Source organism: Lactuca sativa, chromosome 8, assembly GCF_002870075.4.
Source record: "Lactuca sativa cultivar Salinas chromosome 8, Lsat_Salinas_v11, whole genome shotgun sequence".
NCBI lineage: Eukaryota > Viridiplantae > Streptophyta > Magnoliopsida > Asterales > Asteraceae > Lactuca > Lactuca sativa.
This window is the reverse complement of record NC_056630.2, coordinates 309954627-310098805: the sequence shown is the minus strand read 5'-3', so window position 1 is coordinate 310098805 and position 144179 is coordinate 309954627. Positions and strand designations below refer to the sequence as shown.

The 144179-nt window shown below is 38.1% G+C and overlaps 1 pseudogene; it reads left to right on the top strand.

The window, feature by feature from the left end:
* The first annotated feature begins 119357 nt into the window (after positions 1–119357).
* Positions 119358–123479, top strand: LOC111912519 (target of rapamycin complex subunit LST8-like; annotated as a pseudogene).
* The last annotated feature ends 20700 nt before the right edge of the window (positions 123480–144179 follow it).

The window sequence follows — 144179 nt, the reverse complement described above, 5'->3', positions numbered from 1 at the left end:
TGGCCGTAAACTCTCTTTTGATCTTGATTTTGTGTTGATTTCAAGGTGTAAAATAAGTGATTCAATCATATAACAAGTTACGGCAAGAGTACTTACTCATAAGAAGCTTGCAAGGGTGTTTAAGGTCAAAGAACACTAGTGTGTGTTCTTGGTGAAATGAAGAATAGTTGAAGATCTATCAAAATGAAAGGATTTAATGGATGAAATCATGTGAAATCACTAGATAAAGTGTTATAACAACTAGTCAAGAGAAAGGATTCTTACATTTTTGGAAGATCGGGATGAAGATCTTATGATACTTGAGAGAGAAATGGGGTTTCTAGCCTTGAAATGGAAGGAAATGATGAAAAATGATGTAAAATCATGCTTATAGCATGAGTTCACAGCCATGGATGAGTTTACGACCCAATTCATGAAGTTTGGCCGTAAACACCTCATAATGTGGTTCAAGGCTTAATTGTTGCACATAAACCCTAGAAGATACTTCCTAACATTTGATTCTTGACTGCCATATGATTAAAAACACCCATATAGACTCTAAATAGTGCTAAAAGTTAGCAGAAATAAGTCTGGCTCTGATTGAGTTGATGGAATGTACAAGATAGAAATTTTGGGTTGTCACATCATCCCCCTGTTATAGAGAATTTCGTCTCGAAATTTGAATTTAAGAAAATAAGTAGTTACAAATAACTAAGTAAAAAGATGAGGATATTCAGTTTCATTTGATCTTCGCGCTCCCAAGTGAATTCAGGTCCTCGCTTGGCATTCCAGCGAACCTTCACTATCAGGATACGAATTTGTTTGGTTTGCTTGACCTCTCGGTCCTTCATCTCTACTGGTTCTCCCACGAAGTTGAGGTTCTCGTTGATCTCAATCTCGTCGAGTGGGATTAGAAGAGTCTCGTCGGATAGACACTTTTTCAAGTTCGAGACGTGGAAAGCAGAATGTACGTTACTAAGTTCGTGGGGTACATTGAGTTTGTAAGCTACAGAACCGATTCTAGCGAGAATCTCGAAAGGCCCTACGTATCTTGGATTTAGTTTTCCAAACTTTCCGAAATGTATCAAGCCCTTCCAGGGTGAGACTTTCAAAAGAACAGGGTCTCCCACCTGGAATTCCAAAGGTTTCCTTCGTTTGCCTTGGTATCTCTAGAGGCTTTTAATCGTTCATGTATCTGAACGATATTCTTTGTCATCACCTGAATGATCTCTGGACCTTCAGAGCAATTACCACTGCCCCTATCTCCAGATCATGTATTGTATAGTTGGCTTCGAATGTCTTAAGCTGACGGGAGGTATAGGCAATGACCTTACCTCGTTGCATCAGAACACAACCGAGCCCTTGATTGGATGCATCATAATAGACCACAGAGTCTTCTATTCCTTATGGGAGGGATAGTATCGGTGCGGTGCATAAGGCTCGTTTCAGTGTTTGGAATGCTTTCTCTTGCTTCTCTTCCCAATCAAAGGTCACACCCTTCTTGGCCAAAGTTTAAGATGTTTCGTAATTCGAGAGAAGTTCTGAATGAACCTAAGATAGTAGCCAGCGAGACATAGAAATTGCCAAATTTCTATAGACGTCTTCGGTGCTGACCTGTTCTCAATGGCTTTGATTTTGGAAGGGTCCACATGAATTCCCTCTTCACTATCAACGTGACCCAGGAATTTGACTCTTCGAATCCAAAACTCGCATTTAGAATTTCACGTAGAGGTTCTATGATCGTAACATTTCCAAGATCTGACGTAGGTGCTTACTATGCTCTTCCTTACTACGAGAGTAGATAAGTATGTCACCTATGAAGACAATGACGAACTGATCCAAGTAAGGACGGCATACCCTATTCATTAAGTTCATGAATACTGCGGGTGCACTGGGCAATCCGGATGGCATCACTACAAACTCGTAGTGTCCGTAATGAGTTCGGAAGGCTATCTTTGGGACATCCTCCTCTAGCACTCGTAACTGGTGATACCCAAATTTCAGATCTATCTTTGCAAAGTAACTCGCCCCTTGAAGTTGGTCGAACAAATCGTATATGCGAGGCAGAGGGTAATGATTCTTAACGGTAAGCTTGTTGAGCTCCCTGTAGTCGATGCACATACGAAACGATCCGTCTTTCTTGTTGGCGAACAAGACCGATGCCCCTCAGGGTGAGAAACTTGGTCTAATAAAGCCCTTTCTGAGCAGTTCATTAAGTTGACCAGACAGTTCCTGCATCTCAGCAGGTGCTAGATGGTAGGGCGTTTTGGCTACTCGGTAGCCCCTGGAATTAAGTCGATTACGAACTCGACTTGACATCGTGGAGGTAATCCTGGGCGTTATTCTGGAAAGATGTCGGGTACATCTAAAAGAAAGTATGATTACTCATGAATTAAAGAAAGGATATGTACTTCTATTCTATCCGTATCTCTTGTCCCGATCGGCTGGAAAGGCATTTGTTTGGCTCCAAAGTTTATTCATATGGCAGCGCGTTCACTCATAGTCTTGGGCAGTGTCTGTCCTGAAGTTCATATTAGAAGTCATATTTGGTTCATCAATCACAGCTTCGCGTATACGAGTCGTATATAATTAAGAATGAAAAGGCAGTCGAATAAATGATTCTTCTTTGAGCTCACATCCAAACAAGGAAAAAAAGTTAAAGCGGAATCATCAATTCTTAGCATGTAGAACCTTGATTATATACCGCCCTTGAGTATACATTCCTCAGCGATAGATTAACCACATGGGTCTTCGGTTTTCCCTTGACGTACTGTACGAGTGGTATTCTAGGGAAGTTTGTTCAGGAAGGATACGAACCATAAGATACTCTATGCATGAGTATCTTGGAGTTTTGGAATGATGGCTTCGCTAGAAAGGCTGTTACGGCGAATTTTTTTTTCACACGAGACTAGCATTGAGAGGATCGAATTGACTCAAGTTACATGATAATGTCAGACTAATTAGAATAAAAGGTGTTAGGCTAATTTAGAAAGGTGTTACAAAAACATAACGAAGCAACTTTGATAGAGTTTTAGTACTTTAGTTTATCTACATGACTATTGCTGTGAACAAGGTATACTATAAAAAGCAAGTATACGCAGCACGAGAGTCCCTTGACTGCCGAGATCTTGCAAAAGATAAGAATCGAGTTGCACTAGTTTTTACCAGTTTATAAGTCTACTATAACGAAATGCCCTAGTATTTCAACGTGGGTCCTGAGTAGTCTCTCCTGCAGCAGTGATCCTTAGTATCTTCCCGTCTGCGCCAGAGTCCTTTGTTATTGGACAATCCTTCTTGAGATGTCCTATATCCCCACATAAATGACATATCTGGCTTGTACCAGCATCGGTGGTGGATGTGATGTGTCGGGTCGGAGTGATGTGGACACGAGTGCTTTCGTTGTTCTCCCCTTTTGGACAATTCCTTTTATAGTGTCCGGTTTCACCACAACCATAGCAAGACGGACTGACCCCGATGCTAGTGGCTTGGGAGATGGTTCGTGTCGGCGCTCTATAGACACGAGTAGTGTGCCCCAACCGGTTGTAATTATTGCATTGCAAATCATGACAAACTCCGTGATGATGAAAATTACACTTGTCACACTTCGGAAGTGTTCCCTCATATGGTTTGATCGGTGCTGAAGTGGTAGGGGTCGCCACTTGTTGCTGTTGCATGGCAAGTCTTTGAGATCGCTTGCGCTCCTTTTGGGCTTGATGCTTTCGTTTCTTATACTCAGATTTGTGACTTTGGGTGCTTGTAACATTTATCATTTGTTAATTTCCCAGATTGTTACAACAATTTGAACTGGCAACACCTTCTACAGCCTCGATTGCGTTACCAGCTTTGAAGTGTGCAAGGATAGTTGCCCCGGTAGCTATTACCGCATCTTGGAAGGTGGCGGCGTCTATATGAAGGATCGAGGTTTCGTCATTTGGCTAACTATTTCTGGATGACGACATGATTCTATTATACTAAAGAAAAGGAGTTCATGAGTGATTATGGTCGGCACTAGATGTATTCTACTCATTTACGTAAATGTAAATTTTCCGTTTTGTTAAACTGTTCTTGATGGTTGGACCTACATCCCTATGATGCAGTACTGGTAAAGAGTTGAAGTAAGTTCATAGAATGGTTACTAGCCGATTGATATTTCGAAGTAGGTTGTCATTGGTTGGTGGATAACATGATCCAATCTTCTACAATAATTAGAAGTGATCCCTACGCTAATTTACCACAGCTCAATAATTTGACAAAAGTGAGCTTTAGATAGAATTCTATTGATAGTAGAATGAAAGTATTTGAACAAGGATTGTCACAGGAATTAGCCGTTTGTGAATATCATTGATATTTAAGATGTAATAAGTTCGGGCAAAATTGACCTTCGAGTAGGTCTTACATCATATCCGAAGGGAAATGTTGACAGGTTAGAAGTCTAGTTAAAGTACTTGAAAGATAGAAATATTTTATAGACAAGTGCTTCATAGAGAACAGATAAGAAAGGCTATTCCTTAAACCAAGAGAAAAGATGATCTAGACATCTTCTACCGGCGGCAGGTACCTCTCGGGTGAACCCTCAAGCTTGCCAGTTGACGCTCCATGTCGAGAAGGTGTTGTTCATAAACTCTCTGGCGAACCCAAAATTCTATGACTTCATCCCGAGTCGCAGCAAGCTCTTGCTACAGGGCCTCATGGTCTGTCGCAAACCTCTCCCAATCATTTTCAAGATGAATGGTGCGAATGGTATGCATTCTCGCATTGGCACTAACTTCTGTGATTCGATGGAGAGTTGTCCTGCCCTGAATTTCGTTTTGAGCAACCCCGCGGACTAGGATTGGCAAGACTCTGTCTATTGAGCCTCCTTCACTCAGGTCGTAAAAGCTTCTGTCTCTATTGAATGGCGTGGGATGATTTTGCTCTTGGCTCCATGTATCCAAGCTTTCTACCCAAGAAGGCGTCGGACCCTGAAAAACCGGACGAGGGTTAGGATTTGGAATAGGAGCCACCGGGGGTAGGTTATTAACCTCTGGCTTAGAGTCCGAACCATCAAAAAAGCCTTCAGCCTGGTGATCATCCAAAGGGATTGGATGGTCATCTTTTGGCTCTGCTTCATGCCATCCTGCATTGCCATGGTTAGGGAAGTACTGGTCATTGTGGGGATGGAATTCAACCATGTTATCTACACGAAAATAGGGATAAAGAAATAATTAATAGACGTACTAACTAAATAATTATAAAATGATATTTATCAGTTACTTCAATACTTGTATAGTGCATACCAGTTATATGTAATCAAAACAGGATAGACCTTCGAATATGTGACTCTAACTCCAAATCCACAAGGAACAGGGAGTTAAGCAAATATTCACAGATTCTAAGTCTATGACATCCTTAGTTACATATAACCTTAGTTTATCCATTTAACAACTATTGACCTACTAACGAAGAAATTTAGTTCTCAGATAAGTAATTATTGTAATACAAAATACTCCTATAGTATTTTAGGTTTATGTTTTGTTCTTATGTTTTCATTGTAGTCGTGTTGGTAAGTTTTTAGACTTGTTGCCACATCACAATCATTCTTGGGCATATGCTAATCACTTCTCAGACCAACATAGTTGATCAGGCTATGTCACTCCCAGAACTGACCATACATACCCGAGTCTACTTGTGATGTTCAACAATCGTAATACTTTTGTTCTGTCCTAGTAACACTGATTTTAGTATGAATGCAGGTATGTATACTTGGTTAAATATTTTAGTATTTAAAAATATCAACTCTTGATCGGAGTATTTTAATCCTGCTGTGTTTATAGTTTGTATATCTTTTATGGGTTGATATACTTGACTCACTATAAACGATGCTCTGATACTAATCTGTCACACCCCAAAACCGGAATGGCGGAAACGTTCGAGGGTGGATGACGTCATGTACAGTATCACAACAAAGGATAATAGTAAACAAGATTTAAACATCATCCATTGCATTAATTAACATATTACTTAATACAAGTGTGTTTTGTGAAGTTTATAAGACACCAAAAATGTAAATCAAAATAAGAGATGAGTCATGAACGAGCTCCATCTTCTCAAAATTTGGTATTGTTACTTGTCTACTGATGACCTGAGAATACAATTTATTTTGAAAGATTTGATTAGCTTTAAAGCTGGTGAGTCCATAAGCATTTTAGTGTCATTGTTAGTATGAAAATGTTTGTAAGTGTATGATGTATAAGTTTGTAAATGTTTGTAGTAAATGCTTGATGTAGAAGTTTGTAAATGTCTGAATCTCCTAGAAAATCCTATATTTTCTATTAAATGTAGCCTTCTACCAAGGCATCAAATGTTATGTATGTTTGTTTCTTGTATGAGTGTGTATTTTCCCAAGAGTGACTATCATTAACCAACAATATAGTTTTTACATTACCCTTTATGTGAGAAGATCACAATGTTAAATGCAATGGGGAAATAATAAAGTAATGTAGTGTTATATTATAGTTGCTACTGCTATACTATCTACCTTAATCTGGCTATTAATTAAGGTGTAATGTGAAATGGTTGCACCATACTATCGACTAAGAGCATAACGATGAAAGACGTCAGAAGTAATGACATTTGGCACCCGTAGACTTGCAAGTCCCATTGTAGCGAACAAAAAGGTGTAGGATAGTCAATCCAGTATAGATCTATACAAAAATTCACACTCTCCCTCCAGGTGACACTGGATACAAATCGAGCCATGACAGCGATGCCATGCACCGAACAATGATTCACATTTATGTTATAGTATACTTGTATATGTATTGTATATACTAGAGTATTGTATGTTCTCTCTGTCTAGTATGTAGCATGTTCATTTGTATAGTGTAGTGTATGTATTGTTTCTCATTATAGTATTCTCTATCTGTCTCTCATCATAGTATGTTTGTACAGTTTCTCATAATAGTAAGTTCTCTTAGTTTCTCATCATAGTATATTTTTATAGTTTCTCATAATAGTAAGTTCTGACTCATGAATGAACAGACTCTTTTTATGCTTCACTGAACTAGAAGTAATGAGTAGTATCCTCCTAAACTATACCTATTATAGTTTACTAGTAGAATTGTTTGTATCACTGAATGTATTAAACTAAGATAAAAGCTTTTGCGTCTTATATATATATATATATATATATATATATATATATATATATATATATATATATATATATATATATATAACTAAGGATCAAACGACATTCGGACAAATAACAGGGTACTCTTAGTCTACGACCAAATGAGGAACATGAAATAAAGTGAGTTATCAGTCCTAAAACCTTGAAACCTTACATATATAACTATATATGCATTAGACATGATTTTGACAATATATAAGTTTTAAAAAGAAGTTTTGTAAAACCTTTTGAAGAGTTTAAATAAATATTGATGACTTGATGTCATTTTATAACACGATTTAAAAGCAGTTTGGCGTATAGAAACAAGTTTGACAACGAGTTTAACATGTAAAAGAACTTTGGTAAACAGTTTGAAGTAGTTTGTTTGGTAAAACAGCTAAAAGTATGGCAAATCCATTTGTTTGATAGTTATTAGTCACATGTGATTAACCTAATAACTATAATGTTTCAACTTGTATTCCCCGCCCCCCCATAAAAGCATTTAAAATCATTTAAAAGGTAGATTAAGGGGGTATGAACTCACCTGTAGTGAGTGGTTTGGATGAACGAGTGGTCTAGGATGGTAGGTGTCAAGTGAACACTTAAGCACACACATGGATCCTATTTAGCACATAATGACACATATATGCATCTAATTAGTGATTAAATAACAAATTAAGCAAGTATAGACACCCTAGAACATGGAAAACACTTTGATTCAAGTGGTATATGTATAAAGGGTTGCATCTAAGGGCTGTAGGGCTTCACCTTGGTGTTTACAGCCCAAGTATAAACTTCCCATGAGTTCACGGCCAAGGGTTTTGCGACCCTAATGAGTTTACGGCCGTAATCTCATGGTAACTTGTACCAGTTTGATGTTTAAGGTCCTTTACTCAGTTTGGAAGTGTTCTAGACCTAGTTCCAAGGCTAAGGAAGGAATTAGGGCTCATTTGCACCCATCATTAGGGTTTACGACCCAAGGAGATTTCCTTGGCCGTAAACTCTCTTTTGATCTTGATTTTGTGTTGATTTCAAGTTGTAAACTACGTGATTCAATCATATAACAAGTTAAGGAAAGAGTACTTACATATAAGAAGCTTGCAAGGGTGTTTAAGGTCCAAGAACACTAGTGTGTGTTCTTGGGGTTCTTGGTGAAATTAAGAACACTTGAAGATCTATCAAAATGAAAGGATTTAATAGATGAAATCTTGTGAAATCACTAGATAAAGTGTGTAACAACAAGTCAAGAGAAAGGATTGTTACATTTTTGGAAGATCGGGATGAATATCTTATGATACTTGAGAGAGAAATGGGGTTTCTAGCCTTGAATTGGAAGGAAATGATGAAAAATGATGTAAACTCATGCTTATAGCATGAGTTCATAGCCGTGGATGAGTTTACGGCCCAAACTCATGAAGTTTGGCCGTAAACACCTCATAATGGGGTTTAAGGCTTGATTGTTGCACATAAACCCTAGAAGATACTTCCTAACATTTGATTCTTGACTGCCAGATGATTAAAAACACTCAGACGGACTCTAAACAGTGTTAAAAGTTAGCAGAATTAAGTATGACTCTGATTGAATTGATGGAATGTATAAGATAGAAATTTCGGGTTGTCACTAAAACTAAGGATAACAACACCTCGTAATATGATACTAATCTCATTTCTTATCAAATTGGAGAATCTTTTATCTTTCTGCCTAGAAAATTCTTCTATTCATTTAGCTACTCTTTGAACTTTTCAAAAGTATTAGAACTCTATTTATTCTTATAAACAAAACCATATTTATTGAAACATCAGTAAATCATGACGAATAGAGTTATCATCCCTTGTGGTAGATCTGAAGAGTGCATATCAAGATGTTTTAGATCCATTAGTTCTTCACTTGCCTCACATAAACATGTGAACAATGATTTGATTCATAATTTTCCAATGAACAAGAATCTCATATATATATATAATACAATTCAAATTGTACGATTCCAAGTATTAGTCTAGTTGGTAATGAGATTTCCTTTCACTAGGTTAATCATAATGTTACCAAAAGTGATATCATAAGAATGAAATCCACAATTAATATTGCTATTATTAGAAACATAACCAACACTTTGATTAATGTCATTGCAAAGAAATAAGATAAAGCAACTATGTAAACCAAAACCTCATTCTATTAATAAAAAGAAAACAGGAACTTGTCTTTACAATGCATAAAATGAAATTTTTTATTTCTAGACATTTCTAAAGATTAATAGAAATCCATTAAATTATCCTAACTCCCTAGTAGTAGCTCCAAATTCTGACCATCGAACCATGTGACCAAAGTCCATTTCCCACAATTAGATTTACCTCACTTCACTTAAGCTTCCTTCTTCCTCTTAGATCCTGCAATACCATTAAAATGTGATCATCACATTATGTATTAAGAGTCTAAGAATAGGAACTTATAAAAAAATGGAGTTAAAAATTGGATGTACAAGAAGTAGAGTTAAATGAATTGACTTTACCATCCTTGAGATCCTTCTGGTACTTTGGGCAGCTTTGCAACCAGTGTCCCTTTAATTGGAAATAGAAACAAATGGAATCTTTGGGTTTAACACATGGAACAATCCTAGAACAAGCCTTTATCTTTACCATACGATCAAACGGTTTGATCTTAGATGACCCTTTTCCATTGGAAGATAAATCTTTTCTGGATCACCAATGTCACCATTGCCAATGTCCATGGAAACCTTGGAATCAGACCCTATAAGCATCTCTACTTCAAATGTGTTCTTAAGAATTTCTGCCTCAATAACCACCAACATTTGTGTTAGATCTATTAGGGTCACATCGAGATTCGTCATATGAAAGTTCTCAACAAACTTACCATATGACTTAGGAAGTGAGATAAGAACCAAATCAATGGTTTGATCCCTTGGAAATACGACACCCATCCTATCCAATTTGTCAATGTACGGCTTCATTTTCAGTACGTGCACACACACACAATTTCCATCTTCATTTTTACATGCTAAAAGGGCATGAGTTGTTTCATATATTTTAACTCGTGATGTTAGGAGAGTCATAGGAAGAGGAGGAAGTGGAAGAGTTGAAGAGAGACGATATCTAGTTCCATTATTTCCTAAGGAAGGGAATACATTTTCACATTCGCTTGAAAGTGGAAGATCATCCACAGAAGACTGAGGAAAACCATTTCCTCAAGAACGAGGAAGACCATTATTATCTTGACTTGACATATGATATTTGGGAGAATAGAGAATTAAAGTTAGTTGATTTTAATCCTTCATTATTAACCCATAATTAAATTAAGGCTAGGATCCATATTTTTGATTTGACCTTTAAAGAGGGATGCCATAATCAAATTCGAATGTATTTTAGATAGGTAGAGTCGTCTCAACAAATCCAATCACTTGAAACACCTAGATATTTTGAGATTCATTGAATCTTATCAATGACATGTTTAATCTCGATTATGCTTTTAGCAATTGTGATTGGGATGCCGAAGATCACAATTAAGATGTGAATAACAATTCAAACCCGCACAAACACCCTTAATCGATTTATGATCTCTCATTGATGTTCCGGTTAACCACACACTCTACATAAACAATCATAAACATGATTTGTTTCACTATTTCACCTTTATAGTCCCAAATTAGTGTGTTGGTTAACCACACACACTCCACTAACAACTTATAAGGAAACAAAGTGCGTTTTCATGGATTGGCATATAATTTCATATTTTTTTTTCCTAAACTAACGAGAGTGGGATCTCTAAATGGTTTACTTACTTTATAGTATCATACTTTTAAGAGTTTATGTCCTATCAAATCCGTTCAGCTAACGAGACTCCACCATACAAGGGAGCGGTAGGTGGGAGTGGACACCCATTAAACGGTCATTTTATAGGCCGCTTCCTTATACCCATTTTAGAGTATGGCTTCGTGAAAGAGGCGTACTAGCGATTTGAGTATATTAAACTTTTAATCATATATATATATATATATATATATATATATATATATATATATATATATATATATATATATATATATATATATATATATATATATCGTATAATGTGAATTTTAAACTTTTCAAAATACTAGGCTTTAAAATTAAATTTTCGAATTAAGTAATTAATAATAATTAATTTTAAACTAAATAATGATTTAACCTTTTATCTTAATTAAACAATTAATTAAAAAAATTTGAATCATATTATTTACCAATTAAACAATTAATTAATTAATTTAATTTCATGGATTAAATAAGTATTTACCGACTAAAAAATTAATTTAAATAATTTGAATTTAATCCTAATCCTTTATCCTTCTGTTGATCAATTCACTTTAGTTCACTATCAAATAGAAAACCGATGGCTGTGATACCACTGATGAGTTTTCTAGGTTATAAACAAAAAAAATACGTGTGGCAGAAAAACACTTACACCCTTAAGTTCAAATGCAACCTGGAATGGATCTATGTTTTCTCTATTGATAGCAACTACCTATGAGTATCAAGAAAACCCTAGGAGAGAGAGGCTATACAATCGATATTTATATAAAATTAGGGTTACATACCTTTTGATTATTATTGTAAATAATCAAAGTAGCATCCTTCTTCTAGATCATGGAAAGCTAGCACTAAAACAATGGATGCCTCTAATGGCTTGTACCTAAAACCCTAGTAGCAATAACACTTGAGGAGAAAGGAGACTAGAGCATAAATTCAGATCTATGAAATCAAGTAAAGGTGTGTGTAAAATAGGTACCCATGGTGTCCTATTTATACTCGCTCAAGGAAACTCCCATGGAAACCGAAGTGTCCTTTGAATGATTAATTCTAATTAATCTTAGAATTAAATCCAAATCAATTCTAATTAATAAATTAATCATAACTATTTCCAATTAATATATTAATCATATAATATATTTATAAATAATATATTTCAATTTCCATTCAGTTTGTTATTCATATAATAAACTAATTACACTACAAGAAAAAGCGGTTTCAGAGACAAACATAATCAGTCTCCAATGATCGATAATCAATCTCTGATGAGAATAAGAGATTGATTTAGCTAGTCCCCAAGACCTAGTCTTAGATAATCGATTTTTTATGTATTTGAGACTGAACATTAATCCCTAATACATCAAATTATCAAGGACAAAAAATCAGTCTTGGATAATGTCTCATTTAGTCTCTAATTTTTTTCATCAAATACCCAATTTGATGTCATATCAGTCCCTAATATTATCTTTTAGAGACTGAATATTAGCTCTTAAGAATATATTATTCAGTCTATAATGTTTCATTGACATCTCTAATTTATGTGATATTAGTCCCTGATATTTGGGGAGGATCCGTCTTTGGAATTAATTGGAAATAACTCCAACCTGGAAAATAACTGAGGGAATTTTTGTTTTACAACATGATAGTGCTACAAGTCTTGCATGTTTTATAGGGAGTATCCTATCTTCAATAAATACATTAGTATCATAATTCTTGAAAAATATCAGGGTAAATCCCAACCTGAGATTACACGTTAGTGCTATAAACTTTAGTAAATTATTGGGGAAAATCCTAATTGCATGATAACATAAAAATGTTATAAACTGTAGGTATTTCCTGGGGAAGATCCCAAATTGAGATACATGTTAATGTGATAAAATTTAGGTATTATTTGGGGAAGATCCCAACATGAGATAACATATCAATGTTATAAACCTTAGGAATCATCTGCGGAAGATCTCAACTTGAGATAACATGTCAATGTTATAAACCTTAGGAATCATCCGGGGAAGATCCCAACTTGTGATAACATGTCAATGTTCTAAACCTTAGATTTTAACTTTAGGATCTTAACTTATCTTCATAAATAAGAGGCTTGCAAGGTCGGTATAGCATGAAATAATCCCATTATTCACATCTGATAGTTAGATACCGTGCATCCAAGCGAGGTGTAGAAACCTTAACTCGTATAAAAGAGGTAATTAACTCTTTAAACCTTAGAGGGGATTAACAACCCTTATTCGTAGGAGATATGATCAATATCTACTCTTATTTACTAGGATACTTGCATATTGCAATCGTTATGAATTATACAACGTTGTAGCTATGGAACTAGAATGTTGTAGCTATGGAACTTTTAAGTGATAGGGTCCTCAAATGTGAAGATTCTTATATGTTAGGATCCCTTGATCTTTGTGTGTCAAGGTCCTTGAATGTAAGAAATCCTAGTGTTTCAGCATCCTTGAGTCCCTGCGCACAACAAACATTAGCTAGGGGTGGGCGTTAGTCTTGCTAACACCCCTCTAATGCTTAATTTAGTCATGCATTAAAGAAGAGTAAACAATAATAATAGTTAAGGTAACAACTATGTGCACCTTGAGTTTGTTGAAGAGTGACTGATCTTACTTACATATGATATGATTTAAGATGTGTAGCATTCCAGGATCTTGGTAGGATACTTCGATTGGGAGTAGCTAACCAGTATGTCCCCTTTCCTACTTCTGTGGTCCATCCCACTTGGGTGCCAGTTTACCTACGCTAGGATCCTTGGTGTTTTGGAATGTTTTCCTTAACACCAAGTCTCGTATCTGTAATCTTCTAACTTTTATATTCTTATTGTATGCCTTGGTGATTCTTTATTGATAAGCAACGATGCGGATCTTGGCAAGATCCCGGAGTTCCTCAATAGTATCAAGATCCAGGGCCATGATCTTGTCGTTGTTTTCTTGACTTTGATGTGGGTATCTTATTGTCAAGATCACTACTTTAGTAGGGATCATTACTTCCGATCTAAACACCAAGGAATATGGTTTTCAACTTGTGGCTACTTTGGAAGTGCTTTTATCTGCCCATAGGACGAAAAGAAGTTCTTCTGCCCATAGGACGAAAGGAAGTTCTTCTGCCCATTTTCCTTTCTTTTCATCTAACCTTTTCTATGATTTTGTTGCTAGATTCTGCTTGACCTTTGGCTTAAGGGTGAACGGGAGTGGACATTATCATTTTGATTCCCCAACTTGTGCAAAAGTCTCTTGTCCTTTTGCTTATGAATTGGGATCCGTTGTCGCATATGATTGTGGCAGGAGTCCGGAACCTAATCAAGATATTGCATTTAATAAAACCACTTCATGAATCTCCAAGGGGAGATGATAGGATGTAGAGGTTCCATTGGTTGATGTAGGATGTTGCTATGTCTTTGACAAGCATCACACTTTTTAGCATGTAGGAAGGAATCTTTCTTCATGGTTGGCCAGTAGTATCCTGTTCTCAACACTATGGAGCTTAAGGATCTGCCCTCAGTGTGATTTCCACAATCTCCTTCATGTATATCCTTTAGAACTTCTGCAGCTTCATAATCTTCTAAGCATCTAAGTTATGGACATGCCATGGATTTTTTATATATTTTACCTTGGATTATTACAAAACTTGAGACCCTTGTTCTGAATGCTCTGTCGCTTTTTTCTTCTTTTGGGATCGTCCTATTCTGGCGGTATTCCATAAATTGGTTGGATCCAGGATCTTGAGTTTGGGGAAGGATCCTTGATGTTACGATCTTGATAATGGATTTGAGGATCGGGGTCTTAGATTGTAGCGATGTTGGTAGTTTTCTTATGATTATCAGGATCCTTCAGTCTTTTGGCAGGATTCTCAATCACTGGTATCAACACGTGGATTATCAGGATCCTGGTTTCTGGCGGGATCCTAAGAGAAGATCCTAGATTGGCTAAAGCATTTGCTTCAGCATTGTCTTCTCTAGGAACTTGGTTTATGCTGAATGCTTCGAATTCGGAGGCTAAGTTTTTGAGGATTTGTAGATATAGTTCTATTCTTTCTCCTTTTATTGCATATGATCCATTAAAATGGATAGTCAATAATAAATAATCGAGAAATACCTAAAGATCCTTGATTTAAAGATCCTTGGCTAACTGCAATCCCATGATTAGTGCATCATATTCTGCCTCTTTGTTGGTTGCATCAAGTATTCTAACACTCGTTGAGTTCCTTGAGGAACTCGTTGACTTCATGCCCAAAATGATGAACTCTTCGAGTTTTTTTCATAAACTCATCGAGTTTTATGGTCTGGACAGTTTCAACTTTGAAAAAACAAGTTTGCATCAAGTATAAGTGAAAACAAGCCTAGGCTCTGATACCACTGATAGATTTTGAGCATTCTAACACTCATATGGTGTACATGCAACCCTAAATAGCTTGGATCTATGTTTTCTCTATTATACATGCAAATATGAATATCCCAAGGTATTACCCTAACTAGCATACAGTCTTTGATACTTGGGTAATAAAATAGATATATTACATACCTTGTTGATGTAGCTTGAATCCATAAAGCTCGAGAGCCTAGTGCCTCAAGTGTGAAACCTCAAATGGTTCACACAACATCATCAACACTTGTAATAACCATGATAAGAAGAAGCTTATGCTCAAATCGGCTACCTCATATATGTATAACTAGTGCCAATTTCTTGTGCTAAAGTGGTCCTTATATAGCGTACACATTAGGGTTACACCATGTAACCCATGACTTTACCCATTCCTTATGCTCCATGGGTTTTAACCTCCATGAAGTATCCATGGGATACCACATGGGTTAAACCCAATATAAGGAATCATGGATCATAAGCCCACATATATAAGAATGAATGATTTACACAATCAATCCCCATATATTTAATTAGTCTCTTTGATCACTAAATTAAGTCCAAATTAATTCCTGATCAATACTAATTAAATAACATGATTTCATATTAATATATTAGAACTTATAATATATTAATATGTCACAAATGTCTTCTACTCATAAAAGGTTTATCCAAATATTCCGATGCCATGCAACCCACATGGACCATGTCGTGTCAGGTCAAGTACATACTAATTATAGTTATGGACTTAGACACTAATCCAACATTGTATTCTTCCTGATGTATCTTATGCCTTGAGAATGGTGACTCAATTTCAGGATAATCCAGATAGAGCCCACCGGATAGTTGTCAAGAATATTCTAAAGTATTTACAAAGATCCACATAAATGTTCTTAGTTCTTGGTGGCAATGATACCTTGAGAGTGATAGGTTATAGTGACGTCAGCTTTCAAATAGACAAAGATAACTTTTGTTCATAGTCTAGCTAGATGTTCCTATTGAATGGTGGAGCAGTGACATAGAAGAGTTCCAAGCAAAAAATGGGGGGAAATTATACTTGTGAATCATAGTGCATAACAGCGAGTGAAATATCAAAGGAATCGTCTTGGTTAAATAATTTCATCAGGGATCTTGTAGTTGTTCCGACTATTGACGAACCAATGTAACTATTTTGTGACAGTGAATGTGCGATTGCTTTAACCAAAGAACTAAAAGATCATGGAAGGTCCAAGTATATTGACAGGAAATAACATTACATCAGACATAGAGTAGAAGGTGGGCATCTCCTAGTGAACGAGTGTCATCAGAAGATAATCTTGCAAATCCTTTCACAAAGGCTCTAAGTAGGGCCAAGCACATCCAGCATGCTAGGAGCATTGATTTGAGAGGCGACATTAGTTGTAGTAGTTAGTTGATGGGTTGAAATTTTAAACAAAATAAATTGGAATAGTTTATGGTGATTAAATAATGGAGATTTTTTATGAGTATTTGTACTACCTTATTCAATTATTTATTATTGTGTTACATTTTGCATGTTTCACTTCCTGAATAATTTTGTTACTATTTGAATTCCACAGTTGTTCATACATTTGGAAGTAAGTAGTGATTCAAGATTGTCCTGAATTGTTTGTTGATTGTCTATGGAGATTAGACATTGCATGGGTATTGCTACAATATTCATGAGTACTTAGAAAATGGAGATTTTGATTATTGGATAAACCCACACTTAGAGATTACTTCAAGGATCTTATCATGAGTAATTCTAAGACGATAATATCTACTATTCTTAAAGAATAAATATATAGTTTGTAGTTTGTGAATCAGTTGTGCGTAGGTTTAGCCAAACACATCTCATAATTGGATGTTATAAAGAGTAGTTCCATGCATGATTTGGTTAGTAAAGTGTATGACTATATAGTTAAAGTAATTCGTTCCTTTTTCCCTAGCAGGAAAAGCGATATATCTTTAGGTCCAACCGAGACTAGACTGATGTGCTCAGTTGGCAGTTTGATCACGTCATCGTAAATCAGAAATTAGGAAACAGGATCTTGGACAATAATATTGATTATAATTTATGTCCCGTGTCCATATGATATCATGAAGAATGAAGGAGTAGTTGATCACTTATCATAGGGCCAATGTCTGATTTGAATTTGAGTTCAACAGTGGTGTTATAAAACACTCTTTGTTGTTTGGTTCGAGGTTATACTATCAATTCTAGTTATAGACTTATCAAAGTGGGGGACTGTTGGATTAAGGTGTCTAATCTTATAACTAAATTGGTATAAACTTGTAATTAGAAGCAAAGTTCTTTTTGGTTTGCCCTCATAACTAGAAGCTGATTAGAATGACATTTATAGATAAAGGAAATGATTTATTAGTTTATTATATGACTCGGTTATAACCCGTGGATACCACGGGTGAGAAATTAAAAAATAGTTTTAATTAAATTATAACTTAATTATTGAGCAATCATACTAAAAAATTTAATAATTAATAAATATATATGTTTTGTTTGTAATTACATACTGATATAATGATTGGTTTAAATTATAAAAGCAAATTGGTTTGGATATCCAATCAACATTTTGTATTTGTAGATATGTTAAAAAATTATCATTTTGTATAATGCGTTATAAATTTAAATAAAAAAAAACAAAAATTGATATAAATAATAAAATTTTACAAAGTTTTATAATTTTCTATAAACTTATTTAAACACAACATTGGATGTTTTATTTTTTAGTCTACCATTATTATCTAAAATTAATAATTTTAATATTTTCTACTTTGAAATCTAGATAAAAAAACATACAATTGGTCATGCTTAAAAACAAGATCCTTGAGAAACAAACCAACATTTGATAAAGACTGTGTTTGACTCTTATTATTTATCATTGCAAAACATACATCCAATGCAAAATTAAAATATATTTGGATGACATGCTCTAATTTGGTTTTTTTAACACGAAGAAATAAAAGTATGATGATATAATATACAAATCAACAAAAGTACGTTGTCATTTCTTGTCAATTATATAATGTCCTAATGAGGAAAATAATAGTAGTAGAATGCTATAACTGGGTAATTTTTTTCAAAATAATATGCTTCAGTAATAAACTAAATGTATAATAACTTAACAGAAAGAAACAAAATCATTATGCTATAAAAACACTAAAACATGTAAAGTCCATGAAAAGCATGACCTACGATTGACATAACGTTTCACTTATTAAAAGTAAATTGCCACTATAGGTATTTCAATACATTGAAATATAAACTCACTCAAGCATTCCAACAGCATAAAATAACATACAAAGTAATCTATAAGTTTACAAAGCAAAAAAAAAAATTGACCAATGAGGAAAAATAATTTGATCATTTAAGCATAGAAAGTCAAAACCTTTAATAATCATTATATATAAACTTTTATATTATATTGAAACTATTATACTATAAAAAAAATGGGAAATACCTCTTTTTGAGTATCTTTCTCATATCTTCCCATATTTCCTTTCTTATTTGAAAGTCAGATGCTTTGAAAATATTACAATTTATTCTTGTAATTGTTTTCTTATTTTGAAATATGATGTTATAATAATCATATAAAATTATAAAATCGTATCAATAACTTATCAAATGAATATATGCATACAGAAACTTGTGCTCATTGAACCAATTTAATGTTACCAAATACAACAAGAGCTTTAACACATATTGTGATCCGTATACATATCTCTCTTCCTAATAAAACCTCTCCAAGGTGCCACATGTTCTTCTTATAAAAACCTACATTCCACGTGGCTTCTTCTTGTGATCCAATATTATGTTTTCCTGCCTTAACATGATCTGGACACAATTTTCATAAGAGTTCAATTACCCACATCACATCTCTTAAAACCATCAAATTCTTAAATCTAATAGCTTGATTTTTAGGCTATTTACAACGTGAATTTAGGGATTCAAGATTCACAATTTAAAATTTGAATACCCCATCTTCCATATATCTACATTGCTTCTTCTAATAACCTTAGCTCCGACTCCATCTCACTTGCTCTTTGTTTCCATCTTTTTCGGAGCCATCGACCAAGGTTTATTTTTTGCCGTTTTCATGGTCATTGATGGGGTCTATCTGTCTCCGGTGCTTGGGCTCCTATATACGAGTTTTGATAAATCCCAAACGATGCATCAATGTTAATCTATTTCCACAATGCTTGAATTTTAATTTCCTACGTTTAATTTTTAGGTCTATGTTCATTAAGTTGTTTTTGGTTTTCCATGTTTTTTGTATCTTAAGTTTCCAGAAAGTTAAAGCGTGACCCGATGATTCCTTCCCTTACTTAATGTTTACTTATGGTGGAACTATGCTCAATCCTTACTTTTAGTTCTACTTATGGTTGGAAGACATTGATAACACCGTAAGGACAACCCTATTATATTTATTTTTTCATCTTGATTTTTTTTGTTTGATTTTAAGGCATTGTTATATTTAGGGCCTGAAACCTACAAGTTACCACTAAGTAATCATTCCAAATTTGTTTTCTTTATGACTTTCGGTTTTGATTTTAGGGTTTTTTATATTCATGTACTGAAGATCAAAGATTCAATGTTTTTTGGGGAGATTGATAAATTGAGTACACTTCACATGACCATTTTGTGTGTCAGATAATAGGAAATTTAAATTTTTAATTATCTCATTCGACAGTCATTTCCGATAGACAAAATGAGGTTTGACATGGTCTATGAAATTTTTTGACCGGACGATAATGAAAATTATAAAGATTATTATGATATATATATATATATATATATATATATATATATATATATATATATATATATATATATATACCCTAAAATTGTGGGTTTTTATCTTTCAGGAACATTTGTGGGTCATCTAGAAAGGGGTTTATTCTTTTTAAAGTTTTGGCCTTACAATAGATGTATGTTCTTTTAACATCTTACTTTACTTTAATGAACATGATAAAATTCATATATTCTATTAGAATTTTATATAGAAGCAAAATCATTGCTTCAATACCCGGAGAAATTGGAATAACTTGAAAATGTTGAATTTAGTAATGAATTTTTATGCCATTTCCACATGTGATTAGGAATTTGGTTAGTATTGTTTAATTTAAGTATACAATGGACTGTAACATTCATCAAATTAGTTACAATATAGAGTGTTTTGTTTTCATTTTTATACAAAAAATGTGTATTTCTATTGGTTTATAAACTTGTGATCAAATAGGTTGACTTATGAATCACGTTTAGAGCTTGGGAGTTGTAATTAAGTACTTTCATGATCTTTGGTTTGATGTAAATAAGTTGCCAGGATCTAATCATGGTAGTAATGCTTTGAGTACAAACATAGAGAATGTAAGTAGATTTAGTTAGTTCTTTTTTTTTCAATTAATTGTTGTCTTTTTGGATAACTGATCAACTATTTAAGGTGTTCACATGGGTTTGTTAATTAATTTCATTCTCTGTTGATTTAGAGCATGGCATGCCATTTTAATTTATACTTTATTTTATTACAGCAATTCATTGAACAAATTTCACATATCTCGCTAACTTTAACATAATAAGTATCAATTTTGGCTTTTTTGAAGTCGCATAACGGATATCAAGATGCACTCACATAAAATATTAAAATATTGACCTTGAGTTATCGAAGAGAGGTATAAGATTCACTCATTGCTCATTGTTTAAACTTAAGTGATTCAATAAATCAAGTTGTTATTTGGTTTAGTTGGCCTTGATGTATTATGTCGTTTGTTCTAAACATGGATGTAGAGCATAAAGCTTTTGAAAAACTGCTCATCAACTACTACGATACTTTATACTTGAGATTAACGATTTTTTTCTTTAATCATAGTTCGTAGGTGCAAAATTTTAATCTACTAATTACATGTAGTTGATTTCTTAAGTAGGCATTTCCATTATGTTAAGCTTTTCCTAAGGAAATTTAATTCATTTGTTAACTTTCATTTGGGTGCAATTCAAAGTACATTACTATAACAGGGTAGTACATGAAAGTGGATTGCTTTGGACGTATTAGTCTGGAAAGTATTTTTACAGGATTGGTTTGCTCCTTATAATGAATGTTGCGAATTTTCATTTTTATAAGGTTAGTTTGGTGTTGTAAATTGTTGTAATTTTACCCTCTTTGTATGTTTATTTTGGAAAATTTATACTATTTTATTATTTTTTTAAGGACCATTTCTATAACTTTCTCTTATATTCTAAACATGTACTTTAATAGGAACTAACATTTTGATCTTTTTTTAAACTTCATTTATCAACAAAATAGTAATGGAGACCATTAATAGGAAAAACTTATTTTTTGTAGTTCTTTTTAGTTATGACAATGTTGCATTACTCTTAAATTATAGCACTTATTTTTTTGGATTTTTATATACGATAAAAATGTTGGATGTTGACCATTTTAATATGTATTATTTTTACTATTTTAAGTTCTTAACCAGTGACAAACACGTGTTTTCAAATTTATGATTAAACGCTATGTTTTTTGTAATTATATATGTTTTTTTATATTTGACAACCGTATAGTAAACGAGTTATAACATAGTGCCACATAAAGTAAATATCTTGATGGTACGTATCATCGAAAAATATGAAAATAGTGAAAATACTAATAAATATAGAGCTTATATAGTGCTAAATTTTAGGTTGATTTATGTCATCAATTACCTTCATTGGAGTTTTCGTAATTCCATGCAAAAGAAAAAATATATTAAATAGTGAGCAACAGTAAGCGGACTATTCCCGGAGCCTTAGACAGCCTGTTGATAGATATGTTCTATAATTGTGATTATGAAGTAGAACATCATGAAAAAACATCACATATGTTCTTTTATCAAACCAATTTGTAAGCAAGAAGTGAAAAGGTGTAACATCCCAAAAATCAGGTATACCTTATGAACCTTCATCTTTGAGCAAGGGGCACATTTGGCCCTTGTTAAGGAAATCCATGTTTGGCGAGTACGCGGGGCGTACTGGGGTGTACGCTCAGCATACTCATCCGCGTCTTGAACGGGAAGGGTCGCTAGGTACGTGGGGCGTACCCGGCCCAGAAGAGAAACCCTAATATGTTGAGCCTCCCTATTTAAGCAACCTTAAGGCCCTTTTGTTGGCCACCTTTTCCAGCGCTTTACCATTTCAAAACCCTAAATCTCGTTTGTGACAACCCGATATTTCAAGGCGATATGATGGAACGCAAGTAAAATTTAGGTCAAAATTTAACTTTCCTAAAATTTTATTTGGGTTAAATAAAGTAGAAGGAATAGTATCAAGGTTTCCAAGCATATAAAGAACACTAAAATCCGAGTTATAACGAAGAAGTTATGACCATTCTAAGTTTTTCCAACAGAAAAACGGCAATACAAAGTCACGTGAAAACTCGAATCGGAGATCGAGCGACTTTTGGCCGGAATGACCTAAACGGGAATTGAAGGTCTTATCAATGGTATTTCAGCGGTAAAAAGTCTGGCAAAAACCGACGTCAGATAAAGATGTTATGAATTTTTAAAGAAATTCCTTAATCACGTCATTTTAATAAATAAATAATAAAAATTATTTCATAATTTGCCATCGGAATCTAAACGAAAGTTGCAGATCTTAGTCTCACCTTCGCGTGGATATAAAGAACGTCGAAAACGGAGTTCGTATGAAGGAGATATGAATTTTTGAAGTTTATTTAAAATAATTATAAATTTAAATCAAAACTCCCGGTATTATCCGAAGGGGAGTCATCGGAGAGGACCGGAGTACGCCCTGCGTACCCTCGTACGCCCCGCGTACTCAGATCGAAGGCCTCGGATCGTCCACGTCGCCCTATGCGAAGCTACCGACCCGCCGTCTGATCCGCCCGTCCGACCCGCTCCATCCGAAATACGTAAGCAATGACGTCTCGTACGCGCTGCGTACCCTCGTACGCCCAACATACCGAGGCGGTTCAGCACCCCTATAAAAGGGATGCGAGGCTTTCCGAAAAATTTGCTTAATTCTTCTCTTTTCTCTTGCGTCTTGCCTCGTTTTCTGTGCCCGTTCAAACCCGAAGCTCTGGCCTTTTTGCTCAAGTCCCGAGGGTCGATTTTACTCCCGAGATTCCCGAGAATCCCGAGAAAAATCCGTTTCCCGAGACGAAACTCTGCCCGGTTTTCCATCTCGCTGTCCTCAAACTTTCAGGTGAGTTCATACCCCTATAATCCACACTTTTAAAGGTTTTATAAATATTTTTATATGCTTTAAGGGGGGGAATACAAGTAAAACACACGATGATGATCGTATGTTATATAAAGTTTCATTATACACTTTTTATCAATGAAATCACAGGTGATTTATAACTATTATAAATAAACTTTCGTATGCAAAATGTATCACGATAACATCATATCTTTTGAAATGAAAAGTGTTGCTATTTATATACAAATCAAACACTCTGCTTATACTGTAGGTATATGTGTCCACCTTCGATACTATAAACATACGATTATTTTGGCACGAAATAAAAACATCAATATTTTGGGATACTTGTTGTTAATAAATCAATCATATGGGATTTATAACTAGTATACAAATGGATTTACTACAAGTTTAACAGTTTTACTAAACATATTACTTCAAATGACTTTCTTAAACGTTTTACATGATTATTGCCCGTTATTAAACTGTCTTACACACTGTAAGCTTCCTTTCAAACTCGGTTACAAAGGTGTTTTCAAACAATGGTTTTCCGTGTACTTAAACTGTCTTATCAAACAAAATACTTTCAATCATTTTATAAACTGACATCAAGTCACAAATGCTTTATTAGACTTTTCAACTGATTTACAAAACTTCCTTATGCTTTTATATTATAAATTGCATGCCTCTATATGTATAGTTATATAAGAAATGTTTAAAAGGCTTAGAAAGGCTATCCACCCTATTTCCTTTTCGCGCCTTGAGATGTGGTCTGGTGGGATATTGGGTATTCGTCCGAAAGTCATTTAAATATTAGTTATATATCATGTATACATATATGGTCATAAATGTTCCATCAGTTAATTTAGTTCCGATACTCTTGGGTAGCAAGAGTGTATAAACCTACTTGGACACTCATCAATTACATTCTAGTAAACTATTATAGGAATAGTTTAGAGTAAACAAAACATTATCCCTACTACAAGAAATTACACCAGAGTCAGTTCATTCATGAGTCCAGACTACATGTTATATGAAAGAATACTCTTACATGAAGCCTTATACATGAATACTTTTACATAGACATTATATGGCAGATTACTACTACATGTTATATGACAGAATACTCTTATATGAATACTTATACATGAATACTTTTACATTAGACATTATATGGCGAATTATTATTACATGTTATATGTCTAGATACGGTTATATCATTCGCCTTTCTATCTTTACTTTGTGATCCAATCACATCATCGACGAGATAGATTGGGACTTTATCTCCTAGTACCACATGATACTTTGAGGGACTAACCATTCCGACAACCACTGTTAGCTACAGAGGTAAATGAACAATCTACGGATGTTTTAGGTTGATACCATCGTGGGTATACATAAGGGACTAACCATTCCTAAACCCGGCTGTTAGCAACAGAGGTAAATGAACAATCTACGGATGTTTCAGGTTGATACTATTTCAGGTATACTTAAGGGACAAACTAATAAGAGTTAAACAGGGAAAAACCGTCACATTTTCAAGAGATGCGTACTTTCAAAACAGTCAGGTCTAGGTAAAAGGCTACTTTCAAAACATTCGGGTCTTGGTCGAAGACTACTTTTATACTAGTAGGAAATATGGGATTTTCTAGAGTTTTCATCCTTATACTAAATGTTTCATCAATTATTCACCAGTCTTTCATATCAACTAATCAAAGCAATGACATTAAATACTTATGAACTCACCAGCTTAAATGCTGATCTACTCTTTCAAAATAACTTGTATTCTCAGGTCACAAATAGACATGTGCCGATACAAGGTTTAGAGAAGACAGAGCTGTCAAGACTCGTCTTTTATTTTGATCAATTATCATGCTGTCTTGTACTATGAAAGAAAACACTTGTAACTAAAATTATACTATTAATGCAATGGATGATGTTGTTGCTTGTTTACTACTTTACATTTTTTGTGATGCATACATGACGTCCTCCGCCCCAGAACATTTCCTCCGTTCGTGGTTTTGGGGTGTGACATCGTTCATATAGCAAGGGAGTGTCTAGGAGGGCTTAGTATTGTGTTCTTGGCCATTTGGAGCAAAGTGATAGCCTTCAAGGAGGAAAAGTTGGAGCTCAAGCTTTTGGATCTGAGTTTAGCAGTGAAAGAAGCTTCATTTTGAGGTAAAAAGCTTCAAGCTTTGCATCATTTCTGTTCATACTTTGTAGAGACAAGTTTTAGGGTTTTTGGTCCCCAAGTTCATAGCGTTTTGAGTGGTTTGAGCTCTTAGAAGCTGAGATCTGTCCCATACTAGCTCATTTAGTGTTGTTATCTGTTAAAAATCCAGTATTGGTTGTTAAAGGTTGTTCATGCATGAGATATGGACCTTTTAAGGTTGGAAATAGATTTCTTTGGGTGTTTGTGATTTCCACAGCCATGCAAAGGCTTAAAGTCACCAACTTTATGGATTAAGTCGTGTTAGAGAAGTCAGATCTGGATTTTGGACGCAAGTCTTAACCGATTAAGACCTGAATGTGACAACCCGGAATTTTCATTTGTTCAAACTTTAAAGTCAAGCACTTAAATTAAAACTCAATTACTTTTCCTAATAATTTTTAGCCAATTTAAAGTCCGTTTGAGTGTTGTTAGCATTTATTCTTCAAACGAACGGATGAAAGGAAGTACCGTCTCGAGTCTTGGAGTTGCAAAACCGCACATACCACCTTAATAAGGAGTTCACGGCCAAACTTTTAGAGTTTGCGCTGTAAACTCCCTAGTGTCCGTGAAATCATGCCTTAGGCATGATTTTACTCCCCAAACTCCTCACTTTTCACTTCAATTCTCAAGAACACCCTCTATTCTCTCTCAACTATCTTCCCGTCTTTCACCCGTTCTCCCGAAAATGTAAGTGTTTCTCGACTTGGATTGTTGTTATAACCTAATACCTAGTGTTTATACATCATTTCATCCATTCAATTTTGTGTTTTACTTAGATCTTCAAAACACCAAGAACACACCCTAGTGTTCTTGGAACTTAAACACCAAATCAAACTTCAATCTTGTAATTACACTTGCCCTAGCATCTTGGGTGCTTAATATGAACTTCATAATACTTGAAAATCATCAAATAACACAAGAACAAAGGAGTTTACAGCCAAGGATGTTCTTGGGCCGTAAACCCCTTTTTATGTTGTAAAATGGACATTAGGCCCTTCCTAAGATTTGGATGCCAACGTTGAACCTTCCTAGAAGTGTTTAAGACCTTAAACAATAATCAAAACATGTCCCTAAGAGAGTTTACAGCCGTGAACACATAAGAATATGGTCATTTGACCGTAAACTCCACAAGGTGGTCTTATTATTCCCCTAATGCTTTCCTAAGGCTTGGACTTGATCATTTGATGCACAATCATGACTTGTAAGACCTCAAAACACAATTTGGCACTTAGTACCATGAGTTTACGGCCCTAAACTCATGGGGAAATGGTCATGGGCTGTAAACTCCATAAAGGGGTGGTTCATGGGCCATAAACGCAAATGCCATGTCATACAACCCTTAGTTGCAACCCTTTGGTACCTATAGCACTTGAATCAAAGTGTTTCCATGACGTAGGGTGTCTTGACTTGATTAATTAGTTATTAATTCACTAATTAGATTACATATATGTTTATTATATGATAACTAGGACCATTGTGTGTGTTCAAGTCCTCACTTGACACCTAGCACCTTGTCCGACACTTCCAAACAAACCACTCACTGCAGGTGAGTTCATACCCCTTAATTAACCTTTTAAATGTTTTTAAATGTTTATAAATGCTTTATGGGGGGAATACAAGTTGAATCATGTTTAGTTATTATATCAATCGGATGTGATTAATAACTAGCCTGCAAATGGATTTACTATACGTTAACTGTTTTACCAAACAGATTTCTTCAAATGACTTTCTTAAACGTTTTTATATGCTTAAAACACTTTATTAAACTGTCTTACATACTGTATGTTTCCTTTTAAACTCTTTTACTCATAATTTTCAAACAAAGGTCTTCCTTATACTTGATCTGTCTTATCAAACAAAATACTTTCAAGTCGTTTTACAAACTGACATCAAGTCATCGTTTCTTAGTATTAAAATTTTCAAACGTTTTACAAAACTTCTTTTATGATTTTATATTGTCAAATGCATGCCCATATATGTATAGTCATATAAGTAATGTTTAAAGGACTTAGGAAAGCTAGTTCACTTTATTTCCTTTTTCCTTGTTGGGATGTGGCTTTAGGGTATCGGTTAGTCGTCTGAATGTCGTCTAAATATTAGTTATAAACCATGTATACATATATAGTCATAAAATTTTCTTCAGTTAGTGTAACAACCCGAAATTCATATCCCTAATTGAAACCCTTTTCATGACTCGTTCCGATCATCCAATCGCCGTTTTCGAATTTCGTTTCCGTTTCCGACCTTTTATTAAGTCGTTAATGTGGGTTTTAATTTATGACTTAATAAGTGTCTTAATACCCTTAGAACTCATTCTAACGTCTCATATTAATGATCAGAACATTTCTAGAATCAACCATATCGGGTTACGGCAAAGTGGCCCGGTGCGACCTAAAGCCCCGTCTAACGCCGGTATCGGGTAGAATTCTACCGTGTCCCGAACTTGGACACTATTTAAAGTGTTCCAAGTCTCCATTTTGAAGCTTTTTCTCCATTTTACAACTATCACTCCAACCTCTCTCCTCAAACTAGATTTTAGGGTAAAAATCTCAAGTTTAAGGCTTCAAATCACCAAGGTATCTTCCCTAATTTGTTATGCAACCTCTCTAGCCTTCAAATTCAAGTTTAAACCATGGTTTAGGACCATTACCATGAGTTTACGGCCCTAGATCAGTCGTAGGCCGAAACTCATATAAATGGGGTTTTTGGAGTAACAAAACCCTTCCAAACTACAATTAGACCTTGAATATGGCTAGATGACTTTATGAAATGGAATTAGAATGCCTCAAACCATGATTTAGAGCCTTATATATGAGTTTACGGCCCAGGATGGTGCTTAGGCCGTAAACCCATATTTAAAGGGTTTTTAAGCCATTTAACCCTTCCAAGACACAAACAAGACTTAGGTATGACTTTTAGAAAATTGGAAATGAACCTAGAACACCTTAAACATGAATTTTGAGAGGTTTATATGAGTTTACGGCCAAGGCATGTGCTTGGGCCGTAAACTCCTCAATCAAGGGTGTAAACTCATTTTCAAGGTGTTAGAAAGCCATCCAACACCACCAAAAGCCTTGGAATAAATCATAGGACCAACCAAAAATAGTTTAAGGGCTTTAAACACATCAAAACCTCACATATGAGATTTTACGGCCATAGAACATGCCCCATGGCTGTAAACTCCTAAAAGTGTGTCAAATTGTGCCCAAAATTCATTTCTAAGCTTGTAGGAATTTTTAGAATCACATGTGATTAATTTTGGGACCTTAAAAACACTTATTCAAGGGGTTATGAGATTTTACGGCCATAGACCCCATGCCAAGGCCGTAAACTGCCATAAGTGATGTATTTGGTGATTTTAATTCATTCCAAGCCTTAGGTAAAATTATTCCAAGCATTTCCAAGTGTTAATATCCATTTGTGACCCACTAAGCACCATAAATCTTACCAACATGAGTTTACGGACGTAAACTCATGTGTGAGTGGTGCTTAGGCCGTAAACCTCATTAGGAAGTTTACTCTTGGGGAGTAAACTCAAATCCCAAGTCCCTCGCTTCAATTCCCGTCCGTAGATGTCACCCGGGTCACTCCAAACACCCGTTTTGAGGTGTTTTCGTTAGTTGGAGTGTGACTTCATATCTAATTAGAGTTTATGAATTTAATTAGATATATTTGTATGCCATTTCATATTATATAGGAACCTCGCATGTTATCAGGCCTCGATTCAACGTTTAGCATCCGAAATCGACACATTTCCGCGTCCGGTGAGTTCATACCCCTACACTTTTTCCGTGTTTTTCACTATTTTCATTGTTTTTCGGGGGGGAGGGGGGGGGGGGGAATACAAGCAAAATGTACAAATATATTTTGTACTTAAACTGATTTACAATTTAATGTTTTATTTACTAAATGTCTTGATTGTGATAACTGATGTTTTGAACTGCAGGTTAAATACAGATTTCTTTTAAATATTGTAAATTATATTGTCTTTTGTAAAAGAAATCATACTAATCATAACTAAGTACGAATACGAATAACGAATATAACTAATAGGATAGAACGAATGCGTATACGAATATAACTAAGTATGAATATGAATAACGAATATAACCAATAGGATAGAACGAATGCGAATACGAATATAACTAAGTACGAATACGAATAACGAATATAACTAATAGGATAGAACGAATGCGAATACGATTATAACTAAGTACGAATACAAATAACGAATATAACTAATATGATAGAACGAATACGAATAACGAATGTAATTAACAGGATAGAACGAATAAGAATAGGCTTAGGACTACGAATGCGAAATAACGCCTTTGGATGACAACAAGACTTCGAATATACAGCTAGTGTACACCTTGAACGTCACCAGAGTTCCAAATACGAAAGTACGCCTCTGGACCTCTACTGAGCTTCGATTACATTCACCTCAGAATGTCGACAGAGATACGAAAATACAACTAATGTACTCTTTTGGAACCCACCAGAATAATCGAAAATACTGTAATGTACGTTTCTGGTGAATCCAAATATACGAAAATACAACTAAGTTTGTAGGTTATAGTTATACGAATGTAGTATATCTAGTAGTTTAGAATACTTAACTAATACTACACATATAGTAAGTACTAATACTTTGAAATCAAACTTAAGAACCAAACAACTCAACACATAGGAAAATATGGGATTTTCCTGGGATAACATAACAACTAGTAACGAACTTAAAATCAAATAGCTAATTCAACATATAGGAAAATATGGGATTTTCCTGGATAGCATAACCAAACATAAGCGAATAATGTAACAAACGAATAACTAAAACTATAAGGAAAATATGGGATTTTCCTGGAATAACACAACAAACCGTTTTTGAAATTGTAACAAAAGATAACTAAACCATTTTATAAGAAAATATGGGATTTTCTTGAACAATAACTATTTCAGAAAGTAAAGGAAACTCGTTCTTTTCAAAACTAAACCACTTATGAACTCACCAACTTTATGCTGATTTTCAAACTGCTTGTATTCTCAGGTCAGCATTAGACAGGTACACCGCAACCTTTTGGAGAAGACGGAGCGTTCCGAAGACCCGTCTTTACTTTTGTTCATATTACATATGTAAAACACTTGTACAACTTTTCTTTTAAACAGATGTAAACAATATTATGTAATGTAATATTTTGTGATTACTGCTTTACTATGTGCATTGGATTTGATACTCAACGTGGAGTCAACCCCGGAAATGTTTCCGCCTTTGGTTTTCAGGGTGTGACAGTTAGTTCAGTACCTTTGGGTAGCAAAGGCATACTTTCGGTTACACACGTACATTATTAGTAACTATTATAGGTATAGTCCGGAGATACTACTTACCATTCCAAGTACAAGGAATCACACAAGAGTCAGTTCATTCATGAGTCTATACTAGTACATTACATGTTACATGAATACGTTTACATAGATACGGTTACATAGATACACTTACATAAGTACGTTTACATAGATACACTTACATGAATACACTTACATAAATACGATTACAATACACGATAACATAACAGACATAACAAGGTGCTATAGCATGGAACAATTTCAGGATCTAACTATACCAATGAATCACAATGCATTGTGATAGTTATATTGGGTATACGTGATCATAGTAATGTGGATGTTCGCGGCTTGCAATCATTGCAGGGGTCACATTTGGTTCCCATAATCTCTTGACAGGGAGCGTTTAGCATGTGATCTAGCCATCACATTATGCCTTAACCCTTAATTTAGGCAAAATAGTACAAAAGTAGTCACTTATTAGAAATACTACAGTACTTACGACAATTACAAAAGGATATAAAACTCCAGTTAATATATTATTAATACCTTTACTATGTGGCATATTCACATGATCAATGAGGTAGATTAGAATAATAATAATAGTCGTACAGTCGAGTCTTGGTAGGAGGCTACTTTCAAAACAGTCGAGTCTTGGTAGAAGGCTACTTTCAAAACAATCAGGTTTTGGTAGAAGGCTACTTTCAAAACAGTCGGGTCTTGGTAGAAGGCTACTTTCAAAATAGTTAAGTCTTGGTAGAAGACTACTTTTTATACTAGTACAAATCATAGGGATTTTCTAGGGTTTTCAAACGTTATTTGACTACCTACAAACATTTTCACACTTATACACACTTTTCTCCAAATGTTTACAAGTATTTACTTCACAGTTTTACAAATCATAGACACATTAATATTTATGAATTCACCAACTTTTTGGCTGATACTCGCTTTCAAAATAACATGTATTCTCAGGTCACAAATAGACATGTATGATGACTAGGTTTTGTGAAGACGGAGCAGTCAAGACTCCTCTTTTATTTTGATTATTGATTATTGTTGGATTAGATGTCTAAGCCCATAACTATTATTGGTATGTACTTGACCCGAGACTAGCATGGTCCATTTGGGTTGCATATCATCAGGACAATTTGTTAGGATGGACTTTTGAGAGAAGGTTATTTATGGTTTATAAATATATTACAAGTTATAATATATTAATATGAAATCATATGTTTTAATTAGTATCGATCAAGAATTAATTGGAAATTAATTTAGTGATCAAAAGAGACTAATTAAATCTATGGGGACTAATTATGATAATTAGTTATATTTATATGTGTTGGGCTTATGATCCATGTTGGACCAAGTTTATGTATGGATACATAAAAAGTTGGGTCACATGAACCATGGATCATAAAACCCATGGGTATGGATTATGGGTTATACCCATGACCCTTGGAATCCTACATATAACTAGGTTACTCCATAGCCAAAATCACCACTTCTTTTCTTAGAGAAATGTGGAGGTGTTTTGGTGCATGGAATTCTCTCTCAAGAGCCACCTTTGTCCTAGGTGTGTCGTGATTCCATTTGAGGCATTTCATACTATTGGTGCTAAGCTCTTTAGGCCAAAGACATCAAGACTTCAAGCCACATAAAAGGTATGTCTCCCTAACTAGTATACTATATGGTTTATGTCAAACGCATGCTAGTTATAGGTTTAATGCCTTGGAAACCATTTGCATGTATTATTAGTGAAAATATAGATTGAAGGTATTTAGGGTTGTATGTGCACCATAGGATGTTGTATTATACCAAAACCCAACAGTGGTATCAGAGCCAGGTTCGTTTTCTACTATATTTGATGCAAATGTATTTTTTCAAGTTGATGGAAAAAAAAAAGAAAAAAAAACATGAAGTTTGTCAAATTTAATGATAATTACTTGATTTTATGAAAAACTAATTATTTGTAAAATTTGATTCACTTTACTACAAGAGTTGAATTAGGTCAATTTATTAAAAGATAGAATGATATGATTATTTTATTTGTTTTAAAAGTTTAATCTAAGTGGTTTTAAGGAGTTACAAATTTTGTCATAAAATTTTGGAACTCAAAAGTTTTTTTAAAGTTATGATCTTAGGAGTTTTGAAACCTCCATAAGTTATGGATGTGAAATGTCTCATTTATTAACTCTTTAGGTTATGAAGTCCAAGAGTCTTCAAAGGATAATTGTCAAAGTTTCAAGATTTGTATTAGTTTATATGATTATCTAATTTCTTGAAAATTGTTGATGTGAATTATCTTTACTTATGAGTTTAATCTAGATCATAGAAAAATTATTTGATTATTGTGTTAATTAGAATATTTGATCTTAATGGTTTTTATGAGCTCCATAACTTGTCCTCAAGTTATGGAAAGTGAAGAGTTTTTCTTTTTAAAGTGTCATTAAGTCTCATAGGTTATGGAAATAGAAGAGTCTCTATTTTTATTGTCATCATTAAATGATTTAATGTCTTCCATAACTTGTCCTCAAGTTATAGAACTTGAATTTTTTTTCCACTAAACCTTAATTAAACTCATAAGCTTTGAAAAAGCCAAGAGTTTTGAATGGTTTCAAAACTTGTCCTCAAGTTTTGGAATTTGTAAAGTTACCCCCCATGTATACTTTAATTCCAAACTAGACCTTAGAATTTTAAAAGTTAAAATTCAACCCTTAAACTTTATAATATGATAAGTTAATAATATTTATTTATATATATATATATATATATATATATATATATATATATATATATATATATATATATGTATGTATGTATGTATAAGAGTAAAGTCAGTCTTACCGTTAGTAGGCCTCATTCACGAAGCTGGTCTATAAGGGGGTATAAGGTTACTGCCTATAAAATGACAGTTTAATGGGTGTCCACTCTCATCTACCGCTTCCTTGACCGGTGGAAGGTCGTTAGCCGAACGGGTAGGACAAGGACTATAATTCTCCCTTCATTAAAAGTATTAATGATAAATACTAAGTAACTAAACCTTTTATAAATACCCAATCTTAGTTACTTAGGACAATGTGAATAAGGTGCTAATCCATGAAATTACACTTTGCACTTTTTTTAAGTCGGTTAGTGGAGCGTGTGTGGTTAACCGGCACACTAACTCGTATTTAACAAGGTACGCAAAGGGTAACTTAATGTTTATCATAGTATCGATGGAGCGTGTGTGGTTAACCGGCACATCGATTGAGGGGTAAACACTTAAGGGTGCCAAGTAATTTGCATGGTTACTTCACACCTTGTTTTGTGATCCTCGGCATGTCAGTTACAAAACCTGAAGGGCACACTCAAGATTGAAACATGCCATTGAAAAGTTCAATGAATCTCAAAAGATCTAGGAGTTTCAAATCAAATTAAAACCTAATAAATTATTTCGTTTTTCATGGTGGAAATTGGTGAATCGTCATTCACCTACTTTCAAATATTCTATAGCTTGGATTACGACATCCCTCTTCCAAGTTATAAAATAGTTTGTTGGGTCCTAGCCTTAATATTTCATATTGGGTGTTATATTAAGGACTTTAAATCAACTATCTTGAATATCTCCCAAAAGATGTCTAGTTCAGACATCTATGATCTTCCCAAATATCTTGGAACTTCACTTCCTCCACCTCCTCCAATTATTCTCCTAACCCACAAGTTCAAGGTCACTCAAGCCCTATTGGCAACGCAAGGTCTAGGTGTGATCACATTTTGGAGATGAAGTCACATACTGACAAGCCAGGAGAGTTGGGTGTCAAAGTCTTAAGAAAGTTAGTGGTTCAATCACTTTCTATGTCACATAGTGAGTTCCTTGGGACTCCTATGAAACCGAATATGACAAGACCCTTAATGATCTTATCTATTTGCTTGATGCTGCTAAATCAGAAATGATTTAGTGTACTAGTAAAGACAATTTGATTAGGAGATCAACTTCCCAAAACTTTATGGACAGGGACAATAGTGACACAGCAAATCCAGAGAAGTATTCTCTTCCCAATGGAAAGGGGTCGGTCATAGTCAACTCGGTTGACCAAATGGTAAAGAGAAAGGCTAAGTCTGAAATAGTCCCATGTACTATTACCTAAGGGTCCATATGGTCCTATTGCCAAAAGGAAAGGGCATTGGTTGCGAAGCTGTCAATTTTACCTGAAAAATCATAAGGCTAGTAAAGTTAATAAGTTTGACTCTATTTCAGGTAAGGTCCACTATCTAACTCGGTTAAGTTTCTATTCTGAGATTCTTATTACAAGATGTGACTGGGTCACATATTGATGTTTAAGAATCAAAGGAAAAGTGAAGGAAACTTAAAGAAAGAGTATGTTGAATCTGATCGCGAAGATGGATTTCTATCGCTTGATTGAAGATTGGATTCTTGAGCTACTCTTAGGAGTTATGATAGATTGCTAGGAAACAAGTAATAACACAGTTTTCTACTCTTGTACATTTGAAATTAGTAAGTTGTTATGTTTTGGATAAAACAAAGACCAACTAAGGCTAATTGTGTTAAGTGTTTGTCTTGATTAGAATCCACAATACCTCTTGAATATTTGGCAAGAAAGTCGTATAGGTCAAGGAGACAGTGGGAGTCTAAAAGATCCTAAAAAATGTTTCAAGAAGTATTCAAGAATAAAACCTGTATTTTATCTCTAGCACACAAGTAGAGGTTTATAACCTATCATTCTAACATTTATGTGCCCATTCCGGTTAAGTTGGCTATACGTTTGAGTTTTACATGTTCTCAATTGTTTGCATAACTACTAGGAAGCAATGGCAGGCCCTTGAGCTGCCAGGTGGAAAGAAGTTAAGATTGCACAAGTTCAATCCACATGAGTTTGGATTTGTCATTATCCTTGTCTTGTGACTATGGTTTTGACAATTCACATGGATAAGAACACATACACCGTTAAATCTAAGTGTCATAAGGTTTCTCTTCGATTCATGAAAATGATGGTAAGGAAACTCTTTCACTAAGTAGATTTTGAGTAGATAGCAATTGTGGGAATGACAAAAGGTCTAAACATTATGATTACGACATCCCTCTTCATAATTGTTTAGACACACATGTGACCTATCTAAGAGAGGTGTATGATATTGATAAAGTCTTATCAAGGCAATCTACTATCAGAAATCTGAACTTTGGTAAGAAAGTCAATAAAGTATTGATTTCTAGAAGTTCAGTTGATTTCTGGGTACATGTCAAAGCTAGTGGGAGCATGATAATTATGATAAGTATTGCAAGTTAGCAATGTTAAATATAGAAAACAAAAGTATCAATTCGTGATGTTGCAGGGGTTGAAAAAGTTGTTTTGCTATAATTAAGGGAGAGGAAATTATACTTCATCTCAAATCTAAAAGCTTAGATTGAGGTCTTAATCGTATTTAGTCAAGAATATATATGAATTTCATGTTGGGATGGCTCAACATAAGGAAATTATATATACGGGTTCATTATTTGCGTTCTAAAATTCGATTATGATTACGGCATCCCTTTTCATAATCTGAATTATGAGAACTTGGCAAATAGAAATGGAAATATTACAACAAAAGACCGGTTTAGTCTTTATGTGAGACATGATAAATCGTGTCCCGTATGCTTCGGATATAGGATCGATTACATGTGCTATATTCACTCTTTCTAAGTTTTTCCAAATGCCTGGCGCACGAAGAAGGGAAAAAGGTCTAGAAATTGATATGACTAAAGTGATTAAGCAATTGTTGAGGACAATCTAAGGTTTACCAAAGATTGGTTACTTAAGGACAGTCGGAAGTATAGTATTAATTCTGGAAGGACCATATTGACATAATCTGTAAGGAGGCAACTCTTGTTCCGAAGTGATAGTCAAAATGGAATATGGAAATGTTTCAAAGTTAGAAATTATTCAATCTGTGTAAGATTATGAAACTTAATGCAAGAAGGATGTTTCCAAGGAGTTGATCTCCTTTGGAATACTCTGTAATGATTGTTGCCAAGTCTTTGTGAATTTGTGCATAATCATTACAAGAGGATCAATGCATATAAGTTTAGAATCTAACAGATTTCAGTAAATGGCATAAATTTGGAATTCTTGCATTTGCAGTAAGATTTGGGACTGTGAAATGAGAATCATTGGAGTTGTGTTCAATTGATCTATTTCACAAAGTAAAGATCATAGACAAACATAGTATGCATACTTGGTGTGTGGCATGACTAGTGTTTAGAAAAACATAGTGTACATGCTTGGAGCATGGGACAACTATTGTCTTAATTCAAGAATAAAGTTGAGAGCTGAAACAGTATACAATGAATAATGTGTAATCATATGGTGATAAATAAAAGGTGTTTTATTTATATTCATAAGTTTTGAGACCATATTGGATTCAATTATTATTGTGTTTCACTTTGCATGTTTTGACTTCCAGAATAACTAGGTCATTCTTCTGATTGACTAAGTTATTCAAACCATCCACATTCGGTTATATGTTGGAAGTAGATATGAATCAAGACTGTCATGGGTTGGGTTTGTAGAGGTCTAAGATGTTGGACAAGGTGGTGCTACAACACTCATGAGTGCTCATAAGTTCTGAGTATTGGATTCAACCCGCGCTCATTGGAATCACTTCATGGATTTTATCACGAGTGATCATGAGACGATAATATCTTATATTCTTCAAACCTAGAGATATGAGTTGTTACTATGAGTTGGTTATACATTGATTGCATGAAAATGCATTGGTAACTCGATGTTATAAAATGTGCCTTTGTGTATGATTCAACAAGTAGTAGAACAAGCCATATGAGTCGAAGTTTATCCATTCCTTTTACCTTCGGGATAAAAGAGATATCTGTGGGCCCCTCGATGATTTGATGATGACAAATGGAAGTGCTCGGCCGGGCCAGGACCGATTTGATTTGTTTAATTAGTCAGTCGTCATCAATCGGAAATTGGGAAACAACAAATGGACAGAGAGAATGATTATAATCCATGTCTCAGTCCATATGATATCTAGAATGGAGGAATATGTGATCCCTTATCAAATGGAGACGTCATTGATTTGTTCAGAGTTCGACATCGGCTTTAAGAGCTACGATTGCTAGTCGAGTTATGAAGTCGTACTTGCAATAATAGTTTTAGACTTATCCAAGTGGGAGACTGTTGGATTAGATGTCTAAGCCCATAACTATTATTGGTATGTACTTGACCCGAGAGTAGCATGGTCCATTTGGGTTGCATATCATCAGGACAATTTGTTAGGATGGACTTTTGAGAGAAGGTTATTTATCATTTATTAATATATTATAAGTTATAATATATTAATATGAAATCATATGTTTTAATTAGTATCGATCAAGAATTAATTTGGAATTAATTTAGTGATCAAAAGAGACTTACTAAAAATCTATGGGGACTAATTATGATAATTAGTTATATTTATATGTGTTGGGCTTATGATCCATGTTGGACCAAGTTTATGTATGGATACATAAAGAGTTGGGCCACATGAACCATGGATCATAAAACCCATGGGTATGGATTATGGGTTATACCCATGACCCTTGGAATCCTACATATAAATAGGTTACTCCATAGCCAAAATCACCACTTCTTTTCTTAAAGAAATATGGAGCTGTTTTGGTGCATGGAATTTTCTCTCAAGAGCCACCTTTGTCCTAGGTGTGTTGTGATTCCATTTGAGGCATTTCATACTATTGGTGCTAAGCTCTTAAGGCCAAATACATCAAGACTTCAAGCCACATAAAAGGTATGTTTCCCTAACTAGTATATTATATGGTTTATGTCAAATGCATGCTAGTTATAGGTTTAATTCCTTGGAAACCATTTACATGTATAATTAGTGAAAACATAGATCCAAGGTATTTAGGGCTGTATATGCACCGTAGGATGTTGTATTATACCAAAACCCAACAATTATATTGTCTTATACTATGAAAGAACACACTTGTAATTAAAATTATACTATTAATGCAATGCATGATGTTGTTGCTTGTTTACTACTTTACATTGTTGTGATACATTACATGATGTCCTCCGCCCCATAACGTTTCCGTTGTTCTTGGTTTTGGGGTGTGACAGATTGGTATTAGAGCATTGTTTATAGTGAATTAAGTATATCAACCCATAAAAGATATACTAACTATAAATACAAAGGGATTGAAAACACTCAGACCGAGAGTTTATACTTTTAAATAATAATATATTTAACAAAGTATATGTGCCTGCATTCATACTAAAATCTGTGTCACAATGACAAGAACAAAAGTATTACGATTGTTGAATATCACAGGTAAGCTCGGGGATGTATGGTCAGTCTTGGGAGTGGCATAGCCTGATCAACTATGCTATTCCGAGGAGTGATTAGCACATGCCCAAGAATGGTTGTGATGTGTTAAAAAGTCTAAATACTTACCAACACTACTACAATGAGAACATTATAACAGAACCTAGGTCTACAATACCATAGGGGTGTTTTGGGTTACTATAATTACTTACTTGAGAACTAAAAAGGATCTTCATTACTATGTTGATAGTTGCTAAGTGGATACACTAAGGTTATATGTAACTAGGATGTTATAGACTTAGAATCTGTGAAATTTTTTCTTTACCCCGGTTCCTTGTGAATTTGGAGTTAAGGTCACTTAATCGAAGGCCTATCCTGTTTTGATTACATATGACTGGTATGCACTTTACAAATAGTGATGTAACTAATGAAGATTTTCTAATAATTATCTAGATAGTTCGTCTAATAATTATTTCCTTACGCCAATTCTCGCGTAGATAGCATGGGTGGACTCCATCCCCACGACAACCCGTACCTTCCGAATGAAGGCAATGCTGAATGGTTTGGAGAAGAACCCGAGAATGATCATCCAATCCCTTTGACGATCACCATGATAAAGACATTTCGGATGATGATAACTCCGAACCCGAGGTTGATAACCTACCCCAGGCAGCTCCCTTTCCAAATCCTAACCCTCGTCCGGCTTTTCATGGCCCGACGCCTCCTTGGGTAGAATGCTTGGAAACATGGAGCCAAGGACAGGATCAGCACATGCCATTTAATGGAGACCGAAGCTTTTATGACCTGAGCAATGGGGGCTTAGCAGACAGAATCTTGCCAATCCTGGTCCGCAGAGTGGCCCGAAATGAGATTCAAGGCAAGACAGCCCTACATCAGATCACAGAAGTTGTCACCAATGCGAGAATGCATACCCTTCGCACCATTCGCTTGGAAGATGCTTGTGAGAGATATGAAAGAGACCATGAAACCCTGCTTCAAGCACTGGCTGAATCATGAGCCGAAGTCATAGAACTCCGAGTACGCCAGAGGGTGTATGAAAGACACCTACTTGATATTGAACATCAACTGGCTGAGCTGAGAGTTCACCAGAGGGATGACCGTCGCCAATAGTAGATGCCTTACTTTGTTTTCCTTGTTAAAAGGAATTGTTTTTCCTATCTATGTCCTATGTGGCATTTTTCTATGAAACTGCCTTGTAATGTAGGTACTTTTTGTTAGGCCTTTATGCGGCCAAAACCATTCTACCCTAGATATGATGTAAGACCTTCTACAAGGTCAATTTTTCCCAAACTTTTGCATCATGAATATCAAAGATATTGTCGCACCCCAAAACCAAGAACGGCGGAAACGTTCTGGGGCGGAGGACGTCATGTAAGGTAATCACAACACAGTAAATGTAAATAAGCAAACAACATCATCCATTGCATTAAATATATATTTTTAATACAAGCGTGTTCTGTACAGTTTTAGACACCAAAATATAACGTAAATCAAAATAATAATATGATGAGTCTTGAGTGCGCTCCATCATCTCAAAAGTTGGCATCGGTACCTGTCTACTGATGACCTGAGAATACAAGTTATTTTGAAAGAGTTTATCAGCATTAAGCTGGTGAGTTCATAAGTATTTTAATGTCGGTGTTTGTTTATCAAAAACATTTGAACATGTCTCAAGTATAAGTTCATGTATGTAAGTGTTTGTAAAAGTTTGAATCTCTCAGAAAAACCTATATTTTCTAAAATAGTAGCCTTCTACCAAGGCTTTAACTGTCTTGTATGTTCGCTTTTTGTAAAAGTGTGTAATTTCCCAAGTGCAACTATCTTTTAACAAAATATAGTTTGTACATTAAAATTCAAGTGAGGTTATCACTAAAAATATGTAATGGGTAAATCATTGCAGTACTGTAGCTTAGTTTTATAGTGACTATTGCTGTACTAATTACCTTAAACCGGATTTATATTAAGGTATAATGTGATAATTGCACCATACTATCGACTGATAACAACGACATAAAGAACGGTCGTAATAGCGGAATGACGTTTGGCACCCGCAGACCTGCAGGTCCGGCTGTAGCTAGCAGCAAGGTGTAGGATAGTCAATCCAGTATAGATCTATACGCAAACTCAACGCTCTCCCTCCAAGAGAATTCTGGCTACAACTCGAGCCATGACATTTAAGGCATGCTCCGATACAGTGGATCACATTTGTTATCATATTCTTGCATATGTGATGAAATGTTTCTCGTCCTAGTATAGTTGTATATGTTCTCATAGTATAGTTGCATATATTCTCTTCCTAATATAGACTCATGAATGAACTGACTCATTGATCTAGCAGTTGTAATAGTATCATTATGTGTTACCCCAATGGTAACTTACTAATGGTGCGTCTAGTACATATGAATATGGAAGTACTTTTATGTCTATATATGTATATTTGATATATAATTAATATGGAAACGACCTTCGGATGGTCACCCGAAATCCCACCAGACCACATCCAAATCGAGAAAAAGGAAATAGGGTGGATGGCCTTCCTAATCCCTTTAAACATTATTTATACATCTATACATATATGGGCATGCAATTTATAATATAAAAGCATAAATAAGTTTTTATAAGACATTTGAAACATAAGTATTATTTTAAAGAAATATCGACTTGATGTCAATCTATAAAACAATTTGAAGGCGTAGGGTTGGTTAAAACAGTTTAAGTATAAGGAACATTTGTTTAAATCACAGTTGTAATATAATTTGAAAAGTAAATGGGTTTGTAAAACATTTTGAAGTAAAACAGTTTGATAGACAGTTTGAACAGTGATAAAATCACTGGTTTCCCTAGTTATTAATCACATGTGATTAATGCAATCACATGTGATTGAAGCAATAACTATAAGTATTTAACTTGTATCCCCCCCCTTGAAAGCATATAAAAGAATTTATAGAACATTTAAAAGGTAAATTAAGGGGTATGAACTCACTTGATTGATTGAAGAAAGCGAGATGGAAAACCGGGCATAGTTTTGTCTCGGAAAACGGATTTTTCTCGGGATTCTCGGGAATCTCGGGAGTAAAATCGACCCTCGGGACTTAAGCAAAAAGGCCAGAGCTTCGGGTTTGAACGGGCACGGAAAACGAGGCAAGATTGTGAGAGAAAGGAGAGAAATGAGCATTTTTCTCGGAAGCCCTCGCATTCTATTTATAGGATGGCTGAACCGCCTCGGTACGCGGGGCGTACGCTCGTATGCAGCGCGTACGCGTACGTCATGCATGACCGAAGCCTCGACTGCCTCGGCTTCGGATGGGACGGATCGGATGGGGAGGCGGGTCGGATGGGACGGCGGGTCGGATGGGACAGCGGGTCGGACGGCTCGGTCGGACGGGCGGGTCGGACGGGTCGTAAACCTCGGATAGGGTTTGTAAAACATTTTGAAGTAAAACAGTTTGATAACAGTTTGAACAGTGATAAAATCACTGGTTTCCCTAGTGATTAATCACATGTGATTAATGCAATCACATGTGATTGAAGCAATAACTATAAGTATTTAACTTGTATCCCCCCCCCCCTTGAAAGCATATAAAAGAATTTATAGAACATTTAAAAGGTAAATTAAGGGGTATGAACTCACTTGATTGATTGAAGAAAGCGAGATGGAAAACCGGGCATAGTTTCGTCTCGGAAAACGGATTTTTCTCAGGATTCTTGGGAATCTCGGGAGTAAAATCGACCCTCGGGACTTAAGCAAAAAGGCCAGAGCTTCGGGTTTGAACGGGCACGGAAAACGAGGCAAGATTGTGAGAGAAAGGAGAGAAATGAGCATTTTTCTCGGAAGCCCTCGCATTCTATTTATAGAATGGCTGAACCGCCTCGGTACGCGGGGCGTACGCTCGTATGCAGCGCGTACGCGTACGTCATGGATGACCGAAGCCTCGACTGCCTCGGCTTCGGATGGGACAGATCGGATGGGGAGGCGGGTCGGATGGGACGGCGGGTCGGATGGGACAGCGGGTCGGACGGCTCGGTCGGACGGGCGGGTCGGACGGGTCGGAAACCTCGGATAGGGCGACGTGGATGATCAGAGGCCAAGTCTCTCGGGTACGCAGGGCGTATAGGGGTATGCAGCACGTACCTCGGATGAGGACGCTGACTCCTCTTCGGATAAGGTCCGAATTTTGAATTAAATAAATATATAATTTATTTAATAAACTTCAAAAATTCATATCTTCTTCATACGAACTCCATTTTCGATGGTCTTTATATCCTCGCGTAGGTGAGACTACGCTCTACAACTTTCGTTTAGACTCCGTCGGCAAATTCCGAAATTATTTTTTTATTATTTATATTAAACTCATCGTGTTTAAGGAATTTCTTTGAAAATTGATAACTTCTTTATCTGATGTCGGTTTTTGCCAGACTTTTTACCGCTGAAATACCATTGTCGAGACCTTCGATTCTCGTTTAGGTCATTCCGGCCAAAAGTCGCTCGATCTCCGATTCGAGTTTTTAGCTGTCTGTTGCTAAGCTGAACTTGGAAAAATCATAACTTCGATATATGAAGTCGGATTTGGGCGTTCTTTTTACGTACAATCATGGTTTAAAGACATTTAAACATAGAAGGAATTTAAATAGAACTATTTGTACATTTTATTATGAAGTAAATTTTATTACACAAAAGTGGTTACAATAGTTGACCCATTTAGGTCATTACAAAGAGTTGAAATATCGGGTTGTCACAGATATTGACATTCGGCTAACTTCTGTGTTATTCTTTATTCAAATACGTTCATCGTGCTATCATGGGAGTCTATTTGAAGCCCACCCTGGTCGTGTTATTGAACTAGGGAAATTTAGCTTAGGGATCATTCCCAATTCTTTTTCAAGGGTTGGATCATGTTATTTACCAACCGATGGTACCCTGTTTTAAACGCCAAGCGTCTTAAGACCATTCTATGAACATACTTCCACTCTTTACTAGGACTGCATCATAGGGATGTAGTTCAAACCTTCATGAACATACTTCCAATCCGTACTAGGACTACATCGTAGGGATGTAGGTCAAACTTTCGAGAACATACTCTTACTTTTTACTTGAGCGATCGAAGTACATCTACGGTCAACCCAAAATCGCTCACAAAATCCTTATCTTTTGTGTTACAAAATCATGTCGTCGTCTAGAAACAGTCAACCGAACAACGAAACCCCTGCCTTTCCTATGGACACCACTACTTTCCAAGCCGCAGTTACAGCTGCCGTGATGGCTACCGTGACAGCTGTCCTTGCAAATCGTAACGCTATCAACGCAAGCAATGCTGAAAAAGGGGTTGAAAATCTTGATCGTAGTATCAATCCAGGAAGCCAACAAACGATAACAGTTACAGGCTCATGAAGCCACAACTTAGAGTTCAAGAAACGGAAGCGTCAAGCCCAAAAGGGACGCAAGCAATATGAGGGAACGCTCCCGAAGTGTAGCAAGTGTAGCTATCATCATAATGGAGCCTGCAGGGTATTGCAATGTACCAATTGCAACAGACTGGGACACATTGCCCGTTTATGTGGAACCACCACCACTAGAGCCATCTAGGGTTGCTATTATTACGGTGAGACTGGTCACTATAAAAGAAATTGCCCGAAAAGGGAGAACAACGAAAGCACCTACATCCACATAACTCCGACTCGACACCTCGTTTCCACCACCGATGCTAGTACTAGCCCGATATGTCACCAATGCGGTGAGATAGCTCACTTCAAGAAGGATTGTCCAATAACAAAGAACTCCGGCACAGAAGGGGAAATACTAAGGATCACTGCTGTAGGAGAGACTACCCCGGACCCTTGTTAAATTATCTAAGGCATTCGTTGTAATAGACTCATAAAACATGTTTAAAACTAGTCCAACTTTAGTCTTATTTTTTGCGAGACCCCTTCAGTAAAGGGACCCTCATGCTGCGTATACTTGCCTTTTGTAGTATACCTTGTTTGCAACAGCATTCATGTAGTTACTCTAAAGTACTATAACTCTGTTAAAAGTTGCACTGTTGTGTTTTGTCTGTAACGCCTTATGTTCAAATGTAGTGTCTTTACTTTCAAGTATGTCAGATATTATTATACCACTAGAGTCAATTCGATTCGCACAATACCAGTTTCGTACGTGCATCTCTTTCTTCGAAATCGTCTTTCTAGCGAAGCCGTCATTACAGAACACCGAAGTGCTCATTCATAGAGTACCTCATGTTTCTTATCCTTTTTGAAGAAACCTCAGCAAACCTCCCCGGAGTACCACTCCTACAGTACGTCAAGTTCAACCCAAAGACCCATACGGTGGATCTATCGCTGAAGAATGTATACATAGGGGTGGTATATAATCAAGGTTCTACAGGTTAAGAATTAATCATTCCACTTTAACTTCTTTTCCTCGTTGGGATGTGAGGTTAAAGAAGAATCATTTATTCGAGTACCTTTTCAATCTTACTTATATACGACTCGTATACACGAGACTGCGATTGATGAACCATGTATGACTTCTAATATGAACTTCAGGACGGAGACTGCCCAAGACTATGAGTGATCGCATCATCATGCGAACAAAATTAGAACCCAATACGACTTCTTTAACAAGATTGCCCTACGGTCTAACACCCATGGAGATACAAGAACCGTCCGGACAATTTAACGACTACTCAGCAACAGAATGAAAAGACCAAGCTTCTCACCTTTGAGAACTCCAGTCTTATTCTTCAAGAAGACAGACTTCAGCGGGGCGATCATACCAGATCTAATGCACCGGATCCCATCAGAACTCTGCAGTTACACGTGCTTAGGCGAGAGGAGTACTAGTATGGATAACACCTTGGGAAGTCCTCGTAGTACAGACCTCGATAGGATTTCCATTAGAAATCATTACCTTCTGCCTCGCATAGATGAATTGGTTGATCAACCGCAAGGAACGAGGTGCATTTCAGAAATTGACCCAAGATCCGAATATCACCAGTTACGAGTGTTAGTGAAGGATGTCCCGAGGACAATCTTCTGAACTTGATGTGGACGCTACGAGTCTGTAGTGATATCCTTCGGATAGGACCAATACGCCTGTAGTATTCATGAACTTAATGAATAGGGTACGCATTCTTACTTGGATCAGTTCGTGATTGTCCTTGTAAATGACTTACTTATCTACTCTCATAGTAAGAAGGAAATCATAAAGAGTATCTATAACAAACCATGGAAACATTACGATCAGAGAAACTCTTCGTGAAATTTTCTAAATACGAGTTTTGGAAATTGAAGAGTCGAACTCCTGAAGCACACTATTAGTGATGTGGGAATTCTTGAGGACCCTTCCAATAATCAAAACCGTTGAGAATTTGTCATCACCAAGGACACCGATGAGAATTCTCCGAATTCTAGGTCTCGCTGACCTACTGTCGAGAGTTCATCCAGAACTCATCGCGGATTACGGAACCTCTTATGACTTTGACTTAAAAGGGAGAGGCCCTTGACTAGGAGGAGAAGCAAGAGGAAGAAACCTTTGGGAATCCAAGTGAGAGACCAAATCATTTTGGAGACCTCACACTAGAAAGGCTTGATATGCTTTGGAAAACGTAGTAAGCTAAATCCAAGATAGTTAGGACCTCTGGGATTCTTGCGCGAATCAGCCCTGTAACTCACAAACCCAACCTACACTGTGAACTCAATAACGTACATTTTGCCCTTCACATCTCATGTTTGAAAATGTACCTTTCCGTCAGGAATCTCATAATCCCACTCGAAGAGATCGAGATCAACGAGATCCTCACCTTCGTGGAAGAACCTGTAGAGATCATGGACCGTGAGGTCAAGCAGACAAAGCAAAGCCGCGTTCCGATTGTGAAGGTTCGTTGGAACACCAAGCGAGGATCAGAATTCACTTGGGAGCGCGAGGATCAAATGAAAATGAAATATCCTCATCTATTCGCTTAGTTATCTGTAACTACTTTATTTGCTTAGACTTTAATTTCGGGATGAAATTCCCTTTAACCGGGGGGTGGTGTGACAACCCGGAATTTTCATTTGTTCAAACTTTAAAGTCAAGCACTTAAATTAAAAGTCGATTACTTTTCCTAATAATTTTTAGCCAATTTAAAGTCCGTTTGAGTGTTTTTAGTATTTATTCTTCAAACGAACGGATGAAAGGAAGTACCGTCTCGAGTCTTCGAGTTGCAAAACCGCACATACCACCTTAATAAAGAGTTCACGACCAAACTTTTAGATTTTGGGCTGTAAACTCCCTAGTTTTTGTTTAGGCATGATTTTACTCCCCAAACTCCTCACTTTTCACATCCATTCTCAAGAACACCCTCTATTTTCTCTCAACTATCTTCCCGTCTTTCACCCGATCTCCCGAAAATGTAAGTGTTTCTCGACTTGGATTGTTGTTATAACCTAATACCTAGTGTTTATACATCATTTAATCCATTCAATTTTGTGTTTTACTTAGATCTTCAAAACACCAAGAACACCAAGAACACATACTAGTGTTCTTGGACCTTAAACACCAAATCAAGCTTCTCTCTTGTAAGTACACTTGCCCTAACTTCTTGGGTGCTTAATATGAACTTGATAACACTCAAAAATCATCAAATTACACTCATCCGTGTCTTGAACGGGAAGGGTCGCTAGGTACGCGGGGCGTACCCGGCCCAAAAGAGAAACCCTAATATGTTGAGCCTCCCTATTTAAGCAACCTTAAGGCCCTTTTGTTGGCCACCTTTTCCAGTGCTTTACCATTTCAAAACCCTAAATCTCTCTCATATAGCAAGGGAGTGTCTAGGAGGGCTTAGTATTGTGTTCTTGGCCATTTGGAGCAAAGTGATAGCCTTCGAGGAGGAAGAGTTGGAGCTCAAGCTTTTGGATCTGAGTTTGGCAGTGAAAGAAGCTTCATTTTGAGGTAAAAAGCTTCAATCTTTGCGTCATTTCTGTTCATACTTTGTAGAGACAAGTTTTAGGGTTTTTGGTCCCCAAGTTCATAGCTTTTTGAGTGGTTTGAGCTGTTAGAAGCCGAGATCTGTCCCATACTAGCTCATTTAGTGTTGTTATCTGTTAAAAATCCAGTATTGGTTGTTAAAGGTTGTTCATGCATGAGATATGGACCTTTTAAGGTTGGAAATAGATTGTTTTGGGTGTTTGGGATTTCCACAGCCATGCAAAGGCTTAAAGTCACCAACATTATGGATTAAGTCGTGTTAGAGAAGTCAGATCTAGATTTTGGACGCAAGTCTTAACCGATTAAGACTTGAATGTGACAACCCGGAATTTTCATTTGTTCAAACTTTAAAGTCAAGCACTTAAATTAAAACTCAATTACTTTTCCTAATAATTGCTAGCCAATGTAAAGTCCGTTTGAGTGTTTTTAGTATTTATTCTTCAAACGAACGGATGAAAGGAAGTACCGTCTCGAGTCTTGGAGTTGCAAAACCGCACATACCACCTTAATAAGGAGTTCACGGCCAAACTTTTAGAGTTTGCGCTGTAAACTCCCTAGTGTCCATGAAATCATGCCTTAGGCATGAGTTTACTCCCTAAACTCCTCACTTTTCACTTCAATACTCAAGAACACCCTTTATTCTCTCTCAACTATCTTCCCGTCTTTCACCCGTTCTCCCGAAAATGTAAGTGTTTCTCGACTTGGATTGTTGTTATAACCTAATACCTAGTGTTTATACATCATTTCATCCATTCAATTTTTTGTTTTACTTAGATCTTCAAAATACGAAGAACACACCCTAGTGTTCTTGGAACTTCAACACCAAATCAAACTTCTATCTTGTAAGTACACTTGCCCTAGCATCTTGGGTGCTTAATATGAACTTCATAATACTTGAAAATCATCAAATAACACAAGAACAAAGGAGTTTACAGCCAAGGATGTTCTTGGGCCGTAAACCCCTTTTTAAGTTGTAAAATGGACATTAGGCCCTTCCTAAGCCTTGGATTCCAACCTTGAACCTTCCTAGAAGTGTTTAAGACCTTAAAAAATAATAAAAACTTGTCCTTAAGATATTTTATAGCCGTGAACACATAAGAATATGGTCATTTGGCCGTAAACTCCACAAGGTGGTCTTATTATGCCCCTAATGCTTTCCTAAGGCTTGGACTTGATCATTTGATGCGCAATCATGACTTGTAAGACCTGAAAACACAATTTGGAACTTAGTACCATGAGTTTACGGCCCTAAACTCATGGGGAAATGGTCATGGTCCGTATACTCCATAAAGGGGTGGTTCATGGGCCATAAACTCAAATGCCATGTCATACAATCCTTAGGTGCAACCCTTTGGTACCTATAGCACTTGAATCAAAGTGTTTCCATGACCTAGGGTGTCTTAACTTGATTAATTATTTATTAATTGACTAATTAGATTACATATATGTTTATTATATGATAACTAGGACCATTGTGTGTGTTCAAGTCCTCACTTGACACCTAGCACCTTGTACGACAATTCCTAACAAACCACTCACTGCACGTGAGTTCATACCCCTTAATTAACCTTTAAAATCTTTTTAAATGTTTTCAAATTTTTATAAATGCTTTATGGGGGAATACAAGTTGAATTGTGTTTAGTTATTATATCAATCACATGTGATTGATAACTAGCCTGCAAATGGATTTACTATACGTTAATTGTTTTACAAAACATATTTCTTCAAATGACTTTCTTAAACATTTTTATATGTTTAAAACTCTTTATTACACTGTCTTACATATTGTATGTTTCCTTTTATACTCTTTTACTCATAAGTTTCAAACAAAGGTCTTCCTTATACTTGATCTTTCTTATCAAACAAAATACTTTCAAATCGTTTTACAAACTGACATCAAGTCATCCTTTCTTAGTATTAAACTTTTCAAAGGTTTTACAAAACTTCTTTTATGCTTTTATATTGTCAAATGCATGCCCATATATGTATAGTTATATAAGTAATGTTTAAAGGACTTAGGAAGGCTAGTTCACTTTATTTCCTTTTCCTCGTTGGGATGTGGCTTTAGGGTATCGGTTAGTTGTCTGAATGTCGTCTAAATATTAGTTATAAACCATGTATACATATATAGACATAAAATTTTCCTCAGTCAGTTCAGTACCTTTGGGTAGCAAAGGCATACTTTCGGTTACACACGTACATTATTAGTAACTATTATAGGTATAGTTAGGAGATACTACTTACCATTCCAAGTACAAGGAATCACACAAGAGTCAGTTCATTCATGAGTCTATACTAGTACATTACATGTTACATGAATACGTTTACATAGATACGCTTACATAAGTACGTTTACATAGATACGCTTACATGAATACACTTACATAAATACGATTACAATACACGATAACATAACAGACATAACAAGGTGCTATAACATGGAACAATTTTAGGATCTAACTATACCAATGAATCACAATGCATTGTGATAGTTATATTGGGTATACGTGATCATAGTAATGTGGATGTTCGCGGCTTGAAATCATTGCAGGGGTCACGTTTGGTTCCCATAATCTCTTGACAGGGAGCGTTTAGCATGTGATCTAGCCATCACAATATGCCTTAACCCTTAATTTAGGCAAAATAGTACAAAAGTAGTCACTTATTAGAAATACTACAGTACTTACGACAATCACAAAAGGATATAAAACTCTATTTAATATATTATTAATACCTTTACTATGTGGCATATTCACATGATCAATAAGGTAGATTAGAATAATAATAATAGCCGTACAGTCGAGTCTTGGTACAAGGCTACTTTCAAAATAGTTGGGTCTTGGTAGAAGGCTACTTTCAAAACAGTCGGGTCTTGGTCTAAGGCTACTTTCAAAACATTTAAGTCTTGGTAGAAGACTACTTTTTATACTAGTAGAAATCATAGGGATTTTCTAGGGTTTTCAAACGTTATTCGACTACTTACAAACATTTTCACACTTATACAAACTTTTCTCCAAATGTTTACAAGTCTTTACTTCACAGTTTTACAAATCAAAGACACATTAATACTTATGAATTTACCAGCTTTTTGGCAGATACTCGCTTTAAAAATAACATGTATTCTCAAGTCACAAATAGACAGGTACGACGACCAGGTTTTGTGAAGACGGATCAGTTAAGACTCCTCTTTTATTTTGATTATTCATTATATTGTCTTATACTATGAAAGAACACAATTGTATTTAACATTATACTATTAATGCAATGGATGATGTTGTTGCTTGTTTACTACTTTACATTGTTGTGATACATTACATGACGTCCTCCGCACCATAACGTTTCTGCTATTCTTTGTTTTGGGGTGTGACACTGAATGAAGAGGAGGAGAAAGTTGGGAGTTATGATGGGCGTAATACCAGTACGCGCGACGTAAGGGGCCGCGTACCCCAATTCTGTGAAGCCACCGGGTACGCTTAGCGTACAGATCTGGTATGCGCCGCATACCCCAGAAGGTTGACTATTGTTGACTTTTAGGGTTTGGTCAACTTTAGAGTATTTGAGGCTTGAGAGGGGTAAAATGGTCTTTTACCCTCCTGAGAGTGCTAAGAGAGGGAATGGTCTAGCCTTGGGAAATGTGTTGATGCTGAGTGTTTATTTTGTATGATTAGGCGGAGGCTAGATCCTATTTTCACGGAGTCCGAGATTTTCGAGTTACCGAGTTACACGAGGTGAGTCTTCTCACTATACGTTACCTAGAGTGGTATTATGAGTTGACCGGAAGGTCTTATGTGCTATGTATGAGATTGTATGCCATGTATGAGATTATGTGCTATGTGATGTAAGTATGATATATAATTGTATAGACCGGACCAGAGGGTCTAACGATTCAGATCGGACCGGAGGGTCCAACGAGACAGACTAGGCTGGAGGGCCCAACGAGCTACGATCGGACCAGAGGGTCCAACGAGCTATGGGACCGGAGGGTCCCGCTGAGACACATCGATCGGAGGGTCGTACAGTAGCCTCGAGTGGCGTTTGTGTTGTATGTGGTATTTTGGGGAACTCACTAAGCATTTATGCTTACAGTTGTTGTGTTATGTGCTTCAGGTACTAGCAAGGATCGTGGAAAGGCGCCAGCGTGACCCGTACACATAGAGAGGAGATTTGATTTTGTGATCTTGGGATATGTTTTGATTTGATAACTATTGTGGAATAGTTTTTGAGAATATTTCGTATATAAATTTGGTTGTTGAAAAATGAAAATTTTGTTTTAAAAATTACATCGTTACAAGTTGGTATCAGAGCCTTGGTTTGAGGGACTTGGATGCACCTTCGGGCGTATCTGAACCCAAACTGAGGATTTGAGAAATTTTCAACAAATAAAAACTGATTTTTCAAAAAAGAGCAATAGGTTTTGAAACAAACAGAGCGGAGCAATATGTACGGTCAGCCAACGACCAAACAGTGAATCCCCAAAATACCCTTACATTATGTGTTATGAAATATGATACGTTATGTTATGCATGCTAGAGTAGGCTAGGTATTCATATTAGGACTAGAGTGGCCTGATTTGTGATGCCTTGAGAGTGAGTAGGTAGCAGTTAGGAGCTCATGAGAGGTCTATCGGAGGGTAGCCAATGCATAGCGAGAGTAGAGTACTTGCAATCCGGGATCCAAGGAGGAGGAATTGGGGTGAATGCAGATGCGGCATGGTCAGTAGTATAGGGCCCGTACTACTGAAGACACCGGATCAGTGAGCAGTCCAAGTAAGAATCCTTAGGGTATTGGACGACGAATAGGGTTGCGTTATCGAGTGCGAGTATGCTCGATAGAGTCTTTGATTTTTTATGTTGTATTTCAGAGATATCATGGTTGGGACATGACACACACCTAGGAAAAGTGGTGTCAGCAACGAGGAGATCCGTCGATTGATTCATGAGGAGGTGGTTGCTGCGATCCGGGCCAAGATTCCAGAGATGTTCGGGGACATCAATACCACATTGATTGAGACCTTTGACGAGCGATATGTAGCAGTGACTGAGGCTGTGGCTGCTGCAGCTACTGCTGCTGTTGTTGCTGCTAGACCTCACGGAGGTGACTCGTTGTTGTTTCGGGAGTTCAGCAACACGAAGCCACCAGAGTTCGATGGGACGCAGGACCTGATTGCTGTGATGAGGTGGAACTCTGACATCGAGGGATGTTTCTACACGTGTTCTTGTCCGGAGCACTTGAGAGTATGGTTCACTCTGAACTAGCCCCGCTTGGGAGCGAAGGATTAGTGGAAGTTCGTGACGGCGAGCTTCACTCTAGCAGAGATTTCTGAGGTCACCTGGGAAAAGTTCACCACCATGTTTCGTGATGAGTACGTTCCCACTATGGAAAGGGAACGACTGGCTCAGGAGTTTTTGACCCTCAAGCAGGGTACTAATCTAGTTACTGTGATTACGCGGAAGTTTCATGAGAGGGCGATGTTTTGCCCTGAGCAGGTGGCTACCAAGCAGGCTCGCATGAGCCGGTATCTGAGTGTTTTGAGGAGAGACATTCGGTAGTTCATGGAAAACTCGACTTACCGGACATTTGCCGAGCTCCAGGAAAATGCCCGGAAGAGGGAGATAGAGTTGGAGACTCAAGCCAGGGAGGAGGCGGAGTCTCAGGGGAAAGATCGGCGGTTGGCACAGTCTCAACCGGCAGCCAAGCGGGCTAGGCCCGTTGATTCGAGATCTGGGAGCGCAAAGGTCCACACTTTGGGAAGTGTGGCAAGAGTCATGAGGGGTCATGTAGAGCGGGAGTATGCTACAAGTGCGGGAAGGAGGGGCATATCGCGAGGGATTGCCCCAATGGATTTTCTGTTTGCTTCCATTGCAACCAGACCGGCCATCGGAAGGCCGAGTGCCCTCAACTACATAAGGGATCGGCGCAGGGATCTGCGCCTGATGCTAGAGCTACTGAGGTTCGGCCAGCAAAGGTCGAGGTGGCAAAGGGTCGCGGGAGAGCCTTCCAGTTGACAGCGGAGGAGGTATGCGCAGCGCCCGACGTTGTGGCCGGTATGTATTCTTCTCTCTATTTATTGGATTCTGAGATATTATGCTTATATTATGTTATGCGTAGGTACCTTTCTTGTGAATTTTGTACCTGCCTTAGTACTATTCGACTCGGGAGTGAGTCGATATTTTGTGTCGTTAGCTTTTAGTCATCATATCAGTATTTGTCGAGAGGCTTTGAGTCGACCTCTGCGAGTTTTTATAGCTAACGAGCGAGCAGTGTATGCCACGGAGGTGATTCGAGGATGTAGACTTGAAATCTTTGGTGTGGGGTTCTCGATCGATCTAGTCCCGATTGTGATGGGGGACATATGTGTCATAGTGGGCATGGATTGGTTGAGCCAATTTGGAGCTATTATAGACTACGAGAGGCAGTTGGTGACGATTCGAGACCCTAGTAAGGGAGTACTTACGGTGTACGGTGAGGGTACCCGTCCTGACTCAGCATTTTGTTCAGTTGCTAGGGCGAGGCAGAGTTTACAGCAGGGATGTAGGGGATTTGTGGCCTATGTGATGGACACGCAAGTGGCTTCTAGGAGGCAAAGTTCGATTGATGAGGTTCTGATTGTGTGGGAGTTCCCTGATTTTTTCCTCAAGGAGTTGTCGGGTGTGCCTCCCGAGAGGCAGGTGGAGTTCCGTATCGACTTTGTACTGGGGGCGGCACCTATTGCCAAGGCACCCTATCGCCTTGCGCCGCCCGAGATGCAGGAGTTATCCTTGCAGCTTCAGGAGTTATTGGGGAAGAGGTTTATCAGACCGATTAGCTCACCTTGTGGAGCGCCGATCCTTTTTGTCAAGAAGAAGGATGGTTCACACCGGATGTGTATTGATTACCGGGATTTGAACAAGTTGATGGTCAAGAACTGTTACCCGTTACCAAGGATCGACGATCTGTTCGATCAGTTGCAGGGAGGGTCTTGGTTCTCCAAGATAGACTTGAGATTGGGATATCACCAGATGAGGGTTCGGGATGTAGATATCCAGAAGATAGCGTTCAGGACTCGTTACAAGCATTATGAGTTCGTGGTGATGCCTTTCAGGCTCACCAATGCACCACCAGCATTCATGGATCTCATGAACAGGGTGTGCAGGCCGATATTGGATCGTTCGGTGATTGTATTCATCGATGATATCTTGGTGTATTCGAGATCCAGAGAGCAGCATGAGGAGCATTTGAGGGAGATCCTCGGAGTTCTGAGATCGGAGAGGCTTTACGCCAAATTCTTGAAGTGTGATTTTTTGTTACGGGAGGTCTAGTTCCTAGGGCACCTCGTTAATCAGAAGGGGATATTGGTCGATCTGGCAAAGATCGAGGCGGTGATGAGTTGGGAGGTGCCGAGGTCACCTACCGAGATCAGGAGTTTCCTAGGGTTGGCTGGTTATTATCGGAGATTTAGCAGGGATTTCTCTAAGATCGCCGTGCCACTCACCAAGTTGACCCCGAAGGGTGTTGCTTTTTCATGGGTTCCAGAGCAGCAGACCTCATTTGAGACACTTCGCCAGAGATTGTGCAAAGCTCTGGTGCTCGCACTCCCGGAAGTGATGGAGGATTTTATGGTGTACTGTGATGCATCGATATCAGGGTTGGGAGCGTTGCTTATGTAGAGGGGGCATGTGATAGCATATGCATCGAGGCAGCTGAAACCTCATTAGTCGAGGTATACCACCCACGATCTAGAGTTGGGGGCAGTGGTGGTCGCCCTCAAGATCTGGCGTCACTATCTGTATAGGGTTCAATGTACCATATACACGAACAACGAAAGCTTGAAGTACCTGATGGATCAACCCAACCTGAATATGCACCAGAGGAGATGGTTAGATGTGGTAAAGGGTTACAACTGCGAGATCCTGTACCACCCGGGCAAGGATAATGTTGTAGCTGATGACCTGAGCCGTAGAGCGGAGGGCGCCTCGATGCGAGATGTTTGCATGAGATTTACAGTGATGATTCCGGTGTGGGACACCATTCGAGGGGCCCAGGCGGAGGCCGTGAGATCGGAGAACCACAAAAGGGAGCGAGTGATCGGGCTGGTATCGGAGTTTGCTACCGATAGTCGAAGACTTATGACCTTTCAAGGTCGAGTTTGGGTACCATTTATGGGTGGAACGAGTACCATCTTGATGGAGGAGGTGCATAGATCGAAGTTCTCGATCCACCCCGGGGCCACTAAGATGTATTTGGACCTGAAGAAGGAGTATTGGTGGCCCTGTATGAAGAGGGATGTTGCATTGTTCGTAGAGAGGCGCTTGACCTGTCGCAAGGTTAAGGCCGAGCAACAGCGTCCGCATGGTAAGTTGCAGCTGTTAGAGATTCCCGAGTGGAAGTGGGAATAGATCACCATTGATTCTATCACCAAATTGCCAAGGACTGCTAGGGGAGTCGATGCAATTTGGGTGATTGTGGACAGGTTGACGAAGAGCGCTCATTTCCTTGCCATCAGTGAGAGCTCTTCTGCGGAGAGGCTAGCAGATTTGTACGTGAAGGAGGTGGTATCACGACATGGAGTACCGATCTCAATTGTCTCAGATCGATATGAGTGTTTCACTTCCAGATTTTGGAAGAAATTTCATGAGGAATTGGGTACGAGGTTGCATTTAGTACCACATACCACCCACAGACCGACAGGTAGAGCGAGCGGACAATTCAGACACACGAGGACATGCTTCGGGCATGTGTACTGGATTTCAGCGGGAGTTGGGACACGTATTTGCCCTTGGCTAAGTTTTCCTATAACAACAACCGTCACTCGAGCATTGGTATGCCACCCTTTGAGCTGTTGTATGGAAGGAGGTGTCGGGCCCCCATTTGCTGGGGTGAGGTAGGGCAACGTGTGATGGGTAGTACAAAGATAGTGCTTCAGTCGACATAGCAGATACATCAGGTCAGATAGAGGTTATTGACCGCTCGGAGTCACCAGAAGAGTTACGTAGATAGGCGTCGATCATAGCTCGAGTTTTAGGTCGGGGATCTTGTGCTCCTGAAGGTGTCTCCTTGGAAAGGAATGATCCGTTTAAGGAAGAGGGGCAAGCTAGGGCCCCGATATATTGGCCCGTTTAGGGTGATCACGAGGGTGTGCATAGTTGCATATCGCTTGGAGTTACTTGCGGAGTTGGACCAGATTCATGATACCTTCCACGTGTTGCTGCTGAGGATGTTTATAGCCGACGAGTCGGCAGTGCTACCATTAAAGGATATCCAGGTGGACGTGAGTCTGAATTATGCTGAGAAGCCGATCGTAATCTTGGATCAGAAGATCAAGGTTCTGAGGAGCAAGGAAGTGCCCCTGGTGCAGGTCCAGTGGCAACATCGGAAAGGGTCCGAGCTGACCTGGGAGCCGGAGTCGGAGATGCGGGAACATCATACGGAGTTGTTCGCAACATGATACTTCGATGGCAAAGTCGTTTTCTAGTGGGGGAGAATTGTAACATCCCAAAAATCAGGTATACCTAATGAACCTTCATCTTTGAGCAAGGGGCACATTTGGCCCTTCTTAAGGAAATGCATGTTTGGCGAGTACGCGGGGCGTACTGGGGTGTACGCTCTGCATACTCGTCCGTGTCTTGAGCGGGAAGGGTCGCCAGGTAAGGGGGCGTACCCGGCCCAGAAGAGAAACCCTAATATGTTTAGCCTCCCTATTTAAGCAACCTTAAGGCCCTTTTGTTGGCCACCATTTCCAGAGCTTTACCATTTCAAAACCCTAAATCTCGTTCATATAGAAAGGGAGTGTGTAGGAGGGCTTAGTATTGTGTTCTTGGCCTTTTGGAGCAAAGTGATAGCCTTGGAGGAGGATGATTTGGAGCTCAAGCTTTTGGATCCGAGTTTAGCAGTGAAAGAAGCTTCATTTTGAGGTCAAAAGCTTCAAGCTTTGCATCATTTCTGTTTATACTTTGTAGAGAGAAGTTTTAGGGTTTTTGGTCCCCATGTTCATAGCTTTTTGAGTGGTTGAGCTCTTAGAAGCCAAGATCTGTCCCATACTAGCTCATTTAGTGTTGTTATGTGATAAAAATCCAGTCTAGGTTGTTAAAGGTTGTTCATGCATGAGATATGGACCTTTTAAGGTTGGAAATAGAGTGTTTTGCGTGTTTGTGACTTCCACAACCATGCAAAGGCTTAAAGTCACCAACTTTATGGATTAAGTCATGTTAGAGAAGTCAGATATGCATTTTGGACGCAAGTCTTAACCGATTAAGACCTGAATGAAGAGGAGGAGAAAGCTGGGAGTTACGTTGGGCGTAATCCCAATACGCGCGACGTAAGGGGCCGCGTACCCCGATTCTGTGAAGCCACCGGGTATGCTTAGCGTACAGATCTGGTACGCGCCGCGTACCCCAGAAGGTTTACTTTTGTTGACTTTTAGGGTTTGGTCAACTTTAGAGTATTTGAGCCTTGAGAGGGGTAAAATGGTCTTTTACCCTCCTGAGAGTGCTAAGAGAGGGAATGGTCTAGCCTTGGGAAATGTGTTAATGCCGAGTGTTTATTTCGTGTGATTAGGCGGAGGCTAGACCCTATTTTCACGGAGTCCAAGATTTCCGAGTTACCGAGTTACATGAGGTGAGTCTTCTCACTATACGTTACCTAGAGTGGTATTATGAGTTGACCGGAAGGTCTTATGTGCTATGTATGAGATTGTCTACCATGTATGAGATTATGTGCTATGTGATGTAAGTATGATATATAATTGTATAGACCGGACCAGAGGGTCCAACGATTCAGACCGAACCGGAGGGTCCAATGAGACAGACCGGGTCGGAGGGCCCAACAAGCTATGACCGGACCAGAGGATCTAACGAGCTATGGGACCGGAGGGTCCCGTTGAGACACATTGACCGGAGGGTCGTATAGTAGCCTCGAGTGGCGTATGTGTTGTATATGGTATTTTGGGGAACTCACTAAGCATTTATGCTTACAGTTGTTTTGTTATGTGTTTTAGGTACTAGCGAGGACTGTGGAAAGGCGCTAGCGTGACCCGTACACACAAAGAAGAGATTTTATTTTGTGATCTTCGGATATGTTTTGATTTGATAACTATCGTGGAATACTTTTTGAGAATATTTTATATATAAATTTGGTTGTTAAAAAATGAAAAAAAAAATTTAAAAATTACTTCGTTACAAAAGGCATGAGAATATACAGATTGGTAAAATAACATGATATAGACATTCAAAACTCATAATACACAACTTAACATCTCTGATATGACATATGCCCATGGCCTAGAACTTAAGATGGTCTTGTGTTTTATCTGATATAATAGTGGAAGATACCATGGGACAACTCTTTTACAAATAGCAATGATATGGCACCCTCTATTATGAATAGTAACTGGCTTTCTTAATTATCTCCACAGCAAGAAGCAATAGTGGAGTGTTGAAATAAATTTTCATATAGGTGTTGCAAATCGCAAGTCAATGACTTATATCAATTTTATATAATCTTGGCTTATTCAAGATATTAAGGTAGATTCAACCAATATGAAATCATCAATCCAAATGAAAGATTAGTTCCTAATCCAAAGTAGTAGCATAATTTGCGACATAAAGGTTAATAATGTTGTTTCTTTTAATATCCTAATGTCTTTGAGAAGATTTCATAAACCTTAGAAAATTATAACTACAAGTTCATATTTAAAAAAACTTGTATAAAAAAGAGTGTCAATATTCTAAAATTTCACATGGCACCTTTGGTAAAATTTGGTTTCCTTCGTAAAAATAGAACTGCAAAGCACATTAGAAAATTAGAATTATAAATTTGTATAAAATAGTTATGCATTGATGAAAATTTTCTTTTAATGAAGTTCTTGTTGGATTAGGTGTGTAAACCTATAATAATAATTGGTATATACTTGAATTGATAGTAGCACAATCCTTTTGGAAAGAGAGGTTGATTTATTATTTCAATAATAAATTGAAATAAATAACTTGTTAATATATTATGAGAATAATATATTAATTAGAAATAGTAATATTTAATTAATATTTAATTAGAAATTAATTACATTTAATTTTTGGATTAAAGGAAATAATTAAAAGTGCATGGATTGAAATGCAATTGTTCAATAGTTAAGCAAGAGGCAATCTAGAACCCTCCATTAGGTATGGATGGTTTCTTTAAGCCTAAGGGATTCTAGAATTATCCCTAGTGGATAATTACCCGATTTAAGATGATCTTGGATTTAGGCTTCTCTAGGGTTTCCTGACTGCACTATAAATGGAACCTCAACCCTAGAATTTTCGGCTACCAATTATTGAGAAGAGCTAGCAAAAATTTTCAATCCTCGTTCCTTTATCTTAATCATCTTTCTTTGCTAGAGTTGGGTGTGAACCACTAAGGTGCGACATTTGTGGCGCTTGCTCTCAAGGCTTCAACAACACAAGGATTTTCATTGTTATTACTAAATAGCAATCAATGTAAGTTTCTCCCAACCCTATTTGTATTTTTTAAAAATATTCTAGTGTTCTAGGGTTTCTATTTTGTTCATAAAAGTTGTATGTTGAATTTGAGAAAACATAGATCAAGAATTTGCATGCACACATATGAATTATATGTTTTGCATAATACCCATCAGTGGTATCAGAGCATATGTTTAGTTTTCTATTGAATTGATATAATCATTGAAATGAACAAGGAGAAGCAAAACAGAATCGTCATTGTGTTCCGACACCACGACATGGTGACCCTCACCACGACGTGGTGACCTACAATTTTGTTCTACCACGACGTGGTGGGCTGTCAGATCCATAAAATTTGGTTTTAATGTTATCTCATGAATGGATTAGGATAATTACCTTTAACAACGTTTAAATTGTATAAAACTGAATATTTTTCCAAGTAATTTGATATCTTATCTTGAATTCATGATTGGTTTAATTTTAAATTAAAAATTAATTTCTTTATTTTCGAAATTTAAAAATATAACTTAGTATTTTTGAAAAGTTTTAAATTCACAGCCTTATACTATATGTAACATTAAAAGTCTAATATTACTATAACACAAGTCAGTCGAACCGCTAGTACGCCTTGTTCACGAAGCCCTACTATAAGGGGAGTTTAAGGAAATGGCCTATAAAATGGCCGCCATTAGGTGTCCACTCTTACCCACCGTTCCCTTGTATGGTGGCGGGTCGTTAGCCGAATGATTTTGATATGACAACCTAATCCTCATTAATAAATATAATGAATTATAAAGTAATTAAACATTCTTTTTATAAAACTCCCAATCTTAGTTACTTTAGGAAAAATGTGAACTTGTATGCTAACCCATGAAATTACACATTGCACTTTATAAGTTGTTAGTGAATCGTGTGTGGTTAACCGACACACTAATAGGAATGAATAAAGGGTGGAAATGGGTCTCTCGAAAGTTATTATTGATTAATGGTGCACATGTGGATAACTGCCACATTAAAATGAGATGATGAATGACATCGAGAGTACCAAGTTAATTTTCATGGTTATTCACATCTTGTTGTGATCCTCGGTATCCCATTCACAAATGGAAGAGCATAATCGAGATTAAACATGCCATTGAAAGTTAAATGATTCTCAAAAGATCTAAGAATTTCATTTAAAATCAAATTCGTTAGAATTTCATTTTGTTGATAGTGAAATTCGTAAATCGTCATTTAACTACCTTTATATAATTTTCAATTAGATTACAACATCCCTTTTCTATGTTCTGAATTATTTAGTTGGATCCTAGCCTTGATATTTCATTTTGGGTGTTATATTAAGGATTATTTTTATCTAACTAAAATTATCCATCTTCTCTTTCAGATGTCTACTCCAAGTGATGCTTCGGTTCCTCCTCCTCCTCCTCATCCAATAACAACTTCTCATTGTTGAACATTTGTTCGAAGGTACAATTAGATGGAACCAACTACAATGATTGGTTGCGCATCATTAAATGGCCCTTCATTTTGAGGACAAGGAATATGTCCTAGAGAAAACATTGGATAAAATCGACGAAGAGAAGGTCACTACTGATGAATTAATCGCCTACAAGAAACACTATAATGATGCCACAAAAGTTTTGTGCATCATGGTGGCGACAATGACTTTAGAATTGTAAAGGCACAATGAGGATTATTGGGCGTACGAGATAAATAAGGACCTTATGGAGAAATATCATAAGCGAGCTCGTCAGAAAAAGTATGAGGTGGTAAAGTCCCTCATTGCTAGCAATACGAAGGAGGGTGAGTCTGTTAGTAGCCACGTTTAGAGAATACAATGATATATGGACAGGCTAATCAAACTCAACGTAAATTTTGATGAAGAGTTGACAATCGACATAGTGTTGAATTCTCTGCCAAGTTGTTCTGATTAGTTCATATTGACCTATCATTTGAACAACAATGAAACTACTTTGTCACAATTACACAACCTCATGTGAACAACTAAAGCAGGAATGAAGGGAAAATGCATTGCCTCCACTCCTAATGCACCTGTTCTGGCCATAAGGCAAGGGAAAGGGAAAAAGAGGAACGGTCCTCTAAAGCAAAACTGGAAGGAAAAGTCCCAAGTTGGATACTAAGTATATGACCCAAAGGAAAATCCAATTTTGATGCTCCCATATTCTGACCCAAAAGAGGCCACTTGCTTCTATTGCAATGACAAGGGCATAAGAAATTAAGTTGGACGACATACTTGCAGTATATCAAGGATGGCAAGGTGAAGCCAACATCGCATGTATTTACAACATTTTATCTAATAACTCATCACATATTCTCATTCTTGGGTCCTTGATATAGGAAGTGGGTTTCACAATTGTTCTTATTTGCACGTGCGAAAAAGAAGTAAGGATATGGAGCATGGAACAATGAACTTGATCATGGGGAATAGGCGATCTTCACCTGTCACCAAGATTGGAGTTTATAGCTTAGTGCTTAGTAGTAGGTTAGGGTTAGATTTAATAAATTTTTGCAACTCGTTAGAGATGACACGAAATATCATTTCATTTCATGCTTTATTTAAACAAGGTTTTAGATATTCTTTCAATGATGAGAATGGTTCTATTTCTGCTTATAAAATAGTTTTTTTTTTGTTGTTTTGAAGCTTCACCTTGTGATAGTGTGTATGAAACTGTGATCATTATAGACAATTTAGGAAATAGTATTTTTCAAATTGATTCGTCTAATGGTATAGAAAAAGTGTGTTTGTGGAATTGTTGTCTTGGACACGTTAACAAGAAACGCATGGCCCAACTCCAAAAGGTTGGAGTGTTGGAATCATTTAACTTAAGGTCAGATGATACACGAGAGTCCTGTTTATTAGGAAAGATTACAAAATCACCTTTCACTGGTTCATGTGAAAGAGGTGAAGAATTATTGGATCTTATACATAGAAGTGTGTGGGCCCTTTAGATCCACCACAAGGGATGCAAATCAATTATATATGAATTTACAGATGATTATACCAGATATGGATGTATCTACTTAATCAAGCATACGTCACAAACCTTTGAAAAGTTCAAAGAGTTTAAACATGAAGTTGAGAATCAATTGGGCAGGAATATTAAGATGCTTAGTTCTGATAGAGGCGGTGAGTATCTTAGTATCGAGTTCCACTACTACCTCAAGGAATGTGGAATAGTTTCACAACTGACACCTCCTAGGACACCACAACTTAATGGTGTGGCTGAGAGGCATAATCGGACCTTGTTGTACACAGTTATTTCCATGATGAGTCGAGCTTCACGTGTAATCTATTTCTGGGGGCATGCCTTAGATACTTTCGCCCACATTCTTAATCTTGTCCCAACAAATAAAGTTGCAAAAACACCTCACGCGATGTAGACATCGAAGGTTCGCTCGTTAGCACATATCAAGGTTTGGGGCTGTGAAGCTTTCGTTAGATGAGAGACTCATGAAAAGCTTGAACCTTGAAGTGAGAGATGTATTTTCATCGGCTACCCACATAAGTCCTTTGGATATTTATTATGCAGACTAAGTGAGAACATGGTCTTCTTTGCACAAAGGGGAGTCTTTCGAGAAAGAGAGAGAGAAAGAGAGAGAGAAAGAGAGAGAGAGAGATAACTCATATGCAAAGAGGACAGTAGGAGTACCATTAATCTTGAAGAAATTCAAAAGTCAAACAATGAAGGATGTTCTAAAATTGCTAGGGCTCAACATGAGGAAGAATTTCCAGTTGTATCAATTGATGAATCATTACCTCTTAGACGTTCCAGTAGAGTTAGAATGCCACCTGAGCTTTATGGTTTCCATATTACTTCACATGGTTATACGTTTATCAGTGGTAGGACACTGGTAAATTTAGATGAGTCAGCTAACTACAAGGAAGCCATGGCAAGCCCTAAGTCAAAAAAGTGGAAAGAGGCAATGGATAGCGAGATCAAGTCCATGTATGACAATCAAATTTAGAATTTGGTTGACAATGTACCAGGTCTTAAGACATTTGGGTACAAATGGATCTTCAAGAAAAACATTGATATAGATGGAAAGGTACAAACTTTAAAGGCTTGAATGGTTGCGAAGGGCTTTACTCAAACCGCGGGGGTTGACTACATTGAGACCTTCTCACCAGTGGATTAGATAAAAACTATTAGGGTAATTCTAGCCATAGTTGCATTTCATGACTATGAAATTTGGCAGATGGATGCCAAAACCACATTCCTTAATGGGAAGTTGGCTGAAGATGTTTACATGAGTCATCCATAGGGTTTTCTGGATGCAAAGTATCCAGATAGAGTGTGTAAGCTTGAGAAATCAATCTATGGATTGAAACAAGCTTCTCGCAGATGGAATCTTTGTTTTGACGAGAAGGTCAACGAGTTTGGTTTCTCTAGAAGTGAAGATGAATCTTGTGTATATGTCAAAGCTAGTGGGAGTATAGTAACCTTCCTGGTTTTGTATGTTGATGACATATACTTATTATATGAAACGACATTCCAACTTTGCATGAGGTTAAGTATTGGCTTGGAAAGTATTTCGCTATGAAGGATCTGGGAGAAGCTGCTTATATTCTAGGGATAAGGATTTTGAGAGATAGAAGTAAAAGCTAAGTGGACTTAGTCAAAGTACATACTTGGAAAATATTCTAAAGCGTTTTAGTATGGAGAATTACAAAAAGGAGAACTGACCATACAGAGTAATACCAAACTAAGCAAGACGCAGAGCCCGAGTACTGATGCAAAGATAGTAGAAATAAATAGAGTTCCATATGCTCCCAACATTGGATCTATCATGCATGTTATGACATGTACTCACCATGATGAGGATTTTGCTTTGAGCATAGTCAGTCGTTACCAGGGAAATCCAGGTAGAGCCCATTGGATAGCAGTTAAGTATATTCTTAACTATCTACGAAGAACTAAAGACTGGGTCCTTGTGCTTGGCGGAAGTGATAACTTAAGAGTAATTGGGTATAGTGACGGGTTGCATGCACACATAGGAATTATACGTTTTGCATAATACCCATTAGTTCTCTCCTATAATCGGCACTAAAACCATAAGCCAAAATTATATCATGTACTTCTATAAAATTGAGGTTGCACAACAATTTATCAAATTTAGTGCACTTACATCCTTCCGTTTTCCAAAATCTTTAAGACAAAAAGGCTACCAAATTGAGTAGATGATAATACATAACGAAATATGGAAGTATGATGGTTATTGATTTACCTTTCCAAATTTCCACTATAAATTTGAATTACAATCAAGTTTGATTTAATCATTTCATCTTTAGTTCAAACGACTACAAGTACTCATACTTGTTATTCGTCATGCCAATTAGTAATCAATAATGACAAGAATTAAAATTGGAGAAATCAAAAAACTTGTAAAAATTGCATCTTATATCAGTATATCTCAACCAGATGATAAAAAATTCAACTGAATAGAACAAAAAAAATTTATGGAAAATTAGTAAACCAAAAACAATGTTGAAACAGCATTAGAACTATTTCATATTTCACAAAAAACCCAATTGAAAACTAAAAGCAAAAGAAATTTAAACAACTATTCAAATCGAAGGAAAACATCAACCAATTCGCAAGAATTAATAGTTCACAAACTAATGAAACTACATTTATCTTTTCTTACAAATAAATTAAAATTCTCTAACCTATTAACTATACAAGGTGACACTTAGAAATTTATGTGTATGTAGAATGTTAACATGGCCTTCTACTATAACTATATAAAGGAAAAGAACCATAATAAAATAGGACGTTGATTTTTTAACCTCTCTCAAGAAAAAAAATCCAAAAATTTAAACCAAACACCAAATCTTAAGATAAACCTGGTTGATAAAAAGAAACAAACATCTTAGGATAAGAAAAGATAGAGAGGGAGAGAGAGAGAGACGAACCTACTTCACAATCTCAAACATAATCAATCCGTAACACAATATAAATAAAACTTAAGCTTTATGTTTATTTGTAAATGAATGGCAAAAATTGGATTTCATAAACACCTACAGTGTAACTTAACACACAAAAACATTCTCATGTGCATTTTATCAGACACCTACAATGCAATATGTAGGGATAAAAGAATAAAACAACATATTTGGGACTTACTAGCTATTGAGAAATTGAAGAAAAAGAAGAACGAAATTAATGAACACGTATGGATTACCTTGAATGGCGGTTGAACAGAAATTTAGCAAGTCTACAAGAATTGAAGTGATATAATTCGTTTTTGCCTAATGACAAAAAGAAAAAGTCACCTAAGAAGAGTAGCGAATAATGAGAAGGGTTTTGCACAAAGGAATTTTGAGTGTGGTTATCATAAAAATATTTAACGTGTGAGAGATTAGATGAGATCTCATAACTTACGACATTCGATTTGGGAATAATGCAAGATGATAAATGAAAAATTGGGGAGGGTTTGAATCGGAGAACCAAAAAACTTCTCGGATTTCTAATCGTATTTATCAACTAATAAAATCAGTAAGTGTTCTATTGACGATATCTTGCTATTTAAAAGGAAGCAAACAGCTGATTATTTTGTTAGAGAAGAAGATTAATAAATTAATTGGAAGTAGACTAAATTAATTAATAATTGATCATAATTAATTTGGAATTGGATTTGGAATTAATTAGAAGTGCAAGGGCTTCTTTGTAATTGTTTAATAGTTGAGCGAAGGAGAGGTTCTAGAAACCTCCTTGCATTGACGGTTTTGAAGTGCCTTGTAATGCAATCTAGAATGCTCCATTTGATATAAGGAAAGTAGATAATCATTGGGATTTGAAATAATATTAATTTATGTTCAAATCTAGTGTTTCTAGGGTTTCCTAGCAGCTATATAAAGGGACCATTACCTTGCATTTTGTGGCCAATTGTTCCTAGAGAACCCTAGCCAAAACTCTCATCCCCTCTCCTATCTCCTCCCTTGTGTTTTATTTCTAGCTTTCGGTGTGAGCCATTAAATGCATCATACTTTTGGTGCTTGCTTTCTAAAGATTTATAACGAAGTAATCACATAATTGTTTGCAATAACAATTCAAAAGGTATGTAACCCTAAATCTAGTAATTTTGATTATATTAGGGTTTGTGTATGGTTTATAGTTCCTAGTATGTTGCTTTGAGTTTAAAGACATGGATCCTTATAGGTTACATGTACCCTTAATTGTTAAGTGTTATTTGTTCTACATGGACATGTTTTTGCGAAACCTATAAAACCCATCATTTTTAACCAACCAATAATCATTTTGCAATCAAGGAAAGATTAAATCAGCCATAAAAGTAAAGTGTTACAACCTTTTAAGAGTGTGATCCTCATAGGAGATAGAAGTTGATGAAGTGATGTATAAAGCTCCAAAGGAGAAACTTTATACAAGTTTCCACCAAGCAAAGATAAACCACTGAAATATGTTAGTCTTCATTTGTATTAAGTTGTTCTTAAGATATTAAGACTTATACCAAATAAACCTAAGGAGAAGCGACTTATGAACCTTAAAATATTACACCAAATTGCAAGACAAAGAAGAGAGGAGATGGAGGAGGAAAAACCACAAAACTAGCTGCCAAAAGAGGAGAAAAAAGATTGAAAACCTCACTAGTTTTTATCTCTAACACTTATATATATATATATATATATATATATATATATATATATATATATATATATATATATATATATATATATATATATATATATATATCAAGACATGTGAAGAGAAGGATCATACCCTCTTAAAGGTCAAGTCATGAAAAGTGTGATGGAAGAGATTTACCATCAAGCAACATACAACCCATACTCGCATGTACTCTTGATTTTGACAAGAAAGTCAAAACTAGATTGCCTTTCATCTACTTCTTCCAAATAACTAGTTACATGATATATGTAGATGGTTACTCAAAGTGGTCATTTAATTTGTACATGACTTATATTCATGCCTTATGAAGATAACTAGTTACTGTTTCTCTATTATTATTATTTCGTAGAATAATAATTCCCTGAATATTGGTAAAATATTATTTTTAGAATATAATATTTTTCCAATTAAATACAAGTTTTGATTATATTTATTAATAATCAAACTACTCTATCAAAATAATCAACTAATAGTAACTTGCTATACATAATAACCCTATAGGATCATATGTCATTAGAAAATATCATTATATAACTACTCTTGGGCATAAGGACCTTTCACCATCTATGTCCAAAGTTGCTTTCACTGATGAACCCATGATTTTTATTCTTTTTAAAAAGGATATTTATCAAATATAATCCAAAAACTGATTTTTGTAAATAACTGTCTGATTGAGGAAATTATGCATGAAACTTCTGGACATGTCTCTAACAAGTCCATAGAGTGTGTAAATAGCAAAGAGATCATTGTGGGAGTCAACTCTTAATGATCGTTATTCGTCCTCAGTCACTCCTTCAATAATATTACCTACTACTGAAGCACAAATTGTATCTTTCATTAAATTCATAGTGGTTGAACTAATTACCAAGCATCTTTCTTATGAAAAAACTTTAACTTGTTCAATAAAAGATACAATATGTGATAATAACAATTCAAATGACATGTATCTATCAAGAAAATCTCAACTTGGCCCTAATCTAATGTTAAACAATCTTGAAGTAGGTGAGTATTATTTTTCAAAAATCCATCACTCGTCTCTTAACTCCCCTAACCAAATCTGAAAACGTTACATGTATCACAAAACACCTCACCTGATGAAGAAGTCATAGCTCAATTACTTTGAAGTTATCCTACCAAATACCAAAGCAAGGGTTGTCGTAATTCATGAAATCAGTTCTAAAGTAACAGCCATAATAAAAAACAAAGAAATTGCAAATGGTATTAAGAATCAAAATCTAATAGGAACGCCTCTAGTAGTTAAGAGAAATGTAAGAACACCCATATGTAAGCAACTGATTCTGTACACATCCTCAAAATGAGCCAAGAAGTCATGTTATATGCTCTCTATGTGTATTAAAAGGACTTAAGAAAGTACTACCTTAGTCAAGAAAGTTAGACTTTATGTGTTTAGGCTGCTAAATTTTAAATTATTATACTAGCAAGTAGCTCGTAAGCTATATCTCATAACTCCTAAGAAGTAGCTCAAGAATCCAATCTTCAAACTATGCGATAGAAATCCATCTACGCCGTCAAATTCAACATATTCTTTCTTTAAGTTTCTTCATTTTTCTTTGATTCTTAAAACATCACCATGTGACCCAGTCACATCATGTATCAAGAATCTCAGAATAGAAACTTAGCAGAGTTAGATAGTGGACTTTACCTGAAGTAGAGTCAAACTTATTGACTTCAACATCCTTAGATAAATTTGGCAGATTCGTAACCAATGTCCCTTCCTTTGGCAATATAAACATATGGACCCTTTGATAATGGTACACGGGACTATCACAAACTTAGCTTTTTCTCTTTACCATTTGGTCAACCGAGTTGACTATGGCTGATCTCTTTCCATTGGGAAGAGAATGCTTTTCTGGATTTCCTGTGTCACTATTGTCAATGTCTATCAAGTTTTAAGGAAGTTGATCTTAACAAATAGATAAGATCATTAAGGGTCTTTTCATAGTCTATTTCATAGGTGTTCCAAAAGAACTCACTATGTGACTTAGAAAGTAGTTGAACTACCAACTTTCTCAAGACTTTGACACCCAACTCTCCCGGCTTGTCAATATGTGACTACATCTCCAAGATGTGATCACACCTAGACCTTGCCTTGCCAATAGGACTTGAGTGACCTTAAACTTTTCAAGAACTTGTGGGTTAGGGAGAATAATTGGAGGAGGTGAATGAAGTATGATTTCCAAGGGACATCATCTTCATTTAGGAAATCTTGTTTCAAGAGATTTGGGAAGATCATATATGTCTAAACCAGACATCTTTTGGGAGATATTCAAGATAGTTGATTTTAAAGTCCTTAATATGACACCCAATTTGAAATATTAAGGCTAGGACCCAGCGAACTATTTTATAACTTAGAAGAGGTATGCCGTAATCCAAGCTATAAAATATTTGAAGGTAGGTGAATGACGATTCACCAATTTCCACCAAGATAAATGAAATGTATTATTAGGTTTTAATTGGATTTGAAACTCCTAGATCTTTGAGATTCCTTGAACTTTTCAAAGGCATGTTTCAATCTCGAGTGTGCCCTTCAGGTTTTGTGACTGGGATGCCGAGGATCACAAAACAAGGTGTGAATAACCATACCAATTCACTTGGTACCCTTAATATTATCACCCAATCAATGTGCCGGTTAACCACACACGCTCCATTGATCTATGACAAACATTAAGTCACCGTTCGTGATCCTTACTAGTCCAAGTTAGTGTGCCGGTTAACCACACACGCTCCACCAACGACTTGGTAAGGTACAAAGTGTGAATTCCATGGGCTAGCACCATATTCACATTTTCCTAAGTAACTAAGATTGGGAATTATTAAGAGTTTAGTTACTTAGTATTTATCATTAATACTTTTAATGAAGGGAGAATTATAGTCTTGTCAAACCCGTTCGGCTAACGACCCTCCACCGGTCAAGCAAGCGGTGGGTGAGAGTGGAAACCCATTAAGTCGCCATTTTATAGGCAACAACCTTATACCCACCTTATAGACCGGCTTCGTGAATGAGGCGTACTAGCGGTAAGACTGACTTTTACTCTTATACATACATATATATATATATATATATATATATATATATATATATATATATATATATATATATATATATATATATATATATGTATATTATTAACTTATAATATTATAAAGTATAAGGGTTGAATTTTAACTTTTAAAATTCTAAGGGCTAACTTGGAATTAAAGTATTCATAAGTGAAAACTTTACAAATTCCAAAACTTGAGGGCATGTTTTGAAACTATTCAAAACTAATTAATTCCATAACTTATGTATTTAAAGTAGTTTTAATCCAAAAACTCTTCATGTTCCATAACTTAAGGACAAGTTATGGAAGACTTTAAATTATTAAAGATTGTAACTTTTTCTTTATTTTGTAACTTATGGAATTAATTAAGGTTACACTTTATTTATTTATTTATTAATGAAGTGACTCTTGAACCTCCATAACTTAAGGACAAGACACTTCATCTTTTGTAACCATTGCCAACTTTTATGAGTTTTATGAAACTTAAATGTGACTTTTCATATAACTTGAGGACAAGTTACAAAAACACATTTTAGAATCAACTCTTAGATTAATTTGGATTGAAAACACAACTCATAAGAACAAGATAATTCAAATCAAACTTTTTCATGTAATTAGCCTAATCACTAAACTAATTCAAAACATGAATCTATTGACAATTATCTTTGAAATTGGATTAGCGTGAACATTACCACATCAAAAAACAAGTTTATAAGTTCAAAAACAGCTTAGGGTAATGTTCCTAGTCCATTTCTAGCCAAAAACCACGAAAATATGCTGTCTGGGGCTCCTACTCGTCGAGTGCATGAACCTACTCGACGAGTAGGATGATTTTACTCATGGACTCGGCGAGTTCATCAGTGGAATCGGCGAGTCCAGTGCCCAGAAAGCCAGAAAATCGAGTTTTTCAGTATTTTTCAGCAATTTGCATCAAGTATAATAGAAAACAAGCCTAGGCTCTGATACCACTGTTGGGTTATGAGAATTCTAACACTCCTAAGTGTACATGCAACCCTAAATACCTTGGATCTATGTTTTCTATATTATAAATGCAAATAAGAACTTCCAAGGTATTGTCCTAATGTAGCATACAAAAACAATGAGTGTAACAAGATAGAATACATACCTCTTTGATGTAGAAAGTCTTCATGAAACTTGAGTGCCTAGCCCCAATAGTGTGGAAGCCTCAAATGGAATCACAATTCACCAAAACACTTAGAATAACTTGAGAGAATTCTACACTTCATGAAATCGGCTAGCCCTTTTTACTTCACACACTAGTGGCCGATTTTGGTCAAGAATAATATGCTTATATAGTTAGGGTTACACCATGTAAACCCTAATTGACATGGCATTTCATTTCCATGATCCATGGGTACAAATACACCATGGAGCATCCATGGACCATCCTATGGGTTTTAGCCCAACTTGATTATCCATGGAGCATTAGCCCACTATACAAGTATGGATGATTTACACAATCAACCCATATATTTAATTAGTCTTCTTTTGATCACTTAATTAATCCTAGATTAATTCTTGATCAATACTAATTAAATAATCTTATTATCCTTATCATTAATATACTAGAACTTATAATATATTAATAACCATAAGTGTCTTATTTCTCTCATTATAGTCTATCCAAGTGCATGATGCCATGCAACCCAAATGGACCATGCTGGGTCGGGTCAAGTCTTACCAATTATAGTTATGGACTTAGACATTAATCCAACAGATTCACCAATCAACTTTGCTTTTCTATTGCGCCAAACCATTGCTGATTCAGCAGCAATAAGCATATAGGTGATATCTATAAGGGTCACATCGCGGTTCATCGTATAGTACTCTCTTACGAACTCACTATACGAGTAAGGAAGTGACGGAAGAACCCAATCAACAGCCATCTCCTCACAGACAATGGATCCCAACATTCTTAACCTATCAATGTGTGTCTTCATCCCTAGGACGTGTGCACACATCGACTTTCCTTCTTTATGTTTACTTGCCAAAAGGGCTTGAGTGAGCTTGAACTTTTCAAGCCTTCGAACTTGTGGGTTAGGGAGAATAATTGGAGGAGGTGGAGGAAGTGAATCATGATTTCTTGTTCCTTGATCGAATCGTGGAATATCATCTGCATGTGGAATGCTTGTTCCACGGGATTTGAGAAGACCATAGTTGTCGAACTTTGACATCTTCAAAACGGGAGAAAACGAATTCAAGTTAGTTGATTGATTTGATTCCTTAGCAAATCACCTAAATGAGATACTAAGGCTAGGACCCAACACAATACTCTACAACTCGGGAAATGGATGTCGTAACCCAAATTGCAGAACATTTGAAGGTAAGTGCATGACGATTCACTAATTTCCACCATGAAAAACGAAAAAGAAATTTAAGTTTTAAATCTATGAAAACTCCTAGATCCTTTGAGATTCATTGAACATTCCAATGGCATGTTTAAATCTCGATATGCCCCTCTTGTTTGTGACTGGTATGCCGAGGATCACAAAGCGGGTGTGAATAACCATGCAAACTTACATGGTGCCCTCACATGTTATGGTCACCTATTCGATGTGCCGGTAAACCACACATGCTCCACCGAACTATGACATACATTGAGTCACCCTTTGCTACTTTTTCTTAGAACCATTTAGTGTGCCAGTAAACCACACACGCTCCACTAACGTCTTCGCAAGGGCACAAAGTGTAATTTCATGGAATTGCATCAATTCACTTTTGCCTAAGTAACTAATATTGGGAATTTGTAAAACATTTAGTTACTTTTGTATTTCATTATACTTATAATGGAAGGTTTCGTCCTATCCTACCCGTTCGGCTAACGACCCTCCACTAGTTAAGAGTGCGGTGGGTAAGAGTGGATACCCATTCAATCGCAATTTTATAGGCAATTTCCTTAAACACCCCTTATAGACCAGCTTCGTGAATGAGGCCTACTAACGGTAAGACTGACTTTTACTCATACATATATATAATGTTAGACTTTTAATGTTATATATAGTATAGGGTGTATTTTACACTTTTAAAATATTAGGTGGTCTAATTTAACAATTATACTTTTAATTCAATTAAATTGTAAACCTAAACTTTTATGGATTTATTAAACTTCTTTTAATTATACACCTTAATTATTTAATAAAACCATAAGGGTGTGATTTGAACTTTTCAAAACAATACTAGGGTTTGAGAATTTAACATTCCTAATTAAACTTTTAATCAACTTTTAAATTCCAAAACTTGAGGGCAAGTTTTGAAACATTTCAAAACATTAGGGTTTAGAATTTAAATATACATCAAATTAAACTATTAATCCAAAATTTTAAATTCCAGAACTTGAGGGCAAGTTTTGAAACCTTTTTCAAAACATTAGGGTTTTAACTATTTAAATTTCAAAACAACAAAACTTTTGGGTTCAAATTTAAACTATAAAACCTAAAGGGAAAAATATGGAACTTTTCAAAGCACAAGTATCAAATAACAAATAATCTAAATTAAGATTTAATCACATAATTATCCATATTTGATTTATTTAATGATTTCTGGCAAAACAATTTACCAATTTAATTAAAATAATTAATCAATTATCACATAAGGAAACAAATATTTTATTAATTGATAAATATCTTCAATTAGATCAAGAATATAGTCAAATATGTCATAAAATCGGATATATATTGATCTAATATGATAAGGCAACTATCCTTAAGCAAAAATAGCAAGAAATCCCAGTTTTCCCTCCATCTGACCAGCCGACTCGCCGAGTCAGGCATAGACTCGTCGAGTCAGCATGGACTCGGCGAGTCCAGCCTCCAAAAACACAAAAATCGAATTTTTCAATCATACAAAGCATCAATACAATAGAAACCAATCTAGGCTCTGATACCACTGACGGGTTTTGGTCATAAGAACATCCTATGTGCTCATACAAACCCTAATGCTTGGATCTAGGTTTCTCTATTGTACATGCAAGTTATCCAAGAATATAAACCCTAATACTAGCATTCAAGTAATCATATTAACGTGACAATATGTTTAAGATATTACCTTGATTGTTATGTAGCAATAACAATCCCAATTCCTCCTTGTATTGACTTTAGAAAGCTTAGAGTCACAAATGTCACTCCTCTAATGGTTCACAAACACCATAAGCAAGAGGATGAAGAGGAGAGAGGATGGAGGCTACCCAAAACGTGTTCTAACCCTAGAATAAAGCTTCACCACGTTTTTGGGTCATAAGGGTCATATATATAGTGAGGCTATTAGGGTTATCTAACAAGGAAACCCTAATTTGGATGCTTAAGCCCTATGCAACCCATGGACCCCTTTCCTTAAGGCCTTGGACGATTTCTTCTTGGGTTTCCCCATAGAATTCGTCCACTCCTTAATATAAGGCAATCCATGGCCCAAATTGCAATTATCTTATAATTACAATTCCAGTCCCTTAAGTTTAATTAATCTCTTTTAATCACAAAACTAATTACCAATTAATTATTGACTAATATTAATTAAACAATATGATTTCTCCTTTAATATATTATTCCCATAATATATTAATAAATCATATTTAATCCTTTCTCTCCATAATTCATCCTATCAAGTTGCTTTGGTGAAGGCAACCCAAAAGGACCATGCACCATCGGGTCAAGTACATACCAAAATAGTTATGGACTTAGACACTAATCCAACACGGCCTTGGTGCCTTAGACCCACTTCTACTGGATGGTAACTCACCTTACACTGTTGAAGTCCTAGAGATCCAACCCCAACTACTGGATGATAGGTTCCCGAACTATCAACATCAAAAAAACACCCAATTAATAATTAGGTTCCAATACATAACCATAAGTCCATGCTTGGGGTAAAAGACTGCTTTACCCCAATCTTAGCTTGATCCAAGCCTAAGGCCCAAAAGTCAACTATGGGTCAAAGCCCAACACATGGCCCAATTTTCCAAACTGGGCCCAAACCTTTATAAGGTCTTACCATTAGGCCCATCCATTTAGTCTAGTCCAACATTCAACATTCTAATGGCCCAATATCACAGTATCACCCGATTAGCAATTAGGTCCCAAACCATGATCCATAATCCTTTCTTGGGGTGAAATGATCGTTTCATCCCTGACCCATCGAGGTCCATACTATAATATCCCTAAAGGCCCACTAATGGCCAATGTCCAAAAACAATCAAGCCCAAAGTCTCAAAATTCATAAAGGTCCACCAATGGCCCACTAATGACCCAATTTTCCAAATTCGACCCAAACCTTTACATGGCCTCACCCAAAGCCCAAAAACTTATTTCCATCCCAAACATACATCCTTAGCTAGACTAACAATCCATAACCCCAATAATAGCCCTAACCTAAAATAGCCCACAAAGGCCAATGAATGGCTCTAACTTCCAATTAGGCTCAATCCCCTCTCATGGGCCTTAGCCAAAAGCCCAATAATGGTTCTTTATCCAAAAGTTCAATTCCAGATGGCCCACTAAGGCCCAAAGTAGTTAAGTCCAAAGAATGTCCCAAACCGAGGCCCATTAGTGTGAAACCGACTCCGACTGAGTACGCGAGGCATACTCAGCTATACGCAGGGTGTACTGGGCTTGTGACTTATACGCTGTGCATACCAGCTTGTACGCCCAACATACTCCCTTGTTAAGCCCCATTTTTCTATTAAGCACTTAATCACTTCATCCCTTGCCCCAACTCTCCATTCTAACTTCTATTAGTGAATTTTCAAGTAAAGTTGGAAGCTTTACTAACATGCATGGCTTAATGGGACTTTAGAGCTCAAAAGAGCTTAATGGATCGTCTTAACTAATGGTTGGACTAAAATACTTCACAGTGCTTGCACCTTTATGAGAGAGATGATCTTAGAATGTCCAGATCTACATGTTTGAGTCCCCAAAACGAGCCTAGCTCACAGAGACCAAGAAAAAGGCTAAGAATGGCCAAAACCAACTCAAAATAGGATCTATGAAATGGAAGGTCAAGATCAGAGCTTTTTACCTCTAATAGATTGACAAATAGGAGAACTTTCTGGCTCTACAAGATCCCTTCCAATATTAACACTTGAACACCACCTTCTCTTCTTGCACACACACACTAAAAGTCTTATTTCAAGATCTAAGCTTCATCCAAGGTCATTTAGGGTTTCATGCTCGTGAAAAGGGGTGGAGGCTGATCTGAAATGACATAGGGAAGGATATAATGAGGCTTATATAGGGCACAAGTAGAGGAATTTGGGTTTTGGGCAGTCTGGACGTGTTAGTCCCAAAACTGAGGATCCAATTCAGTAATCAATGAAGTTAATTGCAATTAAGGTGAGATGTAGAAGAAGAAGAAGTAGAATCAAGCATGCACACATCTATTGCAAGTAAATGTCAAGTACATCTTGAGAAAGTACAACTACTGCAGAGTTCTGACTCAAGTTGTACTTGACATTTACTTGCAATAGATGTGTGCATGCTTGATTCTACTTCTTCTTCTTCTTCTTCTACATCTCACCTTAATTGCAATGAACTTCATTGATTACTGAATTGGATCCTCAGTTTTGGGACTAACAAATGGTATCAGAGCTTGGTTGTATCAATCAATTTTTTCAGATCTAGAGCTTATCTGATCTGATTTTGAAAAGAGAATAGCGTTTTTGGATAGATCTCGCAAAAATAAGGGAGGTTTCTTCTTTGCATTTTTCATAAAAACGAGTTTTTGATCGAGTTTTAGAGCAAAAAAAGGCGAAAAACCTCATTTTTTTCGCGAATCTGTTGAAGGAGTGCGGCCACCCAGGATTCGAACCCGGGTCTTCCCCCTACACAAGTAGCGCCTTACCATCTCGACCAACTTGCTAGATGTTTACTTCCTTCGAAATTTAATTCATAACGACTCCATCTCGCCCCTATTTTCGCAAAATTGTCATTTTTAGCCCAAAATTAAAAATCTTATATTTTAAAATTCTATTTTCATCCAAAAATTTTAGTTTTTAAATTTTAACCTTTATTTTTGATTTTTTACTTAAAATTTTGACTTTGACTTTTAAAAGTTGACCTTTGACTTTAAATTTTGACTTTCTCGTTTGACTTTTAATTTTTCAAATTTGGCTTTTTGGTTTGACTTTTAAGTTTGACTTTTTAAATTTGACATTTAAGGTTGACTTCTCGGTTTTTAAGTCAAACGGCAATTAAAAATATAAAAAAATAATAAATAATAAATATATATTAAAAAATAATAATAATAATAATAATAAAATAAAATAATGAGTTCCTCATCCATTCCGTTAAATGAAGTTTCATGTACTCCATCATGTGAAACTACTATTAAATTTCTCCGAGATCAAATCGATTTATTAAAAAGACAAAATGAGGACCTCAAATACGAAGGCTATACTCTAAGGAAAGGTCAGAAACCTTTAAAAGCACAGTTAGAGGCCAAGACTAAGGACTTTAGGAAATTACAAGAAGATTACAACAACAAGTGTGAAAATTATGATCACATTAAATGCAAACTTGCTGCTGTAACTGAAGAACTTGACGCTTTAAAAATTAAGTATGGAAAAACAGATGTTAGTTTCAAAAATTGCACTGCGTCAAGTAAGACAGTCGAGTCCCTATTTGAAAATCAATTGAAATTCAAAGATAATCAAAACAAGGGTCTAGGGTATGATAGTGTTCCTCCTCCTTTTAATCATAAATATATATCCATACCCTTGACTCAAGAAGAGATTGACCGAGAACCATTTATGGTATACGGTAAACCAGTTGTCGAACATGCAACTGAGGATGTTGATATGAACGATACTAATGATTCTACTTCCTGTGCATGCAAAGTAGTAGAAGAAGAGAACAAGGAGAACACTATTGAACAATCCAATGACTACTTGAACTCTGAATCTATTGCTTCTAACGCAGTTACTTCTGATCAACCTGCTGTTGAGAAGTACAGGCCACCAAGTCAAGTGAAACAGCCGACTTGCTGCAAGTGTGCTTGTGGGAACAGTCATAGACAAGGCAAGGACACGCCACCAGGGGCAGGAAGAAACAACTCCATAGTGAAGAAAAAGACATGTTTTCACTGTGGAACACCTGTACACATTGCCCGAAACTTTCCAAATCATGCATACATTCCCTACTATGCACAAGGCTGGCAAAACACGCAAAGTGGGAGATTCTACAAAAGAAACCCTTCGAGGTCACGTTCAGACAATAGCGACTGGAATGCCTAGAAGGCCAAGAATCAAACCCACAAGGCCAAGAATCAAACTCCCAAGAACAAGAAGGGAAAGTCAGCCATGAAGCCAAATCCAAGAGATGCTCCCATGAAGCCAAAATCAAAGTCATCTCAACGGCTGACATCAAGTCCCAACTCAAGTGCCGAGGCACCCATCGGATCGAAAATGAAATGGGTCAAACCCGACTACAAATGGGTACCAAAGGTTGAATCTCCCAAATCTCCTAATGCTTCTAACGTTTCTTCATCTTCTGTTTGTGATAAACAGGATATGTCTTGGGAGCGAGTTCCTTGCACTGATGTCAAAGGTCAACCTAGTTTCAAAACGGACTGGGTTCCAAAGACCAACTGATCCCGCTATGTGTCAGAGCAGCTATGGAGGCATATCATCAGACCTCGGTTTGTTGATAGTGGTTGTTCCAGGTACATTATAGGAGGCATCTCTCAACTGTTCAACACTCAGAACATTGTTTGAGAGTATGTGTCCTTGCGGGAAGGGATGAAAGGAAGCGATCACTCACGGGGTTTGTGCTTAATGACATGAAGAATTTTCGGATCTGTTCTGAGATTACGCGTGTTGTTCTCAGACCTTTTGGATGCAAATTCAATCGGTGACTTACGGTTTGTGTTTTTCTTCTCTATACTCCTGAGTTTTTCTTAAGCTGATTCGCTTTAAAGACAAATTTTTGTTTTAGGATAGTTTAAATTTGTGCATTTACTTTCGTTTCTCTCCTATGCACAAATTTAGGGGGAGAAATAAAAAAAAAAACAAAAATTTTAAAATTTTAAAAAAAATCAAAAAAATCAAAAAAAAAATAATATGCTGGTTATGGAATGTGCTTGAGGGAGATGTTTTGGGAAGTGAGTGATAACGAGCAATCTGAGTCTGCGTAACATACCCAAAGTTGAAGGGTCTAGGCTCTGGTTTGATGCGTCGGTAGGCACGAAAGATTCTAAATGGACATGACTAGGTGCAGATGAACTTAAGGAATCTAGAGACTTGATAAATCTTGACCTAGATAGATCCGTTCAGCCTGACAATACGATGCTTGGATAGGTTGAGCAGGGAGATGTATATGGGAATCCACTCGTCACATTAAATGAACCCATATCTGGAACCGTGGTTTAACTTTTCCTCGATGTGCGGATTCTGTCCTAAATTCCGGTATTGATGGGGCGACTGGTAAATTCCGATGAATTAGGTCTGTAGAAAATTATTTTCTTTCTTTCTTACTGTTAGTCATATGTTACCTCCTATGCGTGATTGGAAGAGATCCGACCTGGACTACAACATATGCAAATCTATTTCTCTGCATATTATATCTATGAAATTCTTCTTATCTGTTAGCCATATGTTGTCTCCTTTGCGTGATTAACAATCCGAACTGGTACACAGCATATGCAACCTTCTACTTCTCAATCCCTCAAAAACTATAATTAATAATAATCTGAATCTATCCTCTCTATGAATAATAGTCTGCTCACCTAAAGTAAGGAGTATCTCGGAAGTTCTTGATTATTGGGGTATATCAGGAAGTGGGAAACACGTTCTAGTACATCTAAAATTGAACAATTCTAGATTGTCTGTAGAACTCGCTGCTCAATTTAGGTGGACAACAATATCCCTGGTCGTCGTCAGCTGAATGGTCCTTAAGATATAGAATCTAGAAACTTAGGATCAGATATAATATCTAAGAACTTAGGATTACATTGTCTTGTCACTTATAGTATGTCCTAATTTTGTCACAATTTTTTGTGTTTAAGTGGTCAACAATACCGGCGGTCGACCAGACAAAGACGTGAAGATAGAAGGTACCAACAAGCGGATAAAGGTTGTCTAAAAACATTGATCCCAAATCATTCTTAAAGTTAGATATCATTTTATTTTTGTTAAATTTGTTCATAGTTTTCCTCTATGCACAAATTTTAGGGGGAGAATTAAAAATAATTCAAAAAACAAACAAAAATCAGAAAATTAAAATCCAAAAATAGTGTTATTTCGTGTTCAGAAAAATCAGAAAATCCAAAAATATTTTAGTTTCTATTTTTATTTTGTGTGTTAATTTTTCTTTTAGTTTTGTTTTGTCTTGAAAAGTGATTTCAGGTATAGATAAGACTCATGAAGTTTGTGTTGAAGATTTCTGAGCCAAGGCTTCATCTGTGAGCATCGAAGAATTCGCATTCGAAGGAGCAAGAAATGAAGATTATTCTTTAAACATTTAATTTGTCAACCCCAGAAGCAAGGTGAAGCTGAAATTGAAGATTATGTCACAGATTGCATTGAACCCTCCTCAATCAATCCGTTGCTATCTATAAACCTGCGAAAGTGATCCAGAAGATTCGTTCTCGCTGTTCTCTCTAAAGATTGTGAAGCTGAAAGCGCTATCTTTCGAGAATCAGTACATCAAGCCTCCTCACCCAATATGCGTTCAGAGTCAAATCTTGAAGAAATGCCCAACTGCCCAAGATGAAGTCATTTATTGAAGATTCATAGGTTCATCTTGATGCTGTGAAGAAATTTGAAGATTAATGCTAAAGCCAAGCTCCCAATGAAGATTAACAAGAAAATCTAGCTACTTTTTAGGGGGAGTTTGTTGGGCCAGTTATAAAATAAAGCTATAAACCAAGGGGGAGATTGTTGGGTCAAAAATATGGTTTATACTTTGCTTTTCTAGGAAAATATATTTTTATGTAATTTTGTATGTGTTTGCGGTTTATGTGTACGGCCGTACACATGTGTACGGCCGCACACCCTGTGTACGGCCGTACATAGGGTGTGCGACTGTACACATGTGTATGGCTGTAGGTTCATATAAATAGAGGAGTGCATGTGGGAGTGTATGGTTAGAAGTTGAGAGCATCTTGTAGAGAGAAGAAGTGTGTGTGTGAGAGAGAGAATCTAGTGTTTGGAGCATCACTCAATTTCATTAATACATCATTAGATTCATCATCTTCTTCTTCTCCTTCTCTTCTATTTTGATCTGACATCATCCAATTGATTGGGATTCCACACCATCAATTGGATCTGATTGATACACAAGCAATTTTGGGGACTTACAGAACGTACGCTGGGCGTACGGCTCTCCACACCCGCGGCCATTTGACATAATACATTGGGCGTACCCAGCTAAACACATGCATGCATTCCATGCATGCGTGGGTTGCCTTTGTCACAAAACTCCAATAGGGAGTAGTTCTGTCAACAACTTCAAAGTATTACAACTTCTTCATACTACGTCTATTTTCGACGAACTTTATATCCACAGAAAGGTGGCGAGAAGCCCTACACTCTTAGCATCACACCCGAGCCTTAAAACCTTCCGAATAAAGCTTAAAACGCATAACAGGCCAAGATATCAATTTACAGTCGTACCCTTGTGTAACAACGTAAATTTTCAAAACAAATTTATCATTTCATAAAAGCATGTTTTCATCCAAAACAAGTCATAAAGATCCAATGTATCATATCATAATACAAATCATATGAATCCCAAGATCATAAATCCTCCATCAGTGTGTACAGATCACGCTGACACCTTCCCACGGTCCTCGCTAGTACCTGAAACACATAACACAACAACTGTAAGCATAAATGCTTAGTGAGTTCCCCAAAATACTACTTACGCATATATGCCTTTCCAGGCCATGACCTTCCGGTCCATGTGTCTCAGGGGACTTCAATCCCGACCCGGTAAACCTTCCGGTCCTACCCGCATCGACCTTCCGGTCCACATCACAATGCCTTCCGGCCCATAACATAAAATGCCTTTCGGCCCATAACATAATGCCTTCCGGCCCATATCAAGCATAGCATACATAGCACATAAAAACGGTTAACTTATCATATTCGATGCATACAACTCATAACATATCCGACCTCTCGGTCACACATAAATACCCTTCCGGGTACAGTATAGTGAGAAGACTCACCTTGCAGGAAGTCTAGAATCTCACGTGCTCGCTATCTCCAAATCTCGAAACGAAGACCCAACCCCGCCTAATCATAATGAAATATCATTCTAATTAATATAGACTTTCAGGACTAGGCTACACCCTTATCATTATCCCACAAAGGGGTAAAAGACCATTTTACCCTTCCCTGACTCATGTTGACCAAACCCTAAAAGTCAATGAAAGACAACTGACCACAGTACGCGGGGCGTACCAGCTTCTGTACGCGGGGCGTACATCGCTGAGTCACAATCGAGTGTCGCAACCCCTTACGCTGCGCGTACTGGGAGTTACGCCCAGCGTAAATCCCAGATTCAGCCATACCATATTTCTTGTCTTAAATGGTTAAGACTGGCTCTCTTTAAGCCTCCTAATCCATAAAGTTGGAACCTTTAAGCCTTGGCTTGGCTGTAAAGGCTCCTACACCCTCCAATACCTTCCTTTTCACCTCCAAAGATCTAGATCTCATGCATGGTTAAATATATACATCCAAGATCACATTTTTATGAACATACAACTCAAATGGACCTGGAATATGGTAGATCTAAGCCAATGGAGGCTACTTGCTCATAAAGTCTCCATCATTGGGACCAAAACCCTAGAAATTGGTCCATGAAGCATATCATAAGAACTACAAGGCAAGATCTGAACTTTTTACCTTAGGAAGAAGCTCCAACCTTTGCTATTCATGGATCTACACTTGCACACCAACTTCTAGCCTCCACAATGGACTCCTATTTCCTTTTGCTACCTTGAAATGACACCTTAAAGCTTAGAACACTCACAAACAAGCTATGAACGAAGGAACAACTCTCTTAGGGTTCTTTCTGAAGGATGGTGGCTGAGGAACCAAGCCATCTCATTCCTTTTATAGCCAAAAACTCAAATTAGGGTTTTAGGTCTGGACCGATTACGCCCGGCGTAACCTTGGGTACGCCCAGCGTACCCGGTTGACAACACGTTCCAGAAGGCGCGCGAGTACGCGCAGCGTACTCTTTGTACGCCCAGCGTACTCGCCCAACACAAAGGACAAAAAATGACAATTATTTAAAAGATGAAGGGCTAATTGGTTGTACCTGAATTTCGGGCTGTGACAATTCTCCTCCACTAGAACCAGACTTCGTCCCCGAAGTCTTATACCGAAAACAATTCTGGATGCTGCTCTCGCATCTCTGAATCGGACTCCCAAATAAACTCGGACCCCTTCCGATGCTGCCACTGCACTTGCACCAAGGGCACTTCCTTGTTCCTCGGAACCTTAACCTTTCGATCCCTAATTGCCATCGGTCTCTCAACATAGTTCAGGCCCGCATCCACCTGAATATCCTCAAATGGTACCACTGCCGACTCGTCGGCAATACACTTCCTCAACTACGACACATGAAAGGTGTCGTGAATCTGACCCAGCTCCACAGGTAGATCCAAACGGTAGGCTACCCTGCCTACCCTCGCAATTACCCTGAAAGGTCCAATGTATCGAGTTCCCAACTTGCCCCTCTTCCTGAATCGAATCACTCCTTTCCAAGGAGAGACTTTTAAGAGTACCAGGTCACCAACCTGAAACTCGAGCTCGGACCGACGCCTGTCCGCATAGTTCTTCTGGCAACTCTGAGCGGTCAACAATCTCTGCCTAACCTACTGTATCTGCTCTGTCGTCTGAAGCACAATCTCCGTACTACCCATTACCCGATGCCCCACTTCTCCCCAGCAGATGGGGGTCCGACACCTCCTACCATACAACAACTCAAAGGGTGGCATACCAATGCTCGAATGATGGTTGTTGTTGTACGAAGACTCTGCCAAGGGTAAATAGGTGTCCCAACTCCCTCCAAAATCCAAAACACACGCTCGGAGCATATCCTCGAGCGTTTGAATCGTCCGCTCACTCTGCCTGTCCGTCTGTGGGTGGTATGCTGTACTGAAATGTAGCCTTTTACCCAACTCCTCGTGAAACTTCTTCCAAAATCTGGAAGTAAATCGCACATCTCGATCTGAAACAATCGACATCGGAACCCCATGCCGTGATACCACCTCCCTTACATACAACTCTGCCAACCTCTCAACAGAAGAGCTGTCACTGATAGCAAGAAAATGAGCGCTCTTCATGAACCTGTCCACAATCACCCAAATTGCATTGACTCCTCTCGCATCCCTTGGCAATTTGGTGATGAAATCCATGGTAATCTGTTCCCACTTCCACTCGGGAATCTCCAGCGGTTGCAGCTTACCATGCGGACGCTGGTGCTCGGCCTTAACTTGGCGACAAGTTAGGCACCTCTCGACGAACCATGCAACATCCCTCTTCATACAGGGCCACCAATACTCCTTCTTTAGGTCCAAATACATCTTAGTAGCACCGGGATGGATCGAGAACTTTGATCGATGTGCCTCTTCCATCAAAATGGTACGCGTCCCGCCCACAAACGGTACCCAAATCCGACCCTGAAATGTCATAAGTCCCCGACTATCGGTAACAAACTCCGATACCTACACGACAACCCGCTCCCGCTTTCGGTTTTCTGGTCTCGCAGCCTCAGCCTGGGCCCCTCGGATGGTGTCCAATACCGGAGTCATCACCGTCAACCTCATACAAACGTCTCAGATCGGGGCGCTCTCCGACCTACGGCTCAAAGCATCGGCTACGACATTAGCCTTGCCCGGGTGGTACAGGATCTCGCAATCATAATCCTTCAACATATCCAACCATCTCCTCTGGCACATATTCAGGTTTGGCTGATCCATCAAGTACTTCAGACTCTTGTTGTTCGTGTATATGGTACACCGAACCCCATATAGATAGTGCCGCCAGATCTTGAGGGCAAACACCATAGCCCCCAACTCCAGATCGTGGGTGGGATATCTCGACTCATGAGGCTTCAGCTGCCTCGATGCATACGCTATAACGTGCCCCCTCTACATAAGCACTGCCCCTAACCCAGATATGGATGCATCATAATATACCACAAAATCCTCCATCCCTTCCGGGAGTGCGAGCACCGGGGCCTCGCACAACTTCTGACGAAGGGTCTCAAATGAGGACTGCTACTACGGACCCCAAGAAAATGCAACACCCTTCTGGGTCATGTTGGTAAGTGGCACGACGATCTTGGAGAAATCCCTAATAAACCTCCGATAATAGCCAGCCAATCCCAGAAAGCTTCTGATCTTAGTGGGTGATCTCGGCACCTCCCATCTCATCACTGCCTCAATCTTGGCCGGATCGACAAACATCCCTTTCTGGTTAACAAGATGTCCAAGGAGTTGGACCTCTCGTAACCAGAAATCACACTTGGAGAATTTGGCATACAACCTCTCCAATCTCAGAACTCCAAGGATCTCCCTCAAATGTTCTTCATGCTGCTCTCTAGACCTTGAATATACCAAAATATCGTCAATGAATACGATCACTGACCGATCCAGCATCGGCCTGCACACCCTGTTCATGAGATCCATGAATGCAGCTGGGGCATTGGTGAGCCCAAAAGGCATCACCACAAACTCATAATGTCCATAACGAGTTCTGAATGCAGTATTCTGGATATCTTCATCTCGAACCCTCATCTGATGATAACCCGACGTCAAGTCTATCTTGGAGAACCAAGATGCCCCTTGCAACTGATCGAACAGATCATTGATCCTAGGTAACGGATACCGGTTCTTGACCGTCAACTTGTTCAACTCCCGGTAATCAATACACATCCGATGTGAACCATCTTTCTTCTTGACAAAAAGGATCGGTGCTCCCCAAGGCGAGCTACTCGGTCGAATAAACCCCTTCCCCAACAGCTCCTGAAGCTGCGAGGATAACTCCTGCATATTTGGCGGCGCGAGGCGATAAGGCGCCTTGGGATAGGTGCTGCTCCCGGAATCAACTCAACACGGAACTCCACTTGTTTTTCCGGAGGCACGCCTGACAGTTCCTCGGGAAAAACATCCGGGAACTCGCACACTACCAGAACCTCGTCAACCGAACTTGGCCTCCCAATGGCCACTCGTGCGTCCATCACATAGGCTATGAATCCACTGCAGCCCTGCTGCAAACTCTACCTCGCCCTAGCAGCCGAACAAAACACTGACCCACACCGGGTCCCCTCGCCAGACACATTAAGCACTCCCCCACTAGGGTCTCGCATAGTCACCAGCTGTTTCTCGAAGTCAATGACTGCTCCAAACTTAATCAACCAGTCCATGCCCATGATGACACAGACATCTCCCATCGCGAAAGGAACTAGATCTATAGGGAAATTGACACCAAAAATCTCGATCACACATCCTCGAATTACGTCGGTGGCATATACCGCTTTCTCATCAGCTATGGAAACCCTCAGAGGTCGACTCATCACCTCTCGATCAATACCGAGGTGCTGACTAAAAGCCAGAGATACAAAAGACCGACTCGCACCCGAGTCAAATAATACCAAGGCAGGTACAGAATTCACAAGAAAAGTACCTACACATATCATAAAATAAGCACAACATCTCATCATAAAAAAAATACACGAAATAATACATACCAGCCACGACATCGGGCGCCACGCGGACCTCCTCCGCAGTCAAATAAAAAGCTCTCCCACAAGCCCTCGGGGCCTCGGCCTTCACCGGTCCAGTCTCAGTAGCCCTAGCAGTAGGCGCAGATCCCTGGAGAAGCTGAGGACACTCGGCCTTTCGATGGTCGGTCTGGTTGCAATGGAAGCAAACCATAAATCCCTTGGGGCAATCCCTAGCGATGTGCCCGTCCTTGCCACATTTCTAGCAAGCACCTAATCGACAGGCCCCCTCATGACCCTTGCCGCACTTTCCGCAAGTGCGGCCCTTCTGACCTCCTGTCCTCGAATCGGCGGACTTGGTCTGCTTGGATGTTGGCTGGGACTGAGTCGGTCGCTGATCCACCCGCTGAGACTTGGCCTCCTCCCTGGCCTGAGTCTCCAACTCGATCTCCCTCTTCCGGGCATTTGCCTGGAGCTCAGCAAATGTCCGGTATGTCGAGTTCGATACGAACCCCTGAATGTCCCTCCTCAGTATACCCAAATATCGGCTCATCCGTGCCTGCTCAGTGGACAGCTACTTAGGGAAGAACATTGCCCTTTCATTAAACTTCCGGGTGACCATAGCAACTGAATCATTACCCTGCTTGAGGGTCAAGAACTCTTGAACCAGTCGTTCCCTCTCCACCGGGGGAACATACTCATCTCTGAACATGGTGGTGAATTTCTCCCAAGTCACCGCTGAAATCTCCTCAAGAGTGAAGTTCGCCGTCACGAACTTCCACCAATCCTTTGCTCCCAGGCGGAGCTGGTTCAACGCGAACCGCACCCTCAGATGCTCTGGACATGCACACGTGTAGAAGCATCCCTTAATGTCAGCAATCCATCGCATCGCAGCGATCGGGTCATGCGTCCCATCAAACTCGGGTGGCTTCGTGTTGCTGAACTCCCGGAACAACAACGAGTCACCTCCCTGAGGTCTGGCAGCAGCCACAGCTGTTGTAGCTGCAGTGGCCACAACCTCAGTCACCGTGGCGTACCGCTCATCAAAAGTCTCCAACACCGTGGTCTTGATAGACCCAAACATCTCCGGAATTTCGGCCCGGATTGCTGCAGCCACCTCATCGTGGATCATCTGACGAAGCTCCTCGTCACTCACACCGCTCGTCCCAGGTCTGTGGCATGTCCCAACCACAATGCCTCTGAAATACAACAAAAAACTATCAAAGACCCAATCGATCATACTTGCACTCGATAACGCAACCCTACTCGACCTCCGATACCCAAAGGATTCTTACTTAGACTACCCACTGATCCGGTGTCTTTAGTAGTACGGGCCCTATACTGCTGACTACACCGCACCATCATTCACCCCAAGTCTTCCTCCTTGGACCCCGGATCACGAGTACTCTATTCTTGCTATGCACTGGCTAACTACTCGCTCTCAAAGCATCTCATAGCAGCAGGTTTCCCCTAGACTAAGACATCACAAATCAGGCCACTCTAGTCTTAATATGAATACCTAGTCTACTCTAGCATACATAACATATCATAACATATCTCAGAACACATATTGTAAGGGTATTTTGGGGATTTTACCGTTCGGGAGCTGGCTGACCATACACACTGCTTCATCCTTGGTTATCACAAAATCCCTAATAAAATTTTATGCTTTATTTTTGAAAATTTTTCTCAAATCCTCGGTTTGAGTTCAGTTATGCCCGAAGGTGCACCCGAATCCCTCAAACCAAGGCTCTGATACTAACTTGTAACAACATAAATTTTCAAAACAAAATTTTCATTTCTTAAAAACATGTTTTCATCCAAAACAAGTCATAAAGATCCAATGTATCATATCATAATATAAATCATATGAATCCCAAGATCATAAATCCTCCATCAGTGTGTACAGATCACGCCGGCGCCTTCCTACGGTCCTCGCTAGTACCTGAAACACATAACACAACAACTGTAAGCATAAATGCTTAGTGAGTTCCCCAAAATACTACTTACGCATATACGCCTTTCCAGGCCATGACCTTCCGGTCCATGTGTCTCAGGGGACTTCCGTCCCGACCCGGTAAACCTTCCGGTCCTACCCGCGTCAACCTTCCGGTCCATGTGTCTCGGGGGTCGCAACCCCTTACGTTGCGCGTACTGGGAGTTACGCCCAACGTAAATCGCAAATTCAACCATACCATATTTCTTGTCTTAAATGGTTAAGACACTCCTTCAACTTCCAGATCTGGCTCTCTTTAACCCTCCTTATCCATAAAGTCGGAACCTTTAAGCCTTGGCATGGCTGTAAAGGCTCCTACACCCTCTAATAACTTCCTTTTCACCTCCAAAGAGCTAGATCTCATGCATGGCTAAATATATACGTCTAAGATCACATTTTTATGAACATACAACTCAAATGGACCTGGAATATGGTAGATCTAAGCCAATGGAGGCTACTTGCTCATAAAGTCTCCATCTCTGGGACCAAAACCCTAGAAATTGGTCCATGGAGCATATCATAAGAACTACAAGGCAAGATCTGAACTTTTTACCTTAGGAAGAAGCTCCAACCTTTGCTATTCACGGATCTACACTTGCACACCAACTTCTAGCCTCCACAATGGACTCCTCTTTCCTTTTGCTACCTTGAAATGACACCTCACAGCTTAGAACACTCACAAACAAGCTATGAACGAAGGAACAACTCTCTTAGGGTTCTTTCTGAAGGATGGTAGCTGAGGAACCAAGCCATCTCATTCCTTTTATAGCCAACAACTCAAATTAGGGTTTTGGGTCTGGACCGATTACGCCCGGCGTAACCTTGGGTACGTCCAGCATACCCGGTTGACAACACGTTCCAGAAGGAGCGCGAGTACGCGCAGCGTACTCTTTGTACGCCCAACGTACTCGCCCAACACAAAGGCCAAAAAATGACAATTATTTAAAAGATGAAGGGCTAATTGGTTGTACCTGAATTTCGGGCTGTTACTAATGGAATAGTGTCTAAGGGTACAACTATATTAGGCAAGTATTTGACCCGGTTGAGCATGGTCCTTTTGGGTTGCCTTCACCATAGCAACTTGACAGGATGATTTATAATGAGAGAAGGAATATTATTAATATACTATAAGAATAATATAAGTAATAATAATATTGTTACTTGATTAATATAAGTCATAAATTAATTTGGAATTAATTTGGTGACTTAAAGAGATTAATTAAATAAAGGGGTATAAACTGTCAATTGTTTGATAGTTTGACTTTGGGCTATAAATCCTTTAAGGATAAGGGGGGACAGATTCTAGGGTTTTGGATAGGCTTAGATTTCATCCAAGGCTTATCATGGAAAGGATTTGGATTGCTTAGGGCTTAAGTTATCCAATTAGGGTTTAAGGGTGAAACCCTAGGAGCCTTACTAGTATAAATAGACCCTATGGGTTGAGGGAATTCAATACTCTTGTCTCTAAAGAAACCCTGGCTGAATTCTTCCTCCCCTCTCCTCTCTCCTAAATCATCTTCTTGCTAGTTGGTGTTTGTAAGCCATTAGAGGAGTGACAATTGTGACTCTAAAGCCTGAAGGACAACAAGATCAAGCAAGTGATTCAAGGTAAACTTCTAATCTTTGATTTCTTATTGTTCTTATTGTATATTAGCCATTAGAAGTCTTGGATTCAATGTATGATCACTTAGAGAAACCTAGATCCAAGCATTAGGGTTGCATGTGCACATAGGGATGTTCATATGGCTAAAACCCATCAGTGGTATCAGAGCCTAGATTGGTTTCTATTGAATTCATACTTTGATTGCTTGTTTGTTGCTGAAAAAATCGTTTTTTTGTCCTCTGGCTGATGAACTCGGCGAGTCCCATGGTGGAACTCGGCGAGTCCATATGGGTACTCAGCGAGTTCGAGCGTCAGAAGGAGGAAACTTTGGGATTTCTTGTTGTTTATCTTTGAGATACTTGGCTTAATCATATTAGATCAATAGAAATCCGATTTTATGATATATATATATATATATATATATATATATATATATATATATATATATATATATATATATATATATATATATATATATATATATATATATATATATATATATATATATATATATATATATATGAGTATATTCTTGACCTAATTGAAGATATTTATCAATTAATTAAATATTTGTTTCCTTATGTGATAATTGATTAATTAATTTAATTAAATTGGTAAATTGTTTTGCAAGAAATCTTTAAATAAATCAAATATGGATAATTATGGAATTAATTGTTAATTAAGATTATTTGTTATTTGATCCTTTATGTTTTAAAAGTTTAAAACTTGCCCTGAAGTTTTGAAATTTATGTTTTGTGATTAAAAGTTTAATTTAGACAATTTAAATTTCAAACCTTAGAATTTTACAAGTTTAAAATCCAACCCTATACTAATATAATATTACAAGATTAATATATATATATATATATATATATATACATATATATATATATATATATATATATATATATATATATATATATATATATGTATAATTAAAATGCTAGTCTTACCGTTAGTAGGCCTCATTCACGAAGCCGGTGTATAAGGTGGGTATAAGGTTGCTGCCTATAAAATAGCGCTTAATGGGTGTACACTCACACCCACCGCTTGCTTGATCGGTGGAGGGTCGTTAGCCGAACGGGTAGGATAGGGCAACCTCATCTCTTCATTAAAAGTATAATATGAAATACAAAGTAACTACGTGTTTTTAAAAATTTCCTAATCTTAGTTACTTTAGGAAAAGTGAATTGATGCAATCCCATGAAATTACACTTTGCACCCTTGCTAAGAAGTTAGTGGAGCGTGTGTGGTTTACCGGCACACTAATTGGTTCTAAGCAAAGGTGGCAAAGTGTGATTCATTGTTTATCATAGTTCGATGGAGCATGTGTGGTTTACTGGCACATCGAATAGGTGATCGTTACAATGAAGGCACCATGTAAATTTGCATGGTAATTCACACCCACTTTGTGATCCTCGGTGTCCCAGTCACAAATGAGAGGGGCATATCGAGATTTAAACATGCCATTGAAAAGTTTTAATGAATCTCATCTAAAAATAGGAATTCTCAATCCATTTAGAACTTATAGTTATGTTTTGTGGTGGAGAATTAGTGAATCGTCAAAAGGTTAGTTTCTATTTGTAGATGTCGAACGCAAACAACACTGCTGCTAGTTCATTCATATTGATGAGCCTTTGTCAAAAGGTTACTTTCGATGGGACGAACTTTAGCGAATGGATAAGGTACATCCGCACAATTGCTCGCCGAAGGTACATTGCATCATGATAGCCACCATGAATGCCGAATTCCAAAAGTCCTATGAGGACATGTATCCATATGAAATGCACCAAGACTTATTGGAGAGATACCACCAGAACGCGAGGCAAGAGCATTACGAGATTTTCACTAACATGATTTCTGCTAAAATGGGTCATGGAGAATCTCTTACCGTGCGCTTGCAAAAGATGCAAAGGTATGTCGATCGTCTTCGCAAGTTGAATGTTGACTTTGGGGAAGACTTGGCGATCGACATGGTGCTTCACTCTTTGCCTCCGTGTTACAATCAATTTAGGATGACCTACCACATGAACAAAGAAGAGGTCACCCCAAGCAAGCTCCAAGGTCCCCTTAGGGTTGCTGAAAGCAGCCTAAAGGACAAGTCTGTTGCACCCACTCCCAATCCACCTGCTGCTCCTGTTTTGGCCATTGGGCAAGGAAGAGGCAAGAAGAGGAAGGCTCCATCTAATTGTAGGGTTTTGAGAATTCTAACACTCCTAAGTGTACATGCAACGCTAAATACCTTGGATCTATGTTTTCTCTATTATACATGCAAATAAGAACTTCCAAGGTATTATCCTAATCTAGCATACAAAACAATGAGTGTAACAAGATAGAATACATACCTCTTTGATGTAGAAAGTCTTCATGAAGCTTGAGTGCCTAGTGCCCCAAGTGTGACACCTCAAATGGTTCACACAACACCAAATACACTTAGAATAACTTGAGAGAATTCTACACTTCATGAAAATCGGCTAGCCCTCTCTAGATGATACTAGTCGCCGATTTTGTCAAGAATAAGATCTTTATATAGTGTTACAATTTGGGTAAACCCTAATTATCATGAATTTCCATTTCCTTGGATCCATGGGTTCAAATACACCATGGAGCATCCATGGACCATCCTATGGGTTTTAGCCCAACTTGATTATCCATGGATCATTAGCCCACTATACAAGTATGGATGATTTACATAATCAACCCATATATTTAATTAGTCTTCTTTTGATCACTTAATTAATCCTAGATTAATTCTTGATCAATACTAATTAAATAATCTTATTATTCGTATTATTAATATACTAGAACTTATAATATATTAATAACCATAAGTGTCTTATTTCTCTCATTATAGTCTATCCAAGTGCATGATGCCATGCAACCCAAATGGACCATGCCGGGTCGGGTCAAGTCTTACCCATTATAGTTATGGAATTAGACATTAATCCAACAGTCTCCCACTTTGATAAGTCTAAAACTAATATTGCATATGACTTCAGGAACCGACTGGCAATCATAGCTCTCAAAAGCTTCTGTCGAACTCTAACCTTGTAGATGAAATTTGACCTTTGTCAGTGACTTGTCCATTAGATAAGAGATCATATATTCCTCCATTCTAGATATCATATGGACTGAGACATGGATTATAATCATTCTCTCTATCCATTTGTTGTTTCCCGATTTCCGATTTATGACGACTGACTAATTGAACAAATCAAATTAGTCCTGGCCCGGCCGAGCACATCCATTTGTCATCATCAATTCATCGAGGGGCCCACATATATCACTTTTATCCCGAAGGTAAAAGGAATGGATAAACTTCAACTCATATGGCTTTTTCTACTACTTGTTGAATCATACACAAAGACACATTTTATAGCACCGAGTTACCAAATGCGTTTTCGTGCAATCAATGTACTATCAACTCATAGTAACAACTCATATCTCTAGGTTTGAAGAATATAAGATATTATCGTCTCATGATCACTAGTGATAAAATCCATGAAGTGATTCCAATGAGCGCGGGTTGAATCCAATACTCAGAACTTATGAGCACTCATGAGTGCTATAGCCCTTTGTCCAACACCTTAGACCTTTACAAGCCAACCCATGACAGTCTTAATTCATATCTACTTCCAACATATGACCGACTGTGGATGGTTTGAATAACTTAGTCATTCCAGAAGAATAACCCAGTTTATTCGGGAAGTCAAAACATGCAAAGTGAAACACAATAATAATTGAATCCAATATGGTATCAAAACCTATGAACATAAATAAAACACCTTTTATTTATCACCATATGATTACACATTATTCATTGTATACTGTTTCAGCTATCAACTTTATTCTTGAATTTAAAAGAATAGTTGTCCCATGCTCCAAGCATGTACACTATGTTTTCTAAACACTAGTCATGCCAAACACCAAGTATGCATACTATGTTTGTCTATGATCTTTACTTTGTGAACTAGATCCATTGAACATATCTTCAATGATTCTCTTTTCACACTCCCAAATCCTTACTGCAAATACAAGAATTCCAAATCCGTGTCATTTACTGAAATCTGTTAAATTCTAAACTTATAGGCATTGATCCTCTTGTAATGATTATGCACAAAGTCAGAAAGACTTGAAAACAATCATTACAGAGTATTCCAAAGGAGATCAGCTCCTTGGAAACATCCTTCTTGCATTAAGTTTCCTAATCTTAAACAGATTGAAAAATTCTAACTTTGAAACATTTCTAGATTCCATTTTGACTATCACTTCTGAAGAAGAGTTGCCTCCTTACAGATTATGTCAATATGGTACTTCCAAAATTATCACTATACTTCCAACAGTCCTTGAGCAACCAATCTTTGGTAAACCTTAGATTGTCCTCGACAATTTTTTAATCCTTTTAGTCATATCCAGTTCTAAACCTTTTCACTTCTTAATTCCCCAGGCATTTGGAAAATTTTAGAATGGATGAATATAGCACATGTAATCGATCCTATATCCGAAGCATATGGGACACGATTCATGATGTCTCACATAAAGACTAAACCAGTCTTTTGCTATAATATTTCCATTTCAATTTGCCAAGTTCTCATAATTCAGATTATGAAAAGGGATGTCGTAATCATAATCAAATTTTAGAACGCAAATAATGGACCCATATACAGAATTTCCTTATGTTGAGCCATTCCAACATGAAATTCATATATATATCCTTGACTAAATGATTAAAACCTCAAGATCTAAGCTTATAGATTTGAGATGAAGTATAATTTCCGCTCCCTTAATTATAGCAAAACAACTCTTTCCCAATTGAAACTTTTGTTTTCTATAATTAACATTGCTAGCTTGCAATACTTATCATAATTATCATGCTCCTACTAACATGATGATTATTAGAATAACACTTATGCTCCTACTAGCTTTGACATGTACTCATAAATCAGCTGGACTTCTAGAACTCAATACTTCATTGACTTTCTTACCAAAGTTCAGATTTCTGATACTAGATTGTTTTGATAAAACTTTATCAAAATCATACACCTTCCCTTAGATAGCACACTTGTGTGTTTAAACAATTATGAAGAGGGATGTCGTAATCATAATGGTTAGACCTTTTTGCCACTTCTCACAAGTCCAAGTTAATGTGCCGGTAAACCACACACGCTCCACTAACGACTTTGAGAATGCAAATATCACAATTGCTATCTAGCTAAAATCTACTTAGTGAAAGTGTTTCCTCACCATCATTTTCATGAATCGGAGAGAAACCTTACGACACTTAGATTTTTATGGTGTATGTGTTCTTATCCATGTGAATTATCAAAACCATGGTCACAAGACAAGGATAATGACAAATCCAAACTCATATGGATTGAACTCAATCTTAACTTCTTGCCACCTGGCAGCTCAAGGGCCTGTCATTTCTTCCAAGTTGTTGTGCAACACATTGAGAACTCTAAGAACTCATATGCAAAGCCAACTTTAACTGGAATGGGCATAGAATATGTCAACGCGATAGGTTATAAACCTCAAGTCATGTGCTAGTGAAGAACTTCAGGTTCTATTCTTGATTAGTTCTTGAGACTTTCAAGACCTTTAAGACTCCCACTGTCCTCTTGACCTATCAGACTCCCTTGTCAAACATCCAAGAGATAGTGCAGATTCTAATCAAGACAAACACTTCACACAATTGGCCTAAGTTGGTCTTTGTTTTATCCAAAACATCACAACTTACCAATTTCAAATGTACAAGAGTAGAAAATTTTGCTCTTACATTTGACAAGTGTTTTAAACCTTCTTTAAGACATGTCACTCAAATTACAATCTTGGAGTATGACTCTAAGACTTGTATTGAAACGAAGTATGACTCATCTTCTTGATTTAACCATTTCAACAATTCAAGATCCTTCTTCTGTGACAACCCGAAATTTCCATTCCGTACAAACTATATCACTTCAATAGAAGTTATAGCAGTCACAGTTAATTTTCAGACTTTTCGTGTAAGTTTGAGTAATTCAGGGTTTACACTTCAGGAAATATCAGGAGTGTGGGTGCACTAGGGTTTTGTGCAAACACTGTTATTCCAACACTCTATTATATTAGAGATCACTTCGGGAATAATAATATTTTCTGCCAAAATATCTCAGGACTATAAATAGATTTCTGAACCAAATTCATTCATTATTCACATTTCCAACTAGAGAAAAGCCATTTTCTCTCTCACGGATCTTCGGGTTTTTATACCAAAACGTGAGTAACTCTTTCTAGTAGTGTTAGAAAGCTTATAATGTGCTTATAACATGATTTAGATAGCTAAATCATTAGATCTAGGAGTTTACTCCCCAAGGTGTACTTAGGCGGTAAACTCCCGAAACCGAGCCTAGATATTTCCTTGTGTTATGCTACTACCCTAGACTCATTTGTATATGTATTTAGGACAAGAAAACAACCAAGAAACACAAACACATGGGAGTTCACGGCCCAAGAGAAATCTTAGGCCGTAAACTCCATTGTAATGGACACAAGGGTGTTTTTAAGACACCTAAAGCCCTAGAAATTTACATGGAATTGTTTCCCACTTAATTGAAGGACCAAACCACATCAAAATCACTTACCAAAGTGAGTTTACATCCAAGACATGGTTCTTGGGCCGTAAACATGAAAGAAGGGCACCAAAGTGTGCCTAATGTCTTCATATGCTTGGAATAAAAGCCTAGAACATTTACCACATATGTAAGAGACCTGAAAGCATCCAAATCACCTCTTGAAGTGAGTTTACGGCCTTGGTAATGCTCCTAGGTTGTAAACACCCAACAAGGGCACCAAAGTGTGCCTAGGGTCCTCATTAGCTTTAAACAAATGTCTAGAACCTATGCTTCAAATGCATGAGGCTTGAAAACAACAAAAACAACACCCCAAGGGAGTTTACAACCGTAAACTCCAAGGGAAATGGCCTTAGGGCCGTAAACTCCTAAATGGAGTGTTTCTATGCCTTAAACCCTTTCAAGACCTGAACCACCAAGTTGGAATAATTCTAGAAATCATTTGGGACTTCAAACCACACAAATACCCCATGGTTGGGAATTTACGGCCGTAAACTCAAGAGTTTACAACCGTAAACTCCATGTGTGATGGTATATGGGGAGTAAACTCACATATAGGGTCCTTTGGAACCCTAAACACAAGTGCCTTGTCCCACATTAGCTTAGATGCAATCCTTAGGGCCTAAAACACTTGTATAAAGTGTTTATTATGTCTAGGATGTCTTAAAATTATCAGTTAGTGATTTAAGACTAATTGAATGCATATATGTGTGATTATATGTTCATTAGGATCATAGTGTGTGTACAAGTCCTCGCTTGACACCTAGCAATCCTATAGCGTTCAGTTCATTCCAATCACCAACTACAGGTGAGTTCATACCCCTAATCAATGTTTTAAATGATTTTAAATGCTTTAATGGGGGGGGGGGGGAATACAAGTAGAAACAAACATGTTGTTAAATCATTGATATGTATTTTATAACTGTGTTTGTCATTTAACAGATTTCACATACTACAAAATGTGATGCATGAAATGGTTTTAAATCTTAAAAATACATTGTTATCAAATGTTTTACTTTTGAAATGTTTAATTAAAATGACATCAAGTCATTGTTAATTATTGTTCAAAACCCATAAGATGTCTTACAAAACCATTTTTACATTCTTGAACTAAACTATGCATGTACACTTATATTCTTATATATGTATTGATGTTATAGTTTACATCTTTCCTTTAGTTCCCACACCCTTGAGTATTAAGAGTGTATAAACATACATGATCAACCAATTATAGTTTAGTAAATTATCATAGGGATAATTTGAAGATATCAAACATTACTCCTATTACAAGGAATCACACAAGAGTCAGTTCATTCATGAGTCTATACTAGTCATTACCTGAAACATGAGTAAATATACATATACTTACCTGTTACATGAACACACTTACATGAATATCATATAGGAACACCGTTACATAGGTGCATTATCCTATATTCACTTACCTGGATACTTGTACTTAGAACTACGAGGATAATTTATTAGTACTTTCTGTGTAAATTATCTTTCCTATCCCGGTTCCATGGGATATCTAGGCGGGACTTACCATTCCAAACCCCACTGATTAGCACCAGGGGTCGATGACCATCTACGGAGGTCTAAGGTTACTACTTATACTAGGAAGATCGATAACCGGGGCTAACCCCTCCACCCACCTGCTGCTGCTACAGAGGACAAGAGGACAATCTTCGATTGTTCATAAGGTTATACCATTCGCTTATTGCGATGATGTGTTACTCCTAGTACCCAGCGATGACACTTACATTAATACTTTCCTGGACAATCTTCAGATGTTCATTAGGTTACATATTTCGCTTAATGCGACGTTGTGTTAGTCCTAGTACCCAATGACAACACTTACAGTAGTACATTTGCCTGTTTACTTTATTTTGTGATACTTTCACATAAACAATGAGTTAGACTAAGTACTTTAGTACTAAACAATTAAAGGAAAAACTATTATTTTACTTACAAAACAGTCGGGTCTTGGTAGAAGACTACATTGTCATAAACAAAACATTCGGGTCTTGGTAGAAGACTATATCTCAAACTGATAGAAAATAAGGGATTTTCTAGGGTTTTTCATACTTACATCAACATTTTCATTCAAAGGTTTACATGACTTTTAAAACAGCTTTTAGCAAGCAAGACAATGACACTTATATACTTATGAATTCACCAGCTTTAAAGCTGATACTCTCTTTCAAAATAACTTGTATTCTCAGGTCATCAGTAGACAGGTACGGAGGCCAGGTTTTGAGAAGACGGAGCAGACAAGTCTCGACTTTTATTTTGAATGTATATTTTTGGTGTCTTACTACAATGAAAGAACACACATGTATTAAAACTTTACTTATAATGCAATGGATGATGTTGTTGTTGCTTGTTTATTATATTACACTGTTGTGATACTATACATGACGTCCTCCACCCCTGAACGTTTCTGTCGTTCGTGGTTTTGGGGTGTGACAGATTGGTATCAGAGCATTGTTTATAGTGAATTAAGTATATCAACCCATAAAAGATATACTAACTATAAATACATGGGATTAAAACACTCTGTCTAAGAGTTATACTTTTAAATAATAAAATATTTAACAAAGTATACGTGCCTGCATTCATACTAAAATCAACGTCACAATGACAAGAACAAAAGAATTACGACTGTTGAATATCACAAGTAAGCCTGGGGATATATGGCCAGTCTTGGGAATGGCATAGCCTGATCAACTATGCTGGTCCGAGGGGTGATTAGCATATGCCCAAGAATGGTTGTGATGTGGCAACAAGTCTAAAAACTTACCAACACAACCATAAAGAAATACCATAGGGGTATTTAGTCTTACTGTAATTATCTTAGTCAGTTCGTCTATTTGGCTATTTCTTATAATCCCTTTTCTCGCCTAGATTAAAATGGCTGGATTTCACCACGGCGATCCGTACTTCCCGAACCAAGGCAATGCTGGTTGGCTAGAAGCAGAACCAGAAGATGATCACCCAATCCCTTTGGATGATCACCATGCTGAGGGTTTCTCCGATAGTTCTGACTCGGAGCCAGAAGTCAACAACCTACCCCCAGCTGCTCAAAACCCAAACCTGAACCCCCGTCCTGTGTTTCAAGGGCCCACACCCTTGTGGGCCATTAACTTGACTGAATGGAGTCAGGAACAAGGTCAGCCCATTCCCTACAATGGAGACCGAAGTTTCTACAACCTCACTGAAGGAGGTTCTGCTGATAGAGTCCTACCAATCATGGTGCGTAGGATTTCACGGAACACGATAATGGCTTAGGCGACTATCAATCAAGTTTTGGAAGTTGACGCCAACTCTGGTGTTAACACTGTCCACATTCGCCAACTAGAGTCTGCTCATGAAAGGACTCTGGTCCGCAATGTTAATCTGCAGAGAGAACTTGCTGAAACCCGAGCTAAAGTTAGAGAACTTCGAGCTCAACAAGCAAGGTCGGACATGCGTATAAGGGACATTGAACGTCTACTGTCGGGATCGAGGACTCATGCAAGCAGTTCTCGTCGCCGATAGAAGCTCGTCGACTCATCTTTTGGATATAACCTAGTTTATGTAAAACTTTGGTCTAATTTCCTGTCTTTATAAATCTTAGACCTTTTAGGTCTTGATCTAGTCTTAATTCTGTCAAAATTTTCCATCTTGGTTGATGTAAGGCCTACTTCTAGGCCATTTTTCCCGAACCTGATACATCTGTAATTCCAGTATTATTGACAGATATCTAATCTTATGGAAATTATTATCCAAATGCTGTGATTTTAAGTTAGTCATTCTATTCATTCTGTTGTTGGACTATAGGGAGTTAGTCCATGAGACACATTCATTAATCATTTATTCTTATCCATGTCGTCATCTTTTAAACGTATAGTTAAAGATGCCGCCACGCAAGAATCCCAGACGTAATCCGAACAACGAAACACCGATACCACCACCTGCACCACCACCTGAACCTCTTCAACCACCAAATCCTTTCGAAGCAAACATGTTCCAGGCAGCTTTCACAGCAGCAGTTGCAGCTGCTGTGTCAGCAATCAACGCTCCTTCCCCTAGTGGATCAAGAACAGGTGCACCACCCTCGAACCACGGTGAAAGCCATGGACACCCTCGGGAATGCACCTACAAGGACTTCATAAATGCCAAACCCCGCAACTTCAATGGTACTGGTGGGGTTATGGTGTTAAGACAGTGGATTGAGAAGATGGAATCTGTCTTCGAAATCTGCGGATGCCTGGAAGGCAACAAGGTCAAGTTCGCAGCTTGTACCTTCTCTGACAGAGCATTAACACGGTGGAACGGCCATGTTAAGTATCTGACTCTGGTGGTGGCGTATTCCATCAGCTGGGAAAAATTGAAAGACATGCTGATGAAAGAATATTGTCCTCGAGGTGAAATACAAAAACTCGAGCAAGAGAATTGGGATCTGCAAATGGTTGGATCCGACATCACGACCTACACTAATAGGTTCTGTGATTTGGCAAACTTATGCCCTGATATGGTTGCTCTCGAGAGCAAGAAGATAGAAAGGTATATCTGGGGACTATCGCCCCAGATCCAGTGAAGTGTGCTAGCCTCCAGGCCTATCACTTTTGATAGTGCCAAGGAACTGGCACAATCTCTCATAGATCACCGGAAACCTTAGAACCTAACAATCCCTACACCTGTACCACAAAAGTCCAACCCTGACCCCAACAACAAGAAGGGGTGGAATAAGAGGAAAAGAGGGGCTTCACAAGGATCCTCCAATAAACAGCAACTTGTGGTGATCAATGTTGCCACAGTGACTCCTGTTGTCCCTGCGAACCCCTTACCAGCAAAACTTATGCTGGAACCCTTCCGAAGTGCGACAAATGCAACTTCCACCACCGCGGGACTTGTAGGGAGATGCAATGCACCAACAGCAACAGGAAGGGGCACACAACCCGTTTCTGCCAAACTCCAACAGCTCAAGCCGCCCAGGTTCCTAATGTCGGTATGGGCCAAGCCTGATACGGTTGTGGCGAAGTGGGCCACTACAAGAGGAACTGCCCTAAAGCGGGGATGGCTAGGGGAGTAGGAAGAGTTATGGCCCTAGGCCACGAGGAAGCGGTAGCTGATCCTATGATAGTTACTGGTACGTTTCTCCTCGATAACTCATATGCTTGCATACTCTTCGATAGTGGAGTAGAGAAAAGTTTCGTAAGTCACAAATTTGCACACCTGCTTAAACAAAAACCGCGTGCATTAGATCATTCATTCATGGTAGAAATGGCTAACGGGAAAACGAAGAGTACTAACTGCATATACGTAGGTTGTACCTTAACTTTAGATAGCCATACTTTCAAGATAGATCTCATGCCAGTCCCAAATAAATGTTTCGACGTTATCATCGGCATGGATTGGTTGAGCCTTCTTCGCGCCGACATCATGTGCTTTGAAAAAGCAGTTCGTCTTAACCTTCCTAACAACGAAACCTTAATTATCTACAGCGAAAAACCTAGTACGAGCCTTCGCATCATTTCGTGCATTCAAGCCCAGAAGTGCTTGCGAAAGGAATATCATGCATTCCTAGCACACGTCGTCGATATCAGTCAAGAACTGAAAGACATCCAGAACATCCCAGAAGTACGCGACTTTCCCGACATATTCCCAGAAGAACTTCCCGGTTTACCACCGCAACGCCAAGTCGAGTTCAGAATCGCCTTAGTGCCAGGAGATACCCCAGTAGCCAAATCTCCTTATCGTCTGGCACCGGCTGAGATGCAAGAACTTTCCAGTCAACTTAACGAACTTCTCAAGAAAGGATTCATTAGACCAAGCTTCTCACCATGGGGAGCATCGGTCTTGTTCATCAAGAAGAAAGATGGATCGTTTCGCATGTGCATCGACTATAGAGAACTCAACAAACTTACAATTAAAAATCGTTATCCTTTGCCCCGTATTGACGATTTACTTGATCAACTTCAAGGAGCCAACTACTTCTCGAAGATAGATCTGTGATCCGGATATCACGAACTACGAGTGTTAGAGGACGATGTTCCCAAGACAGCCTTCCGAACTCGTTATGGGCACTAGGAATTTGTAGTGATGCCGTTCGGATTAACTAACGCGCCCGCAGTATTCATGGATCTGATGAATAGGGTGTGTCGTCCTTACGTCATCGTCTTCATTGAAGACATACTCATCTACTCTCGAAGTAAGGAAGAACATAGTCAACATCTCCGTAAAATCTTAGAAACATTGCGATCGGAGAAGCTCTACGCAAAGTTCTCAAAGTGAGAATCTTGGATTCGGCGAGTCGAATTTTTGGGCTATGTTGTTAGTGAAGAGGGAATACACGTGGACCCCTCCAAGATCAAAGCCATTGAGAACTGGTCAGCACCAAAGAGACCTACCGAAATTCGTCAATTTCTAGGTCTTGCTGGCTACTATCACAGGTTCATTCAGAACTTCTCCAGCATAGCGAAACCTCTTACAACCCTGACCCAGAAAGGCGTGGCCTTTGACTGGGAAGAGAAACAGGAAAGAGCGTTCCAAACGCTCAAACGAGCCTTGTGCACCGCTCCGATACTATCCCTCCCCGAAGGGATAGAAGACTTCATTGTCTATTGCGATGCATCCAATCAAGGACTCGGGTGTGTTCTGATGCAGCGAGGTAAAGTCATCGCCTATGCCTCGAGACAGCTGAAGACACATGAGGTTAACTACACAACCCACGATCTTGAACTAGGAGCAGTTGTGTTTGCTCTGAAGATCTGGCGACATTACCTGTACGGTACAAAAAGCACGATCTTTATAGACCATAAGAGTCTGCAACACATTTTTGACCAGAAGGAGCTCAACATGAGACAACGACGGTGGGTCGAGCTACTCAACGATTACGAATGCAAAATTTGTTATCATCCGGGTAAATTCAATGTAGTAGCCGACGCCCTAAGTCGGAAAGAATATTCTGGTCATAGGGTCAAATATTTAACTCTAACTATCCATTCACACTTGTCCACGCAAATAAAGGAGGCTCAGCTCGACGCTTTGAAACTTGAAAACGTGGCTGGTGAATCCCTTAGAGGGATGGATAAGAATTAGATGCCAAGGGTGGCGGAGCCTTATACCTCATGGATCGGATGTGGACACCGAAACACGGTGGCTTTAGAGACTTGGTCATGACCGAAGCTCACAACACTCGTTATTCCGTCCACCCGGGTTCAGATAAGATGTATCTAGATTTTAAAAAGCTATACTGGTGGCCTAACATGAAAGCAAATATTGCTACCTTCGTGAGTAAATGCCTTACTTGCGCAAAGGTCAAGGTCGAATACCAGAAACCCTCTGGCCTCCTACAGCAACTGGAGATACCAGAATGGAAGTGGGAGCGGATCACTATAGACTTCATAACCAAGTTGCCCAAGACGACGGGTGGACTTGATTCCATATGGGTCATCGTCAATAGACTGACCAAGTCTGCACACTTCCTACCGATCAAAGAAACAGACAAAATGGAGAAACTTACCCGAACTTACATTAGGGAGATTGTAAGGCTGCACGGTGTTCCTTTATCTATCATCTCAGACAGAGATAGTAGATTCACTTCGAGGTTCTGGCAGTCATTACAAAATTCCCTAGGAACTAGGCTGGACATGAGTACAGCCTACCATCCACAGAACGACGGGCAAAGTGAGAGAACTATCCAAACCTTAGAAGATAGTTTACGTGCCTGTGTGATTGACTTTGGAAAAGCTTGGGATACCCATTTACCCCTTGTCGAATTTTCGTACAACAACAATTATCACACGAGCATAAAGGCAGCTCCATTCGAGGCCCTCTATGGCCGAAAGTGCAGATCCCCTCTGTGCTGGGCTGAAGTGGGTGATACCCAGTTAGCTAAGGGACGAGTTCCCGAAAGCACTCTCACGGGTTCGGAGATCATTCGGGAAACGACAGAGAAGATCGTTCAAATTCGTGAACGATTGAAAGCCTCTAGAGACCGACAGAAAAGCTACGCTGACAAGCGTAGGAAACCATTGGAGTTCCAGGTGGGCGACCGAGTCCTACTGAAGGTCTCACCCTGGAAGGGCTTGATACGCTTTGGGAAGCGTGGGAAGCTCAATCCAAGATACATAGGGCCTTTCGAGATTCTCACGAGAATCGGCCCTGTGGCTTACAAACTCAATCTGCCGCAAGAACTCAGTAACATACATCCAACCTTCCACGTCTCGAACTTGAAAAAGTGTCTATCCGACGACACTCTTGTTATTCCACTCGACGAGATCGAGATCAACGAGAGCCTCAACTTCTTGGAGGAACCAGTAGAGATCATGGACCGAGAGATCAAGCAAACAAAGCAGAGTCGTATCCCGATAGTGAAGGTGCGTTGGAACGCAAAGCGTGGACCTGAATTCACTTGGGAACGAGAGGATCAGATGAAACTGAAATACCCTCACCTTTTCGCTTAGTTATTTGTAACTTCTTATTTGCTTAAATTCTAATTTCGGGACGAAATTCCTTCTAACGGGGGGATGATGTGACAACTCGAAATTTCCATTCTATACAAAGTACATCACTTCAATAGAAGTTATAGCAGTCACAGTTAATTTTCAGACTTTTCGTGTAAGTTTGAGTAATTCAAGGTTAACACTTCAGGAAATATCAGGAGAGTGGGTGCACTAGGGTTTTGTGCAAACACTGTTATTCCAACACTCTATTATATTAGAGATCATTTCGGGAATAATAATATTTTCTGCCAAAATATCTCAGGACTATAAATAGATTTCTGAACCAAATTCATTCATTATTCACATTTCCAACTAGAGAAAAGCCATTTTCTCTCTCACGGATCTTCGGGTTTTTATACCAAAAGGTGAGTAACTCTTTCTAGTAGTGTTAGAAAGCTTATAATGTGCTTATAACATGATTTAGATGGCTAAATCATTAGATCTAGGAGTTTACTCGCCAAGGTGTTCTTGGGCGGTAAACTCCCGAAACCGAGCCTAGATTGTTCCTTGTGTTATGCTACTACCCTAGACTCATTTGTATATGTATTTAGGACAAGAAAACAATCAAGAAACACAAACACATGGGAGTTCACGGCCCAAGAGCAATCTTAGGCCGTAAACTCCATTGTAATGGACACAAGGGTGTTTTTAAGACACCTAAAGCCCTAGACCTTTACATGGAATTGTTTCCCACTTAATTGAAGGACCAAAGCACATCAAAATCACTTACCAAAGTGAGTTTACAACCAAGACATGGTTCTTGGGCTGTAAACATGAAAGAAGGGCACCAAAGTGTTCCTAATGTCTTCATATGCTTGGAATAAAAGCCTAGAACATTTACCACGTGTGCAAGAGACTTGAAAGCATCCAAATCAACTCTTGAAATGAGTTTACAGCCTTGGTAATGCTCCTAGGCCGTAAACACCCAACAAGGGCACCAAAGTGTGCCTAGGGTCCTCATTAGCTTTAAACAAATGTCTAGTACCTATCCTTCAAATGCATGAGGCTTGAAAACAACAAAAACAACACCCCAAGGGAGTTTACAACCGTAAACTCCAAGGGAAATGGCCTTGGGGCCGTAAACTCCTAAATGGAGTGTTTCTATGCCTTAAACCCTTTCAAGAATTGAACCACCAAGTTGGAATAATTCTAGAAATCATTTGGGACTTCAAAACACACAAATACCCCATGGTTGGGAGTTTACGGCCGTAAATTATCTTTCCTATCCCGGTTCCATGGGATATCTAGGCGGGACTTACCATTCTGAACCCCACTGATTAGCACCAGTGGTCGATGACCATCTACGGAGGTCTAAGGATACTACTTATACTAGGAAGATCGATAACCGGGGCTAACCCCTCCACCCACCGGATGCTACAGAGGACAAGTGGACAATCTTCGATTGTTCATAAGGTTATACCATTCGCTTATTGCGATGATGTGTTACTCCTAGTACCCAACGATGACACTTACATTAATACTTTTCTGGACAATTTTCGGATGTTCATTAGGTTACATATTTTGCTTAATGCGACGTTGTGTTAGTCCTAGTACCCACTGACAACACTTACAGTAGTATGTTTTCGTGTTTACTTTATTTTGTGATACTTTCACATAAACGATGAGTTAGACTAAGTACTTTAGTACTAAACAATTAAAGGAAAAACTATCATTTTACTTACAAAACAGTCGGGTCTTGGTAGAAGACTACATTGTCATAAACAAAACATTCGGGTCTTGGTAGAAGACTACATCTCAAACTGATAGAAAATAAGGGATTTTCTAGGGTTTTTCATACTTACATCAACATTTTCATTCAAAGGTTTACATGACTTTTAAAACAGCTTTTAGCAAGCAAGACAATGACACTTATATACTTATGAATTCACCAGCTTCAAAGCTGATACTCTCTTTCAAAATAACTTGTATTCTCGGGTCATCAGTAGACAGGTACGGAGGCCAGGTTTTGAGAAGACGGAGCAGACAAGTCTCGACTTTTATTTTGAATGTATATTTTTGGTGTCTTACTACAATGAAAGAACACACGTGTATTAAAACTTTACTTATGATGCAATGGATGATGTTGTTGTTTCTTGTTTATTATATTACACTATTGTGATACTGTACATGACGTCCTCCACCCCTGAACGTTTCCGTCGTTCGTGGTTTTGGGGTGTGACATCTTCTTAGTCATAAGAATGCACTAAGATTTCCTTAGAGAACTAATTGTGCTATGGTTCCTTAATCATTAAGATGATCATAAAAATTGATACTAAAGTACTCTCCCATCTTTCCAGATTTGAGAAACTTTTATCCTTCTGCCTAATTTGATTCTTCTTATTCGCTTTGCCTTACATTGGAACCTTTTCCAATGTCTTGGAATTACACTTAAGCTTGTAAGTATAACCATATTTACTGAGCTTTACTAAACTATGACGAATAGTCTTATCAATCTTTTGTGGTGGACTTAATCAGTGCACAAGAATGTGTACTCGATCCCTTAGTCCTTTACTTGACTCACACATCCATGTGACCGAGTAAGTAGTCTTAATTTTCCAATACTTGAAAGTGCTCATTCATCATGCTATACAACTTGCATGATTCCAAGTTTCTATCCTACTGAAACTTGGGTGATGAGAATCTTTCCTTATTTGGTAAATTCGGACATTACCACAAATGAAAGAATCAATTTCATATTTCCACTCTTGCTTTTAATGGAATCATATAAGCAACAATTTTTCCTCAAATGCCATTGTAACGATATTTTAAAATAAATAAAATAAGAAATTTTCTTCTATTTTAAAACTTTGCGGAAAACCTTATCCTTACAATCCATATGAAAACATGTTGTCATCTATTCCTAAGCAATATCTCATAACTCCTAAGAAGCAGCTCAAGAATCCGATCTTCAAACTACGTAATAGAAATCCATCTACGCGATCAGATTCATCATATTCTTTCTTTAAGTTCCTTTACTTTTCGTTGATTCTTAAAACATCACCGTGTGACCCAGTCACATCATGTATCAAGAATCTCAGAATAGAAACTTAGCAGAGTTAGATAGTGGACTGTACCTGAAGTAGAGTCAAACTTATTGACTTTAACATCCTTAGGTAAATCTGGCAGCTTCACAACTGATGACCCTTCCTTTGGCAATATAAACATATGGACCCTTTGGTAATGGTACACGGGACTATCACAGACTTAGGTTTTTTTTTGCCATTTGGTCAACCGAGTTGAGTATGGCCAATCCCTTTCCATTGGAAAGAGAATGTTTTTCTGGATTTCCTGTGTCACTATTGTCAATGTCCATCAAGTTTTAAGGTAGTTGACCTTAACAAATAGATAAGATCATTAAGGGTCTTGTCATAGTCTGTTTCATAGGTGTCCAAAAGAACTCACTATGTGACTTAGAAAGTGATTGAACCACCATCTTTTTCAAGACTTTGACACCTAACTCTCCCGGCTTGTCAATATGCGACTACATCTGCAAGATGTGATCACACCTAGACCTTGCCTTGCCAATAGGGCTTGAGCGACCTTGAACTTGTGGGTTAGGGAGAATAATTGGAGGAGGTGAAAGAAGTATGACTTCCATGGGACATCATCTTCATTTAGGAAAGCTTGTTTCAAGAGATTTGGGAAGATCATAAATGTCTAAACCTGACATCTTTTGGGAGATATTCAAGATAGTTGATCTTAAGTCCTTAATATGACACCCAATATGAAATATTAAGGCTAGGACCCAACAAACTATGTTATAACTTAGAAGAGGTATGCTGTAATCCAAGCTATAAAATATTTGAAGGTAGGTGAATGACGATTCACCAATTTCGACCAAGATAAACGAAATGTATTATTAGGTTTTAATTGGTTTTGAAACTCCTAGATCTTTGAGATTCATTGAACTGTTCAATGGCATGTTTCAATCTCGGTTAACCACACACGCTCCACTAACCGACTTAAACAAAGTGTAAAGTGTAATTTCATGGATTAGCACCTTATTCACATTTTCCTAAGTAACTAAGATTGGGTATTATTAAGAGTTTATTTACTTAGTATTTCTCATTAACACTTTTAATGAAGGGAGAATTATAGTCCTGTCAAACCCGTTCGGCTAACGACCCTCCACCAGTCAAGCAAACGGTGGGTGAGAGTGGACACCCATTAAGTTGTCATTTTATAGGCAACAACCTTATACCTACCCTATAGACCGGCTTCGTGAATGAGGCGTACTAGCGGTAAGACTGACTTTACTCTTATACAACATATATATATATATATATATATATATATATATATATATATATATATATATATATATATATATATATATATATATATATATATATATATATATATATATTATTAACTTATAATATTATAAAGTATAAGGGTTGAATTTTAACTCTTTAAAATTCTAAGGGCTAACTTGGAATTAAAGTATTCATAAGTGAAAACTTTTCAAATTCCAAAACTTGAGGGTAAGTTTTGAAACTATTCAAAACTAATTAATTCCATAACTTATGTGTTTAAAGTAATTTTAATCCAAAAACACTTCAAGTTTCATAACTTGAGGACAAGTTATTGTAGACTTTAAACTAATAAAAGAATTAACTTTTCTTTATTTTATAACTTATGGAATTAATTAAGGTTACACTCTTTTTTATTATTATTTAATGAAGAGACTCTTGGTCATCCATAACTTGAGGACAAGTTATGGAGTCATAAAACCATTTAATTAGAACTAGACTCTTCATTTTTTGTAACCTTTGCCAACTTTTATGAGTTTTATGAAACTTAAATGTGACTTTTCATATAACTGGAGGACAAGTTACAGAAACACATTTTAGAATCAACTCTTAGATTAATTTGGATTGAAAACAACTATTTCACTAAACTTTTCTATTAATCTAAGCAACTCATAAGAACAAGATAATTCAAATCAAACTTTTTCATGTAATTAGTCTAAACCTTAAACTAATACAAAACATGAATCTATTGACAATTATCTTTGAAATTGGATTAGCATGAACATTACCACATCAAAAACAAGTTTATAAGTTCAAAAACATCTTAGGGTAATGTTCCTAGTCCAATTCGAGCCAAAAAAGTCAAATTTATGCTGTCGGGGGGTCCAACTCGTGGAGGGCACGAACCAACTCGGCGAGTTGGATGCATTTTGTCTTGGACTCGGTGAGTCCATTCATGGACTCGGCGAGTCTGCTGGGCAGACAGCATCAGAACTCGATTTTTCAGCTCCTTTTGCAAGTATAACAAGAAAACAAGCCTACTCTCTGATACCACTGTAGGGTTTTGAGCATTCTAACACTCCTAAGTGTACATGCAACCCTAAATACCTTGGATCTATGTTTTCTCTATTATACATGCAAATAAGAACTTCCAAGGTATTATCCTAATCTAGCATACAAAACAATGAGTGTAACAAGATAGAATACATAGCTCTTTGATGTAGAAAGTCTTCATGAAGCTTGAGTGCCTAGTGCCCCAAGTGTGACACCTCAAATGGTTCACACAACACCAAATACACTTGGAATAACTGGAGAGAATTCTACACTTCATGAAAATCGGCTAGCCCACTCTAGATGATACTAGTCGCCGATTTTGTCAAGAATAAGATCTTTATATAGTGTTACAATTAGGGTAAACCCTAATTGTCATGACTTTCGATTTCCTTGGATCCATCGGTTCAAATACACCATGGAGCATCCATGGACCATCCTATGGGTTTTAGCCCAACTTGATTATCCATGGATCATTAGCCCACTATACAAGTATGGATGATTTACACAATCATCCCATACATTTAATTAGTCTTCTTTTGATCACTTAATTAATCCTAGATTATTTCTTGATCAATACTAATTAAATAATCTTATTATTCTTCTTATTATTATACTAGAACTTATAATATATTAATAACCATAAGTGTCTTATTTCTCTCATTATAGTCTATCCAAGTGCATGATGCCATGCAACCCAAATGGACCATGCCGGGTCGGGTCAAGTCTTACCAATTATAGTTATGGACTTAGACATTAATCCAACACTAAGAGCCACCGCAAGGGAAAGTCCCGAGATGGTTCCTCTTCTAGTGGGACCAAAGTTGATCCTGCTAAATCCTGTCCTAACCCTAAGGAGGCAGAGTGCCATCATTGCCATAAAATAGGGCATTGGAAGAGAAGCTGCCCAGATACCTGCAAGCCATAAGGGAAGGAAAGATCAAGCCATCTTTCGCAGGTATATATACAATTAAATCGAACGATTCATCTCATGCTATTTCTTGGGTCCTTGATACCGGTTGTGGTTCCCATATTTGTTCTGAAATGTACGGACTAAGAAGAAATAGGGATGTAGAGCATGGAAAAATATATCTAATCATGGGGAACAGAAGATCGTCGCCTGTAACAAAGCTTGGAGTGTATTCTTTAGTGCTTAGGAATGGTTTATCTTTAGATTTGAACAATTGTTGCTATTCGCCATAAATGACTAGAAACATCATTTCATTTCATGGTTTGTTTAGAAAAGGTTTTAGATTTTCTTTTAATAATGAGAATGGTTCTATTCTTGCTTATCTAAATGGTGTCTTATATTTTGAAGCTATACCATGTAATGGAATTTAAGAAACTGTTATGATTGTAGATAACTTAGGAAATGATGTTTTATGCATGGATTCTTCCAATGGTATGGATAGAGCATCCTCGTGGCACTGTCGTCTTGGACATGTCAACAAGAAGCGCATAGCCCAACTCCAAAAGGATGGAGTGTTGGAGTCATTCAACCTTAGGGAAGATGACACATGCGAGTCTTGTTTACTTGGAAAGATGACTAAGTCACCCTTCACAAGTACGTGTGAAAGGGGTGAAGGTCTATTGGACCTAATACATACCGATGTATGTGGACCGTTTAGATCAACCACGAAGAATGGGAACCGTTTCTATGTGACTTTTACCGATGACTATAGTAGATATGGGTATATCTACTTAATTAAACAAAAGTCAGAAACATTTGAAAAGTTCAAAGAGTTCAAGAATGAAGTGGAGAATCAATTGGGCAGGAAAATGAGGATGCTTCGATCCGATCGAGGAGGAGAGTACCTAAATCTTGAATTCCACGATTATCTCAAGGAGTGTGGAATAGTTTCTCAATTGACACCACCTAGGACACTACAGTTGAATGGTGTGGCAGAAAGGCGTAATCAAACCTTGTTAGACATGGTTCGCTCTATGATGAGTCGTGCTTCACGACCTATCTCTTTTTGGGGGTATGCCTTAGAGACTGCCGCCCATATCCTTAACCGAGTCCCTACAAAGAAGGTTTCCAAAACACCTCACGAGATGTGGACAGGGAAAGCACCCTCATTGGCACATATCAAGGTTTGGGGTTGCGAGGCTTTCATAAGACGAGATACTCACGACAAGCTCGATCCTCGTAGTGAGCAATGTATTTTCATCGGCTACCCGTAGAAATCCTTTGGATATCTCTTCTATAGACCGAAGGACAATGTTGTCTTCATTGCGAGGAGAGGAGTTTTACGAGAGCGAGAACTCATAAGCCAAGGAGACACTGGGAGGAAAATCGAGCTTGAAGAGATTCAAGAGTCGATAGATGAAGGAACCTATACCGCTGGCACTCAACCTGAGGAGGAAACTCCGGTTGAACCGATTGACGAGTCCTTACCTTTTAGACGTTCTGAAAGAGTTAGAGTTCAACCCCAGTTTTATGGTTTTCATATTACTACCGAAGGGGACACGTATATTAGTGATGGTACACTAATAAATCTTGATGAACCTAATATCTATAAGGAAGCCATGGCAGGCCCGGAGTCTGTAAATTGGAAAGAGGCGATGGACAGCGAGATCCAATCCATGTATGACAACCAAGTTTGGAATTTGGTTAATAATGTGCCCGGACGTAAGACCGTTGGGTGCAAATGGATCTTCAAGAAGAAGACCGATGTGGAAGGAAACGTACGCACATATAAAGCGTGATTGGTTGCGAAGGGCTTTACTCAAACTCCCGGAGTTGACTATGATGAGACCTTCTCACCAGTTGCGAAGATAAAATCTATTAGAGTGATGCTAGCTATTGCTGCATTTCATGATTATGAGATTTGGCAAATGGATGTCAAGACCACTTTCCTTAATGGGAAGTTGGCCGAGGATGTTTACATTGCTCAGCCAGAGGGTTTTGTCGATCCGAAGCATCCGAATAGAGTGTGTAAGCTTGAGAAGTCCATTTATGGACTTAAGCAAGCGTCTCGCAGATGGAATCTTTGCTTCAATGAGAAAGTCAAAGAGTTTGAATTTGTACGAATTGAAGATGAATCATGTGTATATTTCAAAGCCAATGGGAGTATAGTAAGCTTCCTCGTTCTGTATGTCAACGACATACTACTCATAGGAAACGACGTCCCGACTCTGCAGGAGGTTATGTTCTGGCTCGGGAAGTGCTTCGCTATGAAGGACCTCGGAGAGGCTTCCTATATTTTGGGAATAAAGATAGTAAGAGAGCGAAGTAAGAGACTAATAGGACTTAGTCAGAACACTTAGATAAGGTACTAAAACGTTTTAGTATGGAAAACTCGAAGAAGGGAGAATTACCGATACAAAGTAATGCCAAGTTGAGTAAGACTCAAAGTCCGAGTACCGAAGCTGAAATAGGAGAAATGAGACGAGTACCATACGCTTCTGCAGTTAGCTCAATCATGTATGCTATGACTTGTACTCACCCTGATGTAGCCTTTGCTTTGAGCATGGTTAGCAGATATCAAGGGAATCATGGCAGAGCCCATTGGATTGCGGTTAAGAATATCCTGAAGTACCTTCGGAGGACGAAGGAATGGTTCTTACTCCTCGGAGGGAGTGATGACTTGAAGGTGCGAGGGTATAGTGACGCCAGCTTTCAGACCGACAGGGACAACTACCGTTCGCAGTCGGGCTGGGTCTTTACCCTGAATGGAGGAGCAGTGACTTGGAAAAGTTCCAAGCAGGAAACCGTAGCTGATTCAACGTACGAATCAGAGTACATTGCAGCGAGCGTAGCGTCAAAAGAGGCAATATGGTTAAAGAACTTCATCGGTGATCTTGGAGTTGTACCTGCCATAAAGGAGCCCGCAGAGATTTTCTGTGATAATGAAGGAGCGGTTGCCTTGACCAAGGAACCGAGGGATCATGGTAGATCTCGACATATCGACAGAAAATATCACTTTATTAGACATCGTGTAGAAGAAGGACAAGTCATAGTGAAGAGGATATCATCAGAAGATAACCCAGCAGATCCGCTTACGAAGGGACTGAGTAGGGTTAAGCACTTGCAGCATGCTAGGAGTATTGGGCTGAAGGATGATATTAGTATAGATTAGATAGTAGTAGAAACGTGTAATAGATAAATGTAACTAACATTTGATGATTAAATAAAAGAGTATTATTTATGAGTAATGTTACTGTATTATGTTAATTGATTAACCATTGTTTCATTTTGCATGTTTTGACTTCCAGAATAATTGAGTTTATTAAGAATAATCGAATTGTTCAAATTATCCACAATCGTTCATATGTTGGAAGTAGGTATGAATGAAGATAGTCATGAATTGGTGTGTAGATTGTCTAAATTGTATTAGACATTACAAAAGTTTGCTGCAACATTCATGAGTGCTTATGAACTAGTTTTGAGCATTGGAACAAACCCGCGTCTGCTAGAATCACCTTATGGAATGTGATAAAAAAGGGTGATCGCAAGACGATAATATCATATGGTCTTAAAACTAAGATATATGGTTTGTTATTTGTTAATTGGTTGTACATTGATAATGCGAAACCGCATCAGTAACTTGAGGTTATAAAACACATTATTGTGTATAGTTGATTAATGAATAAGTAAATGCATATAAGTCGAAGTTTATGTGTTACTTTTATCCCAAGATGGTAAAAGCGATATCTCGGCCGCTCGATGATTTGATTTGACATATGTGTCGGGCCCGGTTAGAACTGAATTGATGTGTTCGATTAAGTTCTATGTAAAATAAATCGGAGATCTAGAAACCAAATGCTAGACAAAATTGTTCCATAGAATTGTCAGCATGATATCTAAACAGAGGACTGTACGATCCCTTATCTGAAGGACAAGATTGATTAGATCAGAGTTTGACAGCGTCTTTGAGAGCTACGATTGCTAATCGGAATATACTTGTATATATAGTTACTAGACTTATCCAAGTGGGAGACTGTTGGAATAGTGTCTAAGGCTACAACTATATTAGGCAAGTATTTGACCCGGTTGAGCATGGTCCTTTTGGGTTGCCTTCACCATAGCAACTTGACAGGATGATTTATAATGAGAGAAGGAATATTATTAATATATTATAAGAATAATATAAGGAATAATAATATTGTTATTTGATTAATATAAGTCAAAAATTAATTTGGAATTAATTTGGTGACTTAAAGAGATTAATTAAATAAAGGGGTATAAACTGTCAATTGTTTGATAGTTTGACTTTGGGCTATAAATCCTTTAAGGATAAGGGGGGATGAATTCTAAGGCTTTGGATAGGCTTAGATTTCGTCCAAGGCTTATCATGGAAAGGCTTTGGATTGCTTAGGGCTTAAGTTATCCAATTAGGGTTTAAGGGTGAAACCCTAGGAGCCTTACTAGTATAAATAGACCCTATGGGTTGACGGAATTCGACACTCTTGTCTCTAAAGAAACCCTGGCCGAATTCTTCCTCCCCTCTCCTCTCTCCTAAATCATCTTCTTGCTAGTTGGTGTTTGTAAGCCATTAGAGGTGTGACAATTGTGACTCTAAAGCCTCAAGGACAACAAGATCAAGCAAGTGATTCAAGGTAAACTTCTAATCTTTGATTTCATATTGTTCTTATTGTATATTAGCCATTAGAAGTCTTGGATTCAATGGATGATCACTTAGAGAAACCTAGATCCAAGCATTAGGGTTGCATGTGCACATAGGGATGTTCATATGGCTAAAACCCATCAGCTACACATTGGCTCCCGATGACACAATTGAAAACATGGTCACTTGAATCATAGCAATTACATTCGAGATGGGCTAAATCCTTCCTTCCTTTCCAAAAGCACTAATGCCCATGACAACTAATGATTGAGTCGCAACCTTAATTAATAAGGCAAATCTAATCCCCAGAACATCTCTCCGTCAATCCCTCAAATGCTAGTCAAACAATCGTAACCCTTCCATCCCTGTCCTTTTATCGGCCTAACCCGATCGACTAAAACTATCCTTAGAGCAATTCTTCAAACTCGATGAAGAATGACTCCTCGATCTATCAAGTAAAACCCATCCGACTTCCATGGAGTCTGAACTCTAAGGTGTAACACCTGATACCTGGTATGCCTATTCACTACAAGAAAAAGACCCTTTTACGACGCGTAAACCACAACACTCATTGATTTATGTTACGCAAAAGAGAGTAACATTAAAAAAGTGTCGTCTCTTCAAAAAATTTAAGGATTTAGGTCACGCATTATTGCGTGCCCTTAAATTAGTGTCTAATGTAAAAAAAAAAAAAAAACACGGGCGGCACTTTATCTAAAATGTAAGTCCTCTGTGAATGTCGTTTTATAATTTTTACTCAAAACGCGCGTTCTTAAAATTCTAAAATTTTTCAATATCCCGCTTCAAATCCCCCCTCATTCTCTTCTTCCCTTCTCTTTGCAAACCCTAATCACATTTTCATCAGTCAACCTTCATTTTCATCGATCCATACAAGTAGAAAATAGCTCAGAAATGGTAGTAGTTCGAAGAGTCAATCTGGGTTCATAGGGTTTATTGGTATTTTCTCCTCTAGATCTCAACCCACCACAACCTACATTCCATCCCTCTCTTCTCTCTGTAAACTCTAATCAGTTAAGTTATAGGTGCTCATTCTTCACGTTCCTCTGATAAAACCCTAACTGGATAAACCATTCCTCTCTAGGTCGAAACCATCCCTCCACGGGTAATTGCTTCTCTGACGGTGGCCATAGCCAATTTTGCATCGGAGGCACTTCTTCTGCTATCAATACTCATGGTTCTAAGGATGTCGCAGACCGTTTTCTCAAATCTCGTGGCTACCATGGGCTCTTCCGTCAGATCGAGGTGCTTTCTCTCTCTCTCTCTCTCTCTCTCTCTCGTGTATAATTTTCTTACCAGAACATTCACTTATTTTAATTGTATAGTTTGTATTTACTAATTTCGATGAATTTCTTTATTCCTATTTTCAAATCAATGTCGCATTCAATCTACATTAAAGAAAGCGAAGCTTCACTTCAAGCTAGCCTTTGGGGGAAATGTTAACAAAACATTTGATTAGTTTGAGTTACAGGACATGGACACTTCATTTTCTTCAACTAGCAGTCTGGATACACATACATAGTTGTCCTTGAGTGTTGTCCAGTTAAGAAAAAAATCTAATGAGGGCTCATGTTGTTTCTTTTGCCTTCGATAGTGAAGAGGTTTGGTTGAATTATAGTAGTTTTGAATCTATTGAATCTATTAACATGGTGGTTTTGCATCCAAATCAGGTGTCTATGATTTTGTTTCTTGTGAAAATTAGATTTATTTTTTGGCCATGGACCTATATATAATTTGGTTTATTGGTTTGTTTTTGGGTGTCCAGACTGAGCTCATATGTGGTGATCAAAATGGGAATATCCGTGTATGATACTAGACTGCAAACTCTTATAGCTGTGAGCTGGTGTGATTTTGTTTTTAATTTTCAGCATTTATACATTGATTAAGCTGTATGGGTTGAAAGTTTGAACTAAACCCAGGTGCCAGAGGTTGATACAGCAATGAGATCATTGATAGTGATGTGGGATGGAAGCTTGGTAGTTGCTGCAAGCAACAAAGGAACTTGTTATGTCTAGAGGCTCTTACGTGGGACACAGGTAAATTCAGTATTTATTCTCTGTTTTCAACTAATATTATTTCTTTTTTACTTAGTTTGATCTCATGATCTGTGTTCTTTACTGCAGAGAATGACCAATTTTGAGCCATTCACAAGCAACAAGCTCAGGATGGTTATATCCTCAAATGTCTCCTATCACCCGAGTTTTGTGAACCTCAGCGGTTACACTTTAGACTGGTTTTTCATTCCTTTTGGCTTTATGTTGGTTTGGGTGGATTTTGGACTTGCTGATTGATTTTTGAAATAGGTATTTGGCAATTGCATCCTCTGATAGTACAATCAATATATGGAGTGTATATGGTTTTACTTTGAAGAAAACACTAGTTGGTATGTTTATGTTATATTTTGCATTACTATATACCTACTTACATGTCTTAAACAAATGTTGCATGCTTTTTTTAATTAATATAATAGTAATAATATGATATGTGTGTTTTAGGGCACCAACGATGGGTATGGAATTGGGTGTTTTCTGTAGATGGTGCTTATCTCATTACAGGTGTACATTTGATAAATTTTCCCTCTTTTTGATATAATAATAATAATGATTAAAAGTAAGACACCTCAAGTCCTCAACTACTCTTATTGATGGTTTGTTTCAACTTCCTCTGATACAACAGCAAGGCTTTGGTCATTGTCAACTGGTGAAGATATTAGAGTGTATCAGGGACATCAGTTCATGTTCATGCCAAACAGGACTTTTTTTGGTCTAACCAAAAAAAACAGACTCACTAAAAAAAGATAATCATTTTTATACTAAAAGAAAGCAAACGGTACTTTTTTATGCAAATATAATTTTATATTGAATTCTTGTAGAACCTTCACCTCTACATACAACCACAATTTCAGAAAAAAATACACTCTTAAATTAGTTGATAAACATATGTTATGACAAGCCACCAAGCCTTTGTCAACCTTCCAATAATATATAACATAAGTAAATATATTTACCCTTCTTACTTTATTTTTTGTTGTAATCCACATGTTACAACAATTCTTGCATATTCATCTTTTTTTGGGACTTAGTCTTTATGTTTCTCCTCAGAGATGGGCACACGATTGACAATGATGTCCTAATTGTTACCGAAACTCTACATAAGAGAGATGTTCAAGAAATATTGGAGAAATTTCACCCTTTGGGGATGTTTGATAGGTAACCTACCCTTAAAAGTCATTTTCTTGATTTTTTTTTCTTATTGTAATATTTTATTTTTTATATTTCTTACGTATTGCCATCCTAGCAGTTTCTCAGAATATGCATGACCTCTATAGACCAATACATGTGGATACACCACTTGCTGCATACTTTTGAGAGTACATTACATCAGAGCATTTGGATGAAATGCCTATTGAGATTATGATAAATACCGTTTACACGGAATATCTTGAAGATGTCTACCAGTTTTGCCAGGTAAGCATGTACTCGTTATTTCTGAATTTATAAATATCATTTTATATTTTTAGTACAAAAAAGAATTTTGGAACAGAACTAGGTGGTGCCACTGCAGAAATAATGTCTGACATCTTAGCCTTTGAGTCTAATAAAAGAGCTGTTAATATCACCATAAACAGGTACTTCCATTTCTTTTAGTCTGACTTTGACACCGTTAATTGATGGATGCTAATTGACAAATTTTCTCTCCATTAATTTGCTGTTTTTTGAGCTTTTGAGCTTCATTTTTTGTTTTGTCCACCTTGAAAATCTTCTTTTTCTATCCTGCTGTAGGGCTTCAATTTGCCTAGTTTGAGTGGCAATTTTTTTCAAAGTTGCAAGCATGATTTGACAAATTTCCAAACCAAACTGGTATTGTTCTGCCATGCTGACATTTTGGGTCTATTTGGATTTCCTTTTTACAATTCTTACAAAAAGAAATAACATCTAGTCCTTATTATTCAAAAATTAAACATTTAATCTTACCACACATGTACATTTCAGGGGCTCGATGATATTTAATAATAAAAGAAGCTGTAATCCATAAGGGTGATACCCTCACGCCATCTCTTGTATTTATATGTACTCTAGAGTTTCATGAAGCGATGCTATAAGAACCAAAATTGGTCTTCCTTGTCTGCCATGTCATCGTATCAGAACCCAATTGATGTCATTTATTTAAGAATGATAAAATGGTTAAAATATTATGTAACATGCATAAATTTCTATTATTTTCATTTTATGACTGTCATTTAGTCTAAAAGATTCCAACTACCCATTTAATGTCATTCAACACTTTACCCACTTAATAAGGGAAAAAGACAAAACTACCCATAAATTAGTCCAGTAATCAAAGCTGAAATTAAGTATATTCTTCATTTATATGTCTGGAACATGCTTACAATTGCTGGCAATGACGAATTCTACGAGCAGGAAAAGTCATTGCCATTAAAGGACATCAGATTATTGATTTTTATCTTAAGGCAAGTATTTGTTACCATTTTAGGTGATATTTTTCTGCATTTTAGCTCATTTTCTACTAATTTAGTTCAAGGATGTTTTTTTCTCAGGTCTTTGCGGTAGATACTTTGGATAAACCCGGTGGCACTAATAAAGTTTACTAAAGATAATCTTTCCTGAAAGAAACATCATGTAGAATTTGCTCAATACAGGGTTAGTGTTGTGGCTTCTGAAAACACGAATTCCATCGTCGGTCAAAAAAGACCAAGGGTGGTCAAATGACTACTTTAAGCTGGATAAACTCACACTCTCCCATAAAAGGTAAACTTTGTTTTATTTTATTTTTTAATAAGTTTTCAACAACTTAACGAGACGGTGTATTACTATTTTACCCTTCAATTTATACTTTTTGTTATTTAATCTTAATATTTGCAATTTTTTCGTCCAAAACATAGTTTGTTTTTTTATTGTTTGTACCTATTTTGAGTTTTCGTTTCTCGGTCTTCAACTTAAAAGCCCAATTGCCAAATATTTTGTGAAAATGACTATTTTATCCTTAAATTTATATATATATATATATATATATATATATATATATATATATATATTTCAACTTTTATCTGTAATGGTAAGTTTTAACCATTAGCTCTTCACTGAACCCTATGGCATTTCATTGTTTCAGCAGAGAGTGCAAAACAAATTGTTGGTGGTATATAGCAGTCAATTGCTTTGAGATGATAAGGTATTTAAGGATTTTTACATTTAAGGAGCATTTGCATCATGATTCTTATCTAAGTCAAATGGTAATATTCAACCCAACTTTTAATCTTTTTCTTATTAAGACATTGTACTTTGAAAAATCTTCCCCTAATTCTGCTATTTAATCTACTAGATTTTTCAAAGTACAAAGTTGTAATGGAAATAATTGGAAGTAGAAAGCTATATGAGGAAGTATGAATATAATGTGGCGAATTTAATGGTTTTGGAGGTTTATCTTATATGAGGAAGTATGTTCTTTTTAAAAGTTGCCCTTCCATTTTTTGTAGCTATCTCATCATCAGGTGGAACTTTATCATCTGTGGAGGTGTATATAATATGACATTTTTTAAAACTTGTCTTACACTGTAATAATCCATCTTCACATTTATTTTGTAGTTATGTTTTTTTTTTTGCAGGAAATATAGATATTGTGAGCAAGTTCATAGATTTAGAGTCCTTGAGTGGTGTTACTAAGGAAGACTGGAGACAAGTGAGGCACACATTTAAAAAACTCAGTACATATCTTGTTTATAGTGAGGCACACATTGAGTTATTAGAACTATTAGTTTGTAAATTTCTATTTCAACTTCTATTGATTTGTTTTATATTTTCATGGAACAATTATTTGTATGACATTAAATTTTATACAGTGGATTGTATTTTTTGCATATGATATTTTATTTTCTATTATGAGACATTAAATGCAAATTTAATTTGAAAAATTAGTTAATCTATAAATAATATTTTTTTTTTAACATTTAAAATTACGATACGCAAAAATGTGTGTCATCTTCGTTTATGACATGGCCTTTCTTGACAAGGGCTTTAATGATACGCAATGCAAGTCGTAAATGCACGTCGTAAGGTTAAGACACGCAAATGCGTGTCGTCTTCCTTTATGACAAAGCTTTCCTTGATACGCAATGCGTGTCGTAAATGCGCGTCGTAAATAGACGACGTGCAAAAGCGTGTCGTCTCTCTTTATGACAGGGTCTTCCTTGACACACATTTGCGCGTCGTCTGAGCGTTTTACGACACACATTGCGTGTCGTAAAAGGCTGTTTTTCTAGTAGTGATTATTCAAGCATATCTTGTGTTTTTCTCTGGGACTCAATGAGTTGGAGGCCCAACTCGTCGAGTAGAGTCGAGATCCGCGAACAATTTAAGTGACGTACTCGACGATTCAGAAGACTGACTCAGCAAGCAGGTGCTATTTGGGTAAAACCATAAATTAAGTGTTTGCACCCTATTTAAAAACCTTATCTCAGCCTCCATCATCCCATATAGTCCCAGAAGACATCTTATCAAAACCCTAACCATTTTGTGTGTTCTAAGGCCATTTTGGTGCTTTTTGGTGGATTGTGAAGCTTGAGAAGAGGAAAGGAGCTTGCGAGGCCAAGGGGAAACAAGAAGATCTAGATTTTGGAGCTCATTTGCAGCTTATTGGAGGTATGAAGCTGAACCTTTGTCTATAGATCTTGATTTTGGGTCTTTTTCCTTCATCTTTCTAAGCCCTAGATTGGCTGTATTCGGGATTTGGTGTTGGAAGTCAGTGTATGCTTTAGATCCTGGTCTATTGGGGGGGGGGGGGTTTAGGGCACAAAGGTGACCATTTTGTTTCCATGAACACCCCATGCACCTTGGAGGCCATTTTTTCTGGTTTTTTTGGGCCAAAGACCCCTTGCATGCATACCAAGTTTGGAACTTTACGCGTAAAATGGACATTAGGAGGCCATATCTATGGTTTTGTGTGTTAAGTCCCACTGAAATCACCTGTATAGTATGGGACAAGGAGGGACTCAGCGAGTCACTTGGGTGACTCAGTGAGTCGAGACGCTTTTACCCAAAAAGTGTCTTCTGAATGGTTTTGGTTGAGTGAAAGGAAACTCAGCCTGCTAGGGGTTTGCCTTGGACCTGGAAGTCATGGGACTCGACGAGTGCTAGAACAGACTCGGCGATTCCAATGCAATCTCCGAATCTTTGAAGATGGGCTCGATGTGTTGTTCATACAAATCGACGAGTCGGATGAAGATGGTCCCGATGGTTTGAATGAAGGAGAACTCATCGAGTTCTTGCCGAGGACAGTTCAGACACTACACGACATTGATCTGAGTTACCTTCCAGTAGAAGTGGGTCTAAGGCGCTAAGGCCGACCCACTAGTAAATGTTAGTTGTGATGATTATCTTTGTGGTAATTGTCTGGTCTGATATTGTTGGATATGTGAGTATGCTAGATTACTAGATATGTGAGTATGCTAGTTTGCTAGTTGCTTTGTATGTGAGATAGTATCAGTAGAAGGGGGACTAGTCCTGATTCGGTCGCTAGGACCAATGGGTAGGTCGGACAGCCCCGATATGTCTGACAACATGATTATGATATGATATTATCTGTTAGTAGTATGGGTGAAATAGTCCCCGTGTACTGTTGAGATAGACCGTAGGGTAGGTATGCACCCCAGAATGGCTTGACATGGGTAGGTCAGCACCCCAGAATAGCTTGACATGGGTAGGTCAACGCCCCAGAATGGCTTGAAATGGGTAGGACGGGCGCCACAGAATTGTCCGGCAGTATATATGCTATGTGATTGTATGGTATGTGGTATGACGGGGGAACTCACTAAACTTCGTGCTTATAGTTTTTGTTTCTGGTTTCAGGTACTTCTTCATCTAAGGGAAAGGAGTCGGCGGTGTACCAGCGCATCACACACACACATGATTTCCGCTTGGAGTTTTTTGGGATTGTACTCTGATATTTTGTTACTTCAAGATGATTTGGTTTGAAACATGATAGTATGGTTTTATGTATTGACATGATCTTGGCAATGTTTTGATAAACAATTTATAAATCACTTAATTAAAGAAAGAAAAATTTTGGCCTCAAATTTTGGGATGTTACAAGTTGGTATCAGAGCCCTGGTTTGAGAGATTCAGACACACCCTCGAGGGTGTCTAGACTCAAACCGAGGGACTAAGAAATTTTTCACAAAGAAAATAGTTTCTAAAATATCAAGTTAAAGAATTTTGAGAAAAGACGAGGTGTGTGATGCGTGCGACTGGCCGAGCTCAAGTAAGTTTTCCCCAAGATAACCATACTTATTATGTTATGTGTATGATTTATGATTTTGAGAACTGCATGCTAGATGAGGGATAAGGATCTAGGAGGATGCCTTGTACGCTTGATATATGACTCTGAGAACTGCATGCTAGATTAGGGCTAAGGATCTAGGAGGATGCCTTGTATGTATGATATATGACTCTGAGAACTGCATGCTAGATTACGGCTAAGGATCTAGGAGGATGCCTTGTATGCCTGATATATGATTCTGAGAAGTGCATGCTAGATTAGGGTTGAGCATTTAAGAGGATGCCTTCAATGCCTATAGTATGAGTTGTATGTTAGGGCTATTTATCCAGCGGTAGGATAGCCTGATTAGGTTATGCCTGATGTGGTTACTCAATGCATGAATGTTGATTGCTTTGTGCTAAAGGGGTCCCGGCTAACTTTAACTAACTAGTGAGCGGATATGTAACAATATTCACGAGCTAGTTAGGGAAGGGAAGTATGGACTCCTAGTGTAGCTGATGGCGGAGAATAGGTCGGAGGGTGCCCTAGGAAAGCCTAGGATGAGATCGGTTGGAAAGGGATATTGGTAAGGGGACTTCGTGAAGTTGAGGCAATCCTTGAGGAAAGTACGGATATATGTGGAAGGTAGTATGGGCCCGAACTACTGAAAGCAGAGGATCCGTACTCATGTCAAGGAGGGTCGAGATGGAACCAGGAAACCGGGAGAGTGTGTGAGACCTCTCAGTAGTATGTATGATCCTAAGGTTTACGTGTTTATTTTCAGTATGGTGGTCACATGACATGGAGCAGGAGGCGCAGGATCTAGGTCAGGATTAGGATCAGGCTCGTGGGCAGGATCCGAGCAGGTGGATGACGGGCTATGCGAGTTCATTGCGTCTGAGATCATGAGAGGTATCCTTGAGTTGACCCCGGTTAATTTTGGGTCAATCAAGGAGGGAATTATCGAGCTGATGGAGGATCGCCTCCGAGCATTCAGGAGTGATTTGGCATCTGGTCAGGCGCGTACGCGCACACTGTCATTCAAGGACTTCAGAGGGAGTGGTGCGCCGGATTTTCACGTGGTGAAGGACCCCATTGTTTCCAGGAGATGGATCGCAGACATTAAGTTTGCGCAGTTGACGAGTTTCTGCCCGAAAGGGTCAAAGGTCCGCTTTGCTGCGGAATGTCTGAGGGATAGAGCGAGACTCGTGGGAGTCGGTTGGCGACTCGCTGGGAGCCCCAACCGTTGAGGCTATGCCATGGTCAGATTTCATGACCAGATTTCGGGTTGAGTTTGTGCCTGCTGTGGAGCTTCAGCAGCTAGCCAGGGAGTTTCTTTATATGTGGCAGACGACTGAGACAATGGCGGAGATCACCGCCAAGTTTAGGGAGAGGGTCCTATTGGTACCCTAGTATGTGGGGCATGAGGAGATGCAGAAGACCCGCTATCATGATATGTTTAGGGTTGATATTCGGGAGCATGTCATCTACTCAGCATGCCCGACCCTAGAGTCCATGATTGCAAGGGCACGGGAGAAGGAGCTCTATTTGGAGCACCTCTGGAAGAGGAAAGCAGAGACTGAGCAGGTGACAGGGGTTTCAGGGAAGAAATCCAAGGGATCCAACATTAGGTCGAAGGGCCAGTCGGGCCAGAGCCACTGCAAGAAATGTGGCAGGTGGCATGAGGGAGCTTGTAGAGCGGGATCGTCGGGCTACTACAAGTGCGGTAAGATGGGCCACTTTGGCAGGGATTGTACTGCCCCAGCCCCCATAGTGCAGATGTCAGACTTGATTTGCTTACATTACAATCAGAGGGGCCATAACATGGCCAACTGCCCTAGATTGATAGCAACGACAGGAGTAGCGCCAGCAGGGGCACCGACCCCAGCATTTGCACGGGTCACAGATGGCCGGAAGGCCAAGGTATGGGCTTCAGAGGTGAGGAGTCGAGCATTTCAGTTGACAGCCGAGGACGCACCCGCTGCACCCGATGTGGTGACGGGTATGATTTCTTTCTTACACTTTTATGATATGTTGCTGTGATTTTGATATGTTATGTATGTGCTCTGTTTAGGATCGTTTGTAACGCCCATAGATCCGGGCTAGTCAATTTAGAGATAATAGGGGTCGAAAACGACTTTTCAACAAAAGATTATTTAGAGCGAATAATCTTAACCAAGTTGTAGAATATGTCTCAAGGGTTCCGTACCTTTAAAGAGCGCCGAAATCCGAGTTATAACAAACAAGTTATGACCCGTCGAAGTTTCGCGACGGAGCCGGCACGGTACCGGGATGACGTAAATAGTGAACTTATGATAGAGAGAATTTTAGCCTTAGTAATCTAAATGAAAGGCATAGAATATATTAACCTAAGAGCGTCCATAAAAAGAACGCCCAAATCTGACTTCGTATGCGGAAGTTATGATTTTCGAAGTTTCGGCTTAGCAGTGTACAGCCCGAAGTTCGAGTATTAGATCGGGCGGTTTTTAGCCGACACAACCTAAATGATAATTAAATATCTCGTTATTAGTAGTGTAACGATTAAAAGACAGACAAAAATGGACATCGGATGAAGAAGTTATGAGATTTTAACGGACCAATCATATCCCGGCTTGTTAAAAATATAACTTTAAAAATAAAGTCAAAATTAGCCGACGGAGTCTAAAAGAAAGTTGTAGAGTACGTCTCCACCTACGCGTGGATATAAATAATGTCAAAAATGGAGTTCGTATGAACGAGTTACAAATTATAATAACATATTTATGTATTAAAATTAAGTATAAATCGTATATACGTACACATATATGTATACATATGTATATATCATTAGAAAGGTATCAACAATGTGGTCATTATAAGACTAATGTTGAGTTCTTTCGACATTAGTTTAGTACAAATATCGTTAAATCTATTTAAAATAGTATTATAAAGGGGTGTTTAGTTGTTTATATAACTATAAGGTCATTAAGTAATTATGGAGGGTAGTTTTTGAAAATTCAATTAGTATAAATAAGAGCCTCTAGCTCTCATATTTCTTGCACCATACTCTTGATTCAAGAGTCTTTCTCTTCTTATCCCCCGAGCATTTTGGTCCCTCGTGATTCGACTTCTCTTTCTGTAGTTTTAGTATAGTAAGGTGAGTGCTGAAGCGCTGCACGAATCTTTCTTAGAAAGATTCAATGACGAAGTTCTGCTCCTGCAGAGCCTGACTCCTAGCTAAAATCTCCTTGTAAGTAAGTTATGCTTACCCTATTTTAAATATAGTTTATATTTAAAATTACTGTTGTTATTATGAACTTATAATAAATAATTGAGCTATTATTATGACTTATATAAGTGTCGTTATAATATCTTTTTAACTACCCGCGGTACGGGGAATGTGGTTTTCAGAGCCGCATAGGGTTGTTGGATTTCAAAAGTGCTATATGCCAAAATGGTCCTACCCTCCGGTGTTTTATGTTTGACCCTTGTATGTACATAGTGGTTGGAAAGGGTTCTTTAAACGCTTATATAATAACAACAATAATAATAATAATAATAATAATAATAATAATAATTAGTCACGGTAATATTAGACTAAAATCTAGTGGTAATGATACTAGGTTTTGTCGAGGGAAATTGTTTTAAGAGTAACTAATTGTTGTCCGAGTGCCGAGTCACCACCTTAACAAGTGAGCGCATGGTCCGTTTCATCTTATACATAGATATGAAGTATTTAATATAAATTACATGCTATGTGTGAATATTGTCTGAATGCTTGCTGTCTATGCTAGGTGAAATATTTTTATATATGTTTTAAATAATTTAAATTGTATATGTATTTTATATCTATAAAGAGTGTTGGGTAAAACATGGGTAGATGTAATAGTTGTTGTGTGACCAAATAAAATAATGAGAGGCCTCGATATAGATGTTATTGATGATCCAATCATGTAGCGGAGTATAGATGATGACCACACACTATTCTAGATAGTCCAGTGGAACACTAGCAAGCTCGCAACCTGTAGGTGTTTATTTGAACTCTGTGTTTATTTGAATTGTGTGCTCACCAGTAGTACTCCATCCCCCACATGGTTGCCTTATTTGACATGAATTGCTGAGGAACCCCCGAGGCATGCGTTGTCACCTCGAAGAAAGTCCTTAGACTAGGTCCCTTGTGTTAGATGTTTTAGGGACGTAAAGTGAGGACAATGGGAACAGGTAATCGGGTTTGTTTAGTGTGATAAAGTTAATAAAACTATTTATTGTAGGTTGAAAACTCTATGTACTCACCAGGTTTCACAACCTAACCCACTCAGTTTATCTATATCACAGGTGTTGATATGAAGTCACATTCCACTTAGAGATTAAGGAGATATAAATCACTAGTGATAATGATTGTAAGTTCTGTTTATGCTTATGTTTCTGTATTGACAATGACATCCCAAATGTTTTAAAATGAATAAAAATACTTTTCTTCGAAAATGATTTGATAACATATTTATCATGTTTTACTGGAAACAAATTCCGCAACATTTTTATTAAAAGGGTTAGTCTGATTCTTTTATAAAGCAAAAACAAAATCGGTCATTTTTGGCCGTGAAAAATGAGGATGTCACATCGTTCCATGTGAAAGGTATCCCAGTTCAGGTACTGTTTGATTCAGGTGCTATCCGATCGTTTGTCTCTCTTACGCTTTGCAAGAAGTTTCCTGAGTCTTCGGGCATGTTGGATTTCCTTCTAGAGGTCGAGATTGCAAACGACCGGTCAGTGCGAGCATCAGAGGTCTACCGAGATTGTGTTTTGAGACTGTTCGGGGAGCGTTACCTGGTATACCTGTTTCCCAAACCATTGCGGGGAACAAGGTTATTATTGCCATGGATTGGTTGGGCCCCAATGAGGCAGTGATTGACTACGCGAAGCAGTTGGTGCGGATCAAGACCTCAAGTGGGGGAGAGCTGGTGATTCAGGGCGAGAGGCCACAACAACGACCAACTTTAAGTTCAGTAGCGAGATCTTGGTGCTACCTTCAGCAGGGTTGCGCAGGATTTGTCACCTATGTTATGGATACTCGGGAGGCGGTTAAGGCAATGGTGGGAGATGTGCCCGTGGTACGAGAGTTTGCAGATGTTCTCCACGAGGAGTTGCCTGGGATACCTCCGGAGAGGCAGGTAGAGTTCAGGATCGACCTAGTACCTGGTGCGGCTCCGATAGCCAAGGCACCGTATCGGTTGGCTCCTCCTGAGATGCAGGAGTTGTCTACACAGCTGCAGGAGCTGTTAGACAAGGGGTTCATTAGACCGAGCAGTTCACCCTAGGGAGCCCCGATTTTGTTTGTGAAGAATAAGGATGGGTCGCATCGGATGTGTATAGACTACCGGGAGCTGAATTAGGTAACGGTGAAGAACCGTTACCCACTCACGAGGTTTGATGACCTCTTTAACCAGCTATAAGGAGCGTCTTGGTTCTCCAAGAATGATCTACGTTTAGGATATCATCAGATGAGGGTCAGAGAGGAGGATGTGCAGAAGACTACATTTCGTACGCGTTATGGCCACTATGAGTTCGTGGTGATGCCATTTGGGGTCACCAATGCTCCTGCCGCATTCATGGATCTCATGACCCGCATGTGCAGACCGATGTTGGATCAGTCTATGTTAGATTTTATCGATGACATCTTGGTTTATTCCAAGACGCGAGAGCAGCATGAGGAGCACTTGCGGGAGGTTCTGGATACTTTGAGGAAGGAGGGCTTGTATGCTAACTTCTCCAAGTGTGAGTTTTGGTTGCGCGAGGTGCAGTTTTTTAGGCGCCTTGTCAACCAGGATGGGATTTCAGTTGGCACGGACAAGGTCGAGGCTGTGATGAGGTGGGAGGTTCCGAGGTCTCCATATGAGATTTAGAGGTTCCTGGGACTGGCAGGATACTATCGGAGATTCATTAGGGGTTCATTACACCGAGAAGTTCACCCTAGGGAGCCCCGATTTTGTTTGTCAAGAATAAGGATGGGTCGCTTCGGATGTGTATAGACTACCGGGAGCTGAATTAGGTAACGGTGAAGAACCGTTACCCACTCACGAGGATTGATGACCTCTTTGACCAGCTACAGGGAGCGTCTTGGTTCTCCAAGATTGATCTACGTTTAGGATATCATCAGATGAGGGTCAGAGAGGAGGATTTGCAGAAGACTACATTTTGGACGCGTTATGGCCACTATGAGTTCGTGGTGATGCCTTTTGGGGTCACCAATGCTCCTGCCGCATTCATGGATCTCATGACCCGTGTGTGCAGACTGATGTTGGATCAGTCTATGATAGTTTTTATCTATGACATCTTGGTTTATTCCAAGACGCGAGAGCAGCATGAGGAGCACTTGCGGGAGGTTCTTGAAACATTGAGGAGGGAGGGCTTGTATGCTAACTTCTCCAAGTGTGAGTTCTGGTTGCGCGAGGTGAAGTTTCTTAGGCACCTTGTCAACCAGGATGGGATTTCAGTTGGCACGACCAAGGTCGAGGCTGTGATGAGGTGGGAGGTTCCGAGGTCTCCATATGAGATTCAGAGCTTCCTGGGACTGGCAGGATACTATCGGATATTCATTCAGGACTTCTCCAAGATAGTCATGCCTCTGACCCGATTGACGAGGAAAGTCATGGTCTTTCATTGGGGGCCTGAGCATCAGGCTGCATTTGACACATTGAGACAAAAATTGTGTGAGGCGCCAATCTTAGCCCTGCCGGAGGGCATGCAAGATTTTGTGCTATACTGCGATGCGTCCATTTCGGGTTTGGGTGCGGTATTGATGCAGAGGGGGCATGTTATAGCTTACGCTTTGAGGCAGTTGAAGCCTCACGGGGCAAATTATCTGACGCACGATTTGGAGCTGGGGGATGTATGAGACAACGTCGATGGCTTGATGTGGTGAAGGATTATGGTGAGGCTGGACACAACCAAAGAGACTGCCCAATAAGAAGGAACTCAGGCACGGACGGATGAATCCTGATGATCACCGTAGGAGAATCGACCCCAGAGTCGTCAACGAGCAGCGGTATGTCTTCGATCAAGTAATTACTTTAAAAATTAATCTATATTTATATAAGATTAAAACTAAGGGGAATACACTTAAAAGTAATCTTAAATCACTCACATATAGAAATAGGTCATAGTATTCAAGAGAACTAAAAGATCCGTTTTAGAGAAGCTACGATGGTTTAGGATATGGATTAGGGTTGTGCATAACTAGATGTTGCAAACTTATAATGAGTGATTCCGCCTTAATTCCTGTTCCTCGTTGGGTTGTGGATTTGAGGCAGAGTTACTCAGTCGACCGTCTTATTCATCTTAATTATTCATAACTTGTATATGACAGGCGATCGTAGTGGTACCAAGGAGGATCATCATATTAGGTATCACCACGAGTTATCAAATCACTTTCATTTGTATGTATGCGCACATAGCGGTACGATACATAGGAGTGTTAACATCAAAGGGAAAATAGAAAGCACAAGAACATTTGCAAGAAGTACATTATCGAACACACTAGGAGTACATTATCGAACACACTAGGGATACATCACCGTATAGCAGGCATTTCTTTCATTTGGCCAAAACCTTGTTCAATAAAGAGTCTGTTACTTTCACTCGTCATGAATTGGCGTGGTCCTCACCATACTAAGTTCATATGTTTCTATCGCCTCGACCGTCAAGTTCTCGAAATCTTCGTCATTAGTATCGACAGTCCAACCTAAACCCCAATTTTATCTTTCATATTCAAAACCCCGAAGTACTTATGTGAAGAGTACTTTGTCCTCCAAAGCCCTATCGTCAGATGACCATAGGTCGTCCCGAAATACCACTCGTCCAACAGACCAAGTTCGAGCATAGAGGTTACGGACGAATACATCTCACCTATCAATATTCAGTGTATAGGTAAGGGTGGTATATGATTAGGATTACGGAGATCTAGTATGTGTGTTTCCGCCCTATCTCCTGTTCCTCGTTGGGTTGTGAACCTGGAGCAGAGTCGCACATCCGACTGTCTTACTAATCCTAATCATATACGACTTGTATACACGAGATAATGGTAGATGGACCAAGTATGTAATCCAATGATGAACACTAGGGCAAGAAATTGCTAGGTCTACGAGTGGGTATTCTGCAAATGAAAGGAGCACAACCCCAATAGTACTGTAAGCAAGCTAATTCGGGATGAAATTCTCTCTATCAGGGGGATGATGTGACAACCCGAAAATTTTTGACTTTTAAAGCCCAATCAATCAACTCAACTGAGTGTCAAGCTCATTAGTACTGAGTTCTAGCCTGGTTAAGGGTCATTCTAAGGAGTTTTGAGCCTAATACAGTTAAGGAATAAGTGTTAGAAAGTACCTGCTAAACCCACAGTGTAGCAAATCAAACCTCAACCTCATCTAAATGAGTTCACGGCCACAAGACCATGATTTTACAGCCGTAAACTCATGTGGTTGTAAACTCAAGAGAATATATAAGGCTTTGGGTCATTTCTAGTCATTTCTTCCTTCCTTTGCCGATTTTTCCTCCTTATCCTCTCAAGTATCATCAAGACTTTCACCTTAGATCTTCAAAAGAGTAAGTATTCTATCCGTTGATTAGTTGATACATCTTATTAACTAGCTACATACATTGATTTCATCCATGGAAATCATGTTTGTTTAGTTCTTCAAGTTACAGCAAGAACACCAAGAACATGAACTAGTGTTCTTGGCCAATATCAACCATTTCAAGCTTCTAGATCATAAGTGCTCTTCCCTATACTTCTTATCTAGTTAGGACTCATGTTTAGACACTTAAAAACATCAAGAACACAAGATCAAATGGAGTTTACGGCCAAGCCATCTCCTATGGCCGTAAACCCTTTTAAGGTTCCCATTTTGGTAAACCCTCCTAGATGCAAAGCTAGTGACCCAGAACCCTTCATGGATGAGTTTAGGACCTTAAACAACTCTCATAATCATAAATGGCCATGAGTTTACGGTTGTAAACTCCTTAGGGCCGTAAACTCATCAAATGCCTCAAAGAAGGTGGTCTTCCTCATCCTAGTGTAGAGCAAAATCCATAAAGCTTCCCTAGCCTTCAAACTTGCAATTATACATGAGTGACCATGATTTTACGGATGTAAACTCCCTTGGTCCATAAACCAATGCTAGTAAACTCATGTGAGTGCCATTCTACCTTCCTTTGTCGAATCACATGTGATTCCAACACTTGGCCAAAGTGTTTCCTAGTCCAAGAAGGTGTTTCCTTTCATATAGTTGCTTATCAACACTATCTTCATGCCAATATGTGTCATTGTTGTGTCTCGGGAATTCATTCGTGGAACTTCTCATCCTTACACGCATACCCGTTTGAATCACCCACATCAGGTGAGTTCATACCCCGTAATGAATCTTTTAACTGTTTTAAATGCTTTTAAGGGGGGATACAAGTTGAACAAAATGATAATTGTGTAATTATTTGTTATAAACAATGTTTAAAATGTTGCTTATGTCTTTTATAAGTGGTCAAAACATTTCAAAACTATTTTACAGTTATGTTGCTTTATAGTTTAGTAAAACTCCGTTTTTAAAGTATAAACATAACTTGTTAGTAAACTGAGTCTTTTCAATATCAGTTCAAGTAGAATACTAGTAAACTATAATGGGTATAGTTTAGAGAGTCAGTTCATACTAGATACAATACACGATAACAGAACAAACATAATACGGTGCTATAGCATGGAATAATTACAGGATCTAACTATACCAATGAATCACTAACGCATTGTCTTAAACAAAAGGTGATAGTTGTATTGGGTATACATGATCATATAATCATAATGTAGATGTTCACGGCTTGCAATCATTGCAGGGGTCGCGTTTGGTTCCCAGAATATTTTGACAGGGAGAGTGTTTAGTAAGGGATCTAGCCATCACATTATACCGTAATACTAAATTTAAGGCAATTAGTACAATAGTAGTCACTTATTACAATACTACAGTACTTATATTTTACAAACGACAAACGGAACAGTCAGGTCTAGTATATATACAGTAGAAAGGGACCATAATGCTAACCTTATAATTCCTTAATGTTTACATTAAGAGATATATATAAATGGTATCCGACAGATAATAGGATGTGTGCCTTCCGCTTTATTTCCTGTTCCTCGTTGGGTTGTGGGCTTAGAGCAGATTCACCCAACCTATTATCTATTCAATTTTAGTTATATATATGTTTAGTACACATTAAGTCATCATAATGGGTACCAGGTATGGGTCAGGTCATACGACACAAATTTAATGCACCGTTTTCTAGTACAAACATACTTTTCAAATAATATCTTTCAGTACACAAAGCTAGAAACTTCCCAATAAAGGGTTTAATCCATTTTATTAAACCAATGTAGACTTAAAGGACTTTAGGTGATTGACTCTAAAATACCATGGTTTATGCATCATGGTGATACATCATTAATACCCAATAGGTCGTTGGATGTGTGCCTTCTGCCATATTTCCTGTTCCTTGTCGGGTTGTAAGCTTAGAGCAGATACACCCAATTAACTATCTATTCGATATTAAATTATGTATAGCCAGTATAAACTAAGTGATTATAGAAGTAATTACTGTGGTCACTATTTTACTATAATAAATAAGGGTTTTCTTACAGAATATTTTTCATAAATTATAAAGGAACTATTACAATTAACTCCATGATTAACAAACGAATACTCCAGAGTTATATACATCAAGGACCTAACAAACAATGGGATGTGTGATATCCGCTTTACTTCGTGTTCCTCGTTGGGTTGTGGATTTAGGGCAGATGCGCATAGTCGATTGTTTGTTTACTCCAAGTTGTATATAACTTGTATTCATTTTGTACTCATAGAAAGGATTGTAGAATCATTTTTACGTATCTTTCATCTAAGTAGGAAATATAGGATTTTCTAGAGGAACAGGCGAACTTTTCTAAAAACAGAGCTTATAACTTACTTCATGTTCTACTAAATTTTTCAACAACTTTCATACATCACTAAACTCTTATGAACTCACCAGCTTAATTGCTGACAAACTCTTTTCAATAACTTGTATTCTCAGGAAACTAGTACACAGGTACTCGTGCTGGGAATTCATAAGATAGAGCAATATAGCTTCAAGTCTTGTTTTGTTATTTGCTTATGTACTCTATGTTTTGTGAGAAAGAACTAAAAAATGTTAACACAAGAATTTCTCATCTAGATAGTAGCTTAACTCAAACTCGAGTCACCAATTCTAACCTAACTGATCAATTAAGCAGGGTGTCTTCGAAGAGTGAGGAGCGGCGCATGTGGATCGAGTTGAAGGAGTCTGAATTAGTTAAAATAAAAGACGAAAACATTTATTTACAAAGAGACAATTTAAAGTTGTTAAAACAGCGGAATGTTTTTTGTTTAATTGCAAAACGTCTATATTCTAATATTACTCAGCTTCACTTGGACTGTGAAATAGGCCAAAAGATCCATCGCATGATTTTGCCCTTCCTTGAGTTTAAGGAGGATGAAATAGATGTTGAAGCCTATAATTGTGAGAGTGTGATATCGTCTGATGATGTCAATCCGACCTACATGTATGGACTAGACAAAATTGAGTCCTTCATTAAATCCAAGGACCACAAGGACATGCTTAAAAACCTTTTGGATGAAAATGATAGACTTAAACTGAGAACCGAAACCATACAAAAATTTGACTCTTTAAACTCCAACGTAAGCTCAGAAAACAAAATTGATGTTGAAAATGCATCTGAGCTTAACGAGGACGACAACATGAATGAAATTTCTGTAGAGGACACGGTTGACTGCTCAGAATTTGTAAAAAGCGAACCTGAAAACCACAAGAATCTAATTTCTGAAAATTCAGTGGAGTTCGCTCGATTGTCCCAACAAAAGTCCCCGATCTTAGCAGAGAAAGCAGTTGTGTATCAAAAGGTCAGGACCACTCCAAATCAAGTATACAAGGTCACTAGAGTTACCAAACATCAGACGGCTGAACTCACAGCTATTGTACACGAAGACAATGCAGATGGCTGTGATGAGTACTTCTGGTCAGCTCACATAGATAATGCAAACGAAACGGTAGGCTTATCTGAAAGGACCTCCTGGATGAGTAAAGGTAGATACATATCTGAACCCTTGAATAAGCCAGATAATTTCGATGAGCCAAGCACCAGTGGTACGAAAGACATTCCTTAGGAGAATGAAAGTTCGGGAAAAGAAGTCGTTCCCTCTACTTCCTCAGTTCAAAGTGAAACTCCTACAGTTCAAAATGAACCAGCCAAGGAGATACCGAAAATGAAAGCTAACATTCATCATCAACCGAAGCAGATGAGGAATAAGAAGCGTGAAAGGAACCAAAGATACAGGAAGAATCTCTCTGAAAGGAGACAATTCTGGCAATCCCAGAATGCATACTTCTCTCATCAAGACAAGAATCTGAAGTATGAAAACAATCCTATCGGAAAGCCTGAGAGCCACACCAACCGAAAGCAAAGGTTCGGTTCACAAGAGAATACCAACCGAAAACAAAGGTTTGGTTCTGAGAATGACTTCAACCGAAAGCAAAGGTTCGGTTCAAAGAACGATTCCAACCGAAAACAAAGTTGTATATAACTTGTATTCATTTTGTACTCATAGAAAGGATTGTAGAATCATTTTTACGTATCTTTCATCTAAGTAGGAAATATAGGATTTTCTAGAGGAACACGCGAACTTTTCTAAAAACAGAGCTTATAACTTACTTCATGTTCTACTAAATTTTTCAACAACTTTCTACAACTTTCATACATCACTAAACTCTTATGAACTCACCAGCTTAATTGCTGACAAACTCTTTTCAATAACTTGTATTCTCAGGAAACTAGTACACAGGTACTCGTGCTGGGAATTCATAAGATAGAGCAATATAGCTTCAAGTCTTGTTTTGTTATTTGCTTATGTACTCTATGTTTTGTGAACACACACATTGTGAACACTTTCTTTCTAATAAAATGGTTGTTCATTACTTTGCTTACTATGATGCATGTCTTGTGATACTAAACATGCCCTACACCCCCAAACGTTTCCGCCGTTCCAGTTTTGGAGTGTGACAGGCGACAAAGATGTACAGGGATCTTAGTCTTGATTACTGGTGGCCCTGTATGAAGAGGTATGTAGCTTGGTTCGTGGAGAGGTGACTGGCCTGTAGGAAGGTCAAGGCTGAGCACCAGAGACCTCACGGCAAGGTCCATCCGTTGGATATCTCTCTGTGGAAGTGGGAGGATATTACTATGGACTTCATTACGAAGCTACCCAAGACCGTGCGAGGAGTGGATTTGATTTGGGTCATTGTTGATCGATTAACCAAGAGCACCCATTTTATTCCAATTCGGGAGAGTATTTTGGCGGAAAAGTTGGCCGATATCTATATCTGGGAGGTAGTGACGCGACACGAGGTGCCAGTTTTGATGATTTCGAACAGCGACGTGCGGTTCACTTCCAGGTTGTTGGGTTGAAGATTTGTTCAAGGGTTGCGTCTTTGGGCTCGAGTATTTGTTTATTTATTTTGTATTCCGGTTTGGGCCTGTCCAACCGAGAGCCCATTTTGTTTATTATATAAGTATATGCTTGCATGCATATTAGGTTAACGATTGATCGAGAACATAACGATAGTTTTTACAGATTTCTTTGATCGTTCTTATAACCTACCAATCCTCTACAATTGATGTTCTTAATCGAGCTCTTCTGAGGATTTTGTTTTAATCATTCAACACGTTTGATTCACTCTTGCCTTGTTCTTATTTTCGTGTTCTTGCCGTTTTGTATTTACTTACCTGTTTAAGATCTAATCGATCTTCAAAGATTAACGTTTTTAATCTCATCAATTGGTATCAGAGCAGGAGACTGTGTAATCGATACACATCTTTTCTGTGAAAAGGTTTCAATTAGGGTTTTTCCGCAACTACCGATATTTATTGAGCCGTCATCTCATTATTGACGTATCTTGATATTTATTGTTTTGCCCTAATCTGCTTTATTACAGGTTTGATCTTTGAACAGGTTTTTCGATTATAATGGATGAGTCGCAATCAAATCCTATCAATATTTCCAACAGCATCGGTTCAACCACGAAGATTCCAATCCTATATACCCATCACTATGAAGTCTGGGCGCATCACTTCGAAGACTACGTGATAGGATCTGAGGATAATGGATACCTCATATGGGAAGCTATCATTAATGGACCTTTCTCTCATTCTGCAACGTCCAGGATTATTAAGACTCAAAAGGAGTACAATGATCTGCTGAAGGATGTTAAAGATATTGCACAAGATGAAAAGGACAAATTCCAATGCAATATCAAGGCGTTAAGGTTGATCAGATTCGCCCTTCAGTCCGACACCTTCAGGTTGGTCAGCTCATGCACGACGGCAAAGGAAGTTTGGGATAGACTTCGCGAACTGTACTCTACAAACGAGGATCTTGAACATTCTATCCAAACCTTGCTCTTATCTGAGTTTGGAGAATTCAGGCAAGGAGCCGAAGAAACAGTGACCCAGACGTTCGATCGCTTCAATCACCTTCTCAGTAGGATGATCAAACATGACATCGAAAGGAAGCTTATCGAGCAGAAGGTTACGTTCTTAAATGGTCTGAGGTCTGAATGGAGAGCAGTGGTGTCTACAGTCAAAGCCCATGAGCAGTTTAAATCATACTCTTTGGCGAAACTGGTGGGTATTCTCAAGTCCCAGGAGAAGATTGTGCTGCAGGAGAAGAACGTTGTTTCGAGCCTTGGTTCACTGGCCCTCCTATCAAAAAGTAAAGCTGTGATGGAGGATGAAGACCTCAACTTGGAGGAGTATGACCTCACGTCTGAGGATTATGCTATGATGGTGTCTAACCCCAAGAGGTTCATAAAGAAGAGATTCCCCAGCAATAAAAAACGAAACTGGCAGGGGAGTTATAGTTCAGAAAAAGTTAACAATGAACCGAAGGTTGAAGAGCCCAAGAAGGAACCGAAGGTGGATGGTGATTCTGGAGTAAGCTGTTACTACTATGGTGGGAAAAACCACTATGCTAAAGATTGTGTCCTTAAAAAGATGGCTGAAAAGGATGATGAAAAGGATGAGGAAGCTGTGCTGCAGAAAAGGCTCGATGAGATGAGAAAGAAGAAGTCTACCGCTAACCCTTCCATGAATGCTCTTATTGTGCAGGGTTCGGTTGCTAATGACGAGTTCGGTAGCGTGGAAGTTTGGTCAACCGACTCAGAAGACGATGAAGTAAGGAAGCCTACTCATGGAAAGGCTTATGTGGCAAAGGAGGAGAGCAGTGGAGGAAGATGCTTCATGGCGTCTGATGTATCTCAGATGAGGGGATACAACACTGATGGTGGAAGCGATGAACCGAAGGGACAGGAGGACATGTGCTTTACGGCCAAACCGGTCAGTCAGCAGTTCAATGAGATTGATGAACTGATAAAGAAGGTACAATCGGTTTTCATTTCATTTAAAGTACCACAATCATCATATGAGAAAGAACTAAAAAATGTTAACACAAGAATTTCTCATCTAGATAGTAGCTTAACTCAAACTCGAGTCACCAGTTCTAACCTAACTGATCAATTAAGCAGGGTGTCTTCGAAGAGTGAGGAGCGGCGCATGTGGATCGAGTTGAAGGAGTCTGAATTAGTTAAAATAAAAGACGAAAACATTTATTTACAAAGAGACAATTTAAAGTTGTTAAAACAGCGGAATGTTTTTTGTTTAATTGCAAAACGTCTATATTCTAATATTACTCAGCTTCACTTGGACTGTGAAATAGGCCAAAAGATCCATCGCATGATTTTGCCCTTCCTTGAGTTTAAGGAGGATGAAATAGATGCTGAAGCCTATAATTGTGAGAGTGTGATATCGTCTGATGATGTCAATCCGACCTACATGTATGGACTGGACAAAATTGAGTCCTTCATTAAATCCAAGGACCACAAGGACATGCTTAAAAACCTTTTGGATGAAAATGATAGACTTAAACTGAGAACCGAAACCATACAAAATTTTGACTCTTTAAACTCCAACGTAAGCTCAGAATTCAAAATTGATGTTGAAAATGCATCTAAGCTTAACGAGGACGACAACATGAGTGAAATTTCTGTAAAAAGCGAACCTGAAAACCACAAGAATCTAATTTCTGAAAATTCAGTGGAGTTCGCTCGATTGTCCCAACAAAAGTCCCCGATCTTAGCAGAGAAAGTAGTTGTGTATCAAAAGGTCAGGACCACTCTAAATCAAGTATACAAGGTCACTAGAGTTACCAAACATCAGACAGCTGAACTCACAGCTATTGTAAACGAAGACAATGTTGATGGCTGTGATGAGTACTTCTGGTTAGCTCCAATAGATAATGCAAACGAAACGGTAGGCTTATCTGAAAGGACCTCCTGGATGAGTAAAGGTAGATACATACCTGAACCCTTGAATAAGCCAGATAATTTCGATGAGCCAAGCACCAGTGGTACGAAAGACATTCCTCAGGAGAATGAAAGTTCGGCAAAAGAAGACGTTCCCTCTACTTCCTCAGTTCAAAGTGAAACTCCTACAGTTCAAAATGAACCAGCCAAGGAGATACCGAAAATGAAAGCTAATATTCATCATCAACCGAAGCAGATGAGGAATAAGAAGCGTGAAAGGAACCAAAGATACAGGAAGAATCTCTCTGAAAGGAGACAATTCTGGCAATCCCAGAATGCATACTTCTCTCATCAAGACAAGAATCTGAAGTATGAAAACAATCCTATCGGAAAACCTAAGAGCCACACCAACCGAAAGCAAAGGTTCGGTTCACAAGAGAATACCAACCGAAAACAAAGGTTCGGTTCTGAGAATGACTTCAACCGAAAGCAAAGGTTCGGTTCAAAGAACGATTCCAACCGAAAGCAAAGGTTCGGTTCTGAAGTCAAAAGAGATCAAAACTCTAAGGTCAGTCCCTCCAATGATCAAAAGCAAAAGGGTCACCTAGAGTCTCCAGCCAAGAAGTCCTCTCAATCTAAACCCACTCCTTCTAGTTCATCTAATTCTTCTACTTCTACCAACTCATCTCCATCTTGATCTAAAGCTCATTCTGTTCATTCTCAAAAATCTCACTCATCGGCTGAACAAAAAGGCAAACAGAAGGTTTCTACATCCACACCAGAGTCTAAACCGACCGCACCCAATCCTAATAAAATAAAAGTTTTTACCATTAAAAAGAAAGATGAAACAACACTTATAAAACGAACATATCTTGTTGACATCTCTCTTACTGTTCCTGTTCCCATGAAAAGCTCACGTGGACCCAAGAAACTTTGGGTTCCTAAATCTGCTTAATTTTTGCAGGTTATAAGTGATGAGCAGTTCAACGAAGAATGGTACATCCATAGTGGCTGCTCACGTCACATGACAGGGAGGAAAGAGGAGCTCAGGGAATATAGATCTCTTACAAATGGTGGCAATGTCAAGTTTGGAAACAATTCTTTCGGCACCATAAAGGGATACGGAATGATAACTAATGGTGATTTCACTATAAGGAAGGTGGCTTATGTGGAAGGACTCCAACACAACCTCATCAGTGTATCTCAGCTTGTTGGAGGTACAGGTCTCAAAGTCCCATTCGATGATGAAGGTTCTGAAATCATAGAGAAAAAGACAAAGAAAGTAATTCTAAAGTCAGAGCGAAAGGGTGAAATGTTTCCTCTAAACCTTAAACCCATCAAAGGAAACCCAGCTATATGCTTGTTATCAAAAGCTCAATCTAACGAAAGCTGGTTGTGGCACCGAAGACTCTCTCATCTTAACTTTAAAGATATCAACCAACTTGTCACTGGAGGTCATCTTAGGGGTCTTCCATTACTCAAGTTCGATAGAGATCATTTGCGTGCTGCATGCGAAATGGGGAAGCAGAGTCGTCAAAGTCATCCATCTGTAATTAACACAAAAGTTGTTGAACCACTCGAATTACTTCATATTGATTTGTGTGGTCCTTCATCTATTGAAAGCATCGGTGGTAGCAAGTATATTCTTGTTATTGTTGATGACTTTTCACGATTTACATGGGTGTTCTTTCTAAAGCTCAAAT